This window comes from Antechinus flavipes, chromosome 4 (assembly GCF_016432865.1).
Source record: "Antechinus flavipes isolate AdamAnt ecotype Samford, QLD, Australia chromosome 4, AdamAnt_v2, whole genome shotgun sequence".
Classification (NCBI taxonomy): domain Eukaryota; kingdom Metazoa; phylum Chordata; class Mammalia; order Dasyuromorphia; family Dasyuridae; genus Antechinus; species Antechinus flavipes.
Genome location: NC_067401.1, coordinates 72,054,856 through 72,176,751, shown reverse-complemented (window position 1 = coordinate 72,176,751; position 121,896 = coordinate 72,054,856). Strand labels below are relative to the sequence as shown.

Sequence of the window (121,896 nt, the reverse complement as noted above, 5' to 3'; positions counted from 1 at the left end):
CACACACACACACACACACTCACACAGACAGAGAGACAGACACAAAGAGAAAGACAGAGAGACAGACACAGAGAGAAAGAGTGAGAGAGACAGAGACAGAGACAGACACAAAGAGAGAGACAGAGAGAGAGAGAAAGAAAGAAATGGCTAATATGGAAATGTTTTGCATGATTTCACATCTATAATTTATATCATCTGCTTGCTTTCTTGGTGGTAAGGGAACCAAAGAAGGGAGAAAGAGAACTTAGAATGCAAAATTTAAAAAAAATTAAAAATAAATAATATACTTGGTTTTAAAAAACAAATTATGAGGTCTTTGAACACAGATCTTGATTGTGTTTTTCAACAAATCTAAAATAACAAGGGGTCACAGTTTGTTGTCCTTTAAGTCTATAACTTTATAGAATGTCTTATAATTCACACTTATTCATCTTCTTTTTGAACAATGAATACTTATTTATTAAGCTGTTAATTCATGTACCAGAGATACATAAGATACAAAGATAGAAGATATAAGGATAAAATGACACTGACCCTGATTTTCTGGAAGTAACATTTACCTTTGGGAAAATAGGAGGTTAATAAATAAAAATTATGTATGGGTGATTTTTTTCAGGAAATTCTCAATCGAAAGAAAACTTTTAGCTGTTGGGAGGATAGATTTAATTAAGGGTTTAAGAAAGTGGTGACACCTGAGATGAGTCTTGAAGAAAGATAAGATCTCTAAAAGATAAGAGGATGAAGAAGTGCATACCATTTATGTTATTTTTATTTTTTAAAGCAGAAAGTAAATTTAGTTAGGCAGAGATTTGATTTCTTACTATGTTGTATTTTTATGTGCCCACATGTAAGTCAGCAACGTGAAACCAGGATCTATACTTGCCAAATATCTGAAGTATTTGGACTGACTGTTAAAGAAGGGGTAAACACTTTTATTATTATGTGATCACCACATCAGGGCCAGAGAGACTAAGAAAGGCTTCCTTATAAATCCTTTACACAAGAATGGGAATTTAGGGAATAACATAAATAATTACATGTATATAAAGTATTCTATACTTAATATATGGAATAGATATTCTTACACTTTTTATACACAAGTAATTATGGAAGGATATGAGTATGATACATACATGCATATGTATATAAACACATATGCATATGCATGTACATGCACCTACAATCTATAACATACAAATATGCATGACAATCTATATGTGTATATATACATGTGTATATGTAGACAACCATACATGCACACATGCACTCAAAACATCTATACATAAACACATGTATACACTACACATTCATACAGTCTATGTGTAAATACAGGTTTAATTAGATGTATTTGCATATGTGCATATGTGTATAAATATATGTGCATATATGACATGTGTAAGCACTTATATGTGTGGGCACCTTGGTGGCAATGGATAGAGTTCTGGATCTGAAGATTGATCTTTGAGTTCACATCTGGCTTCCAGCATGTAGTCCTCAGTTCCTCATCTGTAAAAAGGAACTGGAGAACTGGCAAATCTTTGCCACGAAAATCCCAAATGAAGTCAGGAAGAGTCAGATACGAATGAAATGACTGAACAAAAACAACCACAAAATATATACGTATATAAAGTAAATATATGGGTGTATATAAAATACATGCATGCATACATATGCACATATGTGTAGACATTTGTAAAGAGGACAGATGGGTTAATAGATAATATATGAATATGTAATGTGTATATATGTAGATGTGTACTGTGTAAACATGTGTATATACACACACATACATCAATTCCCTCCCCATCTAGCACGCTATGATAATGCACCCTGGGGCATCCCACCTCCCAAACGCGGTTACAGAGCATCCTCGCCCATGAACCCTACAAACCAGTTTTCAGGCCTCCACGTGTCCCAGACTCAGGGCGGTCCCGGGCTCGCCACGTGGCCTGGAGCGTGCCGCCCCTGCCCTGGCCCAGGCCGGCCCAGGCTGGGCAGTGGGGGGTGCCGGTCCCGCCCCGCCCCGCCCCGGCTGCTGGTCGGCCGCACGCCTCAGAGGGCCACACTGTGCCGGGCCCCCAAGGGAGGGGAGCTGGCCTGGGGCGAGGGAGCGGCGGGGGTGGGGGGGAGGGCGGCCCCTTTAAGGAGTCGCTCTGCGGTAACCCGAGCCCGCAGTCGTGGCGCAGCGGCCACAGCTCTTCGGGCTCCTCCCGGTGGCGGCGGCGGCTCGGAGTTCGGCGCTCGGAGCTCGCTCCCTTGTGCTCCCACGGCGGCAAAGGGGAGGCGCGGGCCCAGGAATAGACAGCTCTGCAGACCGCGGGGACCCTGGCCCAGGTGACGCGGGCGCGGCTTTGCCGAGGGGTAGGGGAAGAGGGTGGGCACGGCAGGTCATGGCCCGGCTGGGTAGGGCTGGGACGCGCCCCGCCGCAGGTGGGCTGCCTGTGCGGACGCGCTCAGCCCCGGCCCGCCGGGCCCCTTCACGCGCGGAGGGGTGCCACGCCATTCGGAGACGTCTCTCCACCGTGGCCCTTCGGCACGGTCCACAGCCTTTGGGTTGCAGCCCCTTCGGGCCACGGCGAGAAAAGCCGAGACCCTGAGCTCCGCGCGTCGGTGGGCACGGTCCGAGCGACCGAGATTGGCCAGGGGAACGTGCAGCGTCGGAAGGCTTCCCGCAGGTGGCCTGTGCGGGTCCGTGTGGGTATTTACCGCTGTCCTCCCGGGGGCTGCTGACGGGCAGTGAGAAGAGCCCTTAGCACACTCCCTGTAGTTGCAGGGCCGGCCCCTCATTTGCCATGTGCCTTTGTTTACCCAGCTTTGAGGCAGGAAGGGATTGGCGAAGGAGAATGCTTGCTTCTTCCTACCTTCAAAGGAGAACTTGTAGTTTAGGATGATGTGGCAATAAATAAGGTAATCTTTGAAAGTGTTACTCCTTCTCCCCCTCCCTCCCCCTCCCTGCCCCCCCCCCCCCAAATACGTTATGATGGACGCCCTTGTTTCCATAATCAATGACTTGGTCTGTTGCTATTCTTGGTGGGGAGATATAGAGTGCTAATGCTGTACCTTAATGAATATATTGATGAGACATTTTATGAGAACATCCTCACATTTTGGACTAGTTTTCACAGGTTATGACCATTCTAAGTTGATAAAGAAATGACATTATTGTTAATGAATGTGTAGAGACGATCTGCCAACTTTTAGTAATGTTTTATTCCCTCATAGATTGAGTTGGATGGAATTAGCTTTTGAATTGTTTCTTAGTGAAGTACTGTATATGTATGAATATGATAAATCAAACATTCATCTCTATCCCATTGAGTAATTAAAGCAGAGAATATGTGTCTTTAAATGATCAAATAGAGGATTTTTCTGAGATTTTTTTCCCTCTCAGTTTTGTATGACAGTGGATACAGCAAAGCTATAGACAGGTCTCAAACTATTCTTATAAAAATTTTTGCTGTTGCCTCAATCGGGAGAAGCCACTCACTCTCCTTTACACAAAACAAGTCTTATGGATTTTTTTTTTTTTTAATTGCTCTCATTTGCTTTGGCATTTTTCCAATCCTCTCTAGATACCAAGAGAGATAGACAAAGCACATCAATCAATCATGATTTAGTAAACATGCCTACTATATGCCAAGCGCTGTGGACATATCATTCTGGGAATATTTCAACTCTTCCGTCTTTCCAGCTTTTACTTACAGGCCATGATATCTTTCCCTTCTCTTTTTTCCCTTTTTTCCTTTCCTTAGGAGTTTATGGAATCTGAGATACTCTCAGGCTAGGTCTCTGCTTATTACTTTGTGGAAATTAGGGGGAGGATCTGCTGAAGATGTTGTGTTGGATGTGGCAAGGGGAAGAGAAAGGTTGTTTTAGTAGAATCCCTCTACACTTCACTTTTCTGTATCTTTACCCTTATTTAAACCATAGAGGAGTTGTCATGGAAGTGAAATAGGGGGATTTTCTGTTCTTTGGGAGGGGAAGGGTCTGAAAATACTCTTCTGATATCTAGAGCTGAAACACTAAATGCTTTTTTCCCCACGGAAACATTGTTGCTTATGATGTTTTTGATTTCCTTAGACTGTGCCTTGAACTAAAACCATTCTGACTCTCATTGATTGGCCAAACTTAGGTCCTGGGCCAATCCCCAAGATTACCCCAAGTAATCTTTGGGTCTTGATTGACTCAGAGTGAATGCAAATAGCAGTCAATTTTGTTTTGGCTAGAGATCCTGCCCCTCCCAGAATTATATATTTAGCTTTTTTTTTTTTTTTTGGACTAGATGAAAGAGGCCATTCTTTATCTCAATTTTTACCTAACTTTAATCATTGAGTCTGGTTGAAGCTTAGCTTTAAAAGGTGAAGATCTCCCACTGCATCTGGGGCCATCTCCTGGGAGGCAGGTGACTTTGCGCAGAGTTCCCTCATTTAAATCCAATTCACTTGTATGTCATGGCATCATCTCCTGATGTAATGGTCCTCTTCAAGAAGGAAGGACAAACAACTGTAGTACAATACATTTTTTACATTATAAATTATTAACTTCTTTGGGTTGACCTGAGAGTTTAACCATCATTTATATTGTTTACCTTCATGTAAAATTGTACCTTACTGTTTCAAACAACTAATTTAGATCATGACAACTATCATTAAAGTTGATAGGGATAGAGATTGGACCTCTGATTTCATCTTTATGGATGCAGAAACTCCCTCTACTGAGGTTGAGGAATCCTCCAGGTGAAACTCAGTTAAAAGGTTGAGAGTTTAAATAGCTTTCCCTGGGTCACACAGCTAGAAGGTGTCAACTGTGGGACTTATGATTAAGATTTTCTTGGCTTTGAGAACAGCTCTGCTCTTATGTTGTCTTTGAAAATATTATTTGATGAATAGATTTTGAATTTGTTTACCACTTAACCTTTGGGATCACTCTGTTTAGTATAGCTATTTGAGTTGTAGTTTTGTACTGATCATAATCTCTTTTTAAATCTTATCACCTTCATCAACTTCTGTGTTTATAATGCCTCAATCTTGATCTGGTCTTTTATAAAACCACATAAAAAAGCCCTTTACCTTTAGACTTGCTTAAATGAGAGTTGAATAGAAATGGGACTGGCTTAGAACTTAAAGTTATCCTGGAACCATTAGAAAAAGAATAAAGTGTTCACTTGTATTTTCCTCATTGGACTTACTCAGCTATTGTCTATTTTTTTGTGTAGGAATAATGAGTCTGTATATCTGTATGAAAAATATTCCATCGAATTTTTTTTCTAAACTTTTAAGGAAGGGAAACCTGAGCCTGTGTTCAGGAAAGCAAATTTAGTAATGTAATCATAACAAAACTGGAAACAAAAGTTGTTTTGATGTGTTTCATTTGTTGTATGATTGTTGTGCTGCATTGTAATTAAGCTTAAATTGCAAACAATTCATGTAAAATGTTGTAATTAGTAATCCTTGGTCATAGTTTCCTTATCCTTAAAATGAGGGAGTTGGGAAGCTCCTTTCTAATTCTAGATCCTTGAATTTCTTTATTTTACCTGATGGAAGGTGGGAATTGGATGAAGGAATTAGTTCAAATCTTCTGAAGATCCTGTATCCTCTACTTTCCTCGGGGATTTTTTTTTTTTTTAATAAAGCACACCACCTACTCATCTCTTCTGTAAGACTATAGGCCAATGTAGTAGGAAAAAAAAAAAGAAATGTCATCCTTAAGTGTTTTGTTTCCAGCAAAGGAAAGGGTAAGAAAAGGGAAAATAAATAAGGGAAAGGGCATTTCCCTTGCACTATTCTGATGTTTAATATGCATTGTGTATAGTCCTAATTGCAATACAAAGTAATACAAAAACCTTAATCTTGAACTTTTACTTTGAAATCTCATCTTGAAAGAGATTTAGATTGAAAATAATATTCCTGAGAGGGCTAAGAAGTGTCATAATGAAGGAATGGTAGTTTTGAAGTTTGGAGGTGAGAAGAGAAGAGAACTATTTTGTTGTAGAGTGAGAAAGAAACTATCTGATAAGATAGGATATTTTGCACATCCAATGAGCTACTATAAGGACTCAGGTGGTAGAGAAAAAAGGGAATATAAGTCAATTGCAACTGTCATCTTATTCTTTTCAGATTTTTGTTTTTCTCGCTCCACTTCCCATGATCATACTATGAGGGGGAGAAGAGAGAGATTGACTTTTCTCAGATCAAGAGTAGTAACATTTTTTTCTTTCTTTTTTCTCATTTCCTCACCAAACCAGTGATAGCTCCATGTTGCAGTGTGCTGGTTCCATGGTAAAATAATCCTGAATGGTGAAACCTGGCAAGAAGGATAAGCCAAGTATTGTCAATCAATTAATAAATACCTAGTATGCTCTGCTAGTCACTAGGGATACAACCAAATGAAAAAAAAAATGTCTTCCTTCAAGGAACTTTCAATCTAGCCTGGAAAGACTGGTACATATCTAGATATGTATATACAAAAGAGTTACAAAATACTTTTTGAAAGGAAGACCCTAGCCCCTGAGGAGATTTGGAAAACCCTCTTGTGGAAAGTGGTACTTGAGTTGAGCTGAAGTAAACTACATATTCTACAAGATGGAGGTGAGGAGTGTGAATTCTAGCCAAAGGGGACAGCTGGTGAAAGGATGACAGATAAATGAATTAGAAACAGCAGAAATAACAATTTGATTAGACTACAGTGTTCCTCCAGGGGAGTGATATCACCTAAGGCTGTAATAATTGGTTGGGACTAGGTTGTAAAGGGGCTTTAAATGCCAAATAAGAGCATTATATTTGATTCTAGATATGATAGGGAGTCACTGAGGTGATATCAATACATATTTATTGTATTGTGATATCTACATATTTATTGTCTGTGATACAGACACTTTATTGTAGGGAAATAAAAAAGCAGGTTACACTTTAGGAAAATTGGTTTTTCAGTTGTAAGAAGGATGCATTGGGAGGGGAAAGATTTGAAATAGGGAAACAATTATGAGACTATTATAATTGTCTTGACAAGCGGTGATAAATGTTTGACTTTCTTGGTAACTTTGGGAGTAGCAGGAAAATGTTGAATTCACGAGATATCTTGAAGGTAGAAATGATAAAATTTGACAACTGAGTGTACCGGAGAAGTCAAAGATGATACCTCTTGTCATATGTCTAAAATGACTGGAATGATGGTGGTGCTGCTTATAGAAATAGGGAAATTGAGAAGAATGTTGAATTTTGTAGAAATGATAGCTAGTATATTGGATTTTAAGATTTTCACAATATTTTATTTTATTTTTACTTATTTATTTTTTGCTGAGGCAATTGGGATTAAGAGACTTGCCCAGGGTCACACAGCTAGAAAGTGTTTCTGAGGTCAAATTTTAACTCAGGTCCTCCTGACTTCAGGGCTAATGCTCTATCCACTGCACCACCTAGCTGCCTCTTCACAATATTTTAGAAATGTTTTTTCATTTTTTCATTTGATGCTCAGAGCTACCTTGTGATATTCTTATTATCACTATCTCCATTTTACAGATGAGGAAAGTGAGATTGAAAGGTTAAATGATTTATGTAAATTCACATAGCTTATCTGTTTGAGGAAAGATTCAAATCAGTTTTCCCAATTTCAACTCTGACACTTTCTCCACTGCATCTCTTATTTTTTTTTAATTTTTATTTAATAATTACTTTATATTGACACTCGTTTCTGTTCCGATTTTTTTTCCCTCCCTCCCTCCACCCCCTCCCCTAGATGACAAGCAGTCCTTTATATGTTGGATATGTTGCAGTATATCCTAGATACAATATATGTTTGTAGAACCGAACAGTTCTCTTGTTGCATAGGGAGAATTGGATTCAGAAGGTATAAATAACCCGGGAAGAAAAACAAAAATGCAGATAGTTCACATTCGTTTCCCAGTGTTCTTTCTTTGGGTGTAGCTGCTTTTGTCCGTCATTTATCAATTGAAACTCAGGTCTTTTTGTCAAAGAAATCCACTTCCATCAAAATATGTCCTTATACAATATCGTTGTCGAAGTGTATAATGATCTCCTGGTTCTGCTCATTTCACTTAGCATCAGTTCATGTAAGTCTCGCCAGTCCTCTCTGTATTCATCCTGCTGGTCATTTCTTACAGAACAATAATATTCCATTAACATTCATATACCACAATTTACCCAGCCATTCTCCAATTGATGGGCATCCATTCATTTTCCAGTTTCTAGCCACTACAAATGGGGCTGCACATTTTGGCACATACAGGTCCCTTTCCCTTCTTTAGTATTTCTTTGGGATATAAGCCCAATAGAAACACTGCTGGATCAAAGGGTATGCACAATTTGATAATTTTTTGGGCATAATTCCAGATTGCTCTCCAGAATGGTTGGATTCGTTCACAACTCCACCAACAATGCATTATCCACTGCATCTCTTAGAAGAATAATGAATTATATTGCAGACATTAAGAATTTGAGGTGTTTATGAGACATCCACTTCTAAAGGATCTGAGACTCAGGAGAAAGAGTAAGTCTGTGAGATTCTGGCTTGGTGATAACTGAACCCATGAAAACAAATGAGGTCACTAGAAGAGAAAAGAAATCCTAGGGCAGTCTTGAGATCCACTCACAGTTAGGGGACAGGGGAAAAGGGGAAAACTAAGAGAAAATACCCAGCATGTCAGCTGCTATGAAAATCAAAAAGGCTAAGGAGTGAGAAAAGGCCATCAAATATGGCAATTAAGAAATCATGGGTAACTTTGGAAAGAGTAGTTCTAAATGAATGATGACATCAGAAACCAGATTGTAGAGTGTTGAGAAGTGAGAGCAGAGAAAGTAGAGACAAATGAGCATAAACATCTTCTTTGAGGAATTTGGCTGAGAAGGGAAGATAAAAGATCATAGGGTGACCGAGTCTAGTAAGGGTTGTTGTTTTTTTCAGGTGGAGGGGACTTGTGCATGTTTGTAAGTAATGTGGGAAAGAACCATTAGATAGGGAGACTTTGAAGTTTAGAGGGAGGGAGGCATGATACAGCAATCTGCTGGAGAAAACAGGAGAGAATGGGGTCTATAGTACATATAAGAGAGTTGACTTTAGTGAGAAGAACCTCATTTCAGCCAGTTCATCAGAGATTGAAATAAAGGAGGAGATAGTGGAGAACGAATGGAAGGGTTTTGAGGGGAAGAGAGATCATGGCTAGTGATAGTAAGTTTCCTCAGCAAAATAGGAGGCAAAGTCTTTAGCTGTGAATGGAAAGAAGGAGGTGCTCAAGACTTAAAGAGAGAGGAAGTCATGAGAAAGCCACTTTGGGAAAGGAGATAAGGAATCAATTAGAATAAAATGATTGCCTTGCTGTAATGGAGGTACAGTTAATAATAGATAACATAAATTTAGAATAAATGCTGTTCATCACTGTGTAAATTTTTCCAGCTTTATTTAATAGCAATAAAAAAGGAAAAAAAAAAAAAAAAAACAAATGGAAAGAGTAGTCCAGAGTTTGAGTTTGGCAGTGCTTGAATGGCAGTGGAACTAAGGACTAAAGAACTAAAGAGTAGAATTTACTGTAGAATTGAACTGGGCAGCTAAAGAGTTTAGACTAGGAAGAAAGGAAAACAATGCTAGAACTAATTATGACCTAAGAAAGGATTAAAGAATGGAACAAATAGAGATCATAGTCAATACGAAAAACAGATTTTGAAAGAGACTAAGATGTAGGGGAAGATAAAATGTTGGGAGATAATGATCTGATAAAGAAATTTCAGAGTTCTTGATCACAGAGGTAAAACATTTATTCATAATAATGTAATCAAGACTAAGACCATTGTCCTTCCATCACTGAAGTGAAGAGAAGGAATAGGTTATAGGAGTTGAATAGATTGAAGAACTGGGAGGTAGAAATGTTTGAGAGAATATTAACATATATACTAAAGTTCTTAATAGTAGTTGATATTATGAGGAAAACCATTAGCCAGATGAACTGCTTGGGAACAAAGGAATTTCTTAGAGGTTGATAGATAATAGCTCCCCTGATAAGAATTTGTTGATAAGTTAGAATACCATGAACATCAGAAAAAAAAAGAAGTTACTGAGTGATAGTGATAGAAGGAGGATCTGAAAATGGCTGTGGGTAGCAAGATGTATTCTGCCTTTCTTTTTAGGACCATTGTGCTGGGGGATGGGAGAGAATATGAAAGAAAGGTCAAGGAATTCTGGAAAGAATGACTAGAGATTCCAGTATCATGGGGATAGTGGAAGCAGGGAGAGGAGGTCAGTTCTGTGTGAGAACCAGAAGATGGAAGAAATATAAAAAAATAGAAGTCTCTATATAAAGGGGATTTTTGTTAAATATGGAATGGGAATTAAGAGGTAGGCAGAAATGGGGTGTGTTATTGTAAATGAAGGTTGAGGTAGATAGAGAAATGGCAAAGCAGATTGGCGTGGGAGAAATTATCTCTTTGGTGATAGGAGTGTGTGTGTGTGTGTGTGTGTGTGTGTGTGTGTGTGTGTGTGTGTATGTGTCTGTAATTGATAACATTAGTATATTAGACACATGAATTAGAAAATATAGATTAGTTATAGTTGCTGCTTAACATTCTATACATCTAGATTTGGAACTTTGAGTAGTTTAAACATTATCTGTGGACAGAGATAAAGTACCAACCTTTGGAATTAAGGATGAAGGTAAATGGGATATCATGGAGAAAAATTTTCAGATCAAATAGGAATATAGATACAACCCATGTGTTAGAGATATTGATTTTTAACAGTGCGGAACCAGACATCAGTTAAGTTGTAAGAGCTATCTTAGATATCCAGTAGAGAATGCCTAGTTACTGAATTGAGAAAATAGAAAATAACTATGAGAGATTAGATTTGATTGCCTTTAGGAATTAGTAAAGCTTCCTTAATGACTTTATACTTATGGACACTAAGGCCCATATTTTAAATACCAACATTCTACTAGTGTTTTCAAATGGCTTTCAGACTTGAGCCATAATAATTGCCAAAGAATTGAAAATATATATGCTGAAGTCCATAGAGAAGTACCTGCTTGGTGTGGGCAGGTTATAACAATTGGTAAAGAACTTTGAAGAATGAGAAGAAAGATTTTATGGGCTGGTCATGTGGTGGCAAGATTACAGATGGCTAACTGAGTGCTTTACTGGTATTCCCCTGAGATATGGGACAAAATGAAATCTAGTTGGCATTTTAAGCAGAGTTCCTGCAACAAAGTTTAGGGAACCCTGGTTGGAAGTTATTCAGAATAGACAAGGAATGGTTGGTTTTCCATCTTCATTGGAGAGAATACAATCATCATTGGTATCACAGATCCATTTTAGATTCTTCATACTTGTCTATATTAAATAGTTGTAAATACTGTTATGGATTTTGTATTTGTTCACAGTTGAACTTAAATCTGTTTGGATGACTTTTTCAGCTGTTTATCTGTAGAAGAATCTTTGAAGTTGTTAAAGGAACATGCTATTCTCTGTACTTCTGTTGGCTTTTAAGTGCAAATGTCCTTTCCCATGTAATGGGAACGCACTGCTCTTTCAACCTCTTTGGCTCCTGTCCCTTACTCTTCAACCAGCCCTTCTTGACTTGTAATTCTGGGGTCCATGAACTTTTAAAAATATTTTTTAGTACTGTATGCCAATATAGTTGTTTTCTTTTGTAATGTTATGTGTTTTATTTTATGTATTTAGAATAATGTATTTAGAAACATTATTCTGAGAAAAGAGTGAAGTCAATAACTTCACCAAATGAGGTCAGGTCACAGAAAAGATTCAAGAACACACGTTCTATATAGGTGGATCTTTGGTCGCCTATGTTTTTCCTGCTCTTTTTCTCAGATATATTCATATATCAGTTTCTTCAATTAGCCCGACTCACTTGATCTCTAGTCAATGGTTTTTTTCATGTTTTGCATTAACTGCACACCTATTATTTCTTTTTTTTTTTAAATTTTATTTTATTTAATAATAACTTTGTATTGACAGAATCCATGCCAGGGTAATTTTTTACATTATCCCTTGGACTCGCTTATGTTTCGTTTTTTTTCCCCTCCCTCCCTTCCTCCACCCCTCCCCCCCCTCCCCCGCCCCAAGATGGCAAGCAGTCCTATATATGTTAAGTATGTTGCAGTATATCCTAGAGCACACCTATTATTTCAGGTTAACTGATATTACTAACCCAAGAACATTATCAGAAGTGAAGATTCAGGTGAGGAAAAAATAGCTATTTTTGAAAGGCTTGAAGAGCTGCTATATATTTGAATGATTACACTTACTCTGCTTGGTTCTAGAAATACAGTTAAGATCAATAGATAGAAGCTGAAAAAAAGGTAGATTGAGGATTGATCTAAGCAAAACCTTGCTAATTATGAGAATTCTCTGAAAGTGGAATAGGCTGCCCCTTCCTGGAAGCTCTGTAAGTTTACAAGTGTAGGTCATCATATTGTAGACATTATTCCTGCTCAGTTAATTGTTGGTCTCTCTCAATTTTCAGTTTATTTGATATACTTAAGAGCCACAACATGACATCGGTCACAGGCACCATCCTCTGAGAGGAAAAATGAACCATACAACAACTATTGCTGGCAAGGGAACAAAAGCTTCGAATCTTATTTGTACCTCTGTTCTCCTAAGAACTCTCCCTTGCCAAATTATCTTGTATTTTATGTAAATTTGCATGTAAATAGTTTCACTTTTGTGTTTGTCTTCTTAGTGCCTGACCAGGTGTAGTAGGTGCTTAATAAATGTTTCATGACTGAGTGGTAAAAGAGATCATAGATTTAAAGCTGGTAGTCTCATCCACAGAAGGATATTGGAGTTGGAAGCAGGGGACTTAGGTTCAAATTCTATCACTTTGATTTACAATCTGCTTGATCTTGTACAAGTCACTTATTCATTTTAAACCTCAGTTGTTAATGGAGATGTTTTCTCTGGTCCCTTCCAGCTTTATATTTATGATTCTTTGAACCCCCTCTACAATCCTGTAACTAAAAATCCCCATTCTCTTCATAGCCACTCTCATATAGATTAGAAAAATAAATGACCGGATCCTATTTCTGGAAGTGTAAACTTAGTTGCAATTCCATTGCTATTTTTTTTGGATGGTTATAGTGAGAAGATGGAACCTAATTGGATTCATGGCAATTAATTTTTTTTTCTTTCATTTATCTACTACTTTACAAACAGTAACTCATTTGAATCTCCTAGCATCCCTGCAAGGCAAGTACTACAAGTGTTACTAAAATCATTTTACAAATGAGAAAACAGAGAAATTGACATGGCTGTGTTACATAGTTATAGGTTAGAAATATATTGTTCCTAGGAATCCCAGACTTCCCTGACTTAAAGGCTTTCCACTCTGGGCTGCCTTCCAGGCAGAAAGAAGAAAGTTCTTGGGCACGAGGAAATGATTTATTTTTTTCTCTCTGTATCTACATTTTGTTTCATAAAGTAAAATATTGGTGGGATCCAAAACCAAATAAACAAAATACCTCTGGTAGATCATGGAAATACACCTGTGACCCTGAGAATCCAAAAGTCATTAAAACTTAAGTAAACTGATCTCTGTGGAGACAACTACCCATGTTTCCAGGACAGTATAGGATGTCAGCATAGAGATCAGAGTATATAAATTTCCAGCAAAATGTAGGTCAGCATTCTTGAGTCAAGTGCCTTTAATTCCAGCCTCGAGGAAGTAATTGGAAGTATTGTGTTAAAGCTGGAGCCAGAGCTGCTCAGTGCTGGTTAATCCTCTAGTGTAGACCATCCACATAGTTCTTGGAGAGCCAGAGCATATGAAAGTATCACTGGAAGGTGGGGTGGGGTTCATTAACTACAGATTGGGATCATGTCGCCAGGATACCTTAGGGAGTCACTCTTCCTTTTTCTTTTAGGTTTCTTTAGGATTCAATTATGGGACAGTTTAGTCCTGCGAGAGTAGAACTTTTTGGGAAAGGAATCTATTCATCTTTTGTCTGTCTCTGTGGATTGTAGGAGTAAACTAGAAATATAATAATTCCCACATTGGGAAGCAGTGGGCCCCATGATTTAGCACATTTAAGGGAAACCTTCCTGGTTTGAGTGGAGGAATCCTGGGAGCGCAGAGGGAAGGACAATAAGGAAAGGGGTCTAGGTCTGCTGATTATCTTCCACCTCTCCCAAGTGATTTCATAATTGACACTTTCAAATCAGGACAGACACAGCAATAAGGGAAGGGCATTGGAGCAACACAACTCTTCCTTGTACATCTTCCTTCTCTTTTCTCCCCACAGAGACTTGGACCAAACCCCCTAAAACAAGACTGAGAAGGGCAGGCCTACAACCAACGGTATTAATAGGGAGCGTTCATTGGTCATGATGGTTTCAAGCCATGGCAAGAGAAAGAAATCCCTATGGTGTGGAGAGGCTGCCAGGTCTTGCTACATCATTATATTAAGCTCTCACTGAAATTCTTGGGTTCATTTTTGCTCTATGCATTAGGAGAGCTCAGGTTTTTTTTTTTTTTTTTTTTTTTTTAATAATAAGCAGGAGTGGAATCCTGCTTGGTGAGTCTTACCGGTTTCCCATCTCAGAAGTATAAGGCAGTATTGTGCCTATCAGCTAGGAGACTTCTAGGATGAAGATTCCAGGTATAGAAGATTTTAGGTGTGGTCAAGTTCTAGATAAAGACAGGATGAAGGGACGTGATTGACATAGAAGCCTTTTGGATAGATAAATGCTAGATATTGAAAAAAACTCCTCTCTCCTCCGCCCCCCCCCCAACAGTCACTGTATTAATATAGTGACAGTTTTAGTAGGACAAGTGGTTGAGTAAATGGCTGGTGTGGAAGGCAGCCCCTTCTAATTTAATTCAAGACATTCTTATTAAGCAGCTACTCTATGCAGAACTCTTCATTACTGGGTATGCAAATATAAATAAAACATATTCCTTATTCCTTGCCTTCCTGGAGCTTACAATCTAATAGAATGCACACATACACAAATAACCACTTTGCAGAAAGGGACTGGATAAAATGCTTTAGTGTTTCTATTTATATTTGTAGATTGAGGAGAGGGATTTTCATTTTGGGTGGAGGAAAATGGGACACAGTTTAGGAAGGATTGATGAAAGTGGTTATCATTTGAGTTGTTTCTTGAAAGTATTTTAATAGGCAAAGATGCTTACAGTTTTTAAAGCATGACAGCATGAAAGACTTAAGCAATAGGGTATGGAATGTGTAGGCTGGTGTAAAATAGTAAAGGGAATAATACAAAAAGAAAGATAGTATTATCCTAGACTGGAAAGGGCCTTGGATTCTGGACTAAGAAATTTGAACTCTATTCAGTACTCAGCAGAGATTTATTGAGGGGATTTTAGATGTGATATGATCAGCTCTGTGCGTAAGGAAGATTTACCAGAGACAGAATGAAAAATAGGTTGGAGTAAGCATGCATATGAAGAAAACATTTCTAGGAACAGTGTAAGTAGGACTTTATGTTATGTTATGTTAGAGTAATGATATGATGAATGAAGAAGAGCAATGATGTGAGAGAGGGAGTAAAATCAACAGGATTTGGCAACTAATTGGATATAGCAAGTAAAGGAAAGGGAATAATCCAAGGCCATCAACCTTTTTGCCTCTTAAGACAATTGAACAGAGGAAAGAGGATGAAGGAGAAGATTTAAACTCAGGAAGAGAGCTTTGGAGGAGAGGGAAACGTGACCACATTGACCCCAAATGAAAAATTAATGAAATTTTGGTCTGTTTTGGAAAGGATATATCATAGATTTATACTAACTAGATGGATGTTTTTTTTAACCTTGCCTACTTTTAAGATGCACAGTTGTAGTACTTTCCCTAAAACAACACTGATGTTTCTGCTTAACTTGCAGAGTAGATCTTCAGTAGAAGTTCATAATCACCTTCCTGAGAAATAATTATCTTCTTAGCTTTAATTCTGAATAATTGAAAAGTAAAGAGAAACATAACAGGTCTAAGAAATAAATAAAAATTGTAGAAGTCATTGGATTCATCAGGATCTACTGGGTAGTTAATAAACAGGGTTTTGTGACATAATATTAATGTATGTTAGATTAGTGGTGGGTTTTTTGAGTTTTTAAAAATTGGGGTAAGGAAACACTAAACTAAAAAAGGTGAGTTTAGTGTTATAATTAGTTATTTTTAAAAATAAAAATATGATGTTTAATGGTTTGCACAATAACAATGCTGCATTGTACTTCAGTGGTATAAAAGTATCATTATATAGGGGTTGGAGAGGGATATCCCAACCCTTCTCTAACTTAGTAAATTATCTTCAAGAATTCATCAGCCAGCCTGCTGGTGATTCTCTCCAAACTTAAGCTGCCTAACTCAGACAATAGATATGTGAATTCTGTTGCTGGATTCCTCTTTAAAACAGTCTTAGCATGTAGTATTTTGTTAAATAAAATTTTATATTATTTTCAGTTCTGAATTCTCTTCCCCTATTTTTCCTCTTCTCCAACCATTGAGAAGGCAGGAAAAACAAATTCCTGCATTAGCATTGTCCAAAAAAAGAAAGAAAAAGAAGAAAATATGCTTTAGTTTGCACTTTGGACTCCATAAGCTTTCTATCTGGAATTTTTTGGAATTGTGAGTGGTCATTGTTTTGATTGGTTACTAATTCTTTCAAAGTTGATTATTTTTTTTACAATACTGCTATTACTATATGAATTGTTCTTTTGCTCACTTTGCTTTGCTTCAACTCATACAAGTTTTCTCAGTTTTTCTGAAATCATTCTTTTCTTCATTTTTTACAGTATTCCATTACATTCACAGACCAGGTTTTGTTTAGCCATTTCTCTCTTTTTAAATGTATATTTTAAAATTAAAGAAAAAGAAAAGAAAAATTAAAAATAAAATAGAAAAAAACAGAGAAAGGAAAATCAAAACAAAAAATTGTTTGTGCCCTGCAGAATATGAGTGAGGATTCACAATATGTAATGACAAATTTCCATTTCAAGAAAACATATATAATAGAAGAAATTATATATTCTTGACTCTGCTTCCTTGTAGTTTATTCTTTTGTGTTCTGCTGTGCACTTTTTACTTTATTTTTTTTTCTTTTTCATATCTCATTTCCCTCCCCTGCATATCCCTCAAGTAGTCTACAGTTAAGTATGGATATATTTGTATATATTCACATACACATATACATACACCTACATATATATACACACACATATTGAATTCTTTATTCTTTGCCTACCTTTTTTTTTTTTTTTTGAGAATTTATTAGTGTAACCACCTCTGACTTTGGGATGGGGGTGGGAAACGATGCTTCTGATTTCACATCAGCTCTGTTCTGACCTTGGAATCCCAAACTGTACCCTCCAATCAAGTTCCGCAGCCAGCAGCATCCCTGTCCCACTTCTTCTGAACTCACCTGGCTTACTAGTTTCTTCTTGCCCCAGGGCACAGTTGGGCCTGGAATTCCCGATCAACAGAGGTTCCCTCTGTCTTCCTGGACTCAGACCTCCCCCTCTCTCCCTGCTTGTTTCAGTGGAGCTAACCTGCAGGTGTTTACACTTCACATTGGTTAAACCCTATTCTTGGGTTTTTTCTATGGGTATTCTCAGGTTGTTCAAGGAGGGACCCTGTTCTGCCCCAAATCTTTGTTTTTTACCTGTCTATGTTCTCCTTGAGGCACAATTTTATTCTGTTGGTAGGTGAAATCTGGAAAGCTTGAATTTTCTGACCATTTTCTTTTCAGTTACTTGCCTAATAACTTGGTATCTTCTCACTTTTCTGTTTTTTGCCACCATTGGATATAAAAAAATGTCAAAACCTATTGGTTGGTATTTCTACTAAAAGGCTCTTTCCCTTCTAATCAATTGCCAAATTGATTTTCTTAATGTTCCAGAATGACCATATTCTATCCTCACTCAGTAAGCTCCAGGTCATTCTCTTATCTCTAGGATCACACACCAAATTTTCGGTTTCAAATCCCTTCATAACCTAACTATTCCCCAACTCTTTGATACAGTGAAGAAATTCTGCCTCTCAATACTGATAATTTTTCCCTGGCTATCTCCCATGTTTCTTCCCTTCATCTTTGCCATTTTCATTTCTCTGCCTTCAAATCTTGACTAAGATCCTCGTCTTCTACAGGAAGCCTTTCAAAATCCTCCAAATTCTCCTGCTTTTCTTTTAATTATTTTCCAATTATTCCATATAGACCTTGTTTGTAATACACATTTTTTATGAATTGTGTTAGGAGAGAAAATTAGAACAAAAGAGAAAAACCATGAGAGAAAAAAAATGTGCTGATTTACATTCAATTTCCATAATGCTCTTTCTGGATGCAGATGCTGTTTTCTATCCAGTTTATTGGGATTGTCTTGGATTGTTCTTGCATATTTCTTTGTTTATTCCCCTTCCCCATTATGTTGTGAGCTCTTTGAGAGAAAGGACTGTTTTTTTTTGGGGGGGAGGGGTTTTCTTCTGTTTGCATTTCCAACATTTAGTAAGGTACTTGAAAGGAACAGGATCTCTACTTGTGCAGGTTTAGAGAGATTAGAATTGTCAGTAAATACACATTTATTAAGAGCCTACTAGGACCCAGGCATTGTGCTAAATGCTGGTGGATTTTTAAAAACTTTAAAAAAAATGTCTAAAATCCTTTTAGACACTAAAAATGAATGAGTTGTGAATGTGAAAATGTTTAATTTGTTTAATTTGGTCTGGATGGAAAATCAAGGAGCATGGACCCAGACTGGTTGTTTGTCATGTAAGATTATTTTGACCTAGTTAAGTCCAGAAAAAGACTCTTTATGAGAGGATTGACAGGAGATGATGAATTGGCCATAGAAGCTTATGAAAAGAAACTACAAAGGCTTAGGGAAGTCTTAAACATCATTGGTGGAAGGAATACACACATATTATATATTAGTTTTCCCACAAAATTGGTTACTTTGGATTTTTAAACTTAAAACTATAGTTTATTCAGGCAATCTATTCATACAATATCATTATTTATTCAGATAATAATTAAAAGTTTTGTAATGTGTAATGTACTGTAAGTTCCTTGAGGACAAAGACTATTTCTACTTTTCATTTGTGTTCCTGCTTTTAGTAAAGTGTGTGGCACATATATTTGCTTAGTAAATGCTCATTGATTTTATTTTTTTTTATTGTTGTAAATAGAATCTATAGGAATTGAGCTTTCTTTTTAGACTTTTGACATTATAATGTCAAATTACATGTTTAGATGTCCCCTAAAATTCTGCTACCTCAACTGCTGTGAAGCTGATTTAGGGTTCTTAGAGAACTTTCTTCATGAGGATAGCCTTATCTGTAAGTCTAATATAAGGAGCAGCCTAGCTGAGTTTCAAGAAGGTTTTCACCAGAAATTGGCCAGTAGGTAATATTATTTTATTGGGGGGAGGGAAAGGATAGCAGTGGAGCAAAAGAAATATTGAAGAAGATATTAACATCTGCCAAAGGGATTATAATTCTTGAAGAGAGTACACATACCAGTGAAATCATGGATTCTTAGAGAATGAATATCAAACAAAAATGTAAAAAGCAATCATCAAGACAGAATTGTATTTCTTAGAACTGAAAGGAACCTTGGAGATTATCTAGTCCAATTTCTTTTAACAGATGGGGCAACTGAGACCCAAAGAAGTTAGTTAAGTGACTTATACAAGGTACAAGTACTGAGTAAGTCATAGAACTAAAAGACTCAGGCAGGTCTTGAATCCAGATGCAGTGCTTATTTGCTTCTACAATAAAATAAAACTCCAAAAAGTTGTGTTTTTTGGACTACAGAAGATGTCACTTTTTGAACACAAATATATATGTTCAATTTTGTTTTCTGATACTTTCGCCTCCTTTCTCCCACTTTGGTGGCTTAATTTTTAAAAAATCTTTATGGATTTGTGAAAAATGGCATTTTCACCATCTTGGGACAAGCACCTCTATCCATTAATTTTGTGGTCTTTGATTAGGAACATGAACCAGATATGTTCTTTCATGTACTATAGAAAATAAAGAAATTTTTATCTGGTAATCAATGATAGCAGTGAGAGACTTATAAAGGCCTTGTCATCCTAGAGGAAGGATAGTGCAGTGGAATCCCAGCCTGCTTTCCTTTGCCAAACATCTGAATGTATTCTAGATTCGTAATTCTGTAACATTTGAATGTACTCTCCAAATCAGGTCATAATTCAGTCTTTGTTTTGCAATCTAGTCAGATACAATAGCTATGATGTTATCACTTGTATTTCTGGCACAAAATCTTAAACTCAAGGTATTAGATCATCATGAACTGACAGAATTTTTACCAGTTCTTAATAGTCTTTCACTTTGCTTTTTCTTTCACTAAACATGAAATACTTATTAGGCCCTGTACATGCTGGAGTGAGGGATGATACAAAGACAAATGGGAAACAGTGATCATAAGATTTTTAGATTTTTGTTATTGTTGTTATTTGAGTCTCAGATAAATGAGCTTTGATGCATTGATTTCTAAAGAATTTGGCTTTATGTGTTTAAGGGTATTCTTTGAACATAGAAAACATCCCTAAATACAGAGTTCCTTTTACTTTAGGATACTCTATTACTGTTTACAGAAGGGCTTCTTTATTTTCTCATGAACCCAAAGCTAATTGAAACAGTCATTTCCTATGCCATTGACTTTTATTAGAGAATTTCATTGTCAGCCTTTGATTTTTCTTTTTAAAAACTTAATTCAATTGACTTAATTTAATTTAAATTAATTTATTTCTTAATGTACATAGCTAAAATATGAATAACTTTTGTTTTACAACTTAGCTTCTTTGTAAATCTTCTGGAAAGGGTCCTATCTCATTAAATTATTAAGAAATGAAGTTTACTTTATACATTCTATTTTTCCCATTGATTTTTAAAATTGTTCTTACATCACATAATACCCTAACATTGGATTACTCCCCTTATCTCTCTCTTTAGTTCTTATTGCTATGCTGCTAAATTAAGCTAGAGAAGATGTTTCTTCTATCACAAATGTTCTATCACAAATTTATGTTACATAGTCTCAATTGGGCTCTCACTACAGGAAGGCGATTCTTTTACAATTTCCTAGTTGATTGAATATCATACTTGTCTTACCAGCTCTTTTCTCATTTCTCTTCTGTTCCCAAATAATTCTCATTTTATTTGACCATTCCTATCAGTCATCTAGTTTACATGCTTTTCTCCCCATTTAACATAAACAGTACCCATTTGGTTCAGGTCTTCATCCTCTTATACCTATACTATTGCAACAGCTGTTGGTGGATGTTTCTATCTCAAGCCTATTTCCACTCTAGTCAGTTACTAAATGTTCTTCTGAAAATGCAAATTTGACAGTGTTACACCTTCCCCTTTCCCCTACCAGTAAACTCCAGTGGTTCCCCATTATCTTCAGGATCAAATATAAATTCCTTTGTTTTGGAATTTCTATACTGTTCACAGTTGGGTGTTCTCTATCTTTCCCTATTTCTTGAAGTTTATTCCCTACTAATAAACTCTATGGTCCAATCATAATGGTCTAATTATTATTGTTAATGTGTGACATTCCACTTTCCGGCATCTTGGTCTGTCTTCCATCTGTGAAGTCCACACCTTTTTATCTTTGTCTCAGAATCTTGAGTTCCTTTCAAGATTCAGCTCAAGCATCACTTAATACAGAAGACTTTTCCCAGTCCCTTATGCCCTCAACCCCAAATGATCTGGGATTACTTTCCATTTATACTATATAAATCTTGCATGTTCATAATTATTTCCCAGGGTTTCCCCTATTTACATGGGATAGCTTTGAGATCAGGAACAATGTTTGTGCCTTTGTAGCTGTTATGCTCAGCACAATGCCTGGCACATAGTTAGAGCTTAATAAAAACTTGTTGACATTAATATCTGAATATGTCACTCCCTTCTCCCCCACCCATCAAGCCTTCTCCTGTAACAAAGATTTGTAAAAATGAGAAAAGAAAGTTCAACAAAACCAACCAACATTGTGGATTTCAATTAACATGCAACATTCCACATTTTTGATTCTTTGCCTTTGCAAAGAAGGTAGGGAAGGAAGCATGTTTTTTCAAATCTTTTACAAGAGTGAGCTTAATCATAATTGCATGATGAAAATTTTATTTTAAAAAGTCAATAGAAAATTTAACTTTCAATTCAAATGCACATTGCTCATTTTTCTCAAATTATGAATATTTGGAATAGGTGAATTTATAGATGTAGATTTGTTATGAACTTTACAATTAAGTCATTCATGAATCATTTAACTAGAAAGTGATTAAGTATTTTTTGAGAAATATCTTAAAAGCACACAAAGTATATAACAGTATTTTTTAAAAAATTGTTGATAAATTGGCTTAGCATATCACAAACACTTTCATTATTCTTTCTATTAAATATCCTCTACAATATAGGAACTTTAAAAAGAATTAAGTAAAAGAATATAAATGAGCAATTATTACTAATAAAATGCACAATCCTTATACTTTGGTAGTTTTCTGTTTTATAAAAGAAAGGACAGATATATTCTTTATATATTACTACCAAATATGTCCATTGTTTAAGTTTTATTGCTTATTATAGCTATACCAATATTTTTCAGTAATTTTAACTAATGTATTAAATATATATTAAGCAATACATATGTATATCGTGTTGCTTTATTGTAAATTTCAGCAAATAAAATATTTTAAACTCTCTGTCTTTGGTAAAACTTAATATAAACTTACTAGGGTATGTCTTTTTTTTCTGTTTCAAAGCATCTACAAAAAGATAGTTGAGATGTTTTTTCATAAAATTAATTTCCTTTTCTTCACATATTTATCTATTTGATATCTCCTGAACATTATTAAACTTCATCAATCTTGACTTGCTTGCATGGCATTTTTCTGTTTGTGTTTTGACTAAGGCCTGCTCATAGAATTTATGCTTGGGACTTGGTATGATGTTTATTATATAGAAGACATTTTTTTGTGTATGTTGGAAACATTGTCCAAGTATCTGTTTGATGATCTAAATGACATTTGAAAATGCTTATTTAATTTAACATCTTCAAATCATAACTTTTCTCTCTGAATAAAATATTTCCATTCTTAGTTGACTTTACCTTTTTGCTAACATGGACTGAGTTAAGTATTTGGAAAAGCTATAAAGCATAGTAACTTGCTTGCAATAAACAAGGCTAGGGTTAGATATATAGTTCTTTGAGTTCTAGTAGATTGAAAAACATTGAAGATTTGAGAGAGGGGAATGATTGTGGGGGCAGCTTCCTGGGGTGGCTTTGGAGTCAAGGACAGATGCAAAGGGAGTTGGTATTGGCAAAAAAAAAAAAAAAAAAAAAACCTAGAAGAAAAGTAAAAGAAATATTTATGTAAGAGTTTGGGGATGCAGGGTAGCTTAAAGGCAAATGGCCTTAACTTTCTCATAAAGTGAGAATCAATATCCTAAACTGAGGGAGTGGTGAGAAAGGAGGTGAAAGTTTGAGGGGGAAAAAAGGGTTTGCAAAGTTTCTGTCACAGTGAAACAGGGAATTAGCTAGGAAGGAATAAGAGGATTGCCTAAGAAACTGGCTGAAGTCGTATATTTTTAGTTAGCAAGTTTTTGTCACTTCATCATCTTCAGCAGCTGGAGAGGTTTGGAGTAAGCACTTGATGGGAGTGATCTAGGATTTTGGTTGGGCAGCAATTGAGTAGCAGTAGAACAAGATGGTGAAGGATTCAATAATAGAGAACTGTGTAGAGTTATATTGGCTAATAGTCATATTGAGACTGGAAAGGGAGCACAATGAAGTCCAAGAAGTAATGACCTGAAAAAAATGACCTGAGGATTTGGAAGTTTTGGGGGTTATAATGAGGATGATTGTAGGATTAGGAGTAGTGAGGGATATGGAGTGATAGAATGATAGAAAGTCATGATTATATAAGGAAATTCCAGAGTTTTTAAACAAGGAAATAAAATATATGGGGGAAATAGAATGGAAGAATAGGTCTTGGGATTTCAGGAGGTTGAGGAACTGGGAATTTAGGGTGGTTGAGGACAGATTAGCATCGATGTTGAAGACCATCAAGTTAAGAGTTTTTGGAGGAGAGCTATTGAATTCTTTAAGAGAGGAATCAGAAAGGCCTAGAGGTTGGTTGATAAGGTCCATCATGTTTTGCATAGGATAAAAAAATATATTTTTTTAAAATAACTTTTTATTGACAGAACCCATGCCAGGGTAATTTTTAACAACATTATCCCTTGCACTCACTTCTGTTCCGATTTTTCCCCTCCCTCCCTCCACCCCTTCCCCCAGATGGCAAGCAGTCCTATACATGTTAAATAGGTGACAGTATATCCTAGATACAATATATGTGTGCAGAACTGAACAGTTCTCTTGTTGCACAGGGAGAATTGGATTCAGAAGGTATAAATAACCTGGGAAGAAAAACAAAAATGCAAACAGTTTACATTCATTTCCCAGTGTTCTTTCTTTGGGTGTATCTGCTTCTGTCCATAGGATACAAAATATTAACAAAATAAAGCAACAGAGGTTGTTGAGAGATTGAAAAAAATTGGGAGTTATAGCAATATGTACGAAGCTTTCCAACTCTTTCTTCAGGATCAGGATGTTGTGGTATGTGAGGAAAAGGAGAGCCAGGGCAAGAGAGGATGGTTAAAAATGCAGTGAGAGCAGAGAGGAACATTTTTGTAATGAAGGGAAATTTGTCCATTATGAAACAGGAATTAGAGCAGATGTAGTGTAAGGGACAGAAAGACGGAAAGCAGGACATAGGATAATATAGATTTAGAGAAGATGGAGATGAGACAATGAGACGTGTGGGACAAGAAAAATTTGCTTCTTGATAATTGACTTATATAAGGATAGGGATAGTAGCAAGTATTAAAATGTTTTAACTATAGGGAAAGTAAGTGGGTGGTAGTGGGTAGCAGGTGAATGTGAAAAACTGGGTGTGGGAGACAGGTGAATGGGAACACTGTGGATCTTCACCGAAGGGTGTTGTGGAACAAGGTCACTAAATATTTTTTATGTGCCCACTACATGCCCTGCGCTATGCTAAGTGCTGGGATTGATACAAAAAGAATCCCTGCTCTGATAGAGGAGGGATGTAATGGGGAGAACAACATATGGAGAACTATATGCAAACAAGATATATAGGGAGGAAAAATCTAAGTGTTTGTAGAACAAATTGGGTAAATCACAAAAGGGAGGCTCTAGCATTAATGGGGATTTGGATCAGCTTCTTGTGAAGGTGAACTTTTAATTGGGACTTGAAGGGAAACCAGGAGCTGGAGCTGGAGATGATGAAGGAAAGCATTGTAAGCATGGGAAACTGCCAATGAAAATGCCCAGAGTCGAGATAGGGACTGTTATTTAAGGAATCACAGATAAAGAGACCAGTGTCACTGCCTCACACAGTGCTTTGGTAGAGTAGGGTGTAGAACAGAAAAGGTCTGAAAGGGCCAGGTTATAAAGGATTTCCAAAGTCAAACAGCGTTTTGATCCTGGATACAACAGGGAACTAGTAGAAATCATTGAGTTGGTGAGAGTGGTGAGAGGGCCACTCCAGCCCTTAGGAAGATACCTTTGACAGCTAAGTACATTGAAGTAGGAAAACAAAGCAGAAGGTTGTTGCCCTGCATGATCCCTCCTGATTGGGTAGAGGCAGGATGGGTGATTACTAGAGTAGACTTATAAACCAAGAGTTGGAAAGAACTTCAAAGGCATCTAGTTCATTGTCTCCTTTTACAGTTGAGGAAACTGAGGCCCAGGAATGTTGAGTTAACTTGCTCATGGTCACAGGGCCAGGGGAAGGATGTGAAATCTTCAGAGTCAGTATTCTTTGATCATTCAGAGTTAAAATGTTTTCCATGATGAGTTTTTGATCTTTTAATTTGGTAAATCTTTTATTTATGATAACTTTTCCACTATAGCAGGTATTTTTGTATATATGTACACATTTAAAAGACAAGAAAGGAGAGTATACTATTAATAATAATTGAGTTTTATATATCTCTCAAGCTTGCAAAGCACCTTATAAATGTTTATTCCATTTTATTGTCCCAATATTTTTTTGAGAAAGATTCTTGAGGAATTTAACCTCACTTTATATATGAGAAAACTGAAAATGAGACTTTAATGGATTTGGTTTTAATTTCAGAGGGAGAGTTTAAACTGCTATCTCTTCTGTCTCTAAATCTAGCATATATTGCTTAGTTGAAGAATCTAAAGTTTTTAATTTAAATTTTACAAATATCTCAGGCAAACAACTAGCAACATGATACCTAAGTACCTATGTAAAAACCCAAATTAACAAAATAAACTCAGGGGAAAATTGTATGTGAATATATTGTGTTAAAGCGGGGATTCTTAGTCTTTTTTGAGTTGTGAATACATTTTGTATTCTGGTAAAACCTATCAAATTCTTCTTAGAATAATGTTTTTAAATGTATAAAATGAAATACTATCTACATTACAAAGGAAACAATTATGTTGAAATACCATTATCAATATATTTTTTAAAGAATTTAATAGACTCTAGGATAAGGATCCCTGTCTTAAAGAGATTCATAATAGGTTTCATACAGGATTTTATTTATGTTTAGATCTCTCCTTAGTTCCATTCAGCAAACTTTTATTCAACATCATGCTATGTGGAAAGTATTGTGCTTACATACTAGACATGCAAAAATAAAAGACAAAACTAATTTTTTTCCTTTTAAGAAGAATATGGCTTTTCCATGCATTTTTCAAGTTAGGGCATACTAAATTTAAAAAAGAAATCCACTTCATTGGCATCTCTTGAGGTTTTAATTTTTGTTGGAGGATAAAATGAAACAATATGAGTGTTAGGGTCCTTGATAGTACAATATCAATTGGAAATTCAGTTTAATTCAGCAAACTTTTTGGAAGCATTTACTACAAGCAAAACATTGTACTGGAAGTTGTGGAAATTACAGTGATGAAGACAATTCCCTGTTTTTGTGATAGGGGATATAGCAGGTATATAGATAGATTGCAAAATAGAATATGACAGGTGCTTATGAAGTACAAAGTGCTATAAAATTTCAGAGAAATGAAATAATTTTTAGAAGAGGAAGATTTCGTAGACCTTCCTAATTTCTGCTTCCTAAAGTCTCTTCTCCAATCTATTTTTCAATCTTCTTAAAATATAGGTATTAACGGATTTTGTTCCCTACTCAAAATAGCACTGAGCTATTTCTTATTATCTAAAATTTCAAGTACAAACCCTTTAATTTAGCCTACCAGTGTCTCCACCAGATGGCTTCAGCTTAATTTTTTATTATTTTTGTCTATTCTGTTGTAGTCTATTAGCCATTCACCACTATTGTCTTGCATTCTCTTACCTCTGAGCATTTTCATGGATTCTCTTGTGTATACTGTCTCCACATTTCTTCTGACTATTGAAAGTCTAGATCATGTTCTGCTTCCTTCATGACATTCCTTGATCCACCCAGAAGTGGTTCTCCTTCCTTAAAATTCCCTAATATTTTCTCTTTATTCTTATTCTATTCTGCCTTGTGGGTATGTGTGTGTGTGTGTTTAAATGACACTCTCCTTCAAGTAACTTATGTTTTAATAGGGAAAATATATCATACATGCACACATATGCATGCATGTATGTTATATATATAGATACATGTATATGTGTTGTATATGTGTATGTGTGGATTTGTGTATCTCTGTGTATGCATGTACATATATACATATACATATGTATGTTGTATTTTCCCTATTAAATATGAGTTCCTTGAAGGAGAGAGCGGCTTTTTAAAAAATGTCTGTATCCAAAGGTAGAAGGTATTCCTTGCCTAGAACTTAAATCCATGAAATTAGAAAGCTTAAGATATAGTCAAGGAATAGTAGTGATCAACAGGCTCTTTTTTATAGTTAAAATGTGCACTGTTCTTTCCTATACATTTGAAAGCAATAGAATGGATGGGTCCAGAATTATAGAATCTGAGTAGGAAGGAATCTGTCATTTAGTCCAATTGTTGAATAGTATTTTCTCTTTACAACATTCTTGATAAGTGATCATCTAATCTTTACTTGAAGACTCCCATTGTTGGAGAACCCATGGATCCTGAGGCATTCCATTTCACTTTGCGACAATTTGACTCCTCTTTTTCCATTGAACTTAAATTTGCCTCATTTCAATTTATGCAGACTATTCCTATTTCTACTCTCTTGGGTTAAGGAGGACAATTCAATTAACTTTAACAAGCAGTTATTAAACATCCACCAAGGACAAGGCTAAGGTCACTGAAGACAAACAAAAATGGGACAGCTCCTGCCCCAAATGAATTTACATTCTTTTTGTATCAACAGGAGCACTAATAATGGGGAGGGTAGTTGGAAAAGCCTCTGGAATAATCCTGATGAGACCTGAGCCTTGAAGGACTTAAGAGATCTGAGAGACAGAGATAAATATGTATTGCATATTTAAAAAAAGATGCAATACCACATGTGAAGAGTAGCAAGCAAGGGTATTTGACATGTAATGTGTAAGTTAGTAAATAACATGGATTGTAATGCCTCTATGTATGTACAAAGGAAATCATTTCAGAATAAATACTCTAGGGGATCTGGAGAGAAATTAGGTGGGATGTGATATTTGAACTGTATGTAAAAGGACTAGAGGAATTCTATGAGAAAGGGAGAAGGGAATAAATCCCAAGCATTGGAGAAGGCTGTTGAAAAGATACAAAGAGGAAAGATGAAGTGTTATGTGTGAGGAATAAGAAGAAAGCCACTTTGACTAAACCATATAATTCAGGGAAGAAGAATTATACAGGACTGGGTCTAAGTGGTGAAGATGTAGCTTCTACTGGAAATGAGATAGAGAATCAATTAGGAAGAATAACAGAATTGCCTTGCTATAGTAAGGACATGATTAACATAAAGTATCATAAATTTTCTTCATATTCATCAGTATAATTGTATGACTTTTTCCAGCTCTGTCCAATAACACTTCAAGAAGTGTGGAGGAAGAGGATAGTGGGAATGCAGGATTGAGGTTTGGTGAGGAGTTAATGGTGATAGGATAAATAAATAATGGATTTTTGAGAGGAGAGAATTGTATAGAGTTGAATTAGTTAACTATAGAATTGAGACTGGAAAGGAAGCTATTGAAAACAAATTATGGATAATGGCCTGAAAAAGTACTGAGATGTGGAAAGAATTGGAGGCCATGATGAGGGCCAGGATAGGCTTAGGAGAGGGGTATGTCAAGGATAGAGGTGAAACTGTGTGCAAGTGTAATCACTAAGACTTCAGCAACTGATTGGATATGTGGGATGAGGAAAATTGTTGTAGTGATATTTACAGAGCATTATAAATCTTTCTCTACAACCAGGGTTTTGGGAGGTATGAGGGAAAGGAGAGCTTGAGCAAGAGGATATGTAGAAATACAGTGAGAGGAGATATGTAGGAATATGAAAGAAAATATTTGAAATGAAGGGAAATTTACTCATTATGAAATAGCCATTACAACAGACATAGTAGAAGGATTAGAATGATGTAAAGCAGGACATAGGTGAGATAGATTAAGACTCCCAAAAGATTGAGAGTTGTGAAGTGAGAATAATCTACTTCTTGATAGCTAGCGATAAATATAGGGACAGTGAGCTTTTGTGTATATATATATATACACATACATATATATATATATATATATATTTCCATTTGACCAATTTTTAAGGAGTTCTTTTCTTCAATGAATTTTTATGACTCTTATGTCATTTGGCCTATTCTGTTTTTTATGTATTATTTTCTTCAGTTTTTTTTTTTTTTTTTTTTGGTGCCTCCTTTATCCAACTATTAACTTAAAAAAATTTTTTTTTCTTATATCACTGTCAATTTTCCCCCCAATTTTTCCTCTACCTCTTTCCCAAGGTATTCTTTCCCAAGGATTCTTAAAGAGTTACTTTTTTGGGGGTGGGGGGAATGGAAGATGGGGCTGAGATTAATTTACATTTTTCTTTGAGGCTTTGGATGTAGCTGTTTTGACATTGTCTTTTTTTTAAAAATGCATTTGTGTTTTGATTTTCCCTGTTATCATAGTGATCAATAACCGTGTCAGATTCTTGTGTGTGTGTGTGTGTGTGTGTGTGTGTGTGTGTGCTTGTTTTCTCTGTTTCTTGGCTTAACTTTGTGTTGAAGTTGGGCTCTGCTCTGGCATGCAGAGTGTACTGCCCCAAGCTTCTGGGTTTTTTTTTTTTTTGTTTGTTTGTTTGTTTTTTTTTTTTTTTGTTGTTGTTGTTGTTGTTTGTTTGTTTGTTTTTTGTTTTTGTTTTTGTATTATTTACAGAGCTAGTTTTGGAAGTCTGTAATTTTTCATTTTTTTCCAAGGTATTATGACTTAAGGAGAAATATGATCACTGCTCTTCTGGCTTGTGCTGTGCTATTTGAGCAGCCATAGATATCCTTCCTTCTACCCTGGAACTGCATCCAGTGTTCCTTCTTCTAGTACTTTTTCTTTCTCAGAACTGCTTATGAGGAATGAAGTACAATGCTATTAAAGAGTCCCCTGTAATCTTCTGACCAGTTGTTTGACTGCCTTATCATTTGGGATGAAAGTTCCTGAAGCTGCCAGTTCAGTTGCTCCTAAATTCTTCTTGCTAACTTACTGGGGTGTGGCCTGTGCTGGATTGAGCTCCACTTTTACCTTTCCTGAGGTCTTTTAGAGTTCTAGACAGTTTCTAGACAGCTGTTTCACCCCATCCTTTTGTTGATTTTTCTACTTCAGAATTCATTTTGTGGCATTATTTTCACTTTAATTGGAGGTAAATTTAGCAGAGCTCAGGTTATTCTCTGCCTTTACTCTGTCATTCTGGTTCTATCCTCTAGTCACTTTTTAAGAAGCGTAATTGTAAATAGTTTTTCTGAATGGTTGGGTTTATTCTTAGTTTCACCAACAGTATATTTTTGTGTCTATTGTCTTCCTTCCTTCATTTAGTTTTTCAATTTTTTGTCATCTTTGCCAGTCTTAATTACCTTTCCACTATTTCAGACTTTTCATAGGGTCAGACCTTGAACAAATGGAATTCTTATTCATATTAATAATATTCTCTAGAGGAGATTCAAGTAGAATTGCCACACATAGTTTTAAAAAATTATTAATTGTATGTAAGTCTTTTATAGATATGAAATATGGCACGTAAGGAAAGGAGAGAAAAAGTTCTTAATGTTAGATACTTGTTTTCTGTAGAATAGCTAAGTTAAAAATTCCTATAATAGACAATGTTATAAGACATCTGCTTTAAAATATCTCCTAATGTGTTTTTCAAAAGCAAACCAATATGAAACATAATAATGACAGTATACATTAAATTTTAGTAAAAATAAGTGAGTAATAAACTTAATGGATGCTCACTGCAAAGGATTTTAATATCATTTCAAAGAAATAAAGTACAAAAAATGAATAAAAAGAATTCATTACAGATACAGGAAAACAGTTGTATGGAAAGCAAATTTTCATTATGGTATTGTAATGGAAGAGGATAAAATTATATGTTATTGCTGAAGTATTCTGTGACTTATCTTTACTGGAGAATTGCCTTCAAGAAATGATTCTAAGTTTAAGTTTTCTCATTAGGCAGTGGGAAATTGATATTGATTAACGATCTTTTCATCTGGGTTCAGCTTTATCAAAGAGAGAGCCCTAAAACTTCTGTTTTCTGCTAAGTATAAAACAAGTATAAAACATGTACTTCATTCCATTTTTTTATTCTGAGTGTTATTAAAGTTTTTAGGAGTGAAATGAATTTAATTTCATATAGAAAAATATTAAATTGTATGTATTTATATGTAATGTTCCTTTATCTTCTAATCTAATTTTTAGCATCTGAAATAATTTTACCATTTTTGAGAGAAGATTACATGGAAAAATTTTTAGTTATAGCATTCATATTAGTGTTTAAAATTAACTTATTACTTTAAGCAGTATTGGTAATTTTAATGTTAAAATAATTTTATATTGATTTCTTGGGTATTTAATATACATTTTATTTTATATTTAATACATTTTATTCTTAAACTTTTTTGCTTTTTTTTTCCCTTTCTTCTTCTTCTTTTTTTTTTTTTTTAGTTTGCAGCTGTAGGTGAAGGTTAATTTCTAATCCAATGTGGGAGTTTGAGTTGAGAAATCAAAAAAGTGCTCAAAGGATCATTGTAGTTGTGCTGGGTGAGTTTTTATAATAGTAGCAATTGTAAAAATGAAATTAGATAATTTTAAATTTGGCTATGTTGAAATTGAAAATGAAAATAGGCTATTCCTAATATTTTAATTAATATTAAGAAAATCCCTATTTAAATATTCTTCCACAGATAATTTAAAAATTTTTTTACTAGTATAATTGTAAAACTTAACATAGTAGAGATTAAGAAAAACAGCCAAATCCCTTAAATATCCAGTGACTTCTCTAAGTTTTATTCTTGTGCTAAATTATTTAAAATTATTTCTCAATGTAAAGCCATAGATTTTACTTTAAATATTTAAAGTCTTCATTCTAGAAACAGTTCATATGAGTGATCTTTCACTGTTTTTCTTAACAGGTTGAAGAAACATGGATTCTTACAGCATTATTGGCATCATTTTTGCTAGTTTTCTCATGTTTCAACTTCTTTTCCATGTTGTAAGTTCTTGGTTTTCGGCACAAGTAACCTCAGGTTTTAACAAACTAAGCACCCAAAAGAAGATTGAATGGAATTCAAGGTAAAGTTTTTAAAACTAAGTAATATAGTAAAATATTTAAAATCACAACATATTATCACTTAAAACCAAAATATTTTGAATTATTATTTTCTTTAGATTTTGTTTTAAATTAAACTCAGTTTTGATCAGATTATCTTAAACATATTCCACAAAAACAAAAAAGAATCATTTAATATAGATTAAAAGGAAGGAGAAAAGTGAATTGTAGAAATAATGAAAATTTTATAAGAAAAAAATTAAAATATTCTTTAGTGAATTTTGACTTCTCATTTTTCATATAAATTATTATGGCTCTAAAGCATCTCAATTTGGTACAGTGCTTTGTACACAGTAGATGCTTAATAATTAGCTTTTCAAACATTAATTTCTTTGTACTTTAAATTATTAGCATGCTGTAACTACAAGAATATTACATGTTTTGCATTATTTAGATGAAAGTAATACTTAAGATAAAATCATTTCTAAAATTACTTTTTTTTGGGGAGTGGGAAAGAGGGTAGTAAAAAAATAACCATTTCATTTTAAGTTTGAAGGATGCTTGTCAAATGTCCGTGTTCTTTTTAGAGAACAGTTAAATCTTTGAGCTGTAGTTTTAATCTTTATTCTGATCAGAGATCAAGAATTTCTATTCTGCATTCATTATTCTCATGCTTTGGTTCATGCTATGGGAAAAACCTACCTTTATAAAAGGGTTAGATTTGATCTAGCTAGACATTTCATACATGCTGTGTGTATGGAGGAAGCATTTTTCTGTGTATGATAGGACAGAAATTAAAGGCAGAATTTGTTTTCTTTCTGAATGGTAAGTTAGATTTAAAATGTTTTTTATGCATAGAATTATAGAATGGGAATATTGCTTTTTTTACTTTCTCTCTTAAAATTAACTAGTGAGCAATGGTGACATTTTTGAAAGATGTTTTAATAAAAATATCAGATCAAATAATGCCTATATATATATATATGAATTTCAAATGTAAATGAGGAATGGTGTTGGGTGTGTTAACATAAGCAATCAAAAACTGATTTATTCATAGAGCTATTTCACTCGAAATGAAGAACATCAAAGAATCAAAGAAATCGAAACTTTGTTGCAAAGAATATCTGAACTTTTTCTTGTGAAAGCATGTTTATGTTGAACAAACTCTTTCTTTTTTATATCCATCTTTTGCCCTTATGTTTCTGTTTTTCATTCTTAATAAAGTGACTGATAGTGTTATTTTGGCTAGATAACAATTTTTCTGAGTCTTTGCTGTGTTCATGTAGCATGTTGGTAATATCACATGAACCATCTACCTCATAGGCAGTTAAGAGGAAAAAACTATCTTAAATGCACCTTCTCTATGCCAGGTACTGTGCTAAATGCTGGATTAAATGTATTAATGTTATTGTTCAACATGTATTTATTAAGCTTACCCTGTCTCTTATATCGTGTGAGCTTTTGGGGGAAAGAAAGACATGAATTTTAAGTAAGACAGATTCTTGTCTTTGTGCCTGGAATGCATTTCCTTTTCACAACATTCTCCTAAAGTTTCCCTCAAAGCTAAACTCAAATGCAAATTTCTACAAGGCATTTCCTGATTCTGTCTTCCCTGGTCCCCAGCTGCTAGCGCCTGTCCCTTGTACAGTCCCTAAGTATATTTTCATGTATTCTTTTTTGGGGTAAGGATTGGGGGAGCAAATGGGGTTAAATGATTTGCCCAGAGTCACAAGACTAGGAAGTATCTGAGGTCAGATTTGAATTCAGGTCCTCTTGACACCAGAGCCAATGCTTTATCCACTGATATATTATTATATATGTATGAATTGTCTTTCCCTCTCCTCCCCATAGAATGTATTCTTTTTGAGGACATCAAATGTTTTGTTTAATTTCTTTGTCTTTGCATACTGAGTGCCAGCACAGTTAATGCCTGGCAAATATATCTAATAAAATTTTGAAGAATTATTGATCTTACAGTATAGCAAGAGGTAGATGCTAGTAAGCATGTATAAATAATATATATCATTAATTAAGTATATCAGAAAGAAATATAAAACTCTCTATTTCAGATAACTAAAACTACAAGTTAAGGACCAGGCTGCTTCATTGGAAGAACTTGAAGCTCCCTATATTTTTGAAATCACATGCATGAGTCACTGAATTGCTGAGAAGAACCAAGTCTTTCATAGTTGATCACTGCACAATCTTATTGTTACTGTGTACAATGTATTCTTGGTTTTGCTTGTTTCTCTCAGCTTCAATTCATGTAAATCTTCCCAGGCCTTTCTAAAATCATCACTTTTTATAGAACAATAATATTCCATTACCTTCATATACCACAACTTGTTCAGCCATTCCCCAATTGATGGGCATTTACTCATTTTCCAATTCTTTGCTACCACAAAAAGAGCTGCTACAAATATTTTTGTGCTTGTGGGTCCTTTTCCCTCCTTTATGATTTTCTTGCTATATAGACCCAGTACTGGCACTGTTGAAGCAAAGGTGTATGCACAGTTTTATAGCCCTTTGGACGTAGTTCCAAATTGCTTTCCAGAATGGTTGGATCATTTCACAACTCCACCAACAATACATTAATGACTTAAATTCCCCATATTGTCTCCAACATTGTCATTATCTTTTCCTGTGATTTTAGTCAGTCTGAGAAGTGTGAGGTGTTGTCTTAATTTGCATTTCTCTAATCAGTAGTGACTTAGAGCATTTTTTCATATGACTATAGATGGCTTTAATTTCATCATCTGAAAATTGTTCATATCTTTTGACCATTTGTCAATTGGAAAATGACTAGAAATGTTTTTTGTATGAATGGATGGATATGGTAGGTGGAGCACTGAGTGTAACAGAACATTATTCCAACATGGAGGAATATCAAGATCATAATGAGAAGTAATCAGAAATATAGTTATTTATAGATAGCTTGGAGCTAGAATGGAAAAGGCATTGAAAGTCAGATTGATGAAATTACATTTATTCTGGAAACATTGAGGAGATACTAAAACTTGTTGAACTTATATATGTTTTTCTGGTTCTGTTTCACCTGCATCGATTCATGTAGTTCTTCCCAAATTTTTCTGAATTCTTCATAATTGTGATCATGCCATTTGGCATGATAAATTTAATTTCATTCCAGAGTTAATGGGTACCCACTTTCCTTCTATTTTTTGCTTCTACAAAATGGGTTACTGCATTTTTGTGTCTGTGGGAACTATGCCTTTGATTTATTTAGAGTAAGTACCTAGATGTGATACCATTACAGTTATCATTTAGTGACTTTTAAAATTTTTATTCCAAATTTTTTCCAGAAAAATAGGTTTATTTCATAGTCCCACAAAGAGTATATTATCTTTCTCTCTATTTTAAGTCATTGTCATATGAGGGGAAATTTCAAAGAATTTTAATTAAATTTTTTTTAAAACTTAAAACTAAATACAAAATTATAAAAAACATAGTAGACAAAAAAAGACAGAAAAAATCCAAAATAAATCATTGTCATGTGCCCAGCAGAATATTAAGGATTCAAAAGATGCAATGATAAATTCCCATTTCAAGAAAACATATAATAATAAAAGAGATTCTATATTCTTGACTGTCCATCTTTTCTTAGTTTTCCTTATAGCTTATTTTTTGGTCCTCTGTTGTGTACTTATTTTTTTTTTTCCTCTTTCTTTCCTTCTGCCCCAGATTCCCAAGCAGGCTACAGTTAAGCATGGTTATATTTCTATATACATATATCTATATCTCTATTAATACCCATACCCACAACACATATATACATAAATACATATACAAATACATATGCATTTATACATAATTAAATCTTTTTTTTAAATAGCTTTTTATTTTCAAAATACATGCAAAGGTAGTTGCACCAAACTTGTAAAATTTTGCGTTCCAAATTTTTTCCCCTCACTTTCCCCTACACCCTCCCCTAGACAAAAATAATCCAATATATGTTAAACATGTGCAATTCTCTTATATGTATATTTCTATATTTATCACGGTGCACAAGAAAAATCAGATCAGAAAGGAAAAAAAGTTGATAAAGAAAAAAATGCAAGCAAATCACAACAAAAAATGTGAAGATATGTTGTGATTCACACTCAGTCCCCACAGTCTTCTCTCTGTGTGTAGATGGATCTCTCCATCACAAGTCTATTAGAATTGACCTGAATCACCACATTGTTGAAAAGAGCCACATCCATCAGAGTTGATCATCACATAATCTTGTGGCTGTATCCAATAGTCTCTTGCTTCTACTCATTTCACTTAGCATCAGTTCATGTAAATCTCTCTATACCTTTCTGAAATCATCCTACTCATCATTTCTTACAGAACAATAATAGTCCATTACATTCATATAGTGTAACTTATTCAACCATTCCCTAACTGATGAGTATCCACTCAGTTTTCAGTTGCTTACCACTACAAAAAGAACTACTGCAAAGATTTTTGTACATGTGGTTCGTTTTCCCTTTTTTATGATCTCTTTGGGATATAGACCCAGTAGAGATACTGCTAAATCAAAGGGTATGCACAGTTTGATAGCCCTTTGGCACAGTTCCAAATTGCGCTCCAAAATAGTTTGATCCGTTCACAACTCTACCAACAATGTAATAGTGTACCAATTTTCCCACATCTCCTACAACATTTATCATTATTTTTTTCTGTCTTGATTAAATCTTTAATTTTGATTTTGACTGAAACCAATAATTCCTAATCTTACTTCTTTTTTTTTTCCTAATAAATTCTTCTCCTGATCCTTGTTATAGTTTTTGTATGTATCTCTTATTTCATATCCTGCTAACTCTTCCATTCTAATGCTAGTCCTTAATTTGCCTTAGTATTACTTAATCCACCTATGGATTTTTCCCTTATCTTCTCTTCCCTCTACCTTTCCCTCCCTCTTGATCTCTTTCCCATTAATCTACCCACCAACATAAATCTACACACCCATCTATATTAGTTATCCTCTTCTCTCCCATCTTTTTTCTTAAAATAGATTTTGGAGGGTGCTATACCTTTCATGGTATATATAAATATAGATATAGATATATAGATATGTATTGTTCCCTATCTAACCCATTCCTAATGGGAATGGGTTTTCAGAAGTAGTAGCTCTACTCCCTCTCTCTGGTGCCTCTGTATCATTCTTTGTCTGCATCTCATTTATATAGCATAATTACTATTTTTATCTTTTCCTAGACAGTTTTGTTTGTTAAAATCAGAATATTTTCAGCTCTGCTCCAATCTTTCTTTTAAGCTAACCAATTACTGATTTCAGTCTTAAACATGTGGTATACATTTCCATGTAAAAAACAAACAATTTGTCCTTATTGGGTCCCTTGAAATTAATCTTTAATGTTGACTGTTAAATTTTCTATTAAGTTCAGGTTTGGTTGAGGTACAGTCCTGAAAAATCTACAAATTCTTTAATGCCAATTTTTTCATTCAGTATTTTTATGGCTAGTTTTGCTGGATATATTATTTTTGGTCACAGATTAGTTCTTTTAATTGTTGATATATATTATTTCAGGACCTGTGGTCTTTTATTATAGCTGCTACTAAATCCTGTACAATTCTAATTTTAGCTCCAGCATATTTAAATTGTGTGGTGGTGTTCTTTTTTTTGGGGGGGGAGGGGGTTGTTTCTTGTAAAATTTTCTCTTTGATGTGGGTTTTTTGAAATTTATTAATTATATTCCTATATGTTTTCCATGTAGTATCTCTTTGAAGTGGTTATTGATGGGTTTTTCTATTTCTACTTTTCCTTACTGGTTTGTCATTCCAGAGCAATTTTCTTTGATTATTTCTTGCATTAGTGTATCAAGGTTCTTTTTTTTTTTTGGATCACAGCTTTTAGGTAGCCTAATTATTCTTTTATTTTCTCTTTTTGATCTGTTCTCCAGATCTGTTGTTTTTCTTATAAGATGTTTCACATTATGTTCTATTTTTTCATTCTTTATATTTCATTTTGTTTTATTATTTTTTGGTTTGTTATGAAACTTCACTGGCTTCCCCTTGCCCAGTTCTAATTTTCAAAGAGTTATTTTCTTTTTTAAAGACCCTGTATCTCTTTTTCTAGTTGATTAACTTTTTTTCCCATAATCTTGTTTTTTTGTTGGATAATTCGTTTTTCTTTTTTAAGTTTTTCCTCAGTCTCTTGTCATTCGATTTTTGAAGTCTTTTTGAGTTTTTCTATAAATTTTTTTCTGAGCAGGTATTCATTTAACATTACTCTTTGGGGTAGGATAGCCTTTTTTTTTTTTTTTTTTTAACTTTACTGTCTTCCTCTGAAAATGAACCCCAGTCTTCCCTATTCTTACAGTCAGTTTCTGTGGTTGGTTCTACCTGTTCTTCTCCTTTTTTTTTTTTTTAAAGTGAGAACTATTAGTCTAAGCATCTCCATTCATGGGATGGGGGAATGGTGCCTCTAGCTTCACTTCAGCTCTCCCGTCTGACCTGGATCCCCCAAACCCAAAGCTTCACCATCCTGCAAGTACCTGCAACCAGCAGTTTCTGCCCAACAGCTTCTGCACTCACCTGCTGTGTTGGTTCCTTCTTATCCAGAGCAACATATGAGCAACACAGATGAGCATAGTTTTCTCCCTCAAGCTGTCTAGGAGGTGAATATTCTTCTGGCTGAGGATAGAAGAACCCATCTAACCCTGGGGCTCCTTGCTGGGTCTTTTTGTGGAGCTGTTCTAGAGATGTTTACACTTCACATTGGAGCTGTTTACACTTCAGCTGGTTAAACCTTATCTCATCTTCTCTTTGTCTCCAGGACCCCTGTTCTGCTCCAAGTCTTATTTATTTTTGTCTAGTCCATATTTGCTCTGAAATGAACATTTGTTTTGTTTGTGGGGGAAATCTGGAGAGCTTGGAATTTTCTGACCTACTCCATTATCTTCCCCAAAATGTTTTAATTTATATTTTTCTTATTGCTAGTAATTTTGAGCATTCTTTCATATACTTATCAATAAGCTCACATTTCTTTGCTTTTTTTTTTTTTTGAGAGGCAGTTGGGGTTAAGTGACTTGCCCAAGGTCACACAGATAGTAAGTGTTGTGTCTGAGATCAGATTTGAACTCAGATTCTTCTGCTTCCAGAAGTGATGTTCTATCTACTGTGCCATTTAACTGTGCCCACATTTATGCTTTTGAAAGGACTATTTATGATACCTCACCTCTAGTTCTCTTCTTTTTTCCAGACGCAAAAGTAATAATAATTGTTGATATTTATTAGCACTTTGCTACATGTATCCTTTTTATGTACATTATCTCATCTATTGCTCACATCCTATACTACAGATATTATAATCCCCATTTTATGATGAAGAAAATAGGGTCTTAGAGATGTTAAGTAACTTGTTCAAAGTCACACAATAGTTTCAAAGCCAATTTCTTAACTCACTTTCAGGCCAGCATTCTTTTTATTAGAAATGGAGTTTTGGTAGTGGCAAAATGAAGAATTGAGGAAAAAATGGAAAAATACTTGGGATGGAAGGTAGAAAGTAGAATCACATTCTTATAGCCCATGAATAGACAGATTTAATGATTTCTGGACATTCTGTGTATTAGTAACTAATGTTACATAGCTTAAAATGAAACAAAAGCAGCAGTCACTGACCAGTCACCAATCTCCTAAAACAGAACTTCTTAAACTTTTTCCATTCATGACCCCTTTTCATCTGAGAAATTTTTAAGCAATGTTAGGTTATAGATATATAAAATAGGTAAACAAATCAAAACATTTGCTGAATAATTTTGTGAGCCACACATTCAATTACATGATCCTATATTGGGTCACAATCCACCATTTAAGCACCTTTATCCTAAAGTACAGGAAATTCACTCTCAAATAAGGTGCCATAATGAATAAAAAATACTTTATGAATTCAAGGTATTCCTTCAACAAAGATAGAACATGCCCTTCTTTGAAATAAGTAGTTGGTCTTCGGGAGTTGCAATGGTCAAGATATTTATCATTCTGCAAAGAAAGATTGATTCTCAGAACCCACATGTAGTCAGCCCTTTAGACCTGTGTAAATAAAAAACAGGTCTATCAAGAAATCTCAGAGGAGAAGATGTCTCTAAAAAACTATTTCCAAGTTGGGGGTGATTACTACTTCCTGAGATCTATAGGTTTGGTCATTTCTCTTTTGTAGCAGTTTTGGTACTAACTTGGAGAGAATAAATTAACATAACACGTGCACCTGCTTCTTCATAATCAGCCAATGCCAAAAATGTCTTTGAACCCTGGATGATTTTAGTTACTTGGGAAGGTATGGAAAAATCCCCACCAGAAAACATTAATTTCAGTGGTTATAGTTTCAAGTGAGTCATTAAGTTTAATTGTTGCTCTTACATAAAAGATAAGAATTATAGGTATTATTTGCCACAGTATTGCAATTTATTTCTTCTTCCTTTATTCACTTAGTTCCAGCATTAGCCAGATGGACACTTAGCATGAAGAATCCTGCGGTGCTGAATTATTCAGGATTTATTTTTTAAATTTACCGATTTGTTAATTAAGCTACTGCATTTGCCTTGTTTTTAGACTATGTAATTTTAGTAGTTAATAAATGGACTGCCTAAAAATTATTAAATCTCTAACTTCTTAACTGCTATTCTAATATGATAATTATTTCTTAGAAAAAATTAAAGACATTTATGATGCTAATGTTGAAAAGTGAAAAACATATTTCATTTTAGTATGTGGTTTACCATTCCATCTAAACAAAATTCCTGCGTGCCAGGAATTAATTTTGCTTATAAAGTGACCTGTTGCACTTTACAAAGACATTTTTGAAGGTATCTGAAATGATAAAAAACAGAATTACATTTTAGGATATTCTTTGTAATATAATATAATCTATACAGTAAACAACATTTGTTCCTTTTGTTCACTGGGATATGGTATTTGTTATTGACAAATAGAGAAATAAAGATCAATTTGGAAATTATGATATGATTAACTGGTTGGTATAACTTAATTAGGTATACATGGATTGTTTTGTTTTACATTCCTAAGCCATAGCTCATATTCTCCTAATTAATTTTCTCCTTTTTTTTGGTTACCATTTCACAATATGTAAAAGTTACTTTGCATTCTTTTTTTTTTTTTTTTTTTTTTTTGGTCTTATTTTGAGGTATTTACATCTCTACTCAATTTAAGATAAATCTGTACCACCATAGTAGAATTAGTGATTGAGAGTGTTGCTGTATCAAATCAGTAAGATACATACAGACAGTTTCCTAAAAAATTTTGCCATCTTTAAAAATTATATGTATAGGCAATAGAGCATCAATTAGCAGTATTTTATGAAGTCCCATATTTTGTGCTAAATAATGAACAAAGAAAGGCAGACACACTGTTTCATTCCTCACATTTAAATTGAGGAAACAACATGCTAATGATCATTTATATACAAACTACCTTTCATTTACACAATAAATAATCTCTGAGGAAAGGTAACACAGTAGAATTTTGATCAATGTCATTCTGATGTGATACTTTCAGATTTATCTTTACTGTTATTTATAAATCATGGACAAATATTTAAACTCCAGATTAGACAGATAAGAAATAGTAGATAAAACCCAAAAGCCATTACGCCAATAGATAGATGAGTGGCCAAAATATAATAACAAAAATTACAAAAGGATATGATCATATGTTAAGCAGAATGAGAGAGTATAAATGGTTGGCAATCTGCATCTATGGAAGTAATAACTATATTGATGAAATCATAGCACTATTGAAGGATTTGAGCAAAACTACCATGAAGAATGATTGTGACTGATTGTACATATTATATAATTTGTGAGCAAGTATATTCCAGTTCTTTAAGGAAATTAAAGGAAATTAAATTGTGTTTTATATTGATAGTGTTTAAAAAATATTGATAATTTGAAAGTTGTAGTTCTATGCTAAAATCTTCAGAATTATAATAGCAAACATTTATATAGTATCCTGAAGTTTAGAAAATGTTTAAATGACATTATATGGCATTCCTTACAACAGTCTTGTGAACTAAATATAACAAGTATTATCTTCCTTTTGCAGATGAAGAAAATGTTTCTCATAGAGATTAACTGATTTGCCCATGGTCTCAGATAGGGTCAGGTCTCTACTGATTCCAATTATAGGGCTATTACCATCCCATTCACTTCTTATATTTCTTGTACTAATTATTTTTGAATATATCATGTGCCTAAATGAGGTAAGAATGCATTTGAGTTTGAGATAATATTGAATTTTTTTTTCTTGTTTTAGGGTAGTATCCACATTCCATTCCCTGCTGGTTGGTTCTTTTTGCCTGTATCTTTTATTTTTTGATGAGGCTTCTATAGCTGATCCCCTTTGGTAAGATATTTCTCTAAATGGTTTGATTTTCTTTATGCTTGAAAGGAATGTTTATTTGTAAGATGATCTCATTTACCTTGAAAATATAAAAGGGTTTTTGTTAATATCTATTTATTGTTCATATACATGTGCTTTATGGCAGTTTATTCTCTTTCATAAAGATGATGAAGTCATTGATTTGAAAATAATTAAAAGTCAGCTTTTGTGTATTAAGCCCAAATAAGAAAAGTATAGTAAGTATGCACCTATAATACTAAGATCTTTCTCTTCCACACAACACACTGAGCAAAACTTGGTTCTATCTAGAACAAGAAAATCTTGTTATCGTTCACTCATTTTAGTCATGTCCAGTTCTTTGTGACACTCTTTAGGGTTTTCTCGGCAAAGATACTGGATTTTATTCTAAAGCTTGTTTTACAGATCAGGAAACTGAGGCAAACAGGATATGTGACTTGTTCAGGGTCACATAGCTATTAAGTTTCTGAGGGTAGATTTGACCTCAGGTCTTCCTGTCTTCAAGCCCCCAACTCAGTCCACTGAGCCATCTCTACTTTGATTCAATCATTAATTTAAGATTTGTCTTATTGTTTGACAGGGACAAAAATACTTTAATATGCAATAGGGACTATACCTATGATTTCATTGATATAGGGTACCTCTGGAACAGGAGACTCCCTTTTAAAATGTAATTTGTTATCTTCTTGGCATGAATAGTTTTTCAGTACTGCCTGAAAGTACTTAGAGGTTAAGTGTTTTGCTTAGGATCACTTAGCTGGTGAGTATTAAGAGACTTGAACTCAGGCATTCATTCTTGATTTTAAGATTTCATGTTCTAACCCCTATTTAGAAATTTGAGCTTGAATAAAATTCTAAGTGTAATATGATCAAGGGTACCAAGATTCCATTGAGTTATTACTTTTCAAAGTAGTTAATAATATTCTGGTAATGAGTGTACTCTAGTACTCTAGTAATTCAGTGGTTAGAGTGATGTTTGTCCTTGGGTTCATATCTTGCCTTTGACACCTTATTTTTTTTTTTTTTTAATTTTTTTTTATTTGAAAAAAAAAGTAAGAAAAAGAGAAAAGCAAAATAAAGCAAAAACAAAACAAAAGAGAACATTGTTATATGCCCAGCAGAACATTAGGGAGTATTCATAATATATAATAAGTTACCAAATCAAGAAATTATATCTATTTTAGTAGAAGAAATTACATTCACTAATGTTCATTTTTTCTTTATTTCCTGTGCACCTTATTTATTTTATTTTTCACCCTTTTCACTCCCCCATCACCCCCAAGCAAGCTACAATTAAGAAAAGATATATTTATTTATAAAAATGTAGATATGTATATACTCACTGTCACCTCCCCACCCCCACATACACATATATATCTTTCCTATCACTGCTGACTAATTAAACTCTGCTCCTTTACTTGCCTTGCTATTAATTAACCTTCCCCCACCCAAGGATCGCTTCCTTGTTTTCTTCCCTCGCCTTTTGTCCATGTTTAAGTAGTTTGTCCTTAAAATTGATCTTTGTTATTGCTTCTTATAATAATAAATTTCCTGTTAATTGCAGATTTGATTGACAGAAAGTCCTGAAAATCTCTAAAGATTCATTGTTTTGTCATTCAAAATTAATAGATAATTTTGCTGGATATGATATTTTTGGCCACAGATTTAGTTCCTTTGAATGTCGGTAGACATGATTCCAGGACCTACAGCCTTATTGTGTCTGCTGCTAAGTCCTGTACAATTTTAATTGTAGCTTCAGTGTATTTGAATTGTTTTTTTTCCTTGTTTCTTGCAAAATTTTCTCTTTGATCTGGGGGTTTTGAAATGTGGCAGTAATATTCCTATGTCTCTTTGAGGTAGTGATTGATGGATTTTTTCATTTCTACTTTCACTTCTTTTTCTGTCACTCCACAACAATTTTCTTGGATTATTTCCTGCATTATTGTTGACACTAATTGTTAAGTAACTCTCTGTGCCTCAGGCAGTTTTTTAGAACTTATCTCCCAAGGTGTAGGTGTCAGCATGGTGGTGAGGTTTCTTACTCTATGACTTTCCAACATTACCAAAAATCACTGATCATTCACTCCAGTAGTAAACATAAGCTGAAATTTTGTTTCTATTTGTGAATTATTTGATTTAAATCAGTAAGACTGAGAGACATATGTCAGCATAAGAGCATTACATTTAAGAAGCAAGACACCTGGGTTCTAGTCTCCCTTCCAATATTTCCAGCTGTATGGTCATAAAATTCCTCAGCTATAACAGTGCTTTATCTACCTCAAAGCAAGGGGACTAGATTGTTTCTTCTAGTTCTGCAATTTTGATTATTAGATTTTTTTTTTTTTAGCACAAACAGAATTTCAGAAACCCAGTTAGAGTTTTTACAACTCTACAGCAGTTAGACAGCTTGATTTAATAGTACAGTGATGAATAGTAGGGTTCTATGTGACTTCTGTAGAAAGACATTATCTATTGATAAAACAAGGGCCATCTAGGTATAGAAGATAGTGTTAGGCCCAGAGTTAGGAAAACTCATCTTCCTGAGTTCAGATATGACCTCAGATGCTTAATAGATATGTGGCCCTGAGGAAGTCACTTGATCCTGTTTGCCTTAGTTTCCTTATCTGTAAAATGAGCTGGAGAAGAAAATGGCAAATTACTCCAAGGCACTTGGCTTAGGCCTACAAGAGACTTCTTATTGAAAGAGTGACCTAAAGCATATTTCTATCAAATTTCATTCTTTTGGGTTAATTTGAAGGAATTCTCAAAGTTGTCAAAAGGGCTTGTATTTGAGACATCCTATGAACAATGCATTCCTTTTAGAGTTCACACTTTGGCTGGAATATTTTAAAACCTTTTAAATGACATTTCAGGCACTGTGTCATGGTAAAATATTAAAATACCGATATAACAGTACATAGTACTTTGCCAAGAAAAGCCCAGAGGGGGTCACAAAGAGTTGGACATGACTGAAAGTCCAGAACAACAAAATTAGCTTAGCTAAAAGTTAAATTTTTGGTTTGCACTATATTACTTAGTCCTGTGTTCTACATATTTCTACACTTAATGGTTATTCATTTGATATAATTAATTGAGGGAACTAATATTCCCTATAATCTTATAAAAAACATTTGTTATACTGGGTTCCTAGCTATCCTTTGGAGCTCAGAATAATCACCATTTACTTAATCTCTACTAATGCAGCTGTTTCAGGGATATAGGTTTGGAACAGTGATGAGTCCAGAGTCTTACAACTTTCCTATGTTGTGTCTTGAGAGGGGATGAGAAAGGAGAGCTATATTTCCAATTTAGAGGATGGTATAATACCTAGACTTTTGGCCCTGGAATCAGGAAGACATTCAGTTTAGAACCTTAATAGCTATCTGAACATGAATAAGTAACTTAACCTTTGCCTCAGTTTCCTCATTTTAAAATGAAGATAATAATAGCATCTCCCTCTCAGGGTTACTGAGAAGAAAAAGAGGTAATATTTGTAAAGTGCAAATATAGTGTATATAGGTACTGATAATCATCATCATCATTCATCACCATCAACTTAGTCTGAACCTCTCAGAGCTGATTATTTGTGCTAAAAGAAACTTTGGGCACTTGGCTTAGGCCTACAAGAGACTTCTTATTGAAAGAGTGTAAAGCATATTTCTATCAAATTTCATTCTTTTGGGTTAATTTGAATGAATTTTCAAAGTTGTCAAAAGGGGTTGTATTTGAGACATCCTATGAACAATGCATTCCTTTTAGAATTCACACTTTGGCTGGAATATTTTAAAACCTTTTAAATGACATTTCAGGCACTGTGTCATGGTAAAATATTAAAATACCAATAAACAGTACATAGAAAACTGATTTTCCAAATGCTGGTATAACAAAATTTCAAAATATTTAAACCATGGAAACACAAGTAAATGTGCTGAATGATCTCTTACATGACCTGCACCAAAAAAATCCCCAACTTGGATGGTAAACACTAAAACTTTATTTTCGTGTTTGTTCACCAGGGGTGATGCTTCACTTGTTCAAGTGAATCTTTCCATTGCTTCAGGCTACCTCCTCTCTGGTAATTATGTATTATAGTTAAATCATGATTATGAGCAATAAATACAATCTTGATTTATATTTCTGTAACTGTGTTATAAAGAAATAGAGCCATATTTTGGTTCCTTATGTTAGCCATGCATTTTAAGAAATGTGACAAAAAATTTATCCTTTGATTATGTGATATGAAACCTTTCCCTTTTTGCCTCAAAGCAACAGTCTCAATCAGCATGTACCTGGTCTCTTTCACTTTTGGTATTGTCAAAATCCTTTTGTGGGTTTTCATTCCGGCTAGTTGTTTTTTTCTGCATTTGCAGATTTAATATGCTTTTTATGATTATATTAATTATTTTAAAATAAAAATATCACAAATCATTTCCCCCTATTTTTAAAAATAGAATATTGAAAATTATTGTTTCTTAAACTAAATCCTTTATGTCCGAAAATGTTCACAGAGGAATTTTAGGGTATTTTGACCTCTTCACTGTATTTCTATTTTATGATTAAATCTTTTGATAACTATTAAACTTGAAAAAATAGTCTAGATGCTCTTTTCATAATGTTTTTCTTTGATGACTTTAGATCACAAATTCAAATTTAAATGAAAGATCAAATATTAAAAAGCTTTTCCCATTTAATGACATATCTCTAAGTCAGATGGATTGCATTTTCCCACCTGGAATAAGCTAGCAACCCCTAGTAGCCATTTGCTTTAACTTGCTTCTAGAAAGTAATAAATATGGATTCATTGTAGCAAAAAAGCATTTGCCTTCTCTATGTCTAATTCTGTATTTTATATATTCTATATGCATTTCCCAGAATTTAATAATTTCTGTCATTTTGATTTGACATGTCCTGCTGATCAAGCACAGGTAATAAGTCATTTTGAGCAAATCTGAAGTGATGCAAGTTTTTTATGTATCCAATCCCTCATTTTGGTCATTTTTTTCCTTTTTACAGATATGTTTCTTATCATTTTATATTGGAAAGTCATAGGTGATAAGTTTTTTATCATTCACCATTCAGCAGCTTTATATGCATACTACTTTGTACTGGTGAGTACCATATATTACAATAGTCTAACAATCAGACAAGATTGGGAATAGTGACTAAGGGTGGATATTGATCTAAACATGTAACTTTAAAATTAAAAAAAAAAGGAATATTCTAAGAACACTGAAATCACCTTAATGAAACTTCCACAATGTTGATAAGTTTGAATTTTAGTATTATGTACATAACAGGATTTGTGAATTTATGAGTCTGTCTATTTCAGCATATGTATGTCTCTATCTATCTGTCCGTCTGTCTGAGTTTCTGAGTATTGTATATGTCTAAATAAACTCTGAGAAAATTTGGTGTATATATTTCCCTGAAATTTTATTCAGAAAACTTTAAGACTTTTTAGAGACCTGGCTATGTGCTATGTGCTATTGTTGGTAGTTCTGATAATTTACGATTATTTATGATGATATAGCTCCAGGCATTTGCAGATTCTTATAAAATAATTCAAATCATCATTCCCACTTAATAACATACTTATGATAAATATTTTAATTCTGGAATTTTTTGGATTCCTAGAGCTTCATCTGAGTTCTAGGATTGAATAAGCAAATTAAAGTTACTTTTATCAAAAAGGACTAAAGTAAAATAAGAAATCTTATTTTTATTTCATATAAAAATTATTCTTTCAAATATAAATGACATTAATAACATCTCTATGCCTGCTCCCACATGAGATATACTAGTAAGTGCAAAATAAATTTAGAAACAATGAATATTTCTAAGATTTCTACAAAACCAACATGGCAAGATATGCTCTCTGTTTTTACTTTTAAAGCTTAAATGTGAAAATTGCCTTTTTAGCCCTGTTTCCTTCCCTCCCCTTTGTTTTGTGAGTGAATGTTCATTCTGTATCATAACGGATTTTTCCTTTTTTAGATTTTGTTTTCTACTATAGAATTTCATAAAACTTTAAATGAAGGAATGTTAGCAGCTGTTAAGATGGGTTTTGATGTTTTGTTTTGGGTTTTTTTTTTTTTTTTTTGAATGTAACAGAAATGCATAGTAGAAAAGTTCTTGGTATTTTTATTTCTAGCTGTCGCTAACATAAGATACCATATTGACTTAAATTTCTGCTACAGCAGAAAGCTCTTCACTCTTTTGGTAATAGGCCAGAGTGAGAATGTCATTTTGTTATTTTATATATAATGTTATTTTTTTTTCAGTATCTAATAATGAATTCAATTTTATAATTTTGTAGTATTGCACATGATAGGAATTCTACTGATAGAATCCCCTCAAAAATCAGATCATAATATTATAATAATTTTCTTTCTTTTGACCTTAGTTATTTGATATATTGCTACTTTATACTGATAAGCACTGATTGATAAAATCCATATGGAACACAGTCTATTATTGTTATTAATCTCCATTTCAGTATAACTAAGAAAAAGATAGGCACATTCTTCAGAAAGACAATGTGTATGTGTAATAAGTTAAGGAAAATATATTTTCTGAACACAAGTCAATAATAACATATGCTATGGAAACAACATGACCCAATAAAAAAAATATTTTTGAGTATAAATTCATATTAATATTTTATGAATCTGTTTTTCACTCATGATGACTCTTACAAATCACAGGCTTGACAAATGATGACTTTGCATGAACTTGCATGTTAAACATTATGTATGTGGAAAGGGTACTGATTCTTTTTGTACCTTATTCTTTGCCTTTTTTGTTAACAAAAATAAGTGGATGTTAGAGTCTAATTTTCAATTACCTTATTTTTCTTATTAAATAATATTGATGAATAAAAATTAGATTTAATTTTAGTGGTCATTTAGAGTATTGATATATTAAGGTTCTATTTCATTGATTTAATGTAGCATATACTAATAAAAGTGAATCTGTTATAAAATCTAAAAGAAAAAGTTTAGAAATATTAAAATTTCAAATATTTGATACAAACTTAAAAATGTAGCAAAAGCACATCTACTTGTCAAAATTCACGTGGGAAAGATGAAATAATTATTTTGTAGCTTTTGTGTTGATATTTCTGAATCCTAGGCCTCAGAAAGCTGGTGTTTTCATATCATCATTTCTTCTTAATATGTATCTAATTTTCATTTTAAGAAAATAATCAATTTGATACCTTGTAGTGTTTATGACAAAGATTTTTATAATAAGTTTTCTTTTTGAAATGAAGTTTATTTTTGAGCTCATTTAGAATTTCACCTTCAAGAAGCAAGGTAGCTATTGACCTTAATTTGCTTCCAATAAAAAGATTTTTTCCCCTACATTAGACAACTTCAAGGGAAAGCAAAGTTTTCCAAGAAATGCATATTTAAACATTCCTACATAAAAATAAAATCTAGCTATCCTTTAGTTTGGGAGAGGTAGGAAACTTTATTTTCAAAGAGTTGCTTTAATATCTTGAATAAAGTCTTGAGAATTCAGTATGGTATTTTCTCTCCAACCATAAAATTTATTGGATTAAACAGTAGCAACAGCAACTAATTATTGACCTGAATATATGCATAGTACTTTGAAACTTCTTTTTTTGTGGCTAAAAGGATTTTTCTCTGTCCTCAAATAGCAAAATGCTACAATTCTCTGATGATTCAATAACTTTTCTTTTGATAATTTGCTAAAGTAAAACTTTGTAGGGTAATCTGTTGCCTAAGAGGGAAATGAATCCATTTATTTTAGGTATTGTTTTTAAAAGAGTATATCCAATGTTATGGATAGATTGCAAACTTTTGATACAGTTTCTTGAGTAGGAGTAGAATTCAGATGTCTTCGGTAGCTTTTTAATATTCTTTTATGGGGATAGTAATAGTAATACTAATTATAATTGTTATTGTTAATGTTTATGTAGCATATTACAGTTTACAAAGTACTTTGCTTTATCTCATTTGATCCTCACAAAAACCTCCTGAGGTAGGCACTACAAATATTTTATTTCTTCCTGTTTTGCGCCTGAGGAAACTCAGATTCTTCAGATGCCATGTCCATGTTTTTGCAGCTAATGCTGGGCATAAGAACTGGAATCTTCCTGTTTCCTATTCTAATAGTCTGCTCAATGATGCTGGCTTGTTGGTGTTCCTTCCCTGCTGTTTTGCTTTACTTTCCCATGAGGTGTAGTTCCTGCCACATCTGCAGTTGTAGTATGTTTTGTTAGCTTTCATGCTTTAGGATTGAATTGAATAACAGTGAGGATTCTACCTTCTTCCTACTCCCCCAGGCAATGTTATCATGACTTATCCTCTAGCAGAGTGGGTTTTGTCTTCTCTTTCCCTCATAAAATTGCCTTGGTCTATGTCATTATTGATCTGGTCTGCTTGATCATCCCATATAAATAATACCTCAAATGAAAAATGAAGCTCCTAGGTTGTTCCTGCTGTAATTTAGGACTTTAAACTCATATATCTGAAAAATAAGATACCACTAGTGTAATAATTGCTGTTTATATGTAGCATTTATAATAGTTTTCTTATGAGAAAATTTGTTTAGCTTTCTCAACTGAGAAGCTCAGAACCATACCTTAGTCCCCCATCTCTCACCCTGAAATGCTAAGCAGTCAAATTATATCCCCACATGGGGGATGTTTGTTTCTGCAGCAGGAGTTGAAGTGAGGCATGGCTCATAGGCTGGGAAGATCGTGAAGTTCTCTTAGCAAGGCTAAGAAATCTGAGGAGGAAGTGTTTGGGAGGAAATGAGGGAGATTGATTTCTCTTGGCTCTTCCATTTATTTATCCATTTGCTCTCTTCCCCCATAAGTGATGATCATCTTTCAGCAGTATCTCTCTCTCTCTTTTTTTTTTTTTTTTTTTGTCTTTTCCTAGTATTTCTCTTGGCCATGAAAATTTTAGAGCCTTGGGAATAGAGTAGCAAGATAGTATATTTATATTGCAGAAAGAAGGGAAGAAGGATTTTCAGACTCTAAAAAGATTTTGCTTGCTTGCTTGTTTCCTTCTTTCTCTCCCACCCCCCCCTTCTTCATTTCTTTCTTTATTTCCAGGGAAACCAGGTTGAGCGAGAATATTTTTTTGGTAGCCCAGATTAGATAATTATAGGACTGTCCATAGTTCCTTTAGAGTGTTTTCTAGAATAAAAATTAAGAAAATCCAAATTATTTCATTATTGCGTCAGAGTACATCCAGTACTAATCCATTTTTTTGTTCTTTCCAATAAGTTTCTTTATTTATGCTACCTTTATTTCTACTTCAAAACCTGAGCTATTGCTTTCCTGTCTCTAATATTATATTACACCAGTGAAAAATTTTTAATACTATATTTATATACACTTGAAAATAATATATTTGTTTACTCATGAGATGCCTGGTTCCTTTTTTATTCACAGCCTATTTGCATGAGCTTCTTAAATCTCTTAATTCTGTGTATTTGTAATGTATGTGGTTGTATATATAGTGAACTGTATGTTCTGAATGAGCGTTTCATTTTCCTGGTGCTTAATTTGCTGAGAAAAATATCTCAATAATCCTTTCAGGTTTCTTATAGCTCTAGAAGAACTCTATATTTTGTCTTAAAACCCACCTTAATTATGACACTAGTTACAAAGTGGAATTTTGTCTGTGTTAGATATTGTCTGAAGAGATTTACCTACTCTTAGACTATAACTATTTTTTGGTTGAAACAACAAAATGAAACTACAGTGTGAAAAAGTGATTTATAAAGAAAAAGACATTTACTTAGTTTCCCCCCATCCCTTCATTCCTCCCTATCCTTCCTTATTAAGAAATTTATCAGGCTGAGATGTGAAGCTAAGATAGCTCTCTGTAAATTTAATGTATTCTTACTTTTATAGGATTAAGTGAACTAATGAAGTATTTTAGTATTTTAGTCAGAATCGGATATATACCATTTAACAGGAACAAGTAACTATAAACAAGAGGTGGTTAATGATTTATTTTACCTTTTGGATACTTATTATTTTAGATCTGGGAAAGGACCTTAAAATATTTCTTCTACCACCCTTATTTCATAGAAATAATCAAGAAGCTTGTTGCTTGATGGGGATTAAAAGCCTTATTCAGAATCATAAAGTTAAGTAGCACATAGTTGGAACTAGAACCTGCTTTAACTACCAGGCCCTTGCTCTTCCCACCTATGTCAATTTACTTTTATTATCATTGGTATTAAAAACAAGATTTACTTTGTATTAGACATCAGTGATGGCAATTAGATTATTTCTACTTCTTTGTAACTTGTTTTTGTTAAAATGTCCAGAAAATTTTAAAACATTAGTTAATTGAGATTTAAATGAGAAGTCTAGTCAGACTAGTGAAATCTTGTATTTATTTCATGAGAATATACATGCTTTCATGAACTTAATAGTTAGATTTTATTTTCTAAATAATGAATGGTCTAACTCTTAAGAGAGGCTAAATAACCAACTTGTCCATGGTCACTTAGCTAGTAAGTGTATGATGTGGGATTTGAACTCAGATATTACTTTCTCCAAGATCAACATTTTCTATCTATTCAATCTATACCTCTAGTATTAGGTACAACATTCAGTGCTCCTTGGAACCTTAAGGATGCCATTACCTGTTTAGAGTAGGGGTATGATTGAGAAGGGGAAAATTTGAGAGTAACCTTTGAATTAAACTTTACAAGTTGGACAGAAGATTAGGCAGAGTTGGTGAAGGAAGTCACTAGAAGTAGGGAGCAGTAAGAGACAGCAGCTAGAAGGAGAGAGTAGGATGGCCTTCTTAGAGTGAATTCACCCAATTCAGCAACTAAGAAATTACTATGAGTAAGGCAGTATGCTAGATGTGGGAAATACAGACACAATTTTTTAAAAAATTCTTTTGTTCTTGTTCTTATATTCTGTTTATTGGATACAACATAGAAACGTAATATAATCATTTGGATAGGAAGGAGATACTACCTGAGCTGAAACTTGGAGATGAGGGGAGGGAGGATTGTATTCCAGGCTTGGAAAGCAGCCTGTGTAAAAAGAACACAGAGATGGGAAGAACAGTTCTAAGTTCATAGATTAGCAAATAGACCTGTTTAGCTAGAACAACAATTGGTCTGTTGTGCAACAAAAGTAGCAGAGGTATCCTGGAGCCAGATGGAGAAAGACTTTAAATGCCATGCTGATGAATTGTTTTTTGCCCCAAAGGCAAAAGTAGGAAGAGCCATTAAAGTTTCTTCAGTAGGGGAAGTGCCATGGTCAGACCTGTGCTTTAGGAATATTACTTTGGCCTCTATAAAGGGGACAGCTTGTTAAGGGGAGAGTACTAGAGATGGAGACTTATTAGGAAGTCATTATAATAGTCTAGGCAAGAGATGACTGAGGGTTCTGAAATGTGGTGGTGACTGAGTGATTAGAGAGAAGGGGCAGTAAAATTGACAAGATTTACAATTGATTGAATATGGGAATGAGAGCAAGAGATGAATGCAGGATGGTTCACAGGCTTGAACCTTGGTGATTAGAAAGATGGTGATATCCGAATGTGTATATAGGAGAAAAGGGGAGTGCACATGGATGGGGTGAAGTTCTGTTTTGATGTTTGTTGATCCTGTGATTAAAAGATATCAAGGTGATGTCCCTTGTTGATGTAGGACTAGTTTCTCCTAAGCATTAGGACTGGATTTATAGATCTGGGAGCCATCTAAATAAAGGTAATTGAATTGGAAGAAAAATTATAGAAAGAGCAAAGAAAAGAAACCAGGACAAGATCTTAGGGGATACCTACTATTACCAGGAGGGACAAGTATTATGATCCAACAAAAGAGACTGAGAAGGACCAGGTAAGGAGAAGAACAAAGAGAAAGCATAAACTTCTAGGGAAGAGAAATCCAGGAGAAGAGGATAGTCAACAGTTAGATGCTACAGAGAGATTTTTTTTAAAAAGACCGGGAATAATCCATCAAATCCAGCAATTAAGAGATCAGTGACAATCTTGAAGAAACATTTTCACTGGAGCGGTAGAGTCAATAGTGTCTGGGACAAGTGGTATGCAAGACCCCCTTTCCCAATTAACTAATCAGAGAGATCTTCTGGTACAAAGAGAAAGCCTTTATTTAATCCCTGCAGGGAGAGGCCCAGGCGTACCTGGGAGCAATCCCAATTTGGCTATGTGCTCCTGGAATTTGGCCAGCTTCCAGCGTCCAGGGTTTAAAAACAAACGACCGGAGCCTTTTCATTGGATAGACTAAAAGCATCTAACCATCTTTGACCAATTGTCATCAATGTTGGCTGCCTCCCACAGGAACAACACTTCATGCAACTTCCTGTATCCCAGGGTTCAAAGTTCATCCCTCCAGAGATCATATGACCCCCCTCTCTCCCCAGGGTCCCAGCTCTGGGAACAGGGATCATGTGATTCAATACTGAGAAATACTTCCCCAATCAGTAGTTGTATTTAATCTTTGTCAACATCAGAAACAAAACCCATTTTCTCAAGACAAAATAAAGTGGATAAGTACAGGAATCAAATTAAAAATGGGATTAGGGAAAATAAATGAGAAGAGAGTGAGGATCCTAGGAAAAGATAAAGCTCAGGAGTTTAGAAATATTTATAGGGAATATAAATACATTGCAGAAGCACCGATGTAGAATTATTTTACTGGAAGATATTAGTGGAAGAAACATTAGCAATAGAAAAACTAAACCTAGAAAATATCCTACTTTTCTCTTTCCATTCTCTCTTCTTTCCTTCCTCCTTCTTTTCCCTTTTCTCCCTGGAAAGAGGAAGAGATGAAAAGCCACCATAGGAGATAGATTATTTAGAGACAGAAGGAAAAAGTTTGGAAGCAGTGTAGATAAAAGTGAGATATTTGGAGGACAAATCAAGAAGGAACAATTATGGACTTACTGAAAACTGTCAAAAATGAAAGAATTTGGCAATATATATCAATAAATCATACAAGAATATTTCATTTCTCAGAAACAGTGGAAATGAGGGAGAGAGTAGTTAGAATTTACAAATGTTAAAATGAAAACATTCAAGATTCAGTTCAGGCATAATATTGTAAACTTTTAAGACGTCATTGACCAGAAGATAATGCTATAAGCAAAGTGGGTGAGAGACTTAGGATCTTGTGTATAGAGTTAGAAAAAGACCTTACAGGTTATCTAATCTAAAACCCTCATTTTACTTCCCCTTCCTAAAATACTCATTAACATTCAAATGAGAATTAATAGAAGCTAAAGAATGATGGTTTAAAGAAAGTTAAGGAATAAAACTTAATCCCTACATCAATTTCCTAGAAAGCTAAGCATTATATTCTAAAATAAAAGATGAACATTTAAAAATCAAGATGACTTTGAGTAACAATTCATAGAAAAAAGACCTTAGCTCAGTTGTGTTTTGCTTTGAAAACAACAAAAATACTAAGGCTCTTTGAATTACTTAACGGTTTAAAAGAACAAATTAAAAAATTCTCTGGGACAAACTCAGATTACTTAATCTTCTGATCAATAAATATTTGTAACTCTGACTAGATTCAGATTTCAATGCATAATGGACTGAATATATAACAATGAAATTGATTTGATAAGTTCTAAATGATGGAAGATAAAAAAAAATGAAGACTGAATTCTCTTTAAATATTATGTGAAAAAATGGATTTTACAGAGAGTGATGGAGAAAGCCGGAAGAAGAAGGATTGAAAAAAGTTATAAACTCTAGTCTTAATCCAGAAGAAGATAAGCTGGGAGGAATCACATTTATGTTATATATATATATATATAGAGAGAGAGAGCTGAGTATTAAAATAAAAATTTTGTTAAATATGGGGGAAGAATCATATTAATGAAATAAGAACATTGTTAAGTTATTAATTCTGGTAGAAAGGAATAAATAAAGAATTGTAGAGAAGTCAAATTTATCACTTGTAATTGAATGTGAATGGGTAATCTCCCAATAAAAAGGAAAAAAGCTGATTAAATAATAATATAGGAAAGTTTACTATGAAAGGATGTATATGAGCATAAAATTATAAAGCAGAATAAATTTATCATATTACAGCTAACTTAAGAAAGCCTAGAATTATAGTGGAGTAAATTCACATTAAAGAGAAAAAAAATCCATCCTCTGATGACTGCTACCTATCTGTATGACTTTGAACAAGTTGCTTAAACTCTGGACCTTTATTTCCTTATTTCCTCACTAAAATCACTGGTCAAACTAGATAATCTCTGTCCATTTCAGTGCTGAATCTTTTATCTTAGGGTCATATGTTATACTTAAAGTTACCTTAAGTAATAGAATATTCCTTATATTGAACATATGTAAACCTAATTATATATAGAAAGTAAATTTATAAAGGCAAAATTTATTGATTTATAAAGAAATTTTGGGAATTTCAACATTACATAATTGAGAAATGTTAACATTACAGTAATGGAATAGGTTTATTAAAATGATAAATATATACCCTCAAAGACTGTATTTAAAAAACTGGACTTGATAAATAGCATGAAAAATAAATGAGAGAGTTGGATAATATACTTTTGTCAAATGCATGTAATATATACAAAATAGATTGTTTTTGGTTGCAACAAAGTTTATAGATAAATCCATAAAGGTACTACTTATATTTATGAGTCATAATGTAATATATGTGATAAATACATATACAAACCTACATGAAAACAAAAAAAAATGACTTGGTAAATAATGTTTATATTAAAAGAAAAAATCAAAAACAATAGTAAGTTGTTTTAAAGTAACAAAAATAGAAATATATACAAATTTATGGAATGAAGCTAAAGTTTTCGATTGTAGGCAAAGCACAGCACAAAATGGAATTTTGCCACAACCTAAATCAGTACATTTTCAATATAAAATTGATATAAGATAATAAAAATCTAGTCTAAGAGAAGTCATCTTAATTTTCCCTTTAAAACAGTAAATACACCTTGGAGTTAACCAGTTCTCTGTCCCATTCAACTGAATTAGTAATTCTCAGGATTGTTTTAGAAGATAGAGACTAGAGAGTATGTCTTTGAGATTAAGAAATACTTTAAATTCATGGTTTTAGATAACAGGTTCTCCACTGAATAATTTTTTCTTACATTTTCTTGACAAAGAATGTTAGCCTTTCAGTGTTTTTAATACCAGTCTCCTTTAGCCTGGTAGGTATTAGCAAGTATTTATGTTTTAAGCATAGTATATTCCTCCTTTGTGAGAATTTGGATGATGTAGAATGGGAAATTTTTTTTGGAAGTCTGATAGTGTTTTGAATCTAGCAGTTACATTTACTTTTTATTCAGTCTACTTTGTTTTCCTGTGCAGAGCTATACAGAGACTATGATTAATGTATGATCTCAAGTAGGCTTGCTTGATGTGATTTTATTGGCATCCATAGATTGGGCTAAATTATGGGCTAAAAAAATGCTAGTATAGCCAGTGTAACTCAGATTACTTGTAAATGTTGGAATATATTGTATATATTGTATAAAACTTTGGAATATATCATATATTATATAAAAGTTGTAATGAGATATTATTATCCCCAGATTCTGAGGCTCAGATAAGTCAAGTGAGTTGTCCATGCTGACACAACTAGTAATTGCTAGAGGCAGGATTTGAACCCAGATTTTATACTAGTCCGTATGTGTATATATACACACACAAATATAAATATTTTTTAAAACATGAAAATGAAATCATGTTCTCAGGTGTTACATGTATTGGTTAAACATTGTATCTGCTACAATGCTGAGAGAGAGAGAGAGACAGACAGAAAGACACAGACGGATAGACATAGAGACAGAGACACTGGTAGGTGGGGGGAGGAGGGAAAGACGGAAACAAAATGATGAAATTGTAGAAGGGATTTCATCATATATAAGGATGAGATTACACAATTTGTAAGATCCTTACCAATACAATGATTCTGGTTTTATGAATAATCTTTATCCTACATTTTTTTTTTAAGAATGGCATGCCTGTATATAATGATAACACACACACATGCACATGCATGTAAACGATCCTCTTTATCAACTTCAACCAAATATGATAAAAAACCAAACCCAAGAGGCTAAAATTAATTTTTTCTTGGGCTGGCTCAGTATCAGAATATGGACTGTATTTGCCATAAAGTGCTTGGACAGTGGGAACATTAGCCCCTTGATAATCGGGCATTTGAATGCCTCCGAGAATAATAATGTGAGAGCCTTAGTATTTTTCTATTCAGTAGTCTAATTAGTGCCTGACATGAGAGAGTGAAGGAATCCTGTTAATTTTATATGATTGTTTTGGAAAAAATAGAAAAGAGAAATTTTATCTGTGGAATATTCATTTTGACAAATTCACTGTTTTTCTTGGTCTTGCTGGAAAACACAGAATGGGCATCCTGTTTTATTCTGAACAATGACTATTATTACTCCATGCTCAATTTGGAGTCATAGGGTTCATTTCCCAGCTCTTTGTACATGGGATGGATATTCAGCCTCTCTGGGCTTCTATTTTCCCTTGTATAAAGCGAGAGAGTTAGAACACATGGTCTTCACCTCTAACTAAATGATCCTAAAAATAAAATGACAGTTTTCAATATGGAGAGACCCAAATAATCATTGTTATATACTGGTAAAATAGTTCATATTTCTTCACTTGGGAAAGATTGAAAAAATACTTTAAATGTTTGTATCACTTTTTAATTCAATTTAATTCAATCTTTTATTTCCCAAGTGAATTTCCAGTCTTCTATATGAAAAAGTACTTTAAATGTTTGTATTAAAAAGTAAGTTTTAATTTTGAATCTATCCTTGGTCTCAGTTTTTTTGGAATTCTTAACTTTGGGTTTACAAAAGCATATTTTGTAAAACTTACTTATTCCTTTTCAAATCACTTGTTGACCTTTCCCAGAAATTAAACCTTTACCTTTTTTATGATTCCACCTTCTAATTTTTAAAATCTACATAAGTAATTTCTCCCAATTTTCATATGAATGTAACTTGAAAGCAATTCATTTGTAAGTTTTTGTAAATCTGTAATATTTAAAATATATTGAAAATGCTTACATTTCATAGCATATAATAAGCTTTATAAAGAAATATCAATTATTTTGTGATTCATTTGCTCAGAAATATATGTATATATGTATACACACAAATATAAATATTTTTAAAAACATGAAAATGAAATCAGTACAGTTCCATTGTGTTTTCAGGTGTTACATGTATCGATTAGACATGTACTTTCTCCCCAGATTTTACATGTTTAGATTGAAAAAAGATATTAGACTCCTGCTATAGGACAAAATCTTAAAACCATGTTCTAGAAGTAGAATAATAATTTATTTTATGAAAGTACTTTTTTCTCAAAAGTGTCAGTTACTTCAAGCCCTTGGGGGAAATGTTGAAGTTATAAATTGAAACTAGAACTGAACTGTCAAAGCAAAAATATAATAAAAAAATTAAAATGTTAAGCAGACCAAAGCTGAAAGAGAAGGGAAAAAGCAAGTGTAATATATGTCAAGTTGCAAAAAAAGAAAGGAGGAAGAATGAAAAAAAGATAAACCATAATATTATTGAAATTGTGAGAAGTGATAAGAAGTGACAGTAAAAGTTGAAATGTGGTCCATGAAATCGTAGTATCAAAGTAAAAATGATTGCAATAAAAATTTAAAGCCATTATGGAAAACTTTTGAAAAAGATAATTTTCATAATAAAATTTTAAATTAATTTTATTAGGTCATGAGTTTTAATTTTATGTAAAGTAAAAATACTCTTTAAAAGAGCAAAATCAAGAGATTATAAACATTTTACAACTCTTCTCTGTTTTATAGTTGAGAAATTATTTAAATATTTGAGTTTACTAGGTAATCATTAGCTTTTTAATCACTTCATGTAGATTACAGACAAAATATTGATAATAACAGCTGGCATATATCTTTAAAAAGTTTTCCAAAATGTTTTGCATTTGTGATCTTATTTTAGCCTCACAATAATTTTGTAGGCTATTATTATTATTATCAACATTATTATTATCTTCTATTAAGTGTGTGAAGAGCCTGAGATCTAGAGAGGTTATATAGCTTGTATATTAAATATTAAAAGCAGGATCCTAGGCTGGTCCTTCCTGTCGTTAGCTTTCTTCACTGTTCCATGCTATTGCCTTCCATTCTAAGTCTCATCAGAATATATGTTCATTTCAGCAAAGGTTTTAAAATTACTACATCCACAGTACTGTGCTTGATGCTAGAGCTAATACATGGTTGAATATTGTGTAAAGTAGGGTGTGATGAGGGTAGAGGAGTGATGCTGAGAGTGCTCTAGAAAGAAATTAAGGCAGGAAAATAGTTTCATCTGGATTGATGGAGCTCCATTTTGAAGGAAGAAAACCTCATAATTTATAAATATAGGTAATAAGAATCACATTCAGTATTATCTAAGATGCCATATGTAAATGTAAGAGAATGGCATTTTGAGAAGAAGAGTTGAAGAAATAGAATATCCCTGCATTTATCGCCTCCTGTACGCGTGGGAACTGTGCTAGAAATTGATTGAATGTATAATTCAGAAATTGAACCTGCTTTCATACAATTTGTGTACTAGAAGGTGGGGATACAATGCATTCAGTAATAAACACTTTGATAAATGTAGAATAACTCGTGAAATAAATACATTATTAATAATAGGTATGCAGAATATTAATGGGACTTTAGAGAAAGGAAAAGATAGTCTACAACTGGGAGAATTGCTATTAGGATTTGTCAGGTAAATGACATGAGCTGGGTAAAGCTTCAGAAGAAGAGATGAAAGTTGTTAGCAAAGAACTCTGTACTAAAGATAATTTCATAATAAAAATTTTAATTAGTTTTACTAGGTCATGGATTTTTAATTTTGTATAAAGCAGAAGAAGTGATCTTTAAAAGATCAAAACCACAAGAGTGGAAACATTTTGCAACTGCTTTACAGTTGAGAAATTATTTAAATATTTGAGAGGGCTTTTACTTTTCTCAAATTTGCATAGTAATGAACATACCTTTGCCACAGGTAGCAGATAGCAAGTATAGATTGGGCACAGTGCAGGAGAAATAAACTTAGGATATACCCCTGAGTAAACAATAGGTCAAAATAAGTGGTCCCTTAATTTCGTATTTTTTCTTATTCATTTTTTCCTATGCATTTATTCAGCAAGCATTCCATATCTATTTTATTTAGGATATTGCTCCTTCCCTTTTAAATCTTACACTAGCTGGACGATTTGCTGTGATTATAAATTTTATGAATTATGTTGTTTTATTTTTAAGTTAAATGAGTAGATTATTTTAAATTAAAAAGACATTGATGAACTCATAGCTTCATTAAGTATATGTTTCACATAGCTAATGATAATGTCTTCTAGTTATTCATGCTTGAAAAAGTCGAATAACTTATTAGACCTGTGCTGCTATCATAACTATGCCCCATCATTTACCTTGAGATGAGGGATCATACCCAAGGAGGAAATAACATCTCTTACCATTGCCCTGAAAGTTTAGCTCCTTAGTGTGACAGCAGGAAGAAAATACCTTATTTGGAGAAATACTTTTCTTTTTAATTAACTCTCTGACATCTCTGTGTAGAAAAGTATTGCAAAGGAAAAAGAAAAATTTCTAGAACAGAATGATGCATTTTACTGCTTAAATTAACCTGCTATTTTTTAGCTTAACCATAAGCTGTCCTGCAGTATATATCTAACTTGCTTGTTTATACTTTATTGTTGTTAATAATGTTAGTTACATTCAAAAATTTACCTTAGTTTTTTCCTAAATATTTTGACTGTTAATTGCTTTTTATATCAAGACCTCATTTTTTTCTCCCCAATTTACTTTCTCTTTTACTTATATACTCTTTTCTCTTGAGACACCTCCAAATTAGAAAATAGTTTTAAATTTTTGAAGTCTTTCAAAATTTTAAATTTTTTTCTAGTTTTTTTAAAAAAATTCGTAATTCTTTCACTATGATTTTAACTTCTGTTACTTAATTTCTTCACCACATTAAAATCAAGATACTTTTATTTGCCTTTAAGGGAAGAGTTTAGGCAGAAGAAAAAGGATTCTGGTGGACTTGTAACAATATGCAACTTTTGGAGAGTTTTCTAATTATTGCAAAGGAAATATTCTTTGCAGCATGTCTGTCTGTGATCACATATGACAAACCAGCATAGAGTGGTATGTAGGTCATTGGACTTACAGTCAGAAGAGCCGGGATTCAAATCCCTCATGAGGAACTATCTGTATGATGCTGTATAAGATTTTTAACCTTTTTGGGATTCACTTTTTTCATCCCCCAAATTAATAAGAAAGGAGATAGACTTGATGGCTCTTAGTCTCTCTCTTGTCCCTCCAAATCTATAATCCTACAAAAGTTAGGTTGTATTCTAATATGAATTTTATCTCTTGGTCAAAAAAAAATTGGAGCAGGAGTGGGGGGGGAGACAAAATTTGTTATTGTATCATTACATTATTACAGATAAACAAATCATCATGATTTATAATTGGAATTACTTGGGTTGATAAAAGGTTATGTGACTTGTCTGTGGTCACAGCATATATCAGAGACTGAACTAAATTCTTTCTAAAGCCAGCTCTATATCCATAAGGCCACACTGCCACTTTAATCAAAAATTATTTTAATTTTTGGAGAAATTTTGAATGATCTGTAAGTGGTACCTGGAAAGAAATGTTACATTTTACTATTATTTTTGCTTTTTGTGAATTAAAAGATGACAAGTATATCCTTTTATAGAACCAGAGATAGTCACAGTTTGAAGGAAATTTGGAGGTCACTTTGTATCTGTTAGGGATTTATGATGTCCCTAACCAGCAGTCATCTATCTTCTCCTTGAAGACTTCCTGTAATGAGCAATTCAGCAATTCCCAGGTTAACCCATTTCATTTTTGTATTGCTTTAATTATTAAGGAGAGAGTGCTAAATTTGAAATCAGTGGGCTGATTTAAAATACTCTTTCCAAAAACCACCTTCAAAAGCAATTTGTACAATATACTAGCTATGTGGCTTTGAGTTTTTACCCTCTTGGTGCCATAGGGTTCTCTCATCTAAAAATCAGGGTGTTAGACTCTTTGTCCTCAGAAATCCCTTGCAGCCCAAAGTCAATAATCTTATGTTTGGTCTTATATTGAGCCTCTGAGTCTTCTCCCCATTGCTTCTCTTTTTTCTCATTGGGTCTAGACAAAGTAATTCCAATGCTGCTTCTTTCTACATGATAGAATTTTGAATACTGAAGATAGCTATTATGTCAGCAAACAAAATAACAGATAATTATTAAGTACCTATTGTGTGCAGTGCATTGTATGAGATGATGGGGAAGCTATAAGGTTTAGGTGAGACATTAAGGACTCATCTTGAAGAAGCTAGTGAGGAGGGAGCTATAGCATGCCAGCATAGATATAAGATATAGCATTTTAGGATGTAATAAGGGTATCAGACAGTTAAAAACAAAAGGCTTTGTCTCATCCAAGACTTATCTTCTCTAGACTGAACATCCCTAATATCTTCAATCAGTCATTTCATGTAACTTTGATTTCCCTTCATGACTACTTTGAACATGACTTGTCAGTACCTCTAAAACAGAACCTAATACTTCAACTAAGGAGGTGGGGGGGGGGAGTGAGCATGTCAAATTTCTCAGGGATACAAAAATGTTCTCTTCCCCTTTTGCATATTCTTATTAATGTAGCCTCAGATTGTTATCTCTTTTGGCTGCTGTATTAAGCTATTGAGTTTAATTCATTTAATTCAATTTAGTCCACTAAAATTCTTGAGTCTTCACAGGAATTATTATCTAGGCAGCAGTCTCTTCCATGCTGTGCTTGTGCAATTGACTTTTTAAAAAATGTTTCTTTTGAACTACTAGACAAGCACGTTTCCCTCTACAAAGATCAGGAAAAAGATATTTACATTTTCTTGGTCTCAATTTTAAAAGTGACAAAAAGATCATTTCTATACATGTAGCAAAATCCCAAAAACAGACTCTATATGATACTATGAGTCTCTATTTCATACTGCTTTTAAAAAAAACAACAACATAGAATGTTAAATTCTATACTTTGAAAAATGTCCTGTTTGTACTTCCTTCTGCTCATTTAAAAAAAAAAATTCAGTGTCTTCTTTGGCAATGCTATTGCTAATCTCTCCCTCCTGACCAACTGTACCCTCCCTCCATTAAGAAAAGAGAAAAAGGGAGGAAGAGTGGAAAACACTTGTAACAATCCATACAGAAAGCAGGACCAGTATGCACCTTGAGTCTGTTACCTCTGTTAGTATCACAGTCTTAATATTGTTTCTTTGGAGGGATGGTTGGTTATTGCTTTGTTCAGAGTTCTTAAATTTTTCCATGCTATTTTTCTTTACAATGTTACTGTCCTGTTGAAATTGTTTTCCTGGTTCTATTTACTTTATTTTGTATCAGTTCATACTTTTCTGGATTCACTGAAATAATCTCTTTCATTTCATATGGAAGATAAAAAGCCATTATAGCCCACAAATTTGTTCGGCCATTCCCAAATTGTCTAAGAAGCAATTTAAGATATCTTCTGAGATATTCTGAGTATATCATCATCAGAGATATCAAGGCATTTTCACATGCCTTGACAAAATTCAACAAGCACCTCCTCTGAAAAAGTGTCATGCTTGGGAATGGGCATTTTGTTGTAGTTTAGTTGTTTCATTCATGTCCAACTCTTCGTGACTCCCTTTAGTGTTGTCCTGGCAAAGATATTAGAGTGGTTTGTCATTTTCTTTTCTAACTCATTTGACAGATGAGGAAACTGAGGCAAACAGGGATAAATGATCTACTTAGGGTCACAGAAGGTGTCTGAGACCAAATTTAAACTCAGGAAAACTTCCTGACTCCAGGCTCAGCACTCTATGCATTATGGTGCCACTTAGCTACCCTGATATTGGCAATATGAAGATGTAAAATGGCACAGTTCATGCCCCTAGCTGATAGTACAGATATTCTCTTTAACATTCTTTTGATCCATGAGGATATACTTCAATAGACTCATTATCTTTCATCATTGTTGATACTTCTGTTATTAGTGCAGTTAATAACCCACCTATGCTTCTTCATCCCAAGTGCTTTAAGAAGCATGCTCTCCCATAGATACTTCATAGAGCGACTCCTTTAAGTGATAGATTTCATTCCACTAGTCTTCTTCCTTCTCCTACTTAAACACATGCACACTTTTATCCTTCATCTTCCTTCCGAGTTTCCTCATCAATAAATTGAGGTTGTTGAATTAAATGGATTCCAAGATCCTTTGTGATTCTAGATCTGATTCTATAATATTTTGAATGGGTTGTCTTTAAGAATCATGTTCTAGCTTAACTCACATAGCTACCTGCTGAATTAGCTGGTGGTAGAGATATGCATCTCTAGGTTACCCTTTGGAGCACTTACAATTTTGGTTCATAAAAAAGATTGTAGCAGCTGTATAAAGGGGGAATATAGAAAGGAAAGTCTAGAAATTGAGAATTTAATTAGCTGACTCTTGCAAAAATCTGGGTGATTTGTCAAAATTCTTTGATAAACACAAATATAAGAATCACAGTTTAATGACCCTCTATTGGTTAATATTTAATAGGAAAAATACCCTTGCCAGAAGTTTTATCTGCTATCATGCAGGATGACTTGCTTATGGTCAAGTAGAAGAGAGCTTCCTTTTAGATGAAATCTTCCAAATATTCCTTTCTATGGATAAAACTGTGCTTATTACTTAAACTCCAGAGAATTGCAAAGCTTCTTCAGTGAAATCCATAATTACTCAGAAGAAATTAATCTAATTTTATACAAGGAAAAAAATGAAAATTGTCTAATTTATGATATGATTGAATGGATAATCCATTCTGTTAACATTAATGCAGGCTGTATACCTGGACAGTAATGAAAAATTATTTTGAAAAATCTGTTATGTGCTTTAAGGAATCTTAAGGCTGTTCCCTGATACCTAGCTCCCCACTCCCCCCCTTTTTTGGAGAGGCAGTTGGGGTTCAGTGACTTTACTAGGGTCATACAACTAGTAAGTGTCAATTGTCTGAGGCTGGATTTGAACTCAGATCCTCCTGACTCCAGGGCTGATACTCTAACAACACTGTACCACCTAGCTGCTCCTAAACCTTTTTTTTTTTTTTTTAATACCATTTTCATCTAATGATACAATAAGTCTTGAAAATTTTATATCCTCCCAATGGGATAATTCCTTGAGGGAAGGTACTGTTTCATTTTCTTTTTCACATTTCCTGAATATAGTATAGTGCCAATTTGGTGGGCTTTCCCACAGGCCTGAATGGGGCCTCCTTTTCTAATTTCTCTACCCCTTCTTTGATTCTCTCATTAGTTCCTGTGGCTTTAGATATCACATTATAGAAATGACTCCATCCTCTGCCCTGAGGTTTACTTGCTCACCAACTATTGCTTATTAAGTATTTCAAGCTGGCTGTTGTATTAATATATCAAATTTAATATATCTAAAATCTACTCATATGTCTTTGCTTCCAAACTCCCCTTTTTCAAGCTTTATTACTATTGAGTGCATTACCTCCTTTCAGTCCCCTAGTCACACCACCTCAGCTCCATCCTCAGCTCTTTACTCTCACTCTCTTTTCCATTAATTTCCCAATCATCACTATTTTTTACTTCTATAACACATTTTTCACTATGTCTTTTTCTCTTAACTCACATAGCTACCCACTGAATTAGCTGGTGGTAGTGATGATAATTATAGCAGCAGTGGTGGTGGTTGTAGTGATGGTAGTGGTAGCAGTAGTATTGAAAGTGGGATAGTGATAATGGTAGTAGGGTTGAGGATGGTAGTGATAGCAGGAGTAGAAGTCCCACTATTAATAGTAGTACTGGTGGCAGTAGTGATAGTGGTAGTGATAGTAATGAGATGGTGGTAGTGATTGTTGTAATACTAGTAGTGTGAAAATGACAATGTTGATGTTCATAGGATATAAGGTTTTTATACACTGGCTTATGTTCTGGAGTCTTCTTTTATCCACTTCTCTTGAGATTCAAACTTTCTTCTTTCATGCAGGGAGATGGGAAGAATCAGTAGCTAAAGTGAAGCTAGATGATTATGTAGGGGTTTTGGATAAGAGCCAGCAATTACTGTATTGGGCCCAAAGAGAAATTGGAACAACCAGGACTGTGGGAGGTGGCAGCTTTCAAACCATTTGGGTAAAGGAACCTGAGATCCTAGAGTAAAGGTAGGGACTGGAATCTGCTTCCTGGTAGACAACACAAATGTCTCAAGATCTTCTTGGAAAAAATAAAAGGTTCAGACACACTGCCTTTCTTAACAAATGATTATTGCTTGCATTCATCTTATTGGTTTGAAAATTCAGTGTGAATTAGCCAGGATGTATAATGTGATTACAGGAAAATGATAGTGTTAAGCACATAGCTTGAGCCAGGCACTATGCTAAGCACTGGGAATACAAATATAAGCAGAAAGAAAGAAAAGTTCTACCTTCAAGGAATTTATATCCTAATGTGAGAAGAGAACATGTAAAAAGAAATGGGAAGAAGGATATAGCCTCATGTGGAGAAATAGCGATGGGGAGTCTGGAGAGTGAAGGATAGCTAGTCTATGCTCTTCCTCAAAACGTAGTTTGAGAAGAACTCAAAAATGAGAGGAGTCCATATACAAAGAGAAAAAAAGGCAGCTGAAAGTCTGGAGAATAAAGAGAAAAGAAGTCTATGGAGAGTCATGTTAATAATAATTGCTAGTTACTTACATAGCACTTACTATATGCCAAGTATTATGCTAAGCATTTTCCAGTTATCTCATTTGATCTTCACAACAACCCTTGAGGAAGGTGCTATTATCCCTATTTTATATGTGAGGAAATTGAGACAAACGGAGAGTGACTTGTCCAGAGTCACATACCTAGAAAGTGTCTGAGGCTAGGTCTGAACTTAGATAGCCCAAAGCTCCTAGCCCAAAGCTCCATCTCCTGCACCACCTAGTAGTTAGGAAGACAGTAGGAAGACAGGAAGATTTTGGACTAGGGCTTAAGAGAGAGCAGTGATGGGCTTTTGGAAAGGATGGAATGAATCTAGTTCTGGGAAAATTCCTGGGGGAAAATATTTACCAGGAGACCCGCAAAATAGATCAAGAAAGCTTCAAAGTGACAACGGAGGACCAAAGATTATGAGATGAATGTCTACTGATTGACTAATCCAGCTACTAAGCTAGATGCCACAGGGAGAAAGCACTGTGAATCACAAGACGTTTTTAAGTGTCTACTCAATATTTAGTCACTATGCTGAGCACTGTGTCTAGAAAGACAAAGATTAATCAATCAACAAGCATTTATCATATGCCAATTATGTAGCAGGTACTGAAGATTCAAATACAAGAAATGAAATAATCCCTTATTCTCAAAAAATATACATGTAATGCTTTAAGTTTAGCAAAACTTTTTATATTATCTAATTGGATTCTCATAGCAATCTTGTGAAGTAGGTCCTATTATTATCCTCTTTTTATAGGTGGGAAAACTAAAGTAGGTAACTTACTCAGGTCTATTTACTCAAGTGTCTGAGGCAGAATTGAAATTCAGGTTCTACTGGTTGTGAGTACAGCATTCTATCCACTGTGTCAATTAGTTGTCATACCTTGTGGTATGAGGTGTGTCTTTATGTGCCACTTTTCCTCCCCAAATCATCATCTGTTTTTAGTCCAGAGGAAAATTAATAACTTGACTTTAAGAGGGCATGTGTGACATGGGACAATTTTGCACAAATGGTTGGTTGTTCATTAGCTCCCCAAGAAAAACTTTGCATTACCTCAACTAGTCATAATATTCCTTTATGCTTTCCATAGTTGATGTAGCTTAGATCCTGGGTTCATTGTGCCTCTTGCTGTTGACTTTTGAGCTAAGAGAGTAAACTGTGCTTGCTTTTCACCCTTCCAGGCCTCCTTCCCACAGAGGATATTTCCTATCGGTGTTATTGTTAGAAACTGCTTACCCAGGTAGTTTTTCTATAATTAGCAGATTTTTGGCAGTACCTTGTTGCAAACAAGAGTCTTCCTAAGCTTTTATTCTGGAAATTGTCTCCTGAAGAAATTGAACTTCAACCAGTTCTTTTTTCTTCATTTCTCTAAATAGTAGGCATTAAAGTTTTGTTCTCCCCTAGGCTAATACCTCCTTTTAAACTGAGTGAAGATTAAAGCCATATGCTTGAATCATTTTATTCTTCTCTATATAGATCATTTAAAAATATTCTTACCCTTAAATATCTCAGAGATCATTATGGGCTGGTGATGAGGAATTCCATCCACTTCTTCATGAGAAGTATTGGATTAAATGTGCAGAAAGAATGAGATGTGTGGCAAAAATGAGAATTGTGTGTGGATGTGTGTGTGTGTGTGTGTGTGTGTGTGTGTGTGTGGCAGTTGGGATTAAGTGACTTGCCCAGGGCCACACAATTAAGTATCTGAGGCCAGATTTTAACTCAGGTCCTCCTGACTTCAGGGCCAGTGCTCTATCCATTGTGCCATCTCTCTGCCCTGAAAATTTGTTTGGTTTAATTATTCACATTTGTTTAAAAATTCGTGACACAAGTTTAAGAATGTTGCATCTTATTTACTTTTGTTAAAAAATATGTGTGAATCTACTTGGAGGATTTATTTAATATTATTTACTACAAAAGACATAGTAGAATTCATCTTAGATTGTATCTCCATTCAAGAATGTGGTCTACAAATTTAAAAGGGCCAATCAGCTTTTGTTTTCAGTGCCAAATTGGCTCATGGTTTTAGCTACCGAGATTTGTATCTGTTAGTAATTCTACTTTCAGAGCTAGCTCTGGGGCAAGAACAAAAGAGAATTGATAAAAGAGCAAAGAATGTGGTGGACAGCAGTGGTTATGAATGAAATTTGTGAGTGCTGTCCTTGTTTTTAGCCAGAAGTTTGGGGCTATTGGGAAAAACAAACAAACAAAGAAATAAAAACCCTAAACAAAGAAGGCTGTTATTTTAATGACTAAGAAAGATGTTTGAAAACTCCTGGCCAATTTTGCATAGAGTTTAGGTCTACTATATCTCTGGCATTAAGTTGTTTTAAGCTTAGTAGACATTTTGAAAAATCATGTATTTTGGTGAATTAGTTATGTTTTTAGTTAAATACTTTGGACCCTTTGACTAGAAGCAGTTAAATGGGAACGTGTGATGTGCTAATCTTGTTTCTAGGGTTATGCCTTTTTTTCCCATTATCCATTCCAACTTCACTGAGGACAATGACCTTGAGATGATAAAAACAAATTTTAATTGACTTCTAAATGTCTAATTTCTACATTTAAGGAGTTCCAGAATTTACGTACGAGAATGCTGCAAGTCCTAAAAGAATTTAGAAACAATTATATATCTCCATTTTTATAACATTCCCATTGAGATGGGAACAACTAGTTTAAAAAAGTATATGAAATTTAATATATTTTTTATTCTAGGGAACTACTGTTTCTTATGACACAAAATTAAAAATCTTGGTCAATTTTATTCAAAACTGAACATATTTTTTTTTTTTTCACAAATCTGCTTTGTTTTGGTAATTATTTCCTTTAGCAGCATCACCATCCAACTAGTCTCCCCTTCTTGAAATCTTGACTTTGACGTTTTCTTCTTCATTTCTGTAATCAAAGTTTCTAGGCCTGGCCCAAATTTGGCAGGAAACTTAGGTTACACATTTGAAGATTTTACCTCTACTTATGGCTTCCATTTTTCTTCTTTACTCCCATTGCCACTATTGTAAGTCGTTACCTTTTGCCTTGGACTATTGGAATACTACCTTTTCAGGTCTTTCTGATTTCATTTTCTCCTCTCTCTAATCTGTCTTTCTCACACTGCTACAAAATAAATCTTCCTTATGCAGATTATGTTCTTCCCCAGTCAAACTTTCAATCAGGAATCGATTATAAAGCATTTATAATTAGCAGCACTGTGCTAAGTGCTAAAGAGATAAATAAAAGCAAAACCAGGGGAAAAAAACCAGTCTCTTCCTTTATGAATCTTACATAGTAATGGTGGAGATAATTTGTTGGTAAATAAATTTGTTTGAAGTACATAGGAAGGGAACATTTATTAAGTACTTACTATATATATCAGACACTATACTAAGTACTTAATAAATATTAATCTCATTTACAACAATTCTAGGAAGTAACTGCTATGGTTATTCACATTTTGCAGTTGAGGAAACTGAGGCAAACAAAGGTAAAGTGACTTGACTGGAATCACATACTTAGTAAATACTGTAAGAAATCAGAATTCAAATACAGCACTTACTAATTGTATGATCCTAGGCAAGTCACTTAATTTCTGTCTGCCTCAGTCTCTTCAAATGTAGAATGGGAATAATTATAACTTTTTTCCAGGGTTGTTGTGAGGTTCAAATGAGATTATAATTGTAAAGAGCCTATCATTGTGCCTGACACATAGTAAATACTATATAAATGTTAGATTATTATTGTTATTATTAAGTAAAGTGTGGGAAGATTGAAAGGGTAGGAAGAAGCCAGGTTCTGAAGAGTCTTAAACACTAAAATGGAATTTATATTTAGAATTTCATTGAGACTCAGTTTAAATTTTACCTTCTACATGAGACACCTCCTATTCCCCGCTCAGCTTCAAGCACCTTGTTTTTTTCTGAAATCATCTCAAGTCATTTTTAAAAAAATATATTTAGGAAAAAAAGTATCCTCTCTCTCCATATTTTATCTCTCTCCATATCCGCTTTTGAACATTACCTCCAGAGCAAGATTTGTTTTCAGTATAACCAATACTTAATCCCATGAAATCTCAATTTCAGTAAACCAGTACTTTGTATTAACCAGTGCTTCATCCCATAGCTGCTGGTAGTAGGCATTTAATGCATACTTTTGTGATTGATTGATGCCTGGAATGTTTTGCTTTCCTTACTTTATTAATTGAATTTCTTCATGTTTATCAAAATCCAAGGCTCAGATGCAACTGCCTCTTTGAAGCTTTCTTTTATTTCTTTAGTAAATCATAACATCTATCAATTGTCCCATTAGTAAGACATTGTACTTTGTGCCTTTCTAATGTTCTCATTGTTTTGTATTAGTTGATTGGATATGTGGCATATGCCTGAACAACATTATAAATTTCTTACATCCAGGGATCCTGTCTAATCTAATTTAGCATAATTCTCTGCGTATAATAAACAGTTGAATCTTTTTTTTTATTGAGTTGAAACAAATATCTCCAGTTTATCAGCACAAATTTGATAGATTAAGCTAATTTGGTATATATGTTTGGGCTAAAAATCTTCAGTTTGCTTTCAGATTTTTTTTATTGGCAGCTGATAGGTTACTGATTTAAGATTTTTCTTTTTTTCTAATAGCACAGTAGTCTTCCATCACAATCCATGTGCCACAACTTGTTCAACCATTCCCCAAATGATGGATAATCCCCCGCAATTTTCAGTTTTTTATCACCACAAAGCTGGTATAATTATTTTAGAACATAGAGGTTTTCTTTTTTTTCCTTTTTCCCTAAACATCTTGAGAAGCAAAGGGTACAGTCAATTTTATAACTCTTTTGCCATAATTCCAAATTGTTCTCCAAAATGATTGGATCAATTTACAATTCCACAAACAGTGAATTAATGTCCCAATTTTTCCATATTCCCTCTTACATTTGCCTTTTTTTCTTATATTATTTTAATCAAATTAATAGGCATGAATGATATATCAAAGTTGTTTTAATTTGCATTTCTCTAATCTAATATAGAACATTTTTTCATATAATTGTAAATTGTTTTGATTTCTTCATTAGAAAATAGCCTGTTCATATCTTTTGACCATTTATCAACTGCAGGATGACTCATATTCTTATAGATTTAGTATATTTTTTAAAAATATATTTGAGATATGAGACCCTTATCTGAGAAACATTTTATATTTATTTATGTCTATAACATTTTTTCCTCCAATTTTCTGCTTTCCTTCTGATCTTACACTGACTTAAGAATGTGTTAAAATTGAATATAAAATTCAAGTTAAATGACTGGTATAAACATGCCAACTTTTTAACTCCTCAGCCATTTAAGAATGTAGTCTTTAATTATTACTGTTTTCAGAACCTTTTAAATTTGGGGGCCCCTATTAAAATTTTTTTTCTCAAAAATAGAAATGGTAGGATATGTAATGATTTCCCCTCTACTTTTAAAAATAACAAAGCCTCAAATTCTTAATGTTTTTTTATAGAATTAATAAGATTATAATGGTAAAAGTCTGAAAATATTCATCTTTGAACATTTTAATATTAAAATTCTTTTATGAAGAAAAGCTTTGATAGTGAAAATGTATATAATTTGTATGTTTTCTTAAATAGCTGGAAATTTTGGTAAAATTTGATATACCTGACTTTGTGTATTTAATATTTATAATCTAGATGAGAGGAGTCCTGGCATATTTTGGTAACTTTCGTCTGATTGCAGAATTTTCAAATCCTTTTGTGAATCAGCGGTAGGTTGTTGATATTGTTAATCATTTTTAAAGTTGGTTATTGTAAGCCATTTTTTAAAGTAGAAAATGATGTTCCATTGCCCTGATACTTCCATCTCTAAAATTATTATTTGTAATACTAACGTGGGGGCTCCCTATAATGTCACTTATAAAGCAGGATGAAATTCTGTATCTATCAGATAGCTTGCTAGTTAGCTAGATAATCTTCATTATATATCATGGGTTCTGTTTTGAAGACTTCTAAGTGAATTTAGTTACTGTAAATAACAATCATTTCACAAATATTAGAAGTGTTTTCATTTATTAGTTAGCATAGTACCTTGCTCATTAAGCAAGACTTAGTGAATCTCTATTGAATGAATGATCTCATTTGGTAGTATAGTAGAACATTTTATACACTGGGCAAAAGAATCTGAGTATCATGATTTTTGGGTAACATCTGATCTTTGCCAAAATTTAGAATATTCCATAGAAGTATAACTGAGCACCATACATACATTTTATAATCTACTATATTTTAGATATATGATACACCCATCATTGGGACAACTAGGTAGATAGAGAATAGTAGATAAGAGTGCTGATTCTGAAGTCAAAAAGACATTTCCTTGAGTTCAAATCTGGCTTCAGACACTTAACTAGATTGTGTGGGCAAATCAGTTAACCCTGTTTTCTTCAGTTTCCTTGTCTGTAAAAAGAACTGAAGAAGGAAATGGCAACAAGTCTATTATCTTTGCCAAGTAAACCCTCAGTGGGATAATGTAGAGTCATACATGACTGAAAAATGACTGACCAACAGTGACAAAGTGAGAAAACTGAAATTTAGAGAGACTACATGACTTATTAGTTTTTGAAATAGGATTGTAGCCCAGATTTTCTGACCACAAATGCAACCCATTACATGACATTATTCTGTCCCTTCAAGGAGACCTGGGCCTTTATGGAAACCTGAACAAATCATTTTCTAGCTATCAGACCATGGCAGATCTTTTAGCTCAGTTTTATCATCTTTCAAATAAAATAGTAATACTTAATGCACTTTCTTCAGGAAGTCATTTGTAACTTGCCTATGTTTACAAAGCTGATAAGTATAGATGGGAATATTTTGCTAAAACTTTTGTCCATTTTCCTTCTAAATCAAGTCAGCAATAATTTATTAAGCATCTACTATATGCTAGGCACTGTGCTAAGTACTTGGGAAACAAAGAAAAGCAAAAAAAAAAAAAAACAGGCCCTACTTCTGAGGAGCTAACAATTTTAAGGGTGAATTAGTATGGTAATAACCATCTATAAAAAAACTCAACAAGAAATTGGAGATTATCTGTATGTATGGGATTGAGATAGATATCTTGCAAAAGTTGGTATTTTTAGTTGAGATTTGAAGAAAGTTGAGAGGCAAAGATAAGGAAAAAGAGAATTCCAGACATAGGGGACAGTCGCTGAAAATGCCTTGGGGAAAAAAATGTTTTGTTTAAGTAACAGTAGGGAAGCCAGTGCCAGATTATGTGATATGGAGTGAGGGTGGGATAAAGTAAGGGGAGGGAAAAGCAGGAGGAGTAACATATAAAAAAACTGGAAAGATAGAAGAGGCCAGATTGTGAAGGGCTTTAAAAAGATTAAAAGAGATTTGTATATTGATCATGGAGGTAACTGGGAACCACTGAAGTTGATTGAATTTAAGTAGTTGCTCTTGATCACATCCTCCCCCCCTTTTCATTGCTTTTAGACCCTTACTTTGAATTTTCCAGTTTAGTGTGGATGCTTGTAATGTGTCCATTATATTTAATATTGATATCATACATACACATTTATATTCTTTAAAAAATAACATAAAAATTATCAAAATTACTGTGTGCATCCATATGTCATATAGAATGGAACCTAGTACATCCTGAAAGCAAAAGTAAAAAATGTTCACCTTCACTTCATATGGATTTAGTTTAATTGATGGTTTTTTTTTTTTCTAGGTGGTTCCTTGAAGTGCTAGGATATCCCAAGTCTTCTAAAGCTAACATCATCAATGGTGTACTAATGACAGTAGTATTCTTTATTGTAAGGATTGCAGTTATACCTCCTTTCTATAGTCATATTTATGCTCTATTTGGAACAGAACCTTTCAACAGACTAGGATTTGATGCCCAAAGTGCCTGGATTGGTTGCAGTAGTGTTTTAGATGTAATGAATGTGATGTGGATGATCAAAATTTCAAAGGGATGTCTCAGAGTCATCTCTCTTATAAGAAAGGAGAAAACCAACAAGAGTCATCAAAATGGAAAACTTGACTAAAAATGGCATATTGAAAAACACCTTCATTACAACTTAACATTTGTGCTGATATGTGCTGATATGACATTTCTTGGCATGGTCTCTGCTTCTTTATTAATATTTGCTATTCAAGATTTCCATGACAACATCTGTTTTTAACTTTAGGAAAGAAAAACTAAGAGTTGCTTTTATTCCAAGACACCTTTTCAGCTTTCCAGCTGCCTTATAAGCATGAATACAACTTTAGGAGTTTAAAGAACAATTAATGAATTCAATGAAGATCTTCAGAAATGTATTACCTGCACTAGCATTTTTCACCATGAAAAGATGGCTGTGTTCATGTGTGTGGTGCACTTCATTTTATCTGGGTAATTCTGTCAACAGAATTTAAATGACCTTTTTTCTATCAATGTTTTCTTGGCAACCAACACTTGTATGGGCCTTGGCTTCTAAATGGTCAATATTAATCAAGGGACTTTGAGACATGAAATGATGACTCTGGCACAGCTTATCCATTTAAATATCTGGATGAAGTTCTTTTGCCTCGTTATATGTATCTAATTAGCTCAGTCATGGAAAATATTTCCTATATTGTGTGATTTTTTTTTCTTTTAGGTAGATAGGGATTTTGTATATATGCTCTTTTTATATTTTTTTCTTGTTTATCATGTCAGAACACGTAAAATTTTGGTTATTTTATAACCAACTTTTGGGGTTAGCTGAAAAAAGAAACCAATCTTAATTTCAGAGGTATTTTAACAACTTGGAATTTCTTAATTCCCAGTTTAAGACTAGTTCAAATTCTGTTTTTCCTGATGGAAGAAATTTCATATAATTAGCAAACTTATTTCCCCCTCTTTTCTTAATAATTTTCTCTAGAACTGAGCACATCCTTCCTTGATAATGTGTTGATGAAAAAAGAGATTGAAGAGTGGGAGTGGGAGTGGGGAGGGAGAGAACAATCAATATTTGATAGGAGTAGGCATCTTAGAAGGATATTCCAAATGTGCCTACTCTAGTGTTCTAGTTTTATCTTATTTTATTAATCCCTCCAAAACTTCTCAATATTTGTTGACATCCTTATGATTAAATATATTGATGTTTGTCTCCTTTCTTATTTGTTATCTGAAATAATCAGAAGGTAAATCTTTTACTATATATGATCAGTTATTAATGAAAGCTATTAAACAGGTTGTTTTTTTTTTTAATTTCTGTCTTTAGCATTTTATCAAATTAATACTGTGGTCTATTTTTATATAACAGTAAGAACTGACATAGACCTAATTAAAAACTTCCACAAGAGAAGAATGATTTCTCTAAAAATGTCAGTAGGTGATTATGCGGTTAGAATAAAAGGATGAATTGTGAAGAAAAGTATGATGATTTTGCTGCCTTGTCTCCCTCTCCACCTACCTTATAGAAGATAAATTATTCTCTTGTGATTTGCAAAATCTTCTTTGCATTTAAAGCCCAGTAATCATCAGTACCAAAGATCATCTCGTACAGTATGATATCTATCAGATTCTTGAGATAGGCCATTTATCTTCCTAAAAATACCCTAAAAATATTGCAGGGTTTTTTGGGGATATATGTGTATGTTTTTAATAGAGTTGAGACCCAGTGATATGTAGATAGTACTTTTCAAGTTTTGTGGTGGTGGTTTTTTTTTTTTTAATTTTGTCTAAAAGACAAAGGACGATGATGTAATTATGTGCATGTGGTGATTATTAGTATTATCACATTATCACATGTATATAAAAAAGAGCAGTTCATTTGCTGAAAGACTGGTGATTGAACTCTGTTTTGTTCTACCTATGAAAGGAAAATACTGTTTTTATCTGACCAAGGACGGACATCAGGGATTAAAATAATCTTAATAATAATAATAATAAAATTTGTGTCAGATACATTTCTAATTATTTTCACTGGAATGGAACTTTCACTCTTAATAATCTGATAAAAGTTCCACTTTGGATTGTAAATGGCCTGATATAGTCAGAAATGATTTACTAAATCAAACCAGAGTTGTTTTTTCTTATTTGAATTGTTTGTCCAGTCTGCAAGTCATAAAAACATTTGGGGAAAAAAAAAACAAAACCTTATACTTAAACCACTTAAATAATTGGCATTTATTTTTAAAATCATTATTACTTTTAAATCCTTAATTAATGGCACACTACCAGCACCTTGCACTTAAATAGTCAATAAATTTTTATTGACTTCATTACTTAGATGAAAAAATAGGAAAAATATTTCTCTCGCCCCAGCCTTTTTGGCAAACACATATGCACACATACTGTTTTAGAAATACATAGCTGTAGAATGAAATAAATTTGAAATAGAGAGCTTAGTTCTTAAGATATCTTTTTAGTTCTGAACATAGATTAAAAAGCTGCTTGAGATTAAGACAGTATAAATTTAATATTCTGAGACCTCAACACAGTATTTCTAGCTAAAATTATATGTTATATCTGTCACAAACAATACCTTTCATTAGCATAAGTACCTCAAATATAAATCTATTGGAAGTATCATTTTAAGCTATTTTTGCTTATGTTAATCAAATATATAGTATTTGTTTATATATTTGCTGCATATTATTTACTATAAATTCCTTAATTTTAAAATCTAAACAGTCCAGTTTCACTGCTGATATAAAACACATGAAATGAAAGATAGGTAATTTAATAACTTGAAATTCACATACTTCACAGAAAATATATTTCCTCAAATTTAGTTGTATTGTGATTATGACATTCTGAGATATAGATGGTTTAATGATTTGGAAATACCTCTGGTTAAGAGATGAGAAAATTTAGATACTAAATATTCTGAGTGAATGGATCTTAGATGAATTTTTAGGGCCTCATATTTGAGATTCAGATGTTTTTCAAAATACATAAAACTAGTGTAAAGGAATTTTCTAACAACTTTTTTTTTGTAGGAAATTAATTGTGTTATTGGTAACTTGATATTACCAAAACTAAAACCTTCATACTGTGACTTTAAAACTCAGCAGAAAATTTTGTTACATAAGTTGAGTTAATTACTCATGTGATTGTCCATGCAAAATCAGAATTAAATATTAGCTGTGTAACTAATTAACACAATTAAGTATTTTCTTTGGGCAATTTAAAAGAATTAGGACTTGAGTTTGCTCTTATGTATAAAATCCTCTTAATGAAGAATGCCTGCAATTGTTTAAAATCCAGAGTGATAGGTTAACAGGATGTTTATGTTAGATAGGGAAAGTTCTTTATTATAAATTTTTCAGTCCAGTTGCTAAAAATATGTAATATTTATGGAAAAGTCCTGCATTGAAAGAGATATAATAGTTACATGACTTGACAACTTTAAATAACTTTAGGTTAACCTTTAATTTAACATTTAAAATTTTAAATGCACTGTGCAGAATTCAGTATAGTGTTAAAGGTCTAGTTAAAAATTTGCATAAGTTTACAATAAACATTTAAATAAAACTCTTTTCTAAAATTTAAAAATAAATTTGACTCGAATTACATTTTTACTAATGTAGGTTTTATAAAAAAAATTTAGGCTTAAAATTTGTATAATTTCTTTGAAGTATATGTGGAATTTTGGTGGTACAGTCCCCAAAAAATTGACCTCCGTTTTTGAGAAAAGTTGACTTCATTGTCATTTGCAAGATTAGTTTTTGGTGCTTGTAGCACAAGGATTGTTCAACAAAGGGTATGTCCTGGTAGGTATTGTGGTTTCAAATGTGTTCTCCTTTAGTACTCCAAAGGAAATTTGCTTTGTTCAAAAGGTATTTGTATTACTGGGGATATTTAAATTGTCACTTTAAATGTTTTTATTGCGATTGCCTCAAACCAAAAGTTTGATAGAAATGGTTCTAAGCTGGCTAATCTAAGTTGGTAGTATCAGTTGTTCATAGTGATTCAGCACAGAACATGAAATTGCAGATTGCAGATTTTATTAAGAAGCAAATGAAAAACATGACATCACAAGTCATGTGGTGTAACTGGTGCCCCAAAGATTGTGCATTCACATGCACTCACACCCCTGAACTAAACTAAAATTCATGATCTGAATCAGAGCAGCGTAAAATCAGTGGGGCCTGATAATGGACTAAGGTTATCGGGGAGGAGCTCTTTTACCTAAATGGAAAGAGTTCTCTGAGCACTCGAACCCAGACCAGTTCAGTATGTTTTCACTGGTGGTTAAGAGAAGCATCCACACTGGTTCCTCTAAATCTGTCTACCACTATCATTCTTCCATAGCATTTGACTGGTATATGCCTTCCATTAATGTACCCCTCCACTAGCCTTTTGGTCCTTGGATGTGTTGGGCAAATTTATAAGTTCACTGTAGCATATGCTCCCATACAAACACACTTACATCACCTGAAAGGATTATAGGGAGATATGAATGAAGACCATGTTTTATTAGACAATTATGAGAAGTTGTTTGGGATAACAAGAAATGATTCTCTAGAATCTTAATATCTGTTTATTATGTGCAGGAAAGCTAAAGATGTGGTTTCACTGGAAAGTATCTGCAACTTGTGATGAGAAAGTGGTTGGATAATAGATACTTTATGAGCTATTTAGGGATTTTAATACTAAATCTTGGTATTATCTATTCAATAGTTCCACCAGCAAATAAATGAATTGTTTAAGATATTTTGCAAAAGCATAACACCTATGATCTTTGTTTTTCCAAATTTCTTTGATAATAACAAGAGTATGTAAGTGGGGAGAGCATTATGGAGATGAGTGAAAAATTAAAGGCAGCTATAATAAAAGAATGATTTGCAATGAAAATGTTTACATTTCACTTTGAGCAATGGACATGACCTGATATAAGGCCCTAAGATTAGGACCAAGGGCAATGAAAAAGACTATTTCCATATTGAAAAATAAATTTCTTTGCATAAAGGAATACCTCTGGCTGAAAACTCGTTAACCATTGGTTGTGTAATGTTTCCTTTGTACCTCTGTAATCTTGTAATTAAATGAGGTGAAGGTTATTTGTTACTTCCTGGTAAATGAAACCTAAAACATAAGCAAATAAAATATTGTGTGTATTTTTTTTCCTCTCTTGCCTGATTGTTGAAATATTGTATAATTATGTCTATATTTTAAGGGCTTTTATGTAAGCATAGAAGACACTAGATTTTTAGTGATTGCTACCAATAAATATATGAGAATGTTTTAAAAATTTTTAATCAAAAGTTTTTAATATAAAAGGCATTAAAATTATGGATTTTATTTGAAAAAAATATATGCATACTGCAATAAATTCAAATATTTAGATATTTTAGATGTAGATGAACTACATATGTAATGCTTGCACACAAATTTTATGTAAAAGAATAAACAGCATATACTATTTAAAATGTCATGGTTCTATGCATAACTTTGTTCCTTATTCTATTCATCCTTAAACTATTTGCTTTAAAATGTAATTAATGATATAATTTTAAATAAATGCCATAGAGTGCTTGGATTATTGGTATATAATGTATGTAAAACAAGATTTTTTAATGCTATTCTGTCTTCATTGATCAATTGGATGACAAAACATGGAATTAAATCAGTAATTTAATATTCTTAGTAGTGTATATTTTGCTTTTCTTATCTGGTCTTTGGATGTTCTTTGAAAAGAGCATTTAATATTTATTTAGAATTTTTCACTAAAACTATAAATATTTGAATTAACTACAACATTTATATAGTTTTGCAATGTGTGATGGTATCTGAGCAATAATTCTTGTGTTGTCTGCATGATTGGGTTTATGATGAAGAGAATGCAGTTTTATCCTGTAAAATTACATTTATTTAAAAAGAATAAGTAAAGTTTTTTTTAAAAAAATCTTGTGTTCTTTTATTCAAGACTTTGGATATTTTAGAATAAAGTTTTGCATTTTGTGAGAGAGAAATATGAAGGAAAAAATGCAGTCATAGTTTGAGAAAAAAAGTTTAATCTTAAAAATCCTATCTTTCAAATCCTAATTGATAAACTGATGTGGTTATCTTCCCTCAATTCTAAATGCCTTCTACTCCTTAAAAAAAAAGAGAAATGTTCAGAAATCACTATATTATTGCAGAGTTTGCTTTCCTCTCAACTTCTGGTCCTCTAGCAAGCATAAATAAGTTTGAGGAAGAGTAGATAGTAGCCAGAGTTGGTAGCAAAAGGAACTATGGCACTTGACACTATGTCAAACAGTTATCAAGTTTTTGAGATTAGATTGAGAGAAAAAAAGGCATTTGTATTTTACATTTTCTTGTTTCTGTTGCATTCTCCACATTCTCATTTCCTCTCTCAAGTTTTAGGCCAGCTGTTTTGGGCATGATTCCCAGCTTCTCATGTTGTATGTGGTTTGATACCAGTTTAGTCTTGGGATAGATCAGGAAGCAAGACCCTAGCTAGATGCAATGCAGTAAAAGACTGGCAGTTGGAGAATATAATGAGTCATGCTTCTAAACATGACTATCGTGTTGGAAAAGTCTGTCAAAGGAACAGCTGAATTTCAAAATTAAAATAGTTGCAGCTGTCAGTTGAAGGATAAAACTTGGGTAAAATTACAAATAGGTCAGAATAAATTTGGTTCTATCATTTATGTCATTAACAATAAAATCCTATACAAATGGACCTTCTGTGTTTCATAACACATTCTCACTTCTAGATCCCCTTTATTTATCTTTGCTGTCTCAGATCTACTTCCTTCATTCTTCCCACCTTGCTTTTGATTTTTAGCATGTGACAGGAAGATTATGGGCAAAGTTAGAGGGTTTTTTTTCCTAATTATATATTTTTTTATATCTATATATAGACTCCTTCCTACAAATAGATATAAAATGTTGGCTTTGAAGATGATTTTTTTAAAGTAAATTAAATCTACCTAATGTCTGTATGTAAATATTTTGATTCACTGAATAACTGTCAGGTAATTTTATGAATTATGATTGTGCTCCCAAGCTTTTACCACCTTGCAAATAGTCCTTCCTCTCCCTTATTCTATAAAGATAATGGACGTTGGGTGAAACTACCAGTTTAGGATCATTAAAAACATAGTAGAATTTCTCAAATGTTATCTAATTTCATCTTGTCTTCCCGCTTAATTCTAGGTCAAGCTTGCTGCTCCATCTGCAATGCTGTTCTGAAATATATGTGTTAATGGTCTTTTCTTTTTGTACTCTAGAATAGAATGCCTCAATGAAATCCAGATATTCTGATGATCATTGAATGGAATGATTTGCATAGCAATATCTTTCTGTCTTATATACTTTAATATATGATTCATGGGACATTGAATATATGTAATGAGATGGTATGTTCTGCATCCACAAATTTCTGAAAGCTACTCTTTACCTTGCTTGGAATGCATCGTATGAATCTCTCCCTTGCCCCATCACACTGTAACTTCTATTCTACTTCTCTGTGTTTATGAATCCCCCCCTCCTCATCCTCTTTCCCACTCCTGCCCCAAATAGAATTTAAGTTTTGTAAGAGGAAGGACTGTTATTCACAGAGTAAATGCTAACAAATGTTTGTCAAATTTGAATTTGACACAAAATGCTTGTATTTCAGCAAGTTATTTTATAAGGTTTTATACTTGTGGACAAAAGAGATAGGCTAATCCAAATCAAATGTATGATAATATAGTTAATTGGATTCAGGACTGATTAAATGGCAAAGTTCAAAATGTATTTGATACCCACCTAGAACAAGATTCCCTAGCATATCTGGCACTGACTGTGATGGTCAGCATTTCTATCCATGATTTAGATGAAGATATAGATAACATATTTATAAAATTTGTAAATGATGGAAAGCTGGGAGAGAAAACTAGGATATTGGTGGCACATTGAAATATATACATATATAATGTGTGTATGTGTGTGTGTGTGTGTATGTGTATAGGCAGTCTATCTAATAAAATGAAACTTAATAGAGTAAGTGTGAAGTCCTCCATTTGTGTAGAGGACTGAAACTCTGAAAAAAGGTATGCTTGAATCACATAAGAGAGCACTTAAGGCTAATTACCTATTCCGTGTGAGATAATGGCTCTCTGTAGGTATTTAGATGAGATGGTGATGTGATGGCTCTCCTCACCATTGGTGGTTGCTGAATATTTGGGTAGTGAGGCAAGGATTGGACGGGTTGGGGAAGATAAGTCAGAGTCACTTGGCAGCAGGACGAGGAGGAGAGAAGCTGAAGACTCCAGAGTCCAGGATTCATCTTTGGCAAGCCGCATGGCAGCTTGCCTGCCTCCTTCACTTCTCCTCCTAAAGACCAAAGACTTTGGTTTATCCTGACTCCGGCTGATCCTGAGGCCCTGTAGGGAGCTATTCCGGACATTACACATTTGACTTCAAAAAAACAACTATACAAATTCAAAATGGATAGAGATATGGCTATAGACCAGATAAAGACCTATGATTAGATATCATACTGGAAGTATGACTAACAAAGCTAACAATCCTTGACTGTATTGAAAGGTATAATGAATAAAACCAGGAAAGGTAAAGTCTCACTTTATTCTGCCCCTGATTAGATCATATCTGTAGTTTTGTGTTGAATTTAGAGTATCACATTTTAGAAAATATTTTAGCAAACTATGCTGTATTCAGAGAAGATCGATTATGATAGTAAGGGGAATGGATGCTATTTTGCAAAGGCATCTCTTGAAAGAATTAGGAATATTTAACTTGGGGGGGTGGGGGGAAGAAACCTTCTTAGGAATGGAATGGGACTGGGCAGAGGTAAGATATCTTTGAGAATTTTAATATCTGTCATGTTGAAGAGGAATTTGAATTGTCTTTTTGCTATGAAAGGTCAGTATTAGGAACAATGAATGGAAGTTGCAGAGTTAGATGTAGGCAAAATTAAAGGAATGCCAACTGTGAGACAGGAAAGGATAGTGAATTTAAAGCTTTTGTTAAATTTAAATCAAGAAAAGAAGCCAGGAAGGAGGGGCTGAGGGTAATATGGGACTTTAGCCAAACGATTTTAATTTTTCAGGTTCTCAGTATTCTCATTTGTAAAACAAAAGGACTGAACTAGATGAATTGTAGGTTTTTTCATATTTCCAAAATTCTGTAATTCTATAAATAATATCTTTGATTTGAAATAAGGTGTAGAATTACCTCTAAATTATTCCCAATCTTACTCTTTCACTAATGGTTTGAGATCCTCAGAGGATAACTACTATTTATTTTCAGGGTTTCCAGTCTTGATAGTTCTCACAAGTCCTTGTCAGAGTATTTTTCATTAATTATCAGCTAATAGATTAATAAATAGAGGTATTTGTTTTGATTATTTGGTAAGAAAAAGTGTAACAAAATATCCTCTCCAAAAGTTTGGGTCACACTTTCCCATAAACACATTCAGTTCCAAAGAGAGAGTGGGATGAAGCTTGGGAGTACATTGGTAATGAGGTACAGCAAAAATATACATATATAATGAAGAGAGAACTCCTAGCACTTTGTGGGCTGGATTCTTAGTATCTATAGCTTGCATTTTTCTCTGGTACAAAGAGTCATGGTCCTTGAAGGGAAAGGTCCTTACCTTTTTCTTTAAGTGAAAGTATTTTCACATCCATTTACCCTTTATGCTGAGTGAAATTTAATTTCCTACTGGTTGGGTCTCATGATTGATTAGGGTGGGGAGAAGGAAAGGAGAAATAAAAGATCATCCCCTCCTTGCTCCAGGGTAATTCCCTCTCGGGTCTGATTCCACCTCTGGAATCCTCAACTCCTGAATTTGCAATTCTCTTCTATTAAATATAAACAACTGTTGTTAGCTGCTTTTTTTATACAAAGATCTAGATCTATGTCTCATTCTGGACAATCACAAGGTGAGTGTGGAGTCATCTGCCTTCATTCAATAGCCAGAACTCTCCATCCTTTCAAATAGATTGATAGGCCATATGTTATTATTATGGGGTTGTAGGAGAATCCTTTAACAGGTAGTTAAAACTTTGAAGTCAATTTAGGTGACTGGCCCTTCTATGATTATATTAATTGAGATGGGGATAGAACCTTAACCCTTGTACTGACAACTAGGGGAAAGAATCCAGTGGAAGGTTATAGTAATGTGATCAGGCTTCATGATGGGGAAAGACAACTGTATTTGAATCCTAGCTATGCTATTTATTCCACATGTGATCCTGGGCAAGTCACAACCTCTTTGGGCCACAGTTTAAAGTGAGGGGGCTGAAATAGTCTTCTGATCTCTATTTCTGTGAACCTATGACATTTGAAGAAGCTATTTAGTGATATGCCAGTTGCTGAGGAAGTGAAACAGGCATAAAGAAGGAGTTAAGATAGGAGAGATCGATGAAGAAATTATAAACATAAAATGGCTAAAGCTAATCTTTCTTCCACTTGACAAACCTTCTGTACCTGCTGTGTTCAGAGCTCTATTCTAGTTAGGTGTTTAGAAGGAAGACAAAGGTTAGATTAGACACATCTTTTATCCTCATAGCTTGGAATCTATAAGGCATGAGAACAGTTAATTATAATACATAATATTGCATGATAAGTACATTAAAGAGTTGAAGCTAAATAGAAGAATCATTCACAGAGGCTTTGTGTGGAAAAGAATTTGCTATGCATTCAAAAGAAACAATAAATCTTCTAGATCTCTTTTGCTATATGGCTAAAATGGAAATGTGTTTTACATGACTGCACATGTATATATCAAAATGCTTACCTTCTTAAGGAGGGGGAAGAAATTATAACTCAAGTATAAAAAAATAATGTTAAAATTGTTCCAAGTGTAATTAAGAAAAATAAAAAAATTAATGTTATGCCTCAAAGTTTTCAGATTGACATGGATGATCAAAAGGGGAAATGACAAATGTTGGAAAGACTATTAGAAAATCAATATACCAATGCACTGTTGGTAGGAGGGAGGGAGGAAGGGAGAAAAAAAGGGGAAGGGACGGAAGGGGAAGGAAGAAAGGCATGAAAGAAGGAAGGGAGAGAATAAGGGAGGGAGAGAGAAATGAAGAGACAATGAAGAAAAGGGAGAAAGAAGGAAGGGAGGGAAGAAGGAAGGAAGGAAGGAAATATTAAGTGCCTATTACATGCCAGGACATTGAGGCAGACAGAAGTCAAACGATTCGCCCAGGGTTACATATCTAGTTCAGTGTCTAAGGTTCAGATCTTCCTGATTCCATATCCAGTACTTTGTCTATTGCATCACATAGATGCTTCTGACCTGTTTGAATGTAGTGAAATATTATGGTATGATAAAAAATGACAAAAGGAATTGTTTTGGGGAAAGCTGAAACAATCTGTATGAACTAATATAAAGTAAAGGGAATAGAAGCAGAAGAATGAGTTCTATAATAACATTTTGAAGAAAAACAGCTTTGAAAGACTTTTGAACTCTTATCAATGCTATAACAAACCATGATTCCAGAGGACCAAAACCATGTCCAGAGGACATGAAGCATATTACTCAATTCCTGGTAAGAGACATGGTGGATTGAAAATACAAAATAAAACATACATTTTTGGGAACAATGAGGGAATTTGCTTTGCTTGATTATGAATATTTATTATAAGGATCATATTTTTCTTTTTTGTTGTTGTTTAATGAGGTTGGGGAAAGGAAGTGGGAGGGGAAATGAATAAATACGTGTTAATTAACAAAGAAAAAAATAGTTATTAAAAAAAGACCACATACTGTCTAGTATGCTTAGGCTGACATAAAAATGAACAAATCCATTCACCATTCTTGTGTTCGCTCTATTATTCTAAAGGTTAATTGTTGATTTAATTAAGACCTCCTGCCATCCTCAGTACACTTATGGGCTTCCAACTGTTAAAGGCAAAATCTATGAAATTCAAATTCACTTTCATTTTCTAAGAATTAAAACCAGGCTATAAACTTTGCTATAAAAAATAGGTTGAAGAATAGAAAAATAATCAAAGTCCAAGAATCTCTTCTAATATGCATTTTGATTTAACTATAGCATATCAGTCAAAGTCAACAAGTTTTACAATGCTTTTACTATGCTCCAGGTACTATAGTATGCAACAAGGATGGGGAAGACATCATGAAATAACTTTGTACATACAAGACATGGGCAGAATAGTTGTAATCTCTCAGGGAAAGCACTTCAGGAGCACTTTCAGGGAAAGCTTTGGGGATTGGGGAGGGAGGTAAGGAGTTGTGATTCAGTAACAGGAAAGTTTTCCTATAGAAGGTGGAATCTGAATTAACTTTTTTTTTTTTTTTTTTTTTTGGCTGAGTCAATTGGGGTTAAGTGACTTGCCCAGAGTCACACATCTAGAAAGTGTTAAGTGTCTGAGGTCAGATATGAACTGAGATCCTCCTGATTTCAGGGCTGGTGCTCCATCCATTGTACCAACTAGCTACTCCTGAATTAACTCTTAAAGGAAGACATGAAAACAAAAATAATAGAGGAGAACATTTGGGCATGAGGGACAGCTATTTAAAAATCAAGAATCAATTGACAAGTATTTTATTTGAAGAATTGAAGAGTCCAGGATAATGAAAGCCTGGATGATTGGAAGAATAGGCTGGCATTTGACAATAATGGGAAAGTTAGAAGAAAGAATATAAAAGTAAAGAATTTTGTTTGGAACCTGGGAGTTTGAGATGACTGAAATACACAGCTAGTGCTGGGACTGTGCCAAGGACTGGGGCTATAGTGACTGTAGATTTAGGAGTCATTTGCATGGACCTGATAATTAAACTCATGGGGGCTGATGAAATCACCAAATGAGATAGTATAAAAGATAAATAAGGCTGGGGGCGGGGAGCTTGACGGTTATATATGTTGCTCTGTCATTTCAGTTGACTGATTCTTCATGTCTCCATTTGGGGTTTTCTTGGAAAAGATATTAGATTGGTTTGGTATTTCCTTCTCCAGCTCATTTTACAGATGAGGAAGCTGAGGCAAACAGGGTTAAGTGACTTGTCCAAGGTTGCACAGCTAGTAAGGACCACATCTGAATTTGGAAGATGGGTTTTCCAGACTCCAAACCTGGTGTTCTATCCACTGTGCCATCTAGTGATCCTATATACACTGTTAATGAGCAAAGAAAAAAAAAGCCTTGTGAAGAAAACCTTGAGAGAAGATAACATGCAGGTGATCAATCAGTGTTATTGCAGAAACATTAAAGATGAGGATTGAGTAAAGGCCATCAGACCTGTAATAAAGAGATTGTTAGTAATCTTGGAGAAATGCATTTCAATTGAATGATGAAGTCAGAAGACAGATGACAGTGTGTGACTTTTCTCAGTGTATCTAGTTTGTCCTTGGTTCCCAATGTGAACAGACACTACCACCAGTCACTATAGTTCCAGAGATATTGCTAAGAATGCCCAAGAAAAACCCCAAATCTCTGACCCTCAGAAGTACACAAAACCCACTTCTGATCAAGGAGGTACACAAGGAGAGTGTGGCTCCTCTCCTCTTCCTCCCCCACCCCAGATCCCTCCATGGGACTTGGCTAAAAATGTTCTTTCACCTCCTGCTACTCCTTTTCAGAGGAGGCAGGTCCACGAGTGTGGAAAGTTGTATGTGTATTCAGATCTTTTTGGATGCACAGATCAGTTTTGCTTATTTTTTCCCTCCCTTTTCTCTTTTTCTTTTAAGATTTCATGTTTTATAAAAGGATTCCCTGGAGGAGAATATAGGAGAAAACTTAGCTAATGACTTAGAACTTGCTTTATCCTGTCTAAGGAGAATTTTTTGAGGGTCCCAAAGAAAAGGACTTACAGGAAAAAAAAAATTTCAATGAACTGTGAACTATCCACCACGTGTACTTTCTAAACTTGTGTTCACTTTCTTCTGTACTCTATGCTTATGGGAGAGTGAGTCCCCAGTTTGATATTAACTGTTTTTACTTAAAATATCTTAAAAATACTTTTCTAAATGCTAATTAGGTGAGTTAGATTAATTGATGATAATCAGTGGGGAAAACACATCCATGGGAAATCATGAACTTTAGCATTAGCAAATCTCCACATAATACCCTCACCCCAATACCTACCTAGTGGACCCATAAAACCCTGAGGAGGTATGGGAGTGAATTGGAAGCAACTTTGGGGATCAGACCTACTATTAAAGAAATAAAAAAGCTGCTCTGGAAAAATTTATGGCCTGAAGGAAGAAGAGGAGGAAGAAAAAGAGGAAAAGGAAAAGAAGGAAGAGGAGGAGGAGGAGAAAGGAAGAGGACAAAAATGACAATGTCTCAAAGAAATTAATGAAAATTCTTTTCTAGTTCTAGAAAAAAAAAATAGCAAAAGTAAAGTAGCTTTGAGTCTAGTATTTCAAAAATCGTGATGAATACCTGAGAGGTTTCAAATACACTTTCTAATTGTACACAAGTGACTTTAGACCCATCCAAAAAAGTTTCACTGAAAGGTACAAGAAACTAGTTTGTGGCCCAAAGGGCTATAAAATTATGCATAGCTTTTGATCCAGCAGTGTCTCTACTGGGGCTGTATCCCAAAGAGATCACAAAAGAGGGAAAAGGATCCACATGTTCAAAAGCATTTGTAGCATGCCTTTTTATAGTGGCAAGGAATTGGAAATTGAATGGATGCCCATGAGTTGGGGAATGGCTGAATAAGATATGGTACATGACTGTAATGAAATATTATTGTTCTGCAAGAAATGATAAGAGGCAGCTAGATGGCACAGTGAACTCAGGAGAACCTGGGTTCACATCCAGCCTCACATACTTAATACTTACCAGCTGTGTGACCCTGGGCAAGTTACTTAACCCCAATTGCCTAAACAACAACAACAAATTATGAACAGGCTGATTTCAGAAAAGCCTGGAAAGACTTATATGAACTAATTCTGAGTGAAATGAGCAGAACCAAGAGAATATTGCATATAATAACAACAAGATTATAGGATAATCAGCTGTGATGGACTTGGCTTTTCCCAATAATGTGGTGATTCAAGACCAGAGAGAGAACTATGGAGACAGAATGTGGATTGAAACATAGTATTTTCACCTTTTTGTTTATTTGTTTCTTGTATTTTTTCTCTTTTTTGGTCTGATTTTTCTTGTGTAACCTGACAAGTATGGAAATATGTTTAAGAATTGCACATATTTAACCTATATCAGATTGATTTCTGCCTTGGGGAGGGAGGAGATGAGAGGTGAGGGAAGAAGGAAGAAAAATCTGGGACACAGTCTTACAAAAATGCATGCTAAAATTATCTATACATGTAGTTGGAAAATAAAATACTATTGAAAATAATAAAAAACCAAAAATAGTTTTTAAAAAATTATTATAATTACCTTATCTCTTGTACATTTTGTAGAGTCTTTATCTCTTCTGTCACAGACAATTCAAACATACACTTCCAAACTCCTTATGACAGTCACTGGTAGTCTCAACTTACCACCAGTTTCATATTAGCTATCACATCAAAATAAAAAAGGATTTGATGGAATTTATATGTTTATGTCAGGCATTATGAATGTGGGTTGTAGATTTTCTGAAGTGGGGTATTTTCTATGAATTCTATAATCCACCTCACTTTCTCTGGAGCATACTTTTGAAATATGAGTTTCTTCAAAGGCAATTTCTCTTAAAATATTTGTAAAAGTTTAATGATGTGTGTTTTAATTCTGATCTTTTATCCACCTACAACTATTTTGTAGGTCCAATTAGTATAAGAACATACCTCCTCCTGCCAACTCCCATGATCTTTTCCAAATCTCCACAATTCTTTGCAATTTTAAGTAACTTTATATGTTTTTCATTATTGTTCTTTTATTGCTGTGTTGTTCAGCAGATTCAGTCACGTCTGATTCTTTGTGACTTCATTTGGGGTTTTCTTGGCAAAGTTCTCAAAGTGGTTTGCCATTTCTTTCTCCAGCTCATTTTACAGATGAGGAAACTGAGGCAAGAATAGTTAAGTGACTTGCCCAGGATCACAAAGCTAGTAAAAGTCTGAGGCCAGATTTGAACTCAGGAGGATAAGTCTTCCTGACTCCAAGCACCATGTAGCTGCACCTTATATAATTTGTTTATGTATAGTTTGATAGGCATGTAATTTTTACTTTTTGATTGAACTTATATGCCTTTTGAATTTGTTTATTCATTTCATAGTGATTTCTGCAGCTAATTGCCTTTGATCAGTGGTTTAAAGGCAAAATTATATTACAACTTTAGGCGATGAGGAAATAGTACTGGTTTGCATAATGATATACTGTCAGATGACAAAAAGATCATCTACCCATTGATCTGCTACCTCTTTTGGTAAAGCCTCTTACTTATCTTGCCTTTGAAATAAAGACCAGAAAGGCATTGGACTAACTGCAGTTTTATCTTTTGTATCAATTTTTAGTGACTATGTAGTGTTAAAGAAACATAAATAAACTTTGGAAAGGAAACTTGCTATCCTGGGTGGGAGATGGAGAATTGGAATGTCACAAATTTTCATTATTAGCAAATAGTCATCCTGTACTGGTTGCTGCTGATCCTACATTGATCAGATATATACTCATCTCTTTTTGTTTCATCCATATTCAGGGTAATGGCAGGAGAAATAGAGGCACTGGTGCTGAAACCTTTTATGAGAATCAAGTATGATAGGTGAGAGACACTCTTCTCAACAATAATACAATAAAGAAAAACAATTCCAAAAGACTCACGATGAAAAATGCTATTCACATCTTGAGAAAGAACCTTGGAGTCTGAACACAGATCAAAGTATGCTATTTTCATTTTTTGGGTTTTTTTCTTTCTCTTCTTCTTTCACAATGTGACTAATGTGGGAATATATTTAATATGATTGTACATGTATAACCTATATCAGGATTGCTTTCTGTCTTAGGGAGAGGGGAGGGGAAGAATGTCATGGTAGAAAAATTTGGAACTCAAAATCTTATAAAAATGAATGTTGAAAACTATCTTTACATGTAATTGGAAAGCAAAATATAAAGTAGAAAAAAAATAAAATAAAACTATGATCTTTATGAATAAAAAATGCCTTTATTTGGCAATTACTGAAATGAAGTAGAAATAAAATTCCTGAATTAATATTTGAAAAAGCTCTCCCTCTCACAACAACAACAAAATCACGTGGAAAAAAACCAGAGGGGTGGGATCAGCATCAGCTCCCTGTGTTTCCACACAGGCTATGATCTCTTCCTGTTGCAGTTGCCATAACCTCGGAGGGCTCCTTACAACCCCTTCCTAGCACAACATTTTAGCTGTAATCAGTTCTTTCACTCACCCTTATGGAGAGCAGGGCTTTGTGGCTCAAGGAGATGAACTGTGCTGAAGTTCCATTGCATAAGCAATCATTCGGATTACAAAGCATCCACTAAAGTTACAAATCAAGAACACAGTGTTTTCCTATTCAAAAAGGGAAACAAGCCAAAGATAACATTTTGTGATGTAAGATCATGACAATCAGTAACACAGCTTCAAGGACTTTATGATGAGATAAAGGAATTGCAAATTACAAAGATTCAAATATTAATTAATTTTGAGAACAATCCCAACTATCTCTGGTTACAAGTAAAAATCATTCATATCTTCTGGTACCTTATAGTATATGGAATACATTTATTCTATTTTACTAAAAAAAAAGGCAAAAAGATGAGAAATGGATAAAAGTTAGAGACACATTTAGACTCAAGGTAAGATGACAACTTTTCAGGTATATTTTAAGCAGGATTCTTCTCTGTGATTCAAAGGCTGTCATAACTTAGCCCCCTCCTTCCCTCTCCTTCTATTTTTCCAGTCTTCTTATCTACTTATTCCCTATCTGATTCAGTGATACTGGTTTCTTGGCTGTTCCATGAACAAGACACTTCATCTTGGTTCTGGGCACATTCTCTGGAGCATGGGGCCCTGGAGGACTTGAGCTCAAATCCAGCCTCAGATATTTGACACTTATTAGTTAATGTGACCCTGAATGCTTCAGAAAACAAACAAAAACCATGTTCTCTGGTTATCTTTTAGGCTTGAAAAGCTCTTCCTGCTTTCTCTCAACTCTCCCTACTGATTTTTCTTTCCTTCCTTTAAGTTGCAACTTAGATCCTCTATTTTATAGAAAATCTTTCCAAAGGAACTTTGGGAAATTTAATTCAAGTGCTTTCTCTTTATTAATTATTTCCTATTATCCTGTTGTGTAGTTTGCTTTATATATATTTGTTTGCATTTTGTCTCTCTCCCCACCCCACTTATGTTGTAAGTTCTTTGAAGGTAAGGATTGTTTTTTTTGTTTGTTTGTTTTTTGTCTTTCTTTATGTCCTCAGAGATTAGCACATAGTGGGCACACTTAATAAGTGATTATTGATTGCTGATTGGTTGTGTGTGTGTGTGTGTGTGTGTGTGTGTGTGTGTGTGTATCAGATAGCTAAGTAGTACAGTGGATAGAGTGCTTGTCCTGGAGTCACATTTTTTTTTTTTTCTGAATTTAAATCTGGCTTCAGATGCTTATTAGTTGTGTACTTCTGGGCAAGTCATACAACACTGATTGCCTCAATTTCTCATCTGTAAAAATATTTGAAGAAGGAAATGGCAAATCACTTCGTTATCTCTGCCAAGAAAACCCTAAATGGAGTCATGAAAAGTTGGACATGATCAAAATGACTCAATAACAATAACACACACACGTGTGTGTGTGTGTGTGTGTGTGTATAACTAGATTTTTCTCTGAAGTCAAGTTGAGAAACCCTTATTGAGCTTTCTTACTATATGCCAGGCATTGTGGTAAGTGCTGGGAATACAAAGCAAGGCAAAAATAATCTCTAATTTCAGGGATCTTAGAATCGAAAGGAAAGTTCAGAGTCTGCAATTATATATGAAATCTAAAGGATGACATTTTAATCTAAAGTAAGAATTTGAGCCTGAGTGAAGCTGTATCCTTATGACTCAGGTTTCCTCATTTGCAATCAATGCACCTTGATAAAAAAGCTTAATAAAATATTTGCTGAGTCCTTCAATACACTCAGGATTAAGAGCCCTTATAATTTTTTTAAACTGATGTTATTGTTTTACTATACTTAGAGACAACCCAATGTTCTTTCTTCTTGGTATTGACATTTTGCAAATGTTTACATCATGATTATAATGAGCATATTCTTTTTTATTAAAGCTTTTTATTTTCAAAACATATGTATGGATAACTTTTCAATATTAACCCTAGCAAAATCTTATATTCCAATTTCTCCCCTTACCTCGCCCTCTTCCCTAGATGACAAGTAATCCAATATGTGTTTTTTTTTTTTTTTTGCTGAGGCGATTGGGCTTAAGTGACTTGCCCAGGGTCACACAGCCAGGCAGTGTTAAGTGTCTGAGGCCAAATTTGAACTCAGGTGCTCCTGAGTTCAGGGCTGGCACTCTATCTACTGCGCCACTTAGCTGGCCCCAATATGTGTTAAACATGGTAGAAACATATGTTAAATCCAATATATGCAAGAATTTATTTATGCAATTATCTTACTGCACAAGAAAAATCAAATCAAACAGGAAAAAAAGGAAAAAGAAAATAAAATGCAAGCAAACAACAACAAAAAGAGTGAAAATGCTATGCTGTGAACCACAGTCAGTTCCCACAGTCCTCTCTTTGGATATAGATGGATCTATTCATCACAAGATCATTGGGACTGGTCTGAATCATCACATTATTGAAGAGAGCCATGTCCATCAGAATTGATCACCGTGTCATCATCTTGTTGCTGTGTATAATGATCTTCTGGTTCTGTAATGACCATATTCTTAAATATCACTCTTTTCTTTGTCCCCAGAATTAAATGCAGTGCTGAAGAAAATAGATGACATAGATGCAAGTGGAAATAATATTATTCATAGGAATTCTCTGGTGTTCTGAGAGGACAGGCTATCACTGGTGGTAAGGAGTTGAATATCTGTGTGATCTGGTTAATTACTGGAAATGCCTCCTACAATGTCTCCCAGAGTCATAAATGGATTTCGTTTTGGTTCAACTCATTCTGACTCCAGATATGCTTTTCTACTGAAGAGATGGGTGGAAAGAACAGTGTGCTCTAAGATGGGTTAAGATAGGAGAACATGCTGATGTGTCCTTGCAGATCTTTCTGGTGACAGGCTTCCAGGAGGATGGAGGTTATGAAAGGACTTCACAGCATGTACTATGCTCAACAGGTTCTTTAAGAACTTGCTAATCTAAATCTGTAGCAGGAATGACTAAATGCATTAGAAATAGATTACCAGTAGGTTGCTTCTGTATATCAGCAAGATCTAGTAAAAGAGACTCATTTGTCCATCACAAAGGGCAGGTACTAGAAGAACCAGGAACTAAGTATCATCATCTCCACATGTTCAGAAGTCAGTGTACGGGCAATGAGTCTTGCTGTGTAGTCTGATTATTAGAAGACCTTAGAGATGCTATCCCACTGACTATGGATGACCTCATAGCCCTTCTTGCCTTGTTTATATGAGTTTTATATACCTTGTCCAGGATCAGGTACCTTGGTTATTGGAACAAGATAAAGTTGTTTTATCACCCATGTTTTTAGAAGAGTAGGACCCTATTGATTATGCTGTCAGTCACTAATGGCTCTTGAAGGACTGGACAGCCATGAATGTTCTCAATCATCCTGCTGCAACAAAATGAAGTATATTTAATGATCACTTATGACAATAAAGAGTTAAAAAGCAAAATTTAAAACTACAATAAAATAAGATGAAAATAATGTTTGTAAATTATGAGTATCATTTTAATGAACCATATAGGAGAGATGTAAAGTATTCAAAATTGACTTATTTTGTTTAGTGAAATGTTAGCATCATCCTTATAACAAATGTTCAACCTGAAGTCCTAATTCAAAGATAAGTCTCATTATCTTTGAGAATTTTTTTAAAGTCCCCAAAATCTCAATATATGGCTGCAAGATTCAGTAAAACAAATTCCCTCATTCACCATGTCCAAAAATATGTAATTTTCTGCATTTTAAGTTCATAATCTCTCTGTCAGGAGGTAAGTACATGTTTCTTCTTTATTCATCCTTTTAAACTGTGTGTATTCCTCTTATGATTTTCTGAATTACTTTATCCAAATTTTTACATAGATTAAAATTCCTTAGTATGAAAAAATAAGTCATCATTTCCCCAATACTTATTAGCTGGATAATGATACTTTGTTTATCTGATATCAGTAAACAGAAGTTCCAGTCTAATAACTAGTGATTAAATATGCTAACACATCAAATACTTCAAGATACCAATTTTTCATTAGTCTAAGTGTTCCACCAAGTGAAGTATATTGAAACTCCTTTATCTTCATAGCTGCTATTTTTGAATTTTGGTGACTGAAATAAATCCATTATCTAATGGTTGACTGTCAGGTGATCAGTTTATCCAGACATGGCTAAGTCTGATTTTCAGACAACATTCATACAGAGCCAAATTCTAAACTTTTCCTGAACATTATAACTTTCTAGATTTTGTATTCTATGGACATAACTTTCAAGAGCCTAGGCTCATCTACATAAACCACCAGAATATGATTTTGGAAGAGATTATAGGATATAGTTTCAATTTTATTTATTTACTTTCTTGCTTAGCACCTGATTTCTTAAAAACTGGTTAAATTCCTATAAGGGCCTTGATATCAGAGCCTGTCAAAATTTGCTAAGTTAACTTAGTCTAGGTTCCTTATAGTGAAATTGGACATAACCTAGCTAAAGGTTGACATTTATCAACTTCATTTAGGGTAAGACACTTTTATACTTGTTTGATGTCATTTAAAATCCTTTACAACCTGACTTTAATGTACCTTATCAGGCTCATTGAACATTGTTCTCCTTCTTATGTTCTACAGATTTTAAAAAAATAATATTCAAAGAAAAACTGAGCCCTTTGAGAATGAAAATAAATAAATGGACATTCTGGGTACATTAAAAAGTTTCCTAGGAAGATCAGATAAACACATTATACTTTATTTGCATCCTCCTGTTGATATGTGTTTGACATAACAACAGGTCAGCCAAATTAGCTTTCTTGCTTTTTCTCACACATTTCATCCCCCATCTTATTGCATTACCCTCATTCCTAAAGTGGACTCTACTCACTGGCCCTTCTTAGAATTCTTAGTCTTTTTCAAAGTGCAGCTCCAGGAGAATATGATATCCTCAATGAGATAAGGCCTTTTATTCCCCCATCTGCTAAATGCTTCTCCCATTCCATTTTATTGCATTTATTTTGCATATCTTTTTTAAAATAGTATTTTATTTTTCTAAATATATGCAAAGATAGTTTTCAACATTCACCTTTCCAAAATTTTACATTTCAAATTTTTCATCCTCTGCTCCCTCCTCCCCAAGGTAGCTAGTAATCTGCTACAGGTTAAACATGTGCAATTCTAAAATATTTCCATATTCATCATGCTGCACAAAAATATCAGATCAAAATGGAAAAAAATACAAGAAAGGAGGGAAAAAACCAAGCAAACACAACCAACAAAAAAAGGGTGAAAATACTTTCTTTGATCCACATTCACTCTCCATAGTTCTTTTTCTGGATGCAGATGGCTCTCTCTATCACAAGTCTATTGGAATTGGCCTGAATCACCTCATTGCTGAAAAGACCCAAGTTCATCAGAGTCAGTCATCACATAATCTTGTTATTACTGTGCACACTGTTCTGGTTCTGTTCCCTTCACTCAGGATCAGTTCATGTAAGTCTTTACATGACTTTGCTTTCTGAAATCATCCTGCTGGTCATTTCTTACAGAACAATAATATTTCATTGCATTCATATATCATCATTTATTTAACCATTCCCCAATTGAGAAACATGCACTCAATTTCCACTTTTTTGCCAGTACAAAAAGGGCTGCTACAAACATTCTTGCACATGTGGGTCCCTTTCCCTCCTTTATGATCTCTTTGGAATATAGACCCAGTAGAGACACTTCAGAATCAAAGGATATGCACAGTTTGGTATCCTTTTGGCATAGTTCCAGACTGCTCTCCAAATGGTTGGATCAGTTCACAATTCCATCAACAATGTATTAGTGTCCCACATCCCCTCTAAAATTCATTATTCGCTTTTCCTAATCATCTTAGCCACTCTGAGAGTTGTGAAGTGTTATCTCAGAGTTGTCTTTACTTGCATTTTTCTGATCAATAGTGATTTAGAACATTTTTTTCATATGACTAGAAATGTCTTTAATTTTTTCTTCTGAAAATTGTCTGTTCACATCCTCTGACCATTTATCAATTGGGGGATTCTTTTGACTTGTACAATTGGCTTGCATTCTTATAAATTTGAGTCAATTCTTTATATATTTTAGAAATAAGGCCTTTATCAGAATACTTGCTGTAAAATTTTTTCTCCAGCTTTCTGCTTCCCTTCTAATCTTGGCTGTATTGGTTTTGTTTAACTTCGCATATTTTTGGTATACACTTATATTTGTGTGTGTTGTTTTTCCTTAACACAGTATAAACTCTTTATGGGAAAATTTCATTAAAAAGCAATTAAGCTTATATTGTGTGTTAGGGTGCTAGGTATTAGAAATAGAAATAAAAAAGTATAATAGTGCTTTCCTTAAGGAGTTTACATTCTAATGAGGAAGTTAACACAAAATGAAGAGTGGTGGCTGGGAAAGGATATTTTAGTCTGGAGAGTCAGGGGATGATGAGTTGATCTATGGAGTGGCCAATTGCTATGCCCTTTCCCTAAAGTAATAACAGTGTTTATTTTATTATGTCTAGGGCAAGAGGTCAGCCATGTGGCATCAGGCAAGATGGCCCACATGAACAATTATTGGATGTGAAATATTAAAGATTAGATATAGTGGGTTAGGTAAGCTTTAGCTCTATCTTTGTATTCTCAGTGTTTACACAATACTTAGTCCATAGTAGAGGCTTCCTTAATAAAGATTTATTGATTGATCATCAGTTTAAGTTATTGAAACTAATGTTCCATGACTTGTAGCCAAACCTCATTATCAGAAGAAAAATAATTATATCTTTGGAAGTAATTGTATGGAGTGAACAATAATACACAAATAAATACAACTCCAAAGTTTTCCACATCATGTTAGGAACTATTATTCTACAGCTCCTCTCATTTAATTCAGTTATCCAGAAGGATTCCATTTAAACAAATGTTAGTCATTTTAGCTTCAATATTAGTCATTAAGACTACTATTAGTTTAAAGATTTCATATTATCCATGGAGAAATGACTTAAAAAATCGGTAATTAATTGTTTCTTGAAAGAGTATCATCTTATCTCTAGAAATGTCACTCCTCAGGGAATTTTCTGAAAGAGTTTCAGCTAAAGTAAAGGAAGAAGGAAATATTCTTTCTTTTGGAATTAACACAGGAAAAAGTGAAGATAACAAAGAAAACTCATGCAACAAGTATTTTGATAAGCTATTGAAATGCAGAGTTAGTAAATGTCTTTCTAACATTCCTTTTTAAAACAGCATTAAGTTGACCAACCTGTGATTTCATACCTTGTTTAGTAAGATTAAAATTTCAGGAGCTTCAAGATAAATTTCAGCCAGATGGTTGAAAGCTAACTTCATTTTTTATGGTATAGCTTAACAAACGATGACAGTAGGTTTTGAAAATTGATGGTGTTCAAGAAAAACAGTTTCACAAAATTATAGCCTTCTCAAAGTCCTATTAACATGTTGTCTATGGTATTTAAACCAAGAAAATGGATATTTTATGGAAACTTCTTGCAAAAGTATGATTTAACACAAGAAAGTACAGCTGAGGTAATATCTAAGCATTTTGATTTGTCACTTTGCTTTTGCTGACTTTTTTCAGATTAGCAGTTCAGATTTAAAATTCTGAAGTTAGAGTTCACTTAGAAATGACCCCCTAGCCTCTTAAAGCATGCAATCTTTTATTTGCCGAATTATGCTTTCTTGGTAGTAAATAAGTCATCTTTCCTATGCTTGCCAAAAATGATACCACAGATTTGAGTTATTTTCCAGCAGTGGTGATAAGATATAAGGAGCCATAGAATTGCTCGGTATGAACTTCTGAGGTCATCTAGTGCAACTTATAAATCTGATTCGTGATCATCCAACTTTTGCTTAGAAACTTCCAATAAAGAGGAGTTTATTATATTCCCACATATATGGTGGTGACTGGTGGTGAATAGGGCAGTGTACTTATAGTCAACAAGACCTGGGTTTAAATCCTGTCTTACATATTCACTAGCTGTGTAACTCTGAGCAAGTCACTTAACTTTTGTTTACCTCAGTTTCTTCAACTGTAAAATGGGGATAATGATAGTACCTATTTCCCAGGGTGGTTGTGAGGATCAAATGTGATAATATATGTAAAAAGAGCTTAACACAGCCCCTGGAACATAGCAGGTGTTATAGAAATCCCTTTCCCCATTCCTCTGGATTACTCACCCTTTTCATTCTTATCAGAATTGTTTCCATCTATCCAATCAGAATTTTATTCTTGAAAGTTTTCATTTCCTTTTTGATCAGTTTGCCCTGTAGAATTTTAAGCATGGATCTTTAGGTATATTTTCTCTGAATTCTTTGAAATCTGTTCTCTCAAAATCAAAGGTCAATTCTGTAGAGCAATTTGGAACTGTGCCCAAAGGGCTTTGAAACCATGAATACTCTTTGACCTATCAATACTACTACTAGGCATGTATCCCAAGAGAGAAAAAGAAATAGAAAAGAAAAAGCACCTAGATGTACAAAATTACTTATAGTTGTTCTTTTCTTGGGGCAAAACCCTGAAATTGAGAGGATGCCCTTCAACTGGGCAATGGCTGAATAAATTGTCTATGTGATAATGATGGAATACTACCGCTATAAGAAATGATGAGCAGGATACTCTCAGAAAAACCTGGAAAGACTTTCATGACCTCATGCAAAGTGAAATATACTGTATACAATGTAAGAGCAATAATACAAGTTGATCATCTATGAATGGCTTTGCTATTCTCAGCAATAGAATGATCCAAGGCAACTCTGAAGGACTCAGGATAAAAAATGCTTTCCACACCCAGAGAAAGAACTGAATGTGTCTGAATACAGATCGAAGCATATTTTAAAAGAAAATCACTTTATTTTTCTTGAGGCTTTTTTTGGAGGGGAGGTATATAAGTTTTCTTTCACAACATGACATATAGGAATGTTTTGCATAACTTCACATGTTCCTTCTCAATGAGGGGGAAGGAAAAAAAGAAAAGGAGAGAATTTTTAAAATGTTTAAAAAATTGTTTCAAGTGTAACTGGAGGAAAATAAAATAGTAATTTTTTTAAAAAGAAGAAAAAAATCCAAGTTCAGTGTTACTTTCACTTTATGTTAGAATAGACCAGATTTTTTTATTTGACTTAAGTTAAATTAGGAGAGGTTGATAGGAAGAATTCTGGGAAAATGCCAGAATAGGTCAGAAAATTTAAAGTTCAACAGATTTCCCCCACAAACAAAACAAAATTGCATCTCAGGGCAAACATAGACTGGTGAAACAGTCCTCCTGGGAAAAGTCCAGGAGTCCTCCTGGGAAAACACTAGAAGAAAGACTCCAGGACCCAGGGTTGAAATATGTGTAGTGCAAATACCTTCAGACTAGCTCTGAAGAAACAGCCAGCAGAAGCCCTGGGCTATTTGGGGCCAGAGGGAGCCTCAACTGCAGCCACAGGAACTTTCACCTCTCAGATAATGTGGGGAATTGGGGGTCTGAGTTCGGGAAAACTGAGGGAACTTTTGCTAATCAGGAACCAGGCCCAGCTGTGCGGTAGAAATGCAGCCCTAAGTGAGAAGGAGCCAGCATCCAGTGAGTGCAAAAGCCATGGGGCAGGGATGCTGCTGGCTGAGGGTACTTGCAGGAGGGTGGAGCACTTGGTTTAGGGTTCCTGGTCAGAAGATAGCTAATATGAAGCCACAGGCACCATCCCTCCTCTACCTATCTCAGGACCAGAGATGGTTACACTAAAAATTCTCATTAAAAAACAAATAGCAGGCAAAGGAGAAAGAATCCAATCGTAGAAACTAAGAAAATAAGGAAGACTGGGGTTCATCTTCAGAAAGAATACTGAAGTAAAAAAAGAAATCCTCTCCTATCCCAAAGACCAATGTTAAATAGCTACCTGCCTAGACTTTATAGACGAACTCAAAAAAAAAAAAAAAAAAAGACTTCAAAAATCACATGAAAGATTGAGAAAAAACTAAAAACAAAAAATAAGAACCATCCAAGAAAAACAAGAAGTTTATGAAAAGAAAGTCAACCAACTATAAAAGGAGAGCCAGTGTCTTAAAGAAGAAAATAATTTTTTGAAAATTATAATTGGGCATGGAGAAACCACTAAAGATATGATACCAAGAAATAACAAAATAAAATATAAAGAATTAAAAAGTATGAAATTAGAAAACCCAGAATTAGAGATACTTACACTAATACTTCTCATTTAAAAAAATGAACTGGCAAAGAAGAAAGAACCCAAACATAGAAAATTACTGTGGGAATAGGGAAGATGAGGGTTCATCTTCAGAAAAGGACAGTGGATGAAAAAACTTCTACCCCCCCAAAAAAAAAAAAAACCTTCTACCCCAAACAGTAATATTAAATGGCTCCCTACCCAGAGAGAATTTATATAAGAACTCAAAAAGACTTCAGAAATCAAATGAGATGGATTTAGGAAAAACTTCAAAAAAAGAACCCTCCAAGAAAAGCAAGATCATGAAAAACTAGAACTAGAAAAAGAGATACAGAGTCTTAAAAAAGAAAATGATTTTTTGTGTAAGAAACAATAATGTCTTACCAAGAACTTCACTGTCTCACTGATGAATCTAGGTTCCTAGAATTTTATTAACATTTTTTCAATAAAGTCAATTCATTATATATTACATTTTAATGTTTAATTATTTATTAATAAAGTTAAATTTTTAATTGATATTTTATTAATGAAGTTTTATTCTGCCATCTTGGTAGTAGGAACATTTTTAGAACGCAAAGGCAGTCTTTTATTTCCTATTCTGAAGCAAAAGTCCTTCTGTTTTCCCATTGACTGTGTTACAGAAGTTTCAGATTGTGAAAATCTACCACTGATTACTTCATTACATCTGACCCCTCCAATCTCCACCCCAAAATTACATCAGCAGGTTTCCAGAGTGCTTACCTAATGGTCACCCCATGAGTAAGATAGTGCAAACAATACTTCTTATTTGAAAGATGAGAAAGCAGTCTCAAAGAAGCTAGATTACTTGTCTCTATAGTTTGGAGGTCTAGTAAATATTGAATTTGAAAATTAAACCTAAATCTTCCAACTCTAGGAATATCTTTAATATACCCCACTCAATATGGGAAAATTCTCTAGTCAGTGCTATGTTGCCTAACATATGTGTGCAAATAAAAATTTTTTTCCTAAATTATTTTTGCAGTGCATATTTTTGCTTCAAGGGAAGATACACAAATTACCTTTAAACTATAAATTGTGCAAAGCTAAATGTAAATAAATGTTTTAGTTGGCGATATGAAAATTTGTTTTCTAAATACTGGGCTCCAGGGAAACATAAGGAGACAATCAGGAAAGTGATATCATAAGGCACTTAATAAAGTTTATATTCCTACTTAGGAAGATAATACTTGTAACCCATCAGAACTGTCTGATTATTATGGCAGTTTGAAAGAGTACATATAAACAGAGGGCACAGGTTTAAGTTGAATATGAAGGGATAATTTTTTTTTAAATGATGAAATTAAGGGATGAGATAAGAATGATCTGGGAGAAAGGTAAAGGATAAAATGGAATGGTGTAAAATATCTGCCATAAAAAAGAGGCAAAAAAGAGATTTTATAGTGGAGTGGAAGACGGGGAAGAAAAGGGAGTGAATGAACCTTATTCTCATCAATATAAGACACTAATGCATAGGATCGAAAAAGAAACTGATTTGAAGATTAAGTTTCAGATATGGTGCCAAACAACTTTTGGCTCAGGAATGACAAAGACATTAAGATTAGAAAATGTACTTTGTGTTTCTATTCTAATCTCAGAATAATGGCATTTATTTTTTATGGCTGAAATAAATCTTTAGAGTCATATAATATGAAAGGAATTAAAATGCTTGTGTCTTTCCTTCTAAAATCAATAGATTTCAGTTTTTAGTATACTAATATAACATGTTGTTGTTTTATTCTTCAGGATAGGAAGAAAAAACAAAAATTACATTATTAAGTGATGAGTAATTGCAAAAAGGACATTTTTGTGTATCTTAAATGCAATAAATGGATTACCTTTTAAAATATAAATCATGAACTAGAATTTTTAAAAAATGTTGATGTGGGTGGGAAAATACAATGAATAGGACAGAATGATATTGTAGCATAAGTAAATATAAAATTTATAAGGTCAAAATTATAAGGTATGGATTTAATATGTATTCTAATGGATAATTCCTCAACAAAATTAAGGAAAACACTTAAATATGTAAAAATTAACAGGCCCATCTTACTTATAAGTCCACAGAATCCAACCATCACCTTTTAGTTTGTGAGTCAGAATATTTTTCAAATCACAGATCAGGGATCTCCATGAGTGTGTTTAATTTTATTAATCATCCAGAGAAAACAGTTTGGAACAAAGGTATTTAATAAAATAGTATGGCAATATGATAGTAATAAAGTATCCTCCCAATAAACCTGGAGCTCATCTCCTCCCAAATGCATCTACTCTCTGGATGTCCATCAGTTGGGAAATGGCTTAATATGTTATGGTACATGACTTTAATGGAATATTCTTGTTGTGTAAAAAATGATGAGCAGGCTGATTTCAGAAAAGCTTGGAAAGATGTAAGTGAACTGATGCTGAGGGAAATGAGCAGAACCAAGAGAACACTGTCCACAGTAAGTTTAGGTGTTGATCAACTGAATAGACTTGGCTCTTCTCAATAAAGTGGTGATTTAAGGCAATTGCAATAGATTTAGGGTGGAAAATGCCATTCTTATCCAGAGAGGGAATTGTGGATTCTGAATGTAGTTTGAATCTTAGCATTATCAGCTTTTTTTTTTTTTGTTTCTTTCTTTCTCATGTTTTTTCCCTTTTGATCTGATTTTTCTTGTATAACATGACAGATATGAAAATATATTTTAAAGAATTTTACATATTTAACCTCTATCAGATTGCTTGCTGTCTTGGGGAGGGGGGAGGTAAGAAAAGGTGGGAGAAAAATCTGTAACACAAAGTCTTACAAAAGTGAATGTTGAAAACTATCTTTACAATGTATTTGGAAAATAAAATACTATTGAAAATACAATTTTTTTTAAAAGTTGAAACACAAAAAAGAATAAAAAAATTTACCTATTTCCTCAGTGGGAAGACTAGGCATGCAGAGTAATCATTTATGGAACATACATACATGGGGAACATGTATAACCGGGGCACTCACATGGAAGGAAAAGGAGGGTAAATATACATGGCCAAGACCCATGTGTTGAGAGACAACTAATACTTCTATGATTTCAGAGACATTTTTAACTCTATCAACTAAATCTATATGGGCAAAACAAGTTATTATATGGATGTATCAAAAGATATTAATTTTTAATAATATTTAATAATTATAATAAATAATAATACAAATAATAATAAATAAAATAATAATTAATTCGTTGATTATATCCACCTAGTAATTTACCCAATAATCTACCCCTCCTACTGAAACAGTAATCAGGAGGGAGTTCTGATGCTCCTATTCTGATTCCCTGTCCTAGACAATTTGAGTTTCTTGCTTGTGGGAGTAGGGGGTGGTTCTGAAGGAGGCACTATGTACAGGTAATAGACTGCCCTGTACCCAGTCTCTCTTTTCACATCACTCTCCTTGTTGGATTGGACCTGATTGTTTCAAGTACTCTCATTCCAAATATTTCTGCTGCTTTCTCCCTCATCTTACAGCAGCACACTTAAAGTACTCTCATGGCAGTTGATGTCCCTGGCTCTATGCTGCTAAATTCAGAGCACCCAGGCTAACTCTTGAGAGGCACTGCAACATAAACCAGGCCTGAACTGCCTTCCTGGTAATCTAAAATATCCTATCAGAGTTTTAAATTCACTTGCTGCTCACATATTGGCAGGAGAAGGGGAGGGACAGTCAATGAATCTTTCCCTGTCAGCCCTTGTGCTATTCTAGTAACTAGGAGTCTATGATCTATTGAGGGAAGACAACACAACACACACACATATGCGCACGCGTGCGCACACACACCACCACCACCACCACCAACAAAAAAACCCTGGAAGGGGGAGGTTCCACCAGGTTCTGGGTCATCATGTTTCTTGGAGTTCAAACTGATTAGAATTATACATGAAAGTAGAAAGTTAATTGGAGGGAACATGTAAAGCCCCTGATTAAGGAAAGTTTTGGGAAGTTTTTTAATTGAGGGGAGAGCAGGCTGAGAGAATTGGAAAGGTCTTGAGTGTCCAAAGTTGAATTAAACAGATTGATGAGGAGATGTCAACTTATTTGGGAGGGAACATTTATCATTTTTTGTGGACATCTTTGCCATTTTATGGGTGTGAATTGGAATATTAGAATTCCAATGTTAGTTTACTTTTTAAATTAGTAGTGATTTTTGTTCAGATATTTTGATTATGTACAACTTTTTACAACTTCCTTTGGGGCTTTCTTGGCAAAAATATTATAGTAGTTTACCATTTCCTTCTCTAACTCACTTTACAGATCAGGAAACTGAGGCAAGAATGGTTAAATGATTTGCCCAGATTTGTATATATTGTACAAATACATGCTCTCTTGGATTATCAGAAAGCTGGCTGCTTCTTTCCCCTCAACAATATGCCCTTTTTATGGGTGGTACACTGCTTCTCATCTCAAAATTGAATAAAAGTACAAAGTTCTCATCTGAATTAGAGTTAAGTATACTTCCTATATATTTTCATAGACATAAAAGTACATTAATTCTGAGATTCTGTGTGAACTTTTCTAGTATAAGAGACAATCAACATGTTGAAACACTAGAAAAAATTTCTATCCCTTAAATTCATGTTTTAAATTTTCAAATTAAAAACAAGCAACTTTTCATATAGTGAAATATTTTAGTTATGACAAAATTGTTACCTCTACAAATGATTTATAGATTTAAAAAAATTATTATTAAAATCACATAGTAAACAGAAAATTCTAGTCACAATTCCAGGATGGAGTGTGGTATATTTACAGTCAAAATAGATTAGGTAACAGAGTTTCTTCTTTCAACTTGGGATATAAATACTCTGTGTCTACTACTTGTGTTTTGGCTTCTTCTCAGCAATGTGAAAACTTCATCCATTGCATTTCACACTCACAGATGAGGATTACTTTAAAATCCATTCTAACTTTTACATTATGCCGTTAATTAAGAGTGACAATTCTAAGTGACGTATCTGTTTAAAGGCAAAAATCATTATTAAAAATGATAATGCTACCTTTTCTACATTAATCTGAATCCAGGATGTTTTATTGGAGATGATACATGAGTTAGACTTCCCATTTATGTCTCCTCCCTTACAAAGAATGAGTTCTAACTAAGGACATTGAAGTCTTGATAGTATATATCCCAGCAAAGCAGTATGACTTATCTAAGAAAAGAAAGGGTGGAGACTAGAAATAAACAGAAAGGGAGAAAGTAAGTGGGAAGAAGAATCTCAGCACGCTTACATTGTATTTAGTGGTATCATAGTATCCCCATTCCCTTACTGCTCCCATCATTATCTCACAATATCTACTAGAGAACAGAGTATAAAGTCGTGAGGAAAGATTTTATGGCAGTGCTGGTGTAGAGGTGTGAATCCTGGAGCCTTAGCACTGAAAACATGATTGGGATTCTGGCAAGCTTAGAGTAATTCTCTAGTGAATAAAACTACTAATGGGTAATAAGCAAGTATGGGCAATTAGGTGGAGCAGTAGATAGAGCTCCAGACCTGGAGTCAAGACTATCAGTGTAACCTTAGGCAAATCACTTACACTGTTTGGCTCAGTTTCCTCATCAAATGAGCTGGAAAAGGAAATGGCAAACCACTCCAGTATCTCTGCAAAACAAAACAAAACTCCCACTCCAGTATCTTTGCAAAAAACAAAACAAAACAAAACTCCATGGACAAGGATTCTTTTTGTACAGCAAAATAACTGTATGGACATGTATACATATATTTTATTTAACTTATACTTTAACATATTTTACATGTATTGGTCAACCTGACATCTGGGGGAAGGGGTGGAGGGAAGGAGGGGAAAAATTGGAACAAAAGGTTTTGCAATTATCAATGCTGAAAAATTACCCATTATCTTGTAACTAAAAAGACATATATATATATATAAACTCCATGGACAAGCTTGGACATTCATTTCACATTGTGGGCCTCCTGATCTATAAAGCAAGGGATTAATTAACATCTAAGATGTCTTTAAAAATTTTTTTTTATAACTTGAAATAATGATAACAAATTAGATGTAAGATTATGACAGAAACAGGGATGGTAATAATACTAATAACTCACACATCTATTTTTCTATCATCCATCTATCTGTCTGTCTGTCTATAACGTCCTCAAGGTTTACAGGGCATTTTCCTCTAAAAACCCTGTGGAGGCAGCTCTATATGGTAGAGAAAGCACTGGATTGGCAATCAGGAAGAAGTGACTTGCCATGCATACAAAGCTACTAGGTATCTCAGAGTAGATTTGAACTCAGATTTTGATTCTAAACCCAGAATTTTATCCACTGCACCACTTACCTAGCTGCAACATAGGGTTGTTGAGAAGATCATTTGACACAATGTATATGAAGGACTTTGCAAACCTTAAAGTGCTACATAAATGTGAGTTATTATTATTAGGTGGGTGCTACAAGTACTATTATTATAATTCTCATTTTACAGAAGAGGAAAATTACATGGAAGTTAATAACCTGACATTGATCATATAGCTAGTAACTGTCAGAGCAAGTATATATGTTATAGATGATGTGTTTTAGTCTAGATAGATAAAACAGAGTTTTTAGATTTATTTTTAGTCTTCCTAAAAGGAGAAAAAGTGAATTCCTTCTGGTCAGCAAAATGAAAAAAAAAAAATCTTACAACATAAACCTCTCACTACCTTATTGTTTTTTCTTTTTCTTCTGTTTTCTCCATTTCTTCCTCATACTTTTCATCCTTCTCTTTCTCTTCCTCCTTCTCTTTCCCCTTCACTTTTCCTCCTCCTCCTCCTTCTTCTCTTTCTTATTCTTGTTCTTCTCCTTCTCCTCTTCCTCCTCCTTCTTTTCTTCCTCCTTCTCTTTTTCCTTCTCTTCATCTTTTTCCATCCTTGCCAAGAAAACTTCAAATGGAGTTATGAAGAGTCAAACATAACTAAAAAACAACAAAAAAGTATTATTATTATTAGATGGAGCTAGATTCTCTTAGGACAATGCAATTTCTTTTCTTTATTATTATCATTATCATTGTTATCATTGTTATTATTATTATTATAGCTGTTAATTAACAAAACATATGCATGAGTAATTTTCCAACATTGACCTTTGCAAAAACTTCTGTTCCAATTTGTCCCCTCCTTCCCTCCACCACCTCTCCTAGATGGCCGGTAGTGCTATACATATTAAATATGTTAAAGTATATGTTAAATACAATATATGTATACATATTTATATAATTGTCTTGCTACACAAGAAAAATTGGATTTAGAAAGAAGGTAAAAATAACCTGGGAAGAAAAACAAAAATATAAGCAAACAATAATAGAAAGAATAGAAATGTTATGCTGTGGTCCACACTCATTTCCCAGTGTTCTTTCGCTAGGTGTAGCGGGTTCTGTTCTTGCTGATCAATTGGAGCTGATTTAGATTCTCTCATTGTTGAAGAGAGCCACTTTAATCAGAATTGATCCTCATATAGTATTGTTGTTAAAGTTTATAATGATCTCCTGGTTTTGTTCATTTCGCTTAGCATCAGTTCATGTCAAATTCTCCAAGCCTCTCTGTATTCATCCTGCTGGTCATTTCTTACAGAGCAATAATATTCCATAACATTCATATACCACAATTTACTCAGCCATTCTTCAGTTGATGGGCATCCATTCAATTTCCAGTTTGTAGCCACTACAAAAAGGGTTGTCACAAACAGACAATGCAATTTCTTATAACCCAAGGAAAGAAGATGAAGATTCACACGTGGTAATAGGAAAAAGACTATTCTCTACTGATCAGGAAGAATAATGTTTGGCAGATCCCTGCTGAAGAATTGGCCCTACACAGTCATATATTGACCTGATATGACTAGAAGGACATATCCAAGGCAGGATGGAAATCTGTTAAACCTGGTGATTCTAGCTCACTTCTGATTATTTACATAACTCAGAATTATAAAGTCCTGGGTCCTTCAACTGACCCATGACCTCATCAGTGTGGCTAATTCCTCCAGTGATAGAAACCTTTTCAGCATGAATAATTTGTGTCTATATCCTTCCACAAATTCCATGAAAGATCCATGCTAGCTACTTTCTTTTAGGTTCTTTAGCATTTCATGGGTTTCAGTGCTATTCTTCTGGGTCCAGTGACAAAACACAGAACAGGATAACTAGAGTTCACCTTTTCTTTATTCTTAAAGAAAGGAAGGACTTTGATAGATGATTTGCTATTTCAATAGCCCACTAATTCATCCCCTGGCCTCTGTTTCAGTTCATACTGAATAACATTGCTAGACAATCTTTCTAAAAACCTGCTTTTTAAAAATCATTCCTGTGTTAGCTCTTCTATTTTGTGTCATTAAATAGCTTTCTATTTCCCACAGAAAAGGCCCAATACCTTAATTTGATATCCAAGTCTTAATACAAACTGACTCATACTTTTCCTATTCTCTATCTATAGCAACTCTCCATGAATTTGGATGGGGAAAAATACATCTTTATTTCAATATAATTGGCATCCTTTATAATTCTATGTATTTTATTTTATGCATTAAAAACATAATTCTGAGAAGGGTTCCATAGGAATTCATAAGACTGCTAAAGATTGATACAACAACAACAAAAAAAAGGTTAAGAACGCTAGTTTCTGAGGCAGCTAAATGGCATAGTGGATAGAATTGTAGCCCTTGAGTCAGGAAGACCTGAGTTCAAATTTGACCTTAGACATTTAACACTTTCTAGCTGTGTGACCCTGAGCAAATCACTTAATCCTAGTTGTCTTGCAAATAAAAAAGAAAGAAAAAGAAAAAAAAAAAAGAAAGAAAGAAAGAGAAGAAAAAGAACTCCAGTTTTCAGCTTAGTTTAAGAACCTGCCACACAAGAAAAAATTTCTCTCCTGCTAAGTGAAAATGAATTCGCCCTCCTCAGCTTTTCATATTGCTTTGCCAGGACATCTCCTTTGGGGTTTTCTCATTGTTTTATGATTATCTCACTTTTGATTGGAAGGACCCTGAAAGCTTCACTTGCTCTCAAGTATCTCCTTTCTCAGCAGTAAAGGTCAGCAATGCCTCTAGAGCTAATGGGCTTAGAAATTTGTTTGGAACACTGAAAGATTGATAAATAATTTGCCATGTTTTGTTAGCATGTCAGAAGCAGAACTTGAATCCAGACCTTTCAGACTCTTGACTAGTCTTCTCTTCACTATCCCAAGCTGTATTACAAATATAAATGTGATGATAATAGCTTTAATTTTATGTAAAAAAGATTATTATAGGTTATCACTTTCAGGTAACACACATTAATTAAATATATTGGAAGAATACTTTCCCAAACAATTATATGCATGTGAATATTTCTTTTTATTTTAGAGAAGCAAGAAAGTATGGTGGAAAGATTAAAAAGACCCTGAGATAAGAGACTGAAAAGTTTAGGTTCTAGACTTTGTTGTGCCATTGTTGTGGGTCATCTTGGATCCTAGTTTTCTCTTCTATAAAGTTAAGAGTTGGATTAGATGGAATTCTAAAATTCTCTGATTCTCCCCTAAGCCATCCAACATTAAATGTAAATGCTGATACAGTCACTAAGGAATATTAATATATAGCAAGAAAGACAATAATATGTGACCCCCTTCAACTTCTTCTGTCTTTCTAATCATCAGCAGGAATATGGAAGAAGAGAAATTTGGGCAGACTAAACAGAGATGATTGTTAGGATTAGGAATCACAACTGGAAGAAAGACAGGAAACATAAAGGAAATTAGGTACCTATGAATATGGGAAGAAACCAGTGAGTTGTTAGAAATAATTTCCATTCAGTTGTAAAGGGTTTTGGTTTTAGTTTTAGTTTTTTAATATCAGTAGAAAATGGGGAAGACAATATCTTTGAGAAGCATTTAGGTTTTAGTTGAATCACGTTGTAAAAGATGTACATTCTATGCAGAAACTGAATTTTCTTATTTGGTAGCAGTACTAGCTTTAGGAGGAACTCTGGTATGAAAAAAGAAACATCCATGGGAACTATAACATAATAATTAATAATTTTCCCATTATATTTTTCTCTGTTTACTAAGCTCTTAAGAGTTAAGAGTTTAGCACTCAGTAGAAAAAGGGGATCACATTACCAACACGGAACTGATTAAAGACTGAATAAAAAGCTATGAGAGCTTTTAACTTAAGTTGTTCTGAAAACTTGAGCCAAAATAAGTTGAAGTGGGTGGAACAAGCATATAACATTTAAATCTCTGGAATCTGAGTAAAAGATGAATAGTTTTGCATAGCTAGAGGTGGAAAAAAAAGTTATTTGACTTGCTTAAATTCACATATTGAGCAGGTGATTGAGATAGGATTGAAAGCCAACTCTTTCAGCTCTTTTGATTGTGTTTTTTCCATGACCTTATGTTGACATTTCCCCCTGGTTGGTTAACTTGGATAATTGGGCACTGCATGACAAGCCCCATCCTTTTGAATATGCTCATCGTTCTTCTGATGCAATCTCCATGCAGACTTTGAAGCAGATATAGACATTTTGTAAGCAAGCCCACTTAATCTAGTGAGAGGAAAGAAACAGTGCTGCTGAGGAAGGCTGACATTTGGTCTTAGTTGTTTTTTTTGGTTTTTTTTTTTTTTTGGCCTCAGCTGTGTTTTTGATTTTAAGTGAAGGAGATTGGAGGCCAGATGAGTTTCAAAAGATCAGGAAAGACCAGCTATCCAGAGGTGTGAGAGTAGAGTCTATGCCAGACTTTTTTCAGACAGCTGGCTCAGCTCTGAAGCCCTGAGAAATAACCTTCTTTTAGGACACAAGGCCAGTGGTAGCTGAGTTAAAGATTCAGTAACAAGGCAGCATTCGGATGTGATGAGACAAATGCCATGTAGAAAAATGTTGGAATCTTTACAAACTGCTAACTCATTAGAGTTGATGTTTTGGGCCAAAACCTGAAACAAGGTACTAAGTAGAATTGATACAATGCTTGTGTTTACACCTTTATTCATTGGAATTCACAAGTATGGGAGATACACAAAGTAAACTTTGTAACTTTGTGAATTACAGCAAACAGCTGTAATAAGAACCATTGGAGACAATGCAGCAACAGAAATATGACTAGACATTTGGCGAAGGAAAATGCCAATGAGGTTTGCAAAAGAATTATATGGGGGCTAAACAAAGATGCTCCTTTAGAGGAGCTCATAAGATGCTGTGCCACAGTGAGCACAAATGCTTATTATGTGATGAATATGGGAAGACAGGGTCCCTCTTGGCAAGGGACTTCTAGAGAAATTCGTTGATGTTTTCAGTGTGGAAAAGTTGGACATCTAAGAGCCCAATGTAGAAATGGAGATAGAATGAGAAGACAGGGTGAGAGAAAACCCAAAACCCCATGTCCAAAATATAACCGAGACTTTTACTGGGCCTCTGAATGGAGATTGACCCAGAGAAATGAGAGGCAGGGCCCAGCTCCAAAGTATCAATCAAAAGATAGGTGGGGCATGATGGCGGCTGAGGTTACACCCGGAGAGACTTTAGAAATTCAGGTCTCTAATGTCATCAACCAACAGAAAAACAATCATTTTTACAGTTGGGGAGAATACAGGCCTTTTAAGACAACAAGGCAATATCCAGTGTAAACAGCTCCAATGTAATTACCAGATGATGAGGAGAAATCCCAAAAGTGGTAAATAGAAGAGAATTAGATAGGTTAACTGCTTGGGGAAGAGAGTCTGCTTTATATTTCCACAGGTGGAGAAGGAATCAGATGGCTGACATTGAGACTGTCAAAAGAACTTTAAAATCTTCAGCTTTCAGTTCCTGCAAAACCAGCAACAATCATTGATTTCCTGAGATGAAACAGAAAAAGAGAAAAACTTCAAAACAAAGGAGAATTAAGAAACATCTGACACTGAAAGAGCATGGCTGACAATGAGACTGTTAAAAGGACTTTTAAAATCTTCAGGAATCATTGGATTTCCTAACACAAGATGAGACTGTTTTAGTTCTTGAAAAACTAAAGCAAGAATCACTGGATTCCTTGAGATGAAAAATTGTTGATGAAACTATTGCAGAACTTCAGAGCTTACAGGAACTATTGGATTCCTGGCACATGAACTAATGGACAATGGAATCCTTTTGGACTATTTCTAGGACTTTTGGACATGTGTAAATTCTCAGGTTGATTCATGTTATTTGTTACATTACTACTAGTCTATGTTATATTGCTATGTGCTTATGTGTTTTATGTAATTGCAAGAATCATTGGACTTCTTGAGATGAAAAATTGTTGATGAAACTATTGCAGTACTTAAATTTTCATGTTATTTGTTACATTACTACTAGCCTGTGTTATATGGCTATGTGTTTATGTAAATTATGTGTAATGCCTCCCATATTGATGCATTTATGTATACCATGTATATCTGTTTCAAAGTTCTGGCCCATATTGATGGATTTATGTGTACCTGTTTCAAATGAGCCCCTTCAGAAACCCGCTAATCTGATTTGACTTCCTATTTCCTTTGGTGTTTTCATCTCCTTTCCTGAGATGTCAGGGAAGGCGTGATCACCTTTTTTGGGGGGTTCTCACCTCCTTGAAAAGTCAAGCAGGTCATGACCACCCTATGTTCTAAAACAGAAGAAAAGGGGAGATGTTGGAATCTTTACAAACTGCTAACTAATTAGAGTTGATGTTTTGGGCCAGAACCAGAAACAAGGTACTAAGTAGAAATAATTAATACAATGCTTGTGTTTACACCTTTACTCATTGGAGTTCACAAGTATGGGAGATTCACAAAGTAAACTTTGTAACTTTGTGAATTCACACCTCCCTTGAAGCTCTTAGGGCCAGAGAGCACTTAGGAGAAAACCCATAATCCCTCTCTCTGGTATATAAGAAGAAAGCAGAGGCCCAGTGGGTAGAATTCAGCCAAATTACATGGAGAGGGGAGCATACAGTCAGAAGCCACGAGTCGGAGTTGAGCTAGAGCCAGGAGAGAATTACTTCAGAAGGCAAGAGAGACAGCTGGCGGCTGAAGGGAGCAGAAGCAAAGGACAAAGCTGCAGGAGCTCTCAGAACCAAGGAGAAGGATAGGCCTCTAAGAATCTAGCTATCTGGGCCCAAGGAAAGAGATAAGACTTGGAAGGAGAAATAAACATTTGTATTTTTACCAGCTGGCTGCATTTGGGGTGATTATTGATCTGAACTGATACTAAGGCTACCTCCAGAAAAATCTCCTCGAGAAACCTTCTCTCGCAGAGAGAACTATTATATTAAAAAGAAGAAAATCACCACAGAATAAGACTGAACTCATTCTCTTTAAAGAAAGGAATGTTAAGAGGAAAGTGTGCCCCTGAAATGTTGGGGAGAGGGAGGAGGTTTATAATCTTGTTCTGATATTTTAAAAATAGACATATTTTATTCAAAAGCTAAACTTATATATAAGCCAATTGATGTTCATTGGTAAAATGAAACTGGAGCACTAATAAAGGGCAGTTAATAGTGGGAGGATCACACACTAGAATATGGGCACAAACTGATAGCATCAGAGAAAGACATACCAACTTTCCAAAGTTATCCCTAGAACTAACTCTGCCTGGGATATATAGCTGAGCCATCTGTGACAGTGATGCCAAAGTAATGGTTACAATAACACTATTGTTTAAATCACCCCCTTCCCTCTGAAACAAAGGGCCATCTTTTTAGGACCAATACTCTTTAGGTTACCTTGTATGGTAGAGAGTCATGGAACATTGCAGCGTCCAAAGAAAGCAATGGAAAAGGACATAATGAACTGAAAGGTTTGCAATAAATTACAAGAAAGCTATTACACTAGGAGAAGTTGTTACCATTGTAGATACCTTTTGACTCCATTGTAATAAAGATGATATAACTGTGATAAAAATTTTATCACTGTGTATAATCTTTGACCCAGCTATTGAAAAGGATGTTATCACTGAGCATAATCTTTGATCCAATGTACCTTAATGGTATGTAGAAATGACCTTTTCACTCTTCATTGTTGTTGAATTTCCCATAATTTTTTTTAGAAACTTGAACACTTTTCTTTATTTTGATTATATTTCTATAATATTCTAGGAACTGGATAAGCAGTTATAATTTCCAAATCCTCCAAAGTGTATATGCTTTTTCCACTATATATTTTATTTTATTGACAAATAATCTTTTTTTTTTCCCAATTACATGTAAAGATTATTTTCAACATTCATTTTTAATAAGACTTTGCCTTGCAAATTTTTCTTCCTTCTTCCCTTTCTTGACCCTTCCCCAAGAAAATAAGCAATCTGATATAGATTATACTTATGCAATCATGAAAACATTTCCACATTAGTCATGTTGTGGAAGAAGAAACAGGACAAAAGAGAAAAGCCACAAAAAGAAAAAAAGCAAAAATAGTATTCTTTAATCTGCATTTCAGATTGTGTAATTTTTTCTTGGAACGTGGATGGCATTTTCCATCATGAATCTTTTGAAATTGTCTTGGATAATTGTATTTCTGAGAAGAGCTAAATCAATCATCTATTATACATTTTATGAGAAACCATCTATAGGTATTTACCTGGTCAGGTAATTCTTGTACAATATTTAAATGATTCCAAACTTCATTTATTTATTTTATTTTAGTACCAATACTCTTCAGATGATTTTGTATGGCTGAAAGTTAAGGAACATTGTAGTCTCAGAAGAACTGAAGTTAGAGATGACCCAAAAGTAATGGGAAGGCACACAATAGGCTGAAAAGGTTGCAACACATTACAAACAAGGATGTTATCACTGTGGATACACAGTCATACCAATACTAGGCCTCTACTCCAAAAAGATTAAAGAAAAAAGAAAAAGACCTATATGTAGAAAAATATTTATATCAGTTCCTTTTGTAGTAGCAAGGAACTAGAAATTACAAGGAGCATTCATATGCAGTAAAATAACAAGATTGTGGAATATAAATGTGAAATATTATTGAGCTGTAAAAAATGAAGGGAAGACCTAGGAAGATCTATATAAATCGATACAGAGTACAGGGAGAAGAACCAGGAAAACAACTTACATAACAAAAACATTATAAAGGAAAAACAACTTTGAAAGATTTGAGATATCTGATTAATGCAATGGCCGATCATAATTCAAGAAAACTGATGATAAAACTTGCTACCCATCTCTTGACAAAGATATATTAGATTCAATAAATAGAATAAAATATACATTTTTTTGCATACCCAAGTGGGAATTTGATTTGCATGACTATATTATTACTTATTACAAGAGGTTTATTTTATTTTTTTCATATGGAATGAGAGTGTGTGGAGGAGATGGTGGGTGGATGGGGTAGCACCAAGAAAAAAGAGAGGAAGATAAAAAGATCCTTAAAAGTTCTTCCTTTTTTTTAAGTGAAGAGAATAGAATAAAAAGGAGGCCAGAAAGAATATGAGACAAACAGGACAACTTTAAAAGTAACAGGATTCTCATAACTGGAAACTAAGGAAGCAGGATGTAGTGTCCATCATTTGGGGAATGGCTAAACTGATTGTGGCATATGAATGTAATGAATTACTACTTTGCTATAAGAAATGACGAAGAATATGGTTTCAAAGAAATCTGAAAAGACCAGTGAACCAATGCAGGGTGAAGTGAGCAGAATGAGGAGAACAATTAAAATTTAAAAAATAAAGTGACAGGTTGATCTTTCTACATACTTTTGTTTTAAGGCAAACTATTACATAATAGAGATCAGCATGTTCATTTATAATACTTTCCCCCTTGTTTTATTCTATTTATGCAAATGTTCATTCAATCTCTTGTTTGGAATTCAAATAAAATTTAATAACAAATAAAAGATCTTTTTAGAGAATTCTTATAACTTAAAAAATGAGTTAGGAATGTCAAGAGAAGCTGAGTGGTAAGTCATGAGTAAAAGTCATATAGTTGGGGTAGATATGGATTAGTTATGTTGTTGTTAGAGGAAGGTTTCAAATTGAGGAGGTAAAAGTTCGTAAAAGCACTGCCTGATCCTATTTGATAGAAAATGAAGTGTTTTTTTTTCTCCTTCTCTCTCTTGAGACAATATAAATAATCAGACATTTGTAGAAATGTGAAAGTGTGGACAATGATCTCACCTGAAGAGTTAAGAGCCATGTTGAAGCTAAATCTGTTTAAAAGAGAAGGGTAAGTAGCAATGAGATACCCGAAACTCTTTCTTTTCCTTGAGCTCTGGAGAAATATGTATAGGGAAACAATGTATAGCTAGTCTTGCTCTAACAAAGCTCAAAGTTCAAAGTTCAAAGAATATTAAGAGAGTGAAAGGAAAGAAGGAAAAGAATCGTGACTTCCAATTTAATAATAATAGCTATGAAGGCTATGTTGTAACTGCAGAAATTCATTCCATATTTAAATATTTAGCATTTTCAGTAGTCTGTGAATACAAGAAAATTTATTGCATTAAGGTTGAATTTAGATCTTTGACATGTGGCTGATATTTTTATAGTATGAGAAATATCAAGCTGACATTATACTGTCTCTGTGATGATTACTTCCAAATGTCAGAGTGCAGTAACTTATTCATGGGGACTTCAATGTCTTGTGATAGTGTCAATTTAAAAGACATTTACATCGACTTCTTTTTTAAAATTTAAACATGTAAAATGGAATATGCAAAACAGGTTAGGAAATCCAGGGAGAAAGAATGAAGGAGAAACCTATTGACAAGAAAAATTTTAATAATAGATTGAAGCACTCTTAAGACTAATTTCCCTGGCTACCTTGCTGACAGCAAGCTTAAGGAACTGCCTCGTAAAATTTTTGACAGTTGTAGTCCCGCTGTTTTTTCTATAATTTCACTCATTCATGACTGAGGCCCCTAACATATCACTTTAACAGAAAGAAGCTGAGCTATTTTCAAAAAGGTGAGGATCATTTGATTGGTTTTTGAAAAGTTAATAAATGATCACTCTTTCAGAATTCACCTCTTCTTGAGAAAGTCAACAGTAGCATGAGGCTGCAATTGAGAAATTCAATGCTAACATTTTAAACAGAGAAGATATCAGTAGTTAGATTAGAAAGAGAAAAGACATTTCTTGCTCATTTTCCTCAAACTATTTTAACAGCTAATTGTGAGCCTTTTGAACTGTGACTCCTTGGGAACTAACTCAAAGAAGATACTTTATAAATTGGCAAAGTCATAGATATTATTAGTTTAAATAAATCGTTGTCTTTTCAATTACACATGGAGTAGGCTTCCTAATTGCTTAGGGTCACTACAATCCCATGGCTTTCTCTGAAAAAGCATTTCCTCTCCAGTCCATTTTAGTGAACTTCCTTTCTGATCCTTGAAGCTGTGATAACCCCTCTCTCTTTCTCTCTCTCTCTCTGTCTCTTGGACCTCTTCTCTTCTTGATAGTGCTAACAGTTCTTTGTAGGGCTAACTATTGGGACTACTAATGTTATATACCATTATTAATAATAAGAAATAATAAGAATATAATAGAATGGCTAATTTATTTTAGAGCTGTTAAGTTCAGTGGAATAAAAATAGCTTGCATTTCTATCCCACTTTAAAATTTGTAAAGCCTTTTGCAAATCTTTTATTTTACAAATAAT

At 33.9% G+C, this 121,896-nt stretch overlaps 1 protein-coding gene across 1 annotated transcript; it reads left to right on the top strand.

Moving 5' to 3' along the window:
* Positions 1-2,010: 2,010 nt before the first annotated feature.
* Positions 2,011-82,523, top strand: TLCD4 (TLC domain containing 4). Its single transcript, XM_051993298.1, has 8 exons — positions 2,011-2,334; positions 32,110-32,205; positions 32,577-32,736; positions 43,007-43,096; positions 47,128-47,186; positions 48,125-48,219; positions 74,594-74,667; positions 76,635-82,523. Exons 3-8 carry the CDS (start codon positions 32,588-32,590, stop codon positions 76,951-76,953), a joined length of 786 nt encoding a protein of 261 aa, XP_051849258.1. The 5' UTR covers positions 2,011-2,334; positions 32,110-32,205; positions 32,577-32,587; the 3' UTR covers positions 76,954-82,523.
* Positions 82,524-121,896: the final 39,373 nt, after the last annotated feature.

Bases quoted from the DNA above. Each gene is read 5' to 3' on its own strand.
- TLCD4 (XM_051993298.1), top strand. From the start codon at position 32,588: ATGGATTCTTACAGCATTATTGGCATCATTTTTGCTAGTTTTCTCATG. The intron at 43,097-47,127 runs GTAAGATATTTC...TTTGTTCACCAG, and splicing joins TCTATAGCTGATCCCCTTTG to GGGTGATGCTTCACTTGTTC. The intron at 48,220-74,593 runs GTGAGTACCATA...TTTATAATCTAG, and splicing joins ATGCATACTACTTTGTACTG to ATGAGAGGAGTCCTGGCATA.